The following is a 119,105-nucleotide window of genomic DNA, read 5'->3' on the forward strand; positions in this document are numbered from 1 at the left end:
CATAGTTTAACCTGTATTTTTAATATTTGAATTAAATTGGGTGTTATCATAATGATTATCCAATAAAAATAAAGCAAGCAAATCAACTAAATTCTTGCTCTACATGCTTAAAGAAATGAGCTGTAATAGATAAAAAAATATATATACAGTGAAAATGCACCGCATATACAATACTAATGATTCGCTCCACAGTGAAAATGAAAGAATAGTATCATTATTCGACAGTAAACTTGACTAGCATTACGAAATCGTCATAGTGGAATTTAGTTAAATATGAAGAAACTGAATGACAAAACATATTCTACGTTATACAACTATAATAATTGTATTAAAATGAATATTTTTTACTGCAACAACATCTTATCTGTAAGTTATAAAGCACCTGCACGATCTGTTCGTGAAATGTCCTAAATATTCACCTATTTTGGTATATATTTCACAGCTGGATGGCTTTAGGCGCGATAAAACCCCGCTCGCATCTCTTACTTTGTTTTATTAGTATTATGTATTTCTGAACATATATACATTTTAACTGATTTTCTTCATTTTCTTCAAACATTTAAAAAAGTTCGTCTGTTTATTTATCATTCTACATTAGACATTTATGTCATATCAGAGACATATAATACAAGAGATTGGCAACTCGGCGAAATCCCGTGATTTCACTCGGCCAGATTTAAATCTCGCGAGATTTCTGTGGTTAATAGAGTCTTTATCAAAGTATTAAAGGTACTCGAAGAAATGGTGAAGTTGAACATGATAATTAATTGAATAATTTTAGTTCATACGTAATTATGTATTTCAATGTCATTTTAATTTTGATTATTTGTATTATTGAAAAAGAGACATTATTTGATATTGTATTAAAAATAAGATATTAAATAATTAATACGTAATAAATTGTATGTCTTGTATCAGAGTTAATTTTATTTGATTGTTTCATAATGGGTTTCTATTAAATATACACCTGTCTCGGAGACACAGTGTGACATGTATATTCGGCTTGAATTTATATCCGATAATCAGGTAAATCACAACCTGTTAAAATGAGTTTTATTTGACACCTGGTACACACGAAGTAGTTACACAACAGGTGTACACACTCCTTCCGAAAATATTATTTACAAATTATAAAATTAAATAATGTGTAGAAAAAAACATACTTTGTTTGATAAATATCGTTTATCATGATCGACTTTGTCTTATATTTATAATTTGTATACGGATCATTAAAAAATGATTACTTTCTGGGTTCATTATAAATTTGGCTTGTATTGGGTTAATTTTTTATGATTGTCTGTAAATTGTTTTCTAATTGTGTTTTTCGAAATATTATGTGCTTGCATTCAGTTGTTTATATGATTGTCGGTAAATTTATGGTTTCTCCTTTTAACGGATTGTGTATTTAGTTAGGACTTACATTTAATGATCATTTAATAGAAAATTGCAATATAAGTCTCACTTTTGACCTCGAATATAAAGGGATTAACCATATTGTAAGCGTAATGTACATGTTTCCCTTCTCTTTTTTTACTTTTAGACTAGTTAAGATCTCCTTTTAATTTTGAAACAGACATGGACATGTGTGAATAGTTAAACAACATTTTGACTTGATTGTTAATTAAAACCTTTTTTTTTTACTTTATAAAAACTGCACGAAAATGTGTCTTCCTTTGTTGTTGATCAGGCTTAATTGGTGCTTGCTTAACGTCCAGTGGCAAATATTTTTTTTTTGTTGTTGATCAGGTTGCTTTAATTGATGGTTGCTTAACGTCCAGTGGCAACTATTTCATTTTTTTTTTACATATTGATGTCTGAGTGTATGACATTCATTTTTTTCTGTACAGTAAATGCAATATAATGTCTAACTCTCTACAAGAAACCAAATGATACAGACATCAACATTTTAAGGTGACCAAAAGGCTCTATGCAATGCGTAAAATTCATATTGCACTGTCAACTATACAAGGCCTATTTAAGAAAAAGGTTTAACACATCAAACAAGAAAACTCGCTGTCTTATTTATGAACAAAATAATAAGAAAAGAAATCCAAATATGATATATACAGCAACACACCAGTGAGATACAGGCTCCTTACTTTGGGAAAGCACATACATAATAAAGGCATGATAATAGATTTAACCATAATCACAAGCCGTACAATTTTATGTTCTTGTTTGTTGTTTTTTCCCCCACAGTAATCATATTAATAAAACCTATAAACCAATTAAGGTGGTGTGGCGTTTGAATAAACCAAATTACATCTGTAAAAAAAACACCTACATACATCCCAGTATTCTGAAATGAAAAGGACCAGTCAGACTGAGAATCAGAACATGTACATGTATTTATGTATACAATATCTCTAGAATATCACTACACATTATTCCATCCTTTTTCAATAACTAAACCAAAATGTGAGAGAACAAAAACAATTCCAGGTATAAATAATATTTTTATTATCAAACATTTATTCATAATATTACTGTCAATGATAACTGAGAGTTTTATTATCATTTCCCTGCAACTGATCTGGTACAGTTCAACTATGCAAATTTCGGTATCTGTACAGCTAAGGATATATACATGTATCAGCGATGGTAACTTGTAATAAATTGCATACAGTGAAAGGGAAATGGCAAGATTTTTCATCTTTATTGTGTGTCTCATTCACTGCAAATATCTCAATTTCTTGTACAATCAGTTGCTCTGTGCCTTTAAATTTGGTGCTAGAAAAAGAAACAGCATGACAATCAAATTTAAGCGTTCATATTTTTTCATTCTCTTTCCATCTTCAGTGTGGATTGCAACTGGAACAGTTGTCTCCTCCATACTGGTACCAACAGCTGTTCATGGTCGAGGATTACTCTCTTTTTAACTCCATTTATTAATTTCTACATCTTTTCCTCTTTGGCATTCTAAATTTAAAAAAAAAAAATAGAGTTGAATAGACTATTTGTCTTACTTGTAAACTTTACTTCCTACATGTATGTCATACAACATTCTGCCGGTTTTTATTATGCTAAATCAGAGACATATATTGTAGTATATGTCTCTGGATAAATCTATTTTAAATTTCATTTTGTCATGTATAGACCTTTCAAGCTTGCTATAGGTACACATTTTTGATATGTTTGTCAATTGTTAAACGTGGTACCGTGAACATACAATGTAAGTTGCTGACATCAACGTTAACTTTATTTAGTCTCTGCTTCTACATATTTTGTAGGTCTCATTAGGGTCTAGAAGGGGTTTACAAAAGCATAACGGACTGAAAGTCGCAGGACATAAAGTCACAAATTTAGTAGAACAAAAAGTCACAAGACAAAAAAATCCCAAATAATCTTTTGATAATTGTTTGTATATACTAGAACACACCCGTGATATCACGGGTCCGTGACTGAATTAAAGTATACAACTATGCGCAAGCCTTATTTTAGTATTAGTATTGTCATCTGATAAAGTCATGTCGATTATAATATACACAGTTTTTCTCTGCTTTCAAGTCTTTCTGTTTGAACCCGTTGAACTGGAACTTTGCTTTGCTGTTTTACGTCATGCCCGCTAACAAATTGAAAACTGTACCTATACGCCTTATTTTTAGTCCAGATTTTTAGTATTCGTACTGTTATCTTAGAAAGTCTTACTGATTAAAATACTACAATAGGTAACAATTTGACAATTTAGTAGTGTCAACCCTGTGGTTATGACCCGTGTATATAGCATATTAGTCCTGAATACAACGTTTGGTGGTGCGCCTGTCAGATGCGGAACGTACAGATAAGGTAATAGGTAACAGGTGAATATACTATTGGTATCGGTAGCGGACTCGACCCGGAACTTCTTAATTATTGGCAATATTAATTACGTGGAAAACAAAAGGGCCTGGAGTGGTGTAATTTTTAATCTACACCTTTGTACTATATTAGTTATATATAAAGTTGAATTCTGTGATTCGTCGTTTTTACGTGATGACGGTTGACAAATTGGACCTCGTAATTTTAGTATTATAGATACATTGTATATAACGCATTTAAATCAGTCGTTTCCTTCTTCTTTTCAACATACGTGAAAATAATGCTAATCACTCCATATTTTTTATTTTTGGTATTTCGGAGGTATTTATTAAAAGTAATTCTTTCATGGAATTCTAAAAAAAGTCTTTCGTTTAATATTTTCTCAATAAGGAAAAATATAAGTTTTCCCAATATATCCAAATATAAAATAACTGTTTCAATGTGTTTTAATGAAAAAACAAGGTCAGTGACTCCCATTTTTCTATATTGAAATTTAAAACTACACTGACACAGTATATTTTTCAGAAGTTTAAGAATGAATCTTCTTATATTTAGACACCCGAGCTACCTTAAAATAAGAATTTCCTAAACAAAATTGTTGATATAACATGCATTCATTTGTGAATATTAAAAATGGCACATTCATAAGCTTTATTTTCAATATTACTAGAACGCACCCGCGAAATCGCGGGAATTTAAAGCGTGGTTGAAAGTATGTATACTATTTGTAGGATGAATTTTTGTAAAAGATTTTATAACTGGAGAATTTCAGGAAAAGTAATAAAACTGCAGAGGGTTTTTCAGGGGGCCCGCCCCATCCCTTTTCTGAAAAGAAAATGGTTGATTTTATAGGGAATCATTGAAGCATGACTTGTGCGGGGCTCCCTCTTAGGCAGTCAGTGAGCCCCTTTTAAGAAAAATTCTGGATCCGCCACCGGAAAATTATGTTAAGCCCTCCCCCTTTTTTCAAAAGTCCGGTGTTTTGTTTTCTATTAAATTCCATGATTTTCGCGTTTCATGAACATACGCATATTAAAATGTATTTACTATTAACTATCAATTCCAAGTTGCTTCTCCACGGCATACACTGCTATACATCATATAGAGAATCTCTATATATTATTGGGAGTATAATCATAACGCGAAAATAATTCATTAATTGTCCTGTCCCCGAATAGTTATGAAAATTAGGATTAAAAGTTCAAAACCTGTAATCATTCAAACATGATATATATATAAGTTTATACCACAAAGTTTCTCCATGAAGGTATACTATAAATAACTACGTTGTGACATAGTTAAGGACTCATTGATTACCGTCTGTAGGTTGCAACTGGTATACACTTGTAATTGACCTTAATGACCTGTACCAAGTCTGTAATTAAGTGGCTGGTGGTGCTATAACAGAGACAAAATGCCTGACTGAAACGAATACATTTCAACAGAGAAAAACTGACAAATATAAAAGATATATAAATTTATTACAAAAAATAAAATTATATAAGTATTGCCCTTGGGAAATCATCTCAGCTAATTTTGAAAATATTTTTTGCTAATTATGAAAATATTTTTCCGTCGAATTCCCTGAATCCTGAGCTGTTGTAAAGCGTAGTTTGCGCGAACTATTGATGCTTGCGAAACAGTGGTTGACAGGAAATTCGACGTGACTTGTCCTATCAACTGTAGTATAACTAATGAAATGTGAGTTGTAAGTTGATAGAACTTGGGGGATAAAAAATTGTCATTTAAAAGACTGACCAGTGATAAAAAATGCAATGAATGGCATTGCATAGGTATTGCTACGTAGCTGAGATCTCCCCGTCACATGCGGAATGAAGGCTGGCTGTCAGGGGCAGGTTGGAGGGATTATTTTTGGTAAGACAAGAACTGCTAACGAAACTGATCAAAAGAAGAAGACAGCGTTATCTATCAAAATAATTTCAATAATGATTATTTTAACGCCTATGGTCTGACCGCTATCTGACTGCTAGGCTATAAAATCTCGACGAGACACAGAAACAAAAACAATCACCCGAAAGTCGTTATGGATCATTAAGAGAAGAACTTCTCAAACAAGCAATAAAATGCAGCTGTCGAAACAATTATAAACCAAATTATATGCTATATATTCAAATAATTTAACATCTGAAAATTACACCAAACAGTGTTAGAGTTAGATTTTCTACTGACAATTTTTTGTCCGTCCCTCAGCGGGATTCGAACTCACACCTTTGATACACTACAGCACCAATCGCTTAGCCTCATGTCCAGCGCTCTAGACCACTCGACCACATCCGCTATAAAAAATATAATATCAATAGTCGTAGTGTTACCTTGTCACGGAAGGTGAATCTAGAGATAGACATGAGACACGTGTTTTCTAAGCGTGTATATGGATGAATCGCTGGATTAGTGGCACGTTCCTTTATTTGTAAATATGAGTTTTTAGTGGGTGTGGGTGTATATTTGTATATATCGCATTAGCTATCCTACTATGTAGGAGTGCGCCGATCTAGAACGGCGATTCAAACCTATGCATGGTACCCATAGAACACAGAGGCATGATGATTAATTTAATGCGGAAGGAAGAGAAGCGACACACAAAATGAGGTCTTTTCGTTTAATAGTATAGATATATTGCCGTCCCCCCCTCTGTTTGTTGTTATTGTCTTGTCGCTTGAACGCACAACTTCTAGAAAAAAGCGTACGAGGTTCAATTATATTCCGTGATCATCTATGAAAACTAAATTAAAAGTAGGATAAGGGGTATCAAGGTGATATTACAGAGACTACTATGTTTCCTCCTACATTTGCTGTAAATATACGAATCGATTCTTTAAATTTCAAATGAACGCAATCAATAATGGAACTTCAGTCAATGTTTAGACTGAGACAATATAAATAGGACCTGACAACTTTATAAAATTAAACAAAAGCACATGTATTTCAAAGAAGTATAATTGTAATATAATAGTTATATGTTCGTATAATTCTAATTTCCTCTTCCTTGTGCAAAAACAAGATAAACAGCTTAGACCACCAAACATGATATAATTTAACGGAAATCACACCCTATAAGCAATTAATTGTGGCAGTAAGTTTTTGTTCGTTTCTTTTTAAATTTTTTTAATATAGTCACCTGATTTGTATGTGTATGGTTGTGTATTTATTTATTTAAAATGTTGATTATAATTCATTTTTGTTTTGTCTTGCTGTTCTGCTAAGAAGTAGACAGAAAAAACAATGTTATTTGACCAAAATTTGTTTACTCCTAAAAATGATTTACAAAGACCTACAAATGTATGACATATTTATGCTTACATATTTTATTTAGGAATCTATAGGTTATCATTTGAGGTTTTCATTTCCGAGTTGCAAAAAAAATTCATGCAATATTTCCATGTACGTTTTGGCAGCATTCATCATGCAAATTTTCAGACGTTCCAATGTTTAATTCTTCCCAGTAAATACAATGTTCGTAGTAACATCCACAAAACAACCTGAAAATCTTACAACATAGTAAAACTTATAGATTATTAATTACACATATAGCAATTTTCATATTGGCCCTGGTATATGTCCGAGATTCTAACATCAAGCCAGAGGGCTGATATGCGTCGATTTCTGATATCAAGGCCAAGATGGAAAAATTTCATATGACTACCCATGGCATGTATATGGAAAATCCAAAGTAACACATGTGGTCAAACCATTCAGTTTATAGTTTTTAATTGGCAATTTTACCGGAAGTTAAATTCGGTCCTCAATATGAGTATTGAGTATACTATGTGGTATGCGGTGGTATGGGCTTTGCTCGTTGTTGAAGGCCGTACGGTGACCTATAGTTGTTAAATTTTGTGTTATTTTGGTCTCTTGTGGACAGTTGTCTCATTGGCAATCATACCACATCTTCTTTTTTATATTGTAGTGAAAATATCGATGATTGCTCCGATGACATATTACCGACTCCGACTTCCAGCTATTATTGGACATGCAAAAACATAAATATAAGTACAACATATGTGGTAAAAACATGTATATATTTTCGACTACATATATGCATGACAAGAACCTATGTGAACGTTAAAGTACGGTAAAAGGTTAAGACATCAAAATGTCTTAAAATTCATCAACCAATTTTGGGAGCATAAACGTCTTCAAAATTGAAAGTGTTTAAAATAGTGGGAGCTATGTATTAAGAAAAAGGATATTGAACGAATTACAAGAGTAATTTATTACTCATATGAGGGAAGGACAAACATTTACAATGTACAATTATTGCCTTAAGCCATAAAGGAAGAGATAGCAGCGTTAAGTCACGGAAGAAATTGTATGCACTTAAAACTTATTGTGTCTTGTAATTTGTAAGTAGCATACATTTAATCTTACAATTATTACAGGAAAAAAAACTTTTGAAACGAATAAAACGAACAAATAACAAAAACGTACGACGCGTACTCATAGGATTCTTTCTTTCCAAACAGCATCTATAAAGTGTATATGTAAGTATTTAGTTTAACTTTTCGTTTTCTGTAAGATTTGTTTTGCCTTTAAGATGAATAACTCAATTGATAGCGTTTATTTTATTAACTTTTCATTTCCCTGTATACGATATCAATGACATATATGTATTTGATACATATGTAACTTTCCGTTCCTCTGGTAATTTATTATTTACACGATAATTATTTAATAACAAAATATTGAAAACAACAATAGATACAGTATATCACCAAATAAAGGATCTAAAACCAAATAGTTCTCGAAATCCCTTATCCTATTGGGTTTCTCATAACTTGCCATTTTCTCTGAAATAATTCTTTATTTAGTATTTTTTTTAAAAGTACAGAAATCCATTAGCTTTTTGAACTCCTAACTTGCCATGTTGTCTGAGAGACAAACATATTGGGAATTTGAATTAAAGTATACAACTATGCGCAAGCCTTATTTTAGTATTAGTATTGTCATCTGATAAAGTCATGTCGATTATAAGATACACAGTTTTTCTCTGCTTTCAAGTCTTTCTGTTTGAACCCGTTGAACTGGAACTTTGCTTTGCTGTTTTACGTCATGCCCGCTAACAAATTGAAAACTGTACCTATACGCCTTATTTTTAGTCCAGATTTTTAGTATTCGTACTGTTATCTTAGAAAGTCTTACTGATTAAAATACTACAATAGGTAACAATTTGACAATTTAGTAGTGTCAACCCTGTGGTTATGACCCGTGTATATAGCATATTAGTCCTGAATACAACGTTTGGTGGTGCGCCTGTCAGATGCGGAACGTACAGATAAGGTAATAGGTAACAGGTGAATATACTATTGGTATCGGTAGCGGACTCGACCCGGAACTTCTTAATTATTGGCAATATTAATTACGTGGAAAACAAAAGGGCCTGGAGTGGTGTAATTTTTAATCTACACCTTTGTACTATATTAGTTATATATAAAGTTGAATTCTGTGATTCGTCGTTTTTACGTGATGACGGCTGACAAATTGGACCTCGTAATTTTAGTATTATAGATAAGAGAAATATCTTTAAAACATATATTCATATTAAAGTTACGAAATGTGTTATTATATTTGAAAAATGAAGATTTATTAAATTTTGATAATACAAAAGAAAGACTTATTGGCACCATGAAGCCATTTAAGTGCCAAACCAGTTTGACATTTGTTTTTTTGTAACAATTATTTGATCATCTTTGATATGTTGTGATAATTTTTGTATACAAAGTTGGTTTGTATACAATAGTTCAAGAATATAAATAAGTGTTTTTTATTCAAGGAAAATAATCAGAAAAAAATAATTGTGACTTTTTGTCCTGTGGCTTGCCAGTCTGGCACTGTCCTTCATTCATACAAAAGAGTATCGGAATAACTGCATATTTGAAATAAGAGAAGTATTAAAGGACAAGAGGAAACATCTTATCAAATATCAAGATTGGAGAATGATGGGGTGCTAAAATAAATAAAGAATAGAGAATGATGGGGACAATTTACAAAGAAAAGAGAAATAAATTGGGAATGTCTACATGTCCATGGTAATACAAATATATGCCCCGCTGATCTTATTTTAACAAGAAAACATTTGAAATAAATACAGGCTCATTAAATGCATAATTATTCTATAATTTCTAAGTTTTATGAAAAAAGGTAAGTCTCGCATAGCCGGGTTTGGGTATCAATGTGAACAAAATAAATCACCTTTGATGGTATTTTATGAAAACACTATTTAATCAAAGTATACGAAAATAGTATCATTTTAACAAGATAACTATCGGGAAAAGAATAACACTATGGAATTGCATGTATAATCGTAAATTTCTAAGTTTTATGAAAAAAAGGTAGTTCTCGCATAGCTGGATTTGAGTATTAATGTGAAAAATTAATAAATCACCTTTGATTGTATTTTATGAAAACACTATTTGATCAAAATAAACGAAAATAGTATCATTTTAACGGGAAAACAATCGGGAGTAGAATAACACTATAAAATTGCATATATTGTCGTAAATTTCTAAGTTTTATGAAAATAAAATGGTGGGCCACACCTGTTCTACAGCATTGAAAGAGGTGACTGAATGGAACGAATTTAAATAGGTCTGCATTGGATTATTATCATCATCTTAGCACATTACAGTATAAACAAATCGGTGGAACTAGTTAGATGTATCTTTTGAATATACTTACATGCTTTAGCTGTGAAAGCAATTGACATAAACGAGAAAACAAATCTGTAACCGTATCGTCTCTATTTACAACAATGGCGGAATTTTCTCATCTCGAACCTCCTTCATCCCAGGTCACATCATAATCCCAAGCACTTCCGGTGGCCAAGTGATTTAATTGGCCGTTATATAGACTCTACTACGAGTTGCCAATCTCTTGTATTATATGTCTCTGGTCATATACAGTAAAAATGATATTTTAGGATCCGCACTTTACATACACTGTCCTCCATTCGACGAAAAACGTTTGTATGCATACGTCGTTTATTATTTGATTGGTTCATATATACATATGGAATGTTTTGAATGTCTAGAAGAAACGTTATATAGTATCATTTGATTCACTATTGGAAAACTTTCCATGTTGCAACTTGTTATATTTTCGAATGTCGAAAATGTAGAAACCGTACAGTTCCGTTCCAACACAATATAATAATGATGTAATCGGGTTTTTAAGATCCCCACGAATGCCACATTTTCCCATCTTAATTTCTATCAATCTCTTATGAAAGTATGTACAAATGTAAACTCCTGTGTTGTTAAGAAGGACATACAATAAAATTATTCTTTCATCAAGTTGAAAATAAACTACGCTAAATCATTAAGTTCATTCTACAACTATCATAAACTTATCAATTAGTAACGATCAAATGACAATTGTTTATTGGATAAGGTTGACTGAACATTGATGCTTGGGAATTTGCAATAAGCCTTCGGTCACATTGCATGCGCTGATAAAAAAGAAAGTCAATTTCAAAATTATGATATAAATTGATACCCAAATTTATATTTATGAGTTATATACTTATATCTTCTCATATCCATGTTTGTGGTCTAATAACATCGTTTTAATGTCCTTAGTGCAAAAACTTTGTTCTTAATGCACCAATGATTTGTATAGTCATTCAGTGCACTAAGAAGTCCTTTGTGGTATTTCTACACACCGTACAAAATTTGGCTGTGATCAAAATGTTAAAAAAAATTACCCATTTATTATAACAATTTTCAAATATTTAAGATTAAATTATGCAAGGAAAAGTGCCTTTGTTTTCTGTCAAAATGATTTACCTTTTTTGACATAAAGTTGTCGATACATAAATTGGATACCCTGCATTTCAATAGCATATTATCAAATAGCTGAAAGATCACCTACATTTTCTAAACAGGGAATCCGTTAGTATTGAAACCCCCTGTCCTTTAGGGTGAATAGGGTATAGAAATATGGTCACTTGGTCTTCTCCAGACCGGCAGTAAAACGCTTGCCGAAATGGGGCGTCCGTTTGGCCGTGCGGGATGTATCAATTTCGCAGTCACGTCCGGTCAGAAGGGTGACGTGAAATATGATGCCTCGTGTAAAGACACTGCAACGCTCTTTGTTCTTTGCACGTTAAGAATCCTTGCAACAACTCTTTTGAGGGGTCCGTAGGTGGCCTGTTGCAAGGCAAAATTTCTGTCCCTATACAAGGTATTCTCATTTTCCAGTGGCAGTCCAAATTTCCCTGACCATCATCCCAGATGGCCTCTACCGTATCAACATACCTAGTGTATTTATTGTGAACTTGTTCTCGTCCTGAATATGCATGAACTATTTGCCACTGGACGTTAAGCAACAACAATCAATCAATCATTCAATCAATCCCTGTCCTTAATAATTCAATTTGTCGTTCTGCATTATTTTGGCGCAAGAAAGACGCACACATTCAGGCTAACGCCCTTAAGGTGTATAGCATATAGATATAGGAAGATGTGGTGTGAGTGCCAATGAGACAATTCTCCATCCAAATTACAATTAATGAAAGTAAACCATTGTAGGCTTATGTACGGCCTTCAACATGGAGCCTTGGCTCGCAACGAACAACAAGCTATAAAGGGCCCCAAAATTACTAGTGTAAAACCATTCAAACGGGAAAAACAACGGTTTAATAGTTTTGTATTTTATATAACTTCCCAGATAGGTTTCTTCATTCGTGTCCCTTACACCCACACTAATAAGCTGCGATTTCTGTGTGAATAATTTTTTTTAAAGTTTCAAATGAAGGGCATGGATGTAAGTAATGATAGGCAACCGCAATGCCTTCAATAATGAGAAGAAAACATAACGTATAATCGGCTTGAAATTGTCCCGCTTGATGATTATACATTGTTGTTTCCTATAGAGAAATAAATTATCGATTTAAATTATTTTTTACATCATAAAAAAGGGTACAATATCATAAAATCAATTTTGTGAAAAGCGATGAAAATTTAGTGACCCCAATATAAATTTGAACCCCTCTTAATCTGTCCTGTGTTTACGAGCACAAAATTCAAGGATCCCTAATTTTTTTTAACTGTTTTTATGAAAGTTAGCACCGACGGTTAGCTTTACACTAGTAAGTTTGTCTTAAATATAATTGGCTTTGTGTTAAAACTGTCGTTCCGTTGCTGTCTTGCGGACGAATACCCGAAATCTCTGTGTCATCGGCAGTCATACAGAAATGACTTTATATCGGGTTATTTAAATTAAATACTCTGTTTTTTGCATAGAAATAATTCTTCGTTAATCTGAGCATTGAAAGAATACTTCATATCACAAGCTATAAATATGGATACAAAAAAATCTAAGCGAAATTGATAATACCGCAAAAAAATGTGTTGTATTTCAGTAAATATAACACTTGTTTTCGTTTAATTGTAAACATGTTGTAGCCCATCATGCATTGTTTCTTGTTTAGTGGATTGGTAAAAAAAAACGCCCAAAAAAAAAGAGTTCAAAATAAATTACGTCACACGTTAATACATTATAATAACAGATGCTCGGACATACGTATGGTAATTCATGCATATCCTAAAAGGTCGTGTTCTCGATCTGTTAAAACGGAAATGACACGGCCGGGTATTGTAAAGGTTTGAGGGACTTTTAATGTCAAATTCATATCCCTGGGCAACGAAATTATCGATTTGTTGAAAAAACGGTTCATTCAACCTATGCCAACATTTTGAAATATAGGTATAAAATTGTATGAAAAAATGTTGGCATAGGTTGAATAATTTGTTACAGATAAAGTGTTCTAAAAACATCAATTAATCAGGGGCTAATCAATTTACAACCAGTTTAAACCTACCGTTAAAGTATAAGGTTTTTAAAAGTACAAGTTAAAATGTAGTTATAATTGTGTGTGTTGAGGATCTCTATTTCATATAGGAACTAGTTAAAATTAATATAATGAAAATGATGGGGAAAAAAGAATTTTATGGATTTTATTAAAGAAGCAATCATCTTGTCAGACTCATATCAAATATATTATATCAGTGTCATTCTCGTGAATAATATAAAAAAATATGTTCAAATATAATGACATAATTCACAATTGATACTCTTGTATTTAATAAGCACTGACTCATGTAAAATATCTAAAAAATTATAAATGTTCACTATTAATTCCAACATACATGTATATAGATATAGGAAGATGTGGTGTGAGTACCACAGAGACAACTCTCCATCCAAATAACATTTTATAAAAATAAACATTTAGGGTAATGTACGGCCTTCAACACGGAGCATTGGCTCACACCAAACAAAAAGCTATAAAGGGCCCCAATATTACTAGTGTAAAACCATTTAAACATGAAAACCAACGATCTAATCTATTTAAAAACGAGAAACACGTATAAATTACATAAACAAACGACAACTACTGTACAAAGAATTGGGCAAATTTCACTAATATGATTGTCTCAAACGTCATACTATAGGATATGATGCTGCATCTGCACAATCAACTGGTGTCATGTTATCCTTTGGTCTCTTGGGCAAGTTTCACAAAGATATCCCAGGAGTAAGACATGTCATAGGATGCTTTTAATATAAAAAAAAGAAGATGTGGTATGATTGTCAATGAGGAAACTATCCACAAAAGACCAAAATGACACAAACATAAACAATTATAGGTCACCGTACGGCAAAGCCCATACCGCATATTGTTAGCTGTAAAAGGTCCCGATAAGATGTATATTCTAGTCATTAGTAGGTTTCACAAAGTGGTCCTAAATTTTGACATTTTCTAAAGTTGGTCACAAATCAAGGACTACACAAGCGGTTTCTTATGATGGTCTTATGATAGTCATAAGTTTTTTTTTATATAAATTACTAATTTTTTTAGTAGTTTTGCAAATGATCTCATTATTATCTAATCATCAATTCGAATTCGAGACACAAAATGTAACCATAAATCTCACAACTCAATATGATAAATGAAAACAAACACAGAGATCTATTTTTTTTTAAACTAAAACAAAGTAAATGAAGCTGCACTGTCCAACTGGAAAGTCGCTGCCTATAAATGAACCAAAACATTATTCTATATGATATTTATGTTAAATGTTAAGTTTTATATTGAAAAATTAATTTGATTTAAAAAAATCTGTTTAAATTTAGTAAGTTTGTATATTTTGTTGCTTGTATATTTCATATTAACGACAACACATTAATGACTAACAATTATCATAAAAGTTTGCACCAATAAAATAGCTTTTTATCTCTTTTTTTCTCAAGTACATGTATTGTTATATTTAAGTGTTTAATTTCAGAAAGTTAGTCTATATTTTTCATTATGACTTTTTTTCAACACAATTTTGCTATCTATTTAACAATGTTTGTCCTTTTAGAAATTTTTAATTATTCCATTATTACTAAAACACAATTTTCCATATACTTTAGTTTTGTTTCTGAGTTTCCAAAGAATAATATTTTAATGCTTATTAATAAATATACTGACTGTATTTTACCTTTTATTAATTAATAATTGCTATAACAACACCTATAATTGTATTTTGTTTGTAGGCATAGGTTGAATATATTTTTATCAAATGTTGGCATAGGTTGAAGACACCGAAAAAACACCGTGTGTACGCTGGTGTCTTCCTCGAATGCCAACATTTTATATGTTACCTATTCCTTGAATGCCAACAAAAATATTTCTGTTTTTATAAGATGAAATTGTAACATTTTATCACATTTTGATAAGAAAAGTAGCAAAATTTAAGGGTTAAATAATTATGAATATAAAGATAGAAAGAAAATGATTTTTGTTACTTTTTATTAAAAAATAAATAAATTTGGGAATGAACAAGTTTTATTAACATAAGACATATATATAAATATAACATTTATATTTAGTTAAATATAATTATTTCAAACTAAAAGAGGATATTAGAGATTTATTTTGTTCCATATTATTATAAATATTTATTTGTTAAGTATATATACATGAAATATATGAATATTTTAATTAAACAATTTACCATAAAATAGGGTAACAAGAATTTAGTCTATAGCGGATTGATTTTTTTAGTTGTTTGTGGCTTCGAACTAGCTGTCAGTAACTGCAAGTTTTCTCTGGGGATGTACTTTACAAGTGTTTTTTGTTTGTTTGGATATACAAGAACCTGACCACGTCTATTCTGTGTAGTATTTCTATTTATTTACATCTGATGAGTTAAACCGGTTTCATCTGATTTGTATAGTTAGTTCCACTATGTGGTATGGGCTTTGCTCATAGTTGAAGACTGTACGGTGACCTATACTTGTGAATTTCTGTGTCATTTGGTCTCTTGTGGAAATGTGTCTCAATTCCAATCAAACTACATTACTTTGTTTTATAAGAACACCGATGATTTGCGAACACGATAAACCCCTAACCAGTATCATTTCATGAAGCACTTGCAAAAAAGTGTGTAGTATTATTACTAAGAAAATATCCTGAACAAACTGAACATAATACATCAATAGTATTCTAACACGTGATACAAAGTTTCAAGAAATTTAATCAAGTAATATGGTAGGATGTTACAGCACACACAACTATAGAAATATTGAAAAAAAAACCTTCAAAGTCCAAAGAGGCTTCACATTTGTGTAAACTGGAATTTCTCACAATATGCACATGTGATGCAACACTTTTCAAAGTTTCATTTTAAGAGAATCCATATTCGTTCAAGTAGTATCATCAGAAAAAATTTCAACAACGTAACAAACATGAATTAGATTTTAACTATCTGTTTAATTATGCCTCGTTCACACGGACATTTAATTCGAATTAAAAAAGAAGAGTGTGTGTACGCGATTAGCGAATTCAATTCGAATTAAATAAAATTGACAATGGAAATGGGGAATGTGTCAAAGAGACAACAACCCGACCAAATAAAAAAACAACAGCAAAAGGTCACCAACAGGTCTTCAATGTAGCGAGAAATTCCCGCACCCGGAGACGTCCTTCAGCTGGCTCCTAAACAAATATATACTAGTTCAGTGATAATGAACGCCATACTAATTTCCAAATTGTACACAGAAACTAAAATTAAAATAATACAAGACTAAGAAAGGCCAGATACTCCTGACTTGGGACAGGCGCAAAAATGCGGCGGGGTTAAACATGTTTGTGAGATCTCAACCCACCCCCCTATACCTCTAAATGTCCATTTTTGATAAGCATGCTCTCGTGTTGTGATAACTTTTTGCACCTATTCCTCGAAAGCCAACATTATCTATAGGTAAATTGTCGGTAGATCAAAGGATGTTGGCATTCAAGGAATAAACCTATACGCTGACTTATAAAAGTGTTTTAGTCTTTCATGCTGTTTAGTCTGAGCAATGTTTGTAGGACGTTATAAATAAAAAAGGAAAACCGTCAAAACATTATGTGAACGGAAAATACATGGGCTTTGCATACGTGTCTCAAACCATTTAGAAAATCTAGAATATGTGTGAATAATGAATATTTATATTATTTAGACTTTAATGTTGTTGTTTTTTGAATATTGTATCTACAAGTTCATCACGATTTAGAGCTTGGGATTTCGTGTAGACACATGTTTCTTGTTGAAGACTAAACATGCGGTCTTGATTTACCTATAGTGTTTTTGTCGTTTGGTTGCCGTCAAATTGAATTACATCCCATATCTCTTATATTATGAGCTTTAAAATCGGCTTATAAGAATTCATTATTGAAAGGTTTATTTGCAATTCTATATGAATATGCCCTAATATATTTATCGGTGTGAGCTGTACCACATACTTATATAACCAGACTCAAGCTAGCGACCAATCCTAGCGACCAATCAATCTAGCGACCAATTCTAGCGACCGCTAAAGAACACAATGAGAATCAACTTGTCAAAGAATCATAATGTGGTATATGAGAAAACCACAAAACGACATAATGAAACAAGGTTCTGTTAAAAATAAAATCTGGCTACCAATACGGTTTATATTGTTTTTTAACCTTTACATAACTAGAGATATCCATCATATTAAGTCCGATGGGACACTACAACATCAATGTCGTTTGTAGCCTAATGTACTGACTAGTTTGGTTGCTAAATGTCAGCATCAATATAAATCAGTAAAGGGAGAACGTCCCAGAAAATCATAAAAAGTCAAAATATCGTAATACAATAGAAAAACAAAGGAGATAGGGTATCTTTAATCAGCAAATGCACAGCGAAAAAATACACAAAAAGCAAAGGAACAATCTTTTTAGCGAACGATTTTCATTCTCCTACATAAACACATACTTTATGTTATTATATATGTATTTATAGAATGGAAAGTGCGCTCCTCTACGTATTTTACTCTATCGAGAAGGGCAGTTGGGAAAAAATGTAAACTATATTTTGAGGTCTTCTTTACGTTTTCTCGGTTTTCCAAACTCTTAACCGAGATCGTAAACAAAAAACAAGGATTGCAAATAAAATATTAAAAACGGATCGTATATCCCCCAATCACATAATAGTTATATACGAGTAATTTACGGATACGAAATGAGAATAAAAAGTAAACGAATTGAATTAGAAAAAAAAAACCCAACAGTGTTTGTCTATGATGATTTGCTCGCACGATTAGTTTTCATATTCAGAGAACCGTAAATAATTTTAAAAAGAACATATTTTAATAAACATGTGTACCTAGTTTCAACTTGATCTGACTACAACGTCATCTTAGATTCAATCCAATACAGTATAAATGGATGGATACACGGACAAACGAAAGAACGAACGAACAAACCTACAGACCAGACAACATTCTGGTCTTTACTGTTGTGTGCGGAGCATAGAATAACTATTTAATGTGAGTTGACTTAAACTCGTTCCTGTGTACAACGTATAAGCTTTCAAATAAACGAAATAAGAAATACATTATGTTCGAAAGAATTACTATATACTGGCTTACGAATATAGTCCTTAGTGTGGACAGTGTGTTACTTGCAATTTTTTTGTATACCCCTTCCAAATGTATTTCTTCATGTTTTATGCCTCAAATAGCAAGAAGGGGGATTTAAGCACACTGTAAAAAAATTTGGGTCATGAATTTTAAAGTAAAGTAGTGATTTGGTCCGGTTAATAAGAAAAGGTTAACAAATAGCACATCGAAAGCTTTCAAAAGATTCCAGGACCCTCTTAGCATAAAATTGTCCATATTTGGAGTTAGAGCCAGACTTTGGATGGCCAGTGAAGTCTTCAGGTGCACTTTCCCACCCAGGGACTAATACGAGTTGAAGATATGGATAATAGCTTTCAATCTAACCACCTGCGTTCAAGAACTTTGCCGTAGAGGGGTGGGAGTGAAGCGACTGCTGCCACCACCCGTAATGATCCAAAATGAGAAATTGAGTATGTTGTTGTCAGCTTCCGGTGCACTTTCCAACCTGGGCATTTTCATGAATAAAAGGGTCTGGGCTAAGCTTTCAATCCCACTGGGTGTGGGAAAAAAACTTTGCCGTAGGGAACTGTACAGAAAGACTGAAAAATGAGTCCATACCCATAACTGTATATGTACCTCAGACTTTGGATGGCCAGTGAAGTCTTCAAATGCACTTTCCCACACAGGGACTAATACGAGTTGAAGATATGGATAATAGCTTTCAATCTAACCAAATGCGGTCAAGAACTTTGCCGTAGGGGATGGGAGTAAAGCGACTGCTGCCACCACCCGTAATGATCCAAAATGAGAAATTGAGTATGTTGTTGTCAGTTTCAGGTGCACTTTCCCACCTGGGCATTTTCATGAATAAAAGGGTCTAGGCCAAGCTTTCAATCCCACTAGGTGTGGGAAAAAACTTTGCCGTAGGGAACTGTACAGAAAGACTGAAAAATGAGTCCATAACCATAACTGTATATGTACCTCAGACTTTGGATGGCCAGTGAAGTCTTCAAATGCACTTTCCCACCCAGGGACTCATACGAGTTGAAGATATGGATAATAGCTTTCAATCTAACCACCTGCGGTCAAGAACTTTGCCGTAGGGGATGGGAGTAAAGCGACTGCTGCCACCACCCGTAATGATCCAAAATGCGAAATTGAGTATGTTGTTGTCAGCTTCCGGTGCACTTTCCCACCTGGGCATTTTCATGAATAAAAGGGTCTGGGCTAAGCTTTCAATCCCACTAGGTGTGGGAAAAAAACTTTGCCGTAGGGAACTGTACAGAAAGACTGAAAAATGAGTCCATATCCATAACTGTATATGTACCTCAGACTTTGGATGGCCAGTGAAGTATTCAAATGCACTTTCCCACCCAGGGACTAATACGAGTTGAAGATATGGATAATAGCTTTCAATCTAACCACCTGCGGTCAAGAACTTTGCCGTAGGGTATGGGAGTAAAGCGACTGCTGCCACCACCCGTAATGATCCAAAATGAGAAATTGAGTATGTTGTTGTCAGCTTCCGGTGCACTTTCCCACCTGGGCATTTTCATGAATAAAAGGGTCTGGGCCAAGCTTTCAATCCCACTTTCTGTAAGGGCTGCGTCTTATAACACCATTAAAATGAAAGTAAATAAAAAGGTTGATGCCTCTATTCACATTGATCGAAAAAACCATTCATTGATAGTATGTCATTAGTGAAATGATTTACACTGAATCATCAATAAATTAAGGGTTGATTAAGCACAGAAAATGAGTAAACATTAGTCAATTTTAAAACAGCATGATAGTAATAGTTAAAAGGAATTCAAATTAAGAGATGTAGGAAATCCTTTTTGCCGACAAGCTGACGTTATCGTAAATCTTCGCCCTCAAATATAAACCATTACGTACATCGGATATTCGTCTTTACAATGTATGACAAAAATATAATCTGAGATGTTCACTTACAAGATGATATTTTGACAAAAAGTTAAAAAAAAAACAACAACCCAGCAACGTCGCTCTAGTAAGACTAGAAAATATGATTTGAAAAGTTATGGAAAGCCAAACCTAAATACATTTTTGATTGACTAAATATTAATTATATTTCCGGAGGACTCAAAGTGCTAGTTTGATAATCAAAGTATATAAGCGAAAATCTAACAGAAATCGCTAGAGTGAGACCTCCTGGTCTGTCACTATACCTAACCATTGTTAATCTTGCCTATTTCGTATATAAATAGATGCTATCAAAAGGATTTCCTAGAATATACCATCTTCGATATGTACGGAGGGCTTAATGTGTTACTTTTCAAATGAAAATCGTAAAAATTCAGATAGATGGGTACAAGGCGTTGGCTAAATCGTCCTGATCTATTAATTTTCCTAATATTACACATAGAGTTGGTTAATATATAGATATACATGATATAACAAGGAATTTGAATATCCTTCTCGTTCTATAATTATGAAGGGCTCAAAGTGCCAGTTCGATATTCAAAATATATAGTGAATATCTACCGGAGACAACTGAAAAAAAACCAGTGTGACCCTCCTTGTCTTTCAATATCCATACAGTTTGATAAGTTTGTCTATTTTTTGTTTATATATATTCGGATGCTATGAAAATGATTTCCAAGAGAAATATCATCTTCGATGTATACGAAGGGCTTACAGTGTCACTTTTCAAATAACAATCGTCAAAAAATAAGATAGAAGGGCACAGGTCGTATGTGTCGTTGTTCTCCTCTTATATTTAATGCGTTTCTCTCAGTTTTAGTTTGTTGCACCAATTTTGTTTTTTGTCCATAGATTTACGAGTTTTGAACAGCGGTATACTACTGTTGCTTTTATTTAGATCTCCCTGATTTATCAATCTTCCTAAATTTCAGACACAAAGCTAGTTAGTATATAGATATTTATGATATCAAAAGGAAATCGGTTACACTTTTCGTCTTCTATATTTTTTTAGTGCTTAAAGTGCCAGTTCGATATTAAAAAAGTATAGTGAAAACCTATAGTTACCGGTGACCGCTGTAAAAACATTGAGACCCCCCCCCCCCTTTGACATTTCACTAAACATTACTTCACCTTGCGTATACATTTTTTGTAGTGCTACTGTTTTGACGTTGGGTGACTGGAGTAACCTGTCGCATCGGCTTTTATCCTTCGTGCATATTTTGAATATCAAACTGACACTTTGAGCCCTCCGTAAACATAGAAGACAAGAAGTTTACCCAAATGCATTTAAGTCACGTTTTATCTTTATATGAACTTATTATCTGCATAGTATTGGGAAGATTGAGAGATCAGGGATCTTACCATCGCCTTATGCCCTTTAACCTGAATTTTGGACAGTTTTAAGCTGAAAAGTGACAATTTAAGCCCTCCGTAGATACTACAGATGACATCATTCTTGAAATTCATTTTGATTGCATCTTTATATATATGTTACAGTGAATTTTTATAATCAGGGATTATGTAGAATTCCTGATTTTTCAGGGATTATGTAGAATCACTCAAATAATTAGTGTTATAAAGATTCCTTGAAAATGACTAGTGATTTTTTATAATCACTGATAATTTTAATTATTATTCTACAAATTCCATAATATGATTTCAGGGATAATCACTAATTAAAGCTTCAAAAGATGATGAAACAAATTAGCATAGACAAATTATCATTTTTCTTTTCTTATTCCTTGAAACTATTTTAAGTAAACAGTTTTCATTCCTGATCTACTTATATGTGAATCTTAAGTGATGAGTTTTCCCCTTTATACTTAATTCAAGTGTTGAACCTCATTATGTTGGGTTGAAGAAAATGTATCCTCAAAAGTTAAAGCAAATTGCAGAGGAAAAACAAAATGCAACAGATGCATTTCTCAAACCAATTACACTAGTGGTTCCAGGAAAGGGAGATCCCAAAAACTAATGGTCATTATTCACGAAAAAACTGAAGAAGGATATCGCCTTGCCATATATCATGGAATCCTGCTCGGATCTTTAATACAAGCAATCAGTTTGCGGTTGCTGATTTCAATTCATTGGTACCTTTAGATTGTTGTACTGAAAACTCTATTTCTCTGAGACGTGCCGTAAAATCTGATTTGATATGGCGGACAAGGTTTTTTTCAATGTTGATATTGTGGTAAAAACAGATGTAAATTAGTAAATATATGCCTGTAAAAAGCAGGGCAAATGTGTGATGGCGTCCGTAAAATTTACGAAGGGATGATTTCAACTTCACCATTTGGAACTCTTGGTTTAATAGCTTCATTGTAAGCAGCAACCCTCTATCAAGAAAATCATGATAGGAAATGCAAGCACGGGAATATCGTATCAATTGGGAGATATATACCCCGTATGCAGGTGCTGCTGGAATGTTGCTACTTAGAAATGGAAAGTTCACAATTGGAAAGCTGAAATCATCTCTTTTGTCGTAAAGTTTTGTTTTCAACCGACCCTCATTGTCAATTTCTAGATGTAAGTCAAGATATGAAGCCGACTTAACTGTATCTGTAGTATCCTTTGTCTCTAGTTCGATGGGATAGATGCGTTCCACATAGTCACCAAATTTTGAATTGTTTAGTGAAAGAACATCATCTATATAGCGGAAAGTAGAGTTAAAGGATATTGCTAACTTCTTATCTTTTATTACATTTGTCAAAATGATTGTACCCATAGGAATAGTTTTGAAAACAACAATTTCATTTTATTTCATATTCTCAACCTAAAAACAAATACTAAAACAATACAATAAAAAGAATAATCATTATGCCATTTAATATTTTCATACTGACTTTATCAACCCGCCCGTGTGGGTTCGCTTCAAATTATTAATACTGATACAATCAGTATGAAAAAGGGCTCGCTTGATATTATTACTGATAAAGTCAGTATTAAAAACAAAACATCAATTATTCTATATATATTTTGCATATCATTTAATTATATTGTGCTTATCATTTAAATATATTGTGTTTGACATTTCAATATTTTTGTGTCTTTCATATTAATATATTATGCCTAACGTTTTAAAATATTGAGGTTATTATTTGGATATATTACTGTAACAGTTAACTTTTTAAAAATATATTTCAATATGTTATATATTTTAGTATCATTTCAGTTATTCTGTATAATCCCTCACGTTTTTTCTAGTGATTATATATTATCCCTGATATTTTAGGGATTCTACATAATCCTTGATTATACAGATTCACTGTAACATATACATACTAGTAGTCGAATTTTATGAACACTGAAAGACCAGGTGTGTCTCACTGTCATTTAAGAGGTCTTCAGTATGTTTTCGCTTAAAAAGTCTTTTATGTTTGTCTTTCCATAACTATTTCTAAATGTTTCCAGCGTGATCGGGTTTTGTTTTTGTTTTAAGAAATAATATATCTAAAGTTACAGTGGAGTCCCCGGTGTCCGCGCGGCCCGTGATATCGCGCATCAGCTGATTTCGTCATATCAACACAGTAACACATACAAAATCGTTCTTGTTATTGTTTTAGCCTTCCGAAGGGATAAAGAAGAATAAAATTGATAAGTTCAAGAATTAATAAATATTTGCAATCCCGTGATTTACCATATTTGGCCAATTTCCATTAAAAAAATTACATCATCAGATTATTTTTGTTTTATTTAAGTCAAATTAATATCAGATTGAAATATTTTTTGCTCTGCATCCTTGGAAGTGTGTTTGGTACAAACCCAGCTATATTTCGTAGTATAACATCTTTCCTTTATTTCAAATAAGCTATTTTTGGAAGGCATGCGCGAAATGACCGGACATTGGAGGAACTCTCAGAACAGGGGTTTTCCTAATTTTGGACACACATTACACAAAATCTAAAGGATGAAACCATACAAACAGAAAATTTTATGAAATAAAAGTATGTTATGAATGTGTTCACACAAATTTATCCAATTATTGGTTTTATCATTTGAATGAAGTGAAGTCATAAGTCTTAGGTGCGCGAATACATCTTTGTTGTCGTTCTATTGATAAAGATCTACATTTCATAAACACAAATCTCGACTCACATAAGGGTTTTTATTTGAGGACAACGAGAGTTTGCAACAGCTTGAAGGGGTCATTAGACAATTTCTTACATATCTTTTGACTCCTCTTATAATGTTATATATGACAATCATGCTTTGAAAGTTATCGAATATTTTAATTTTGTTTTGATTTTTAACCAAATTTCCATATCAAACCGACTGCTAGCAGCCGGTTGGATATTGAATATCGAATGACGAATAACGAAACGGCCGCTAACTTCACATATATCCCATAGAACTAACTATGCCCTAGACCAATACAATATTTTGTCAGCATGAAGTGAGGTACTGATTATGTCAAATAGTCACACTTTACTTCATCCGGCTGACCAAACTAACAGATTTTGCACATGGGCCATAAAACCAGAGGAAGAGGTAACTAAGGATTCTAAAGTGGACAATAACACGTATGCCAAGACCAAGTCAGAGTTGGTCAGCATATGGTGGGATGAACCCAGTATGTCGCATACTTAAAGTCCAACTTAACGATTGACGGCTGACCGATCTAAGAGATTCTCCAAGTGAGTCATTGTTTCAGTGGTAGAGGAAGGGATGGATTTTGAAATGGCAAATAGTCACTTCGCAAAATAATTTTCAGCGGATTTGAATTTTGTTTCTCGGCAAATTGGTATTCAAATTCGACTTTGTCTATTGAATAACAATTTCCACTTGTGTACATACACACTCATCAGCACTCACTTTCACCCCCGATTTGGATTTAATAAAGTTTGCATACGACATCGATAGCAAACTTCTCTCCGCTCATCTATCATGTCCTTGGTATGACGATATTCTTTTTCATCTTTTTTCCATTCATCGGAAGTTATATTCCGTTGAGCGCTTATTAAACCTATTATTCCAAGCTGTGATGTATATGTATTCTAGATGTTGCATCTATCTCTAATTAAGATTCAGAGTATTCATTTACACTTTTATGTAAACTAGCCAAATAATTTCTTTAGTTCTGACTGGAGAGATTAATGGTGGCATAACCATGTGGTTCTGACCAACACCGATAGCACAGCAGACATGAACTCTGCTCTTGTGATATCACGACAGTGTTCTCGATACATAAACTCATCATAGATACCAGGATTAAAATTTTATATATACGCCAGACGCGCGTTTCGTCTACAAAAGACTCATTAGTGACGCTCGAATCAAAAAATGTTTATAGGCCAACAAAAGTACGAAGTTGAAGATCATTGAGGACCAAAAATTCCTAAAAGTTTTGCCAAATACAGCTAAGATAACCTATTCCTGAGGTAGAAAAGCCTTAGTATTTCAAAAATTTGATGTTTTGTTAACAGTTAGTTTATAAGTATGCACATATCAATGATAACTCAAGTCAACACAAAAGTGCTGACTACTGGGCTAGTGATACCTTCGGGGAAATAAATCTCCACCAGCAGTGGCAACGACCCAGTGGTTGTAAAAAAACTCATCATAGATACCAGGATTAAAATTTTTTATATACGCCAGACGCGCGTTTCGTCTACAATAGACTTATCAGTGACGCTGGAATCAAAAATTGTTTAAAAAGCCAAATAAAGTACCAAGTTGAAGAGCATTGAGAACCAAAGATTCCTTAAATTTTTGCAAAAATTTGAAGTTTTGTTAACAGTGAATTTATTATTATGCATATGATCTGGATTCCTGGTCGGTATTTATGAGTTGTTTGAAATAATTTTGTGACAGATAAACGGAGATGACTTAGTTGTACCGTCAACAAACATAGTAATCTTCACACTTTTTTGTTAGCAAATTCATTCGAGTTCCAGTGGATCAGGTATCTATTTGTTTTGTAAAAAAACACCCTATGCTGTGTGGAAGATAATGAGTGTATACTGTTTACCATATTCTGTATCAAATGAAGACGCTTATTTAAGAGATGAGGTAATACATGTCTTCTTCAGAAAACTTTTCGTTCAAACCAGTCATCTAGAGTTTATGCAGCGATTTTCGTTTACATACAAACATAATCCATTACGCTCGATCTACAAAAGAGTTAATTGTTCACTGCTTTCAGCTGTCATTTCTCTGTGTAGTAGTTTCTTGTGAAGAAATATCGTTCACTTCAATTCATTTAAATAAAAAGATGATCTACTGTATGAAATTTACAATAAAAACAAACACGGCGAACATACTGGAAACGAGGATCGACAATGGTTGACACCAAAAGAATGGGATTGGTCGGGCAAGTTTAATTTTGTCGAATATAAAGGATCTGTGTTGATTATTCATCCTTCACTCATTGAAATGTATTTCGAAGTGCATAATTTTACTGGTCCCTGATCAGAATTAAACAAAAAAACAAACCCCTTGTAAAACACCCAAAACCAAAGTTATATCTAAATAACCGAAAGGACCAGACAGCCTATCGACACGAGCTATGTCATTCTGTACACAAGGAGGATATATGCGAAATCTTGTTTGTGACAAAAATACTAGATGAACACAATCCTTCTATTCGCAAAAATTAGATAAGGTATTGTTAAATCTCGTATTGGAACCGACACGAATTTGAGCAGCGAACGCAATCATATTAACAATTCTATAGTTAAAATATAATAAATTGTGGTATTGTTAAATATCTAATTGGAAACAATGTTTGATTTGAACTTGATTTAAAAGAAACTTGTCAATTAAACTGGCTGAGGAGATACGCAAACTCGTCCACCGTAAGTATAAAAGTTTAAAAATCAACGTGTGATTATTTGTGTGTAGAAGTAACTTTGAATACTGATGGAATAATCTCTTTGATTTGAATTCCCCCCCCCCCCCCCAAAGACATCAAGGGATATTAAAATCATTCAAAGCATCATCGGGGTCTTTCTCATATAGCATTGGACGAATCGACCAAGAATAAAAAGGGCATAGCAGTCGAGATACAAAATCAAAATTCATTGGAAAATATGGACGGTATTAATACATCAGCAAATCATAGTAATTATAATCAAATAAACACGTTAGTAAACTAATACTCCTTAAACGTGATGTATCTACAATTACTATGTAGCAGTGAAAGCGAAAATTTACTGCCTTCGGTATCTTTAATGAGTTTGTTTACTAAGTATTCGAAACACGAATCAATTCATCGGCTTGTTCAGGGGTCGAGAAATGGAGTATATAATGTTGCACACCATCTATGTGCTATTGTTTGAAAGACTAAACGTATCTTCTAGCTGTATGTACTTGTAAGGGCGTAAATTTACTACAGCCAAATTACAAATTAATTTATCATCTTTTCAAGATATTCGGGATATTGATGATACTTCCTATACAAAACAGTTAACGTCTACTGATTTAAGATGATCAAACTAATACTTACCAAGTTCAACATATTTGACGTCTGATCTAATGTCGTAAACCAATTATTTCCTATCCATTTTCAATGTCATTATTTTTAATTATAATTTGTGTGTATTTAATATTTTGTATACATTTTATAGTGTCCATATACTGATGTATGAATTTTAACGGTCAAGATGTATCTCTTGTCATCTATAGCTGACAAAGCATTCTTGTCAACTTTTTAAAAATATTGGGAAGATGTCTCTAAATAATATTAATTGATTTGCTGTGATACTGAACATTGTTTCTTTTCTTCAAAACTTATAGTTTTTAAATGACATTTTTCTTAACACCTTTTTGCTTTACATATATTTTACCATCTACTATGTGGGTGTACATTTTGGTATTTAAATCAACAAACTCGTCACTATTTAAACTATCATAAATAAGGCCAATTTCAGTTTGGTCATCACCTGTTTCAATTTTTCAACATGTGGGAAGATATCCACCCGTTTGAATATCACGAACTACACTATCTGTGTCGGTAAAGAAAAGTTTAACATAATTTTCATATAATTTTCGTATAATTTTGTAATTAAATTGTGATATTCATGTTTTTAAAACATGAAAAATACAATACCCCAAGTAAAATTGGCTAAATAAATTTCAGCTTTGTTTTTTTATATGAACTGCTATCAACTGTTCTGTATAAGTAACTCTGGTGTAAAACGTTGGTTTAGCCACACATTTATTTTTGCATTTATGAATCGGATCTCATGCATATATTATTTATAGATTTTGCAAACATAGATCTTTCACATCATGAACATATCCTGACATGGCTATTGATCTGAAAGTTGTATTTTGATAAATATATATTTATCAAGCAATAGGGTATGAGCAAAAAAAAAAAATATGATACAAGTCCATTACATTCCTAATGAAACATATTGTTTAAGATTCCAATAATTGAGCACATACTTGTTGCGTTTTTTTTTATGTTGGTTAGAAGTGGATAATCATTTGGTGCTTCAAGTGTTTTTTTTTATATTAAAGGTCGCATTCAATTATTATCTTAAAGACTTTTCAAATTTGTTCCCTTTCATATGGATTTACCCAATCAAAATCTCCTTGTAGGTAATGGTTGTGCCATAGCCCTACCAAATAAATTGCTAATAACAGAACAAGTATTAAGTTGTTTGTATTTATTCATGACCAACCTCAAATTTATTATAGGCTTTACCATGTTTTTGTTTTTTTCATGGAAATTCTTGCTTTAATTGCCCTTTCAGGCAAAAGCAGCACATCTGTTATCTGAAAGCAGTTCCAATTAAAATTTTGTAGTTTTGACGCTTACATCATAAAGTTTTGCTCAAATGTTTCAAATACTGAGCATTTGAGCATAAACAAAATCTTCAACACTCATATGTTCACCATTTATAAAGTTAAATCACAAAAATACTGTACTCCGAGGAAAATTCAAAATGGAAAGTCCCTAATCAAATGACATAATCAAATAATAAAACACATCAAACGAATGAACATCAACTGGCATATTCATGACTTGCTATAGGCATTTTCAAATGTAGAAAATGGTGGACTGAACCTGGTTTTATAGCGCTAAACGTCCCACTTGTATGACAGTCGCATCAAATTCCTTTATGCAAATCTTCTTTTGGTGGTAGGTTTGTTTCTTTCAATCTGTTATTTCCGACGTAGTCGGTATAGGTTCGGGTTGTGCCCTTTGAACTTAAAGACGCTTAACTATGGCAACAGAATACGCATGCTCGAAAATCCTTTCTGTGATTGGACAAAATGCTGTCATGGTGGGTGATTTGGTTGTGTTTGAAAAAACGTCTCGAAAATTATATCGTGATGGAAAGCAAGTGAAAACCTATAAATATTTGCACTAGATCTTACAAAGATTTATATTTTTATTAAAATAATTGTTTCTCCAATAGCTCTTTGCATCCATGACAGCTGTTTATTCGGAACAATTATAATTTTTAATGTAAACTTTGTTGTACGAACGTACATGACTTTTAGAACGCACCTACGCATGTGAGATTTCCGCGGGGTTTTGGTGAATGTAAACAGAAAGATACTACTTATACTACCAATAGTTTCTAGTTTTGATAACCATGAATTAAGTTTAATGTAAACAGTATTAAATGTATATTTGTTTTTTGTTATTTGCACTGGATTTTTTGACAAAGATTTTTTTTAGGTGTCGTTACAATATTCTTATATATTATTGCCTTAAACAGACTTAGTAAAGAACTTCTTGTAGTTACATTCAGATGGAGATTTTATTAAAGAGGCCCTGCATCATTAAGTCATTGTGCTTCTGAAGGTTATCGAAATGATAGTTTTAAACATATACTCAAATTTAAATACGTCGGATATCTTTTTTAAAGATAGTTCTTGTTTTTATCTACACAGTCATATGGATATGCAACCTTTTGTATAAGTACATTATGATATACGTCAATTTCTGTTTTTATTGTTTTTAATAGGCCCTTTATTCAATTTTACGCCAGACTGTTTGAGGAATTCGGCATCAATCTAAATGAGTCAATAATCGTAATTATCTTTCCTATTTTCTTTGAACAAAATAGTGTTGAGTATAAAATTAATCTTTCCCTTGCTAATTGTCAACTCTTCTTAAACAAATGTGCGTTTAACCCAATGTGAAAACGAATAAGAAATACTTTTGTAAGTTGATATTTCAAATTTTCATTTTTGTGAGCCGTACCGCGATATTGTTCAGTCACGTGGTCAGTAAAGTGATAGCGGTAGCGATCCTTTTTTGTTTACCCTCCATCGCAAATACAAACTTGAATAATGAGTAGTCTTCACTCGGACTTCTCTTGAACTGAATTTTAATGTGCGTATTGTTATGCGTTTACTTTTCTACATTGTTTAGAGGTATAGGGGGAGGGTTGAGATCTCGTAAAACATGTTTAACCCCACCGCATTTTTGCGCCTGTCCCAAGTCAGGAGCCTCTGGCCCTTGTTAGTCTTGTATTATTTTAATTTTAGTTTCTTGTGTACAATTTGGAAATTAGTATGGCGTTCATTATCACTGAACTAATATATATTTGTTTAGGGGCCAGCTGAAGGACGCCTCCGGGTGCGGGAATTTCTCGCTACATTGAAGACCTGTTGGTGACCTTCTGCTGTTGTTTTTTTATTTGGTCGGGTTGTTGTCTCTTTGACACATTCCCCATTTCCATTCTCAATTTTATTATTCATTCTCTTTGGGGGGAAAGGGGGGGGGTCTTTGTCCTGTTTAGTAAAATGTTTTAAATAGTGCAACACCAAAAAGTGTCCATGAGTTGAAACTTGTCATCCAAAGGAGAAGCCTTTGATCTTTAACATTGATTATCGATAAAAGGTCTATTACGTTAAATCCTTTACTCTTTTGTATTCTTAAGAGATAGGCTTCAACTTCCTCTCCGTATAAAAACAAGATTTATACTGAAACCATGTTTAATCTTTCTTTTTTTAATTTTGAGGGAATCTGAAAAGCAAATGCGCAAAACTTGAACTCATCTACCAACAATTGTAGTGTTATGAATTACCAACTTGTCATGATCTGGATTTGATTTTACTTCACACTCAAACTTAGATTCTAAATCTAAATACAAAATCATGGAAAAATCAATGTTACCACTTGTTCAACTTTTCTTTCTTATAGCAATTTTACTTTTAAAATTGGGAATGGAAATGGTGAGTTTCAAAGAGACAACAACCGAACGAAAGAGCAGAAAACAGCCGAGGGCCACCAATGGGTCTTCAACACCACGAGATGTCCCGCACCCGGAGGCGTGCATCAACTGACCACTTGACAAATATATGTACTAGTACATTGATAATGGATGTCATAATAAACTCCGAATAATATAAATGAAGAATTGAAAATCCTACAAAACTAACAAAGAACAGAGACACCTGACTTGGGACAGTCCCTAAATATGCAGCGGGGATGAATATGCATTGTAAGATCTCAACTCCCCCCTATACTTCGAGCCAATGTAGTAAAGCAAACACACAACAATGCGCAATGTAAAACTCAGTTTAAGATAAGTCCGAGTTCGATGTCAGAAAAGATAACAAAACAAACTAAGCACAATGGGAATGATACACGAATTACCAGAGGACTCCTAGCATTTACTGACATGCCAGCTTTAAACTGATTGATAAATTATGTCTTCATCATATGAGTATCAATCACAATCCCTTCCGTTAGGGATTTAGTATCATACCATCTTAAAATATTTTAGAGGAACATATCCCGTGTCATGCCAACAACTGGTTTTACAAGAAATGTGTATAATCCGATGCAAAGACCCTATGAATGAACCAATATTAACGTCAACATATGCCATCTTAAAATTATAACCTGACAACAGTATCGTAACTATATCACTTCTAAATAAGTCTGTTAAAAGTTTTGGTAAGCATTTGAAGTAAATGCCGACATTTTTTTTCACTGTAAAGAATATTATCATAAAAAATTGAAAATGAAATACATGAACGTACAAGGGTATTTTTCAATAAAAGTATGAATTTCAGACCGCAAAAAAAAAAATGGAAAATCAACTTGTCTAAGATTTTATTTCAAGAGTTATTTGTAATACCTCTATTATTGACCTGTTTGCAAATAAAAAGTGCAATCTTAAATACTCTGTAAAATAATATGATTTTCATAATTTATGTACTCTTTAGTAGGGGACATTTGTCCACTACGAAACTGCTTCTTAAAGCACATCTTATTTCTCCCATACTTGTTTAGTAGGTGACCGTTTCGTAGTGGACATATTCACATGATTTTCCCCCACAATCCCCACAATCCCTATATTGCAATAGTAACAAGAATGATTATTTTCATCAAAGCGCGTACTGTGCACTGATATTTTGCATAATTTTAAAACTAGATACTGAAGGAGATTTGACCCGTTTCGTAGTGGTCATATTAAAATACGGCATCACTCTGGTCTATTTTTTTGTTTTGGCCAACAATGTAACTGCCGTTATAAAAGCACCACTTCTTTTGTAAGACCCTTATGTTTATATCTCTTGCAAACATTGATTTTACAAAACTGTTTATTAGCAAAATTTAATGACTTCGTTTCGTAGTGGACATTTTGTCAGGAATGTCAGGGACTCAACTTCTAAAATAAAAAATCCTTTGTCAAAAGCTGTTTATTAAGATATGTTGGCTCTAAACATACTTTTGAATAATTAAAAAACTTACATAAAGTAAAAATAACATTTATTTCTACCTTTTTTACAATAAATAAGAGTATGAATGTTGAACAGGCGGTCTAGGGACATGCCATTTTGGTTATTTTGAACCATTCAGGAATCAATATCTTATTAATTCCTCAAAAAACAGTATGTTTCTTTGCTTTAAAATGTTAAATCTAATTCAATGTACTGATTTCACAAAAAATTACTTGAAAAGATCAAACCCTTTTTTTTTTTAAAGTGGGTCGGACAAGAAATCACGCGTTTATCCCCACAATCCCCACAATCCCTATATTGCAATAGTAACAAGAATGATTATTTTCATCAAAGCACGTACTAAGCTGTGCACTGATATTTTGCATAATTTTAACACTAGATACTGAAGGAGATTTGACCCGTTTCGTAGTGGACATAAACAAATACGGTATCACTCTGGTCTATTTTTTTGTTTTGGCCAACAATTTAACTGCCGTTATTAAAGCACCACTTCTTTTGTAAGACCCTTATGTTTATTTCTCTTGCAAACATTGATTTTACAAAACTGTTTATTAGTAAAATTTAATGACTTCGTTTCGTAGTGGACATTTTGTCAAGAATGTCAGGGACACAACTTCTAAAATAAAAAATCCTTTGTCAAAAGCTGTTTATTAAGATATGTTGGCTCTAAACATACTTTTGAATAATTAAAAAATTTACATAAAGTAAAAATAACATTTATTTCTACCTTTTTTACAATAAATTAGAGTATGAATGTTGAACAGGCGGTCTAGGGACATGCCATTTTGGTTATTTTGAACCATTCAGGAATCAATATCTTATTAATTCCTCAAAAAACAGTATGTTTCTTTGCTTTAAAATGTTAAATCTAATTCAATGTACTGATTTCACAAAAAATTACTTGAAAGATCAAACCCTTTTTTTTAAAAGTGGGTCGGACAACAAATCACGTTTTTATTTAAATGCGGTCATAAGATTTCTGCATGTTGATTTATATTTTAGAAATGAAGTCCTTGTACTGATGATAAAACCTAATACATGTTTGATATTGAAAACACTGATGTAATACATTTTGCAGTAATATGTAGATTTCTTTCGGTAAAAATCTAATACTTTGTTACATACATAGATATATAAACACCATAAGATGGTGACAAGGAAACGTCACCATCTAAAAATGGATTATTAACAAAAGGAAATAAAACAGTCATCTCTTCAATCATAAATTCTTTAATTAACATACTGAATATTATTAAATGTTTGTATCAGATGTTGATTCGGTGGGTCTTTGCTGATTTTAATCGATAATATTAACTGATTACAATACAGAAACAAGTCCACAATAAGTGGTGCACAGTTATTTCCAATTGGTATTTCGATAATTTGTCGATATACGGAATCTCCAAAGCAAACTAAAATGTTATCTATTAAAAATTGAAGGCAAGTTATTTTAATTTATCAACGCATTTATTTTTTAAATCATTACTTTATCCATTTTTGTTAAATGATTTTGTTACTTTGAATGTTGGTGTCTTGTTTTTGTTTTGAGTGCTTTAAAATACATTTCGTTTTTAATTCAAAATTAAACGAATCACTTCGCATATTGCTCCATCTTATAATTTTTCGTTAAATCATAATTATTAATCCAATTTGTTCGACACAAATGTTGTTCTTTCTTTCGAAATTTTGATCCTCAGTTTGACAGGAGTGTCTAAGAAAGTATTCCTGTTATTAGTCAATTTTAAACCATCGTTTCTCATGTATGATCCTTTAAAGTATGTCCCCTTGTAACACATTGCAAATTCAGTACAAAAATAATATGTGCAAAGTTTCCACCTTTCGGTATTTAGCTGACTGAACATTGCTCATTTCAGACCTCCTTTACACCTGTTCTACATTAAAGATGCCACCTTTCGGTCTTTAACTGACTGAATATTGCTCATTCCAGACCTACTCTACACATCTTCTACATTTACGATGTTATTTAAACACTTCATTAAGAATTTTCTTCCATTTTATTACTTCACGATATTGATCTGTGGCTTTCTCTTCGAGTACGTTTACGGATTGACTAAAACATTCATCGTTCTACTCCTCACACTTAGTCATTGTTCACTTATATGTATGCTCTATTTCACCTATATACTATATAGTTCAATTTCAATAATTTATCGATACTTTATACAATTGAACACTTATTTGCGCTCATATTATGTTATGGTGCTGTAGTATGGTTGGAAATGTTTCTGGTGGATTTATCATAGCAGTTTTGTAAGAAGGGGCGAAAAATGTTACTTTAACTGGTTCATGGAAAATGAATTGCTTTAAAGACAAGAACTTTAGTAAAAGTGTATAGATGTAAAACACATTTTTAGAAGAAAGATCTATACCACGATAAGACGTTTCGGATTGGTTTTGGAGGTTCACAGTGACCACAAAGGGGCCAAACACAATCATTTGTATGGTTTTAAGAAAAATAAACTAAATATAAGGGATATTTCTCTGATCAATATTTCAGCACAAAGTTCAAAATCACAATAAGATTTGTTTTATTAATTTTGGGGGTTATTGTCATAGCTGTTTAGGAATAAGAGTCAAAAAGGGGGTTTCAAAAACATTTTTGTCAAATTTGTAATGGGGCCTACAAAAACTATTTTTCTAGTTTGCAGGCAACTACTTTAGAATCAGTAACCGATCTAAATTTCAATACAAGATTATAAAACACAGTAGGAAGGTTGGATTTTATTTAAGGGGCCATTATAGAAGATGTATAGAAATAGGAGCCAAACAACGGCGCAACAAGCGCAATTATTTGTCTACGTCTAAGTGTGAAAGTCCCTAGGAAACTGACAACATCATACCACATTTCTTATTTGTCATCACAAGGGTGGCTAATTTTTCAGACTTTCTGTACAGTTCCCTACGGCAAAGTTTTTCCCACACCTAGTGGGATTGAAAGCTTGTCCCAGACCCTATTATTCATGAAAATGCCCAGGTGGGAAAGTGCACCAGAAGCTGACAACAACATACTCAGTTTCTCATTTTGGTCCATTACGGGTGGTGGCAGCAGTCGCTTTACTCCCATCCCCCTACGGCAAAGTTCTTGACCGCAGGTAGTTAGAATGAAAGCTATTATGCATATCTTCAACTCGTATCAATCCCTGGGTGGGAAAGTGCACCTGAAGACTTCACTGACCATCCAATGTCTGAGGTACCTATACAGTTATGGGTATGGGCTCATTTTTCAGTCTTTCTGTACAGTTCCCTACGGCAAAGTTTTTTCCCACACCTAGTGGGATTGAAAGCTTGTCCCAGACCCTATTATTCATGAAAATGCCCAGGTGGGAAAGTGCACCAGAAGCTGACAACAACATACTCAGTTTCTCATTTTGGTCCATTACGGGTGGTGGCAGCAGTCGCTTTACTCCCATCCCCCTACGGCAAAGTTCTTGACCGCAGGTAGTTAGAATGAAAGCTATTATGCATATCTTCAACTCGTATCAATCCCTGGGTGGGAAAGTGCACCTGAAGACTTCACTGACCATCCAATGTCTGAGGTACCTATACAGTTATGGGTATGGGCTCATTTTTCAGTCTTTCTGTACAGTTCCCTACGGCAGAGTTTTTTCCCACACCTAGTGGGATTGAAAGCTTGTCCCAGACCCTATTATTCATGAAAATGCCCAGGTGGGAAAGTGCACCAGAAGCTGACAACAACATACTCAGTTTCTCATTTTGGTCCATTACGGGTGGTGGCAGCAGTCGCTTTACTCCCATCCCCCTACGGCAAAGTTCTTGACCGCAGGTAGTTAGAATGAAAGCTATTATACATATCTTCAACTCGTATCAATCCCTGGGTGGGAAAGTGCACCTGAAGACTTCACTGACCATCCAATGTCTGAGGTACCTATACAGTTATGGGTATGGGCTCATTTTTCAGTCTTTCTGTACAGTTCCCTACGGCAAAGTTTTTTCCCACACCTAGTGGGATTGAAAGCTTGTCCCAGACCCTATTATTCATGAAAATGCCCAGGTGGGAAAGTGCACCAGAAGCTGACAACAACATACTCAGTTTCTCATTTTGGTCCATTACGGGTGGTGGCAGCAGTCGCTTTACTCCCATCCCCCTACATTTCTCGATAATATCCAAATAGTAAAGAAATATTCATTGGCTCTAACTCCAAATATGGACAATTTTATGTTCAGGGGGTACTGAAATATTTTGAAAGCGTTTGATGTGCTATTTTATAACCTTTTCTTAATAACCGGACCAAATCACTACTTTACTTTAAAATTCATGACCCACAATTTTTTTACAGTTTGCTTTAATCCCCCAACTTTCTATTTGAGGCATAAAACATGAAGAAATACATTAGGAAGGGGTATAAACAAAAATGGCAAGTGACACACTGTCCACACTACGGACTATATTCGTGGACAACGAATTCAAAGGACGATAACTGTACTCGGATCATTTTAGGATGCCGAATAGTTAGAAATTCAGTATATTAGTAATTCTTTCGAACATAATATATTTCTTATTTCGTTTATTTGAAAGCTAATACATTGTACACAGGAACGAGTTTAAGTCAACTCACATTAAATAGTTATTCTATGCTACGCCTACAACAGTAAATACCATAATGTTATTTGGTCTGTAGATTTGTTCGTTCGTTCGTGTGTCTGTGTATCCATCCATTTATACTGTGGTTGAATATAAGACGACGTTGTAGTCAGATCAAGTTGAAACTAGGTACACATGTTTATTATATATGTTCTTTTTAAAATTTATTTACGGTTCTCTGACTATGGCAAATATATTTGCGAGAAATTGTCATAGACAAACACTGGTGGTGTTTTTCTAATTCAATTCGTTTTCTTTTTATTCTCATTTCGTATCCGTAAATTACTCGTATATAACTATTATGTGATTGGGGGATATACATGTACGATTTGTTTTTATATTAAATTTGCAATCCTTGATTTTTGTTTACAATCTCGGTTAAGAGTTTGGAAAACCGAGAAAACGTAAAGAAGACCTCAAAATATAGTTTACATTTTTCCCCAACTAGCATCTCGATAGGGTTAAATACGTAGAGGGGCGCACTTTCCATTCTATAAATACATATACAATAACATAAAGTATGTGTATGTAGGGGAATAAAAATCGTTCGCTAAAACAGATTGTTCCTTTGCTTTTTGTGTATTTTTCGCTGTGCATTTGCTGATTAAAGATACCCTATCTCTTTTGTTTTTCTATTGTATTACGATATTTTGCCTTTTTACGATTTTCTTGGACGTTTTCCCTTTACTGATTTATTTTGATGCAGACCAAACTAGTCAGTACATTAGGCTACCGACGACATGATGTTGTGTCCCTTCTGACTTAATATGATGGATATCTTTTGTTATTTAAAGGTTAAAAAACAATATAAACCGTATTGGTAGCAAGATTTTATTTTTAACAGAACGTTGTTTCACTATTTCGTTTTATGGTTTTCTCATATACCACATAATGATTCTTTGGCAAGTTGATTCTCATTGTGTTCTTTAGTGGTCGCTATAATTGGTCGCTAGCTTGATTGGTCGCTAGGATTGGTCGCTAGCTTGAGTCTGGTACTTATATATGAACTTTATTAATTTCGATCTAAAAAAAGTTCCTAGAAATAGATATTTTAAAAAAAGTCTTAATAAATTCCAATGATCACAAATCTAATCTAAATCCATTTTTTTCGTGATTCTAACATACGTTGTTCCTTTTTTTTTTTTTTTTAATTTTGTAGTAATTTGCTGGTCAGTCAGATTCGGATTCCGGGTGACATTGCGTACGCTTTGTCCTTTAATTTGAAAATACATAATTTTAGCATTATTATTTTTTTTTATCTTTGCTACGCTCGATGTTTTTGCTTCCGCTGTATCAAAGCTTAGTTTTTTTTTTAGTGAATTAGTCAAAATGTCCGTATAATGTACAATTTATAGTAATATTTCTTTTCGTGAATTGTTTATTCTTCAATATAAGCGTTGGCTATTTTTATCTGACAATTTCAAATTTGTCTAGAAAGTTCGCTATAGTGTTCCATAAGTGTCTTAGAGCTTAGTGCATCAAAGCGGCCTGGGTGGGTTTTAGACGTACCGGCAAGTCCCTGGCCCACAATAGCACAACCGTTCTTTTGATGATCATTTTTTTAAATTGCTGGGACTATCATACTAATAGCATAATAGACCCCGATAAATCAAAGCTCTACCGTAAAATAGTAATTATTATTAATGTTATTATTTTATTTTTTACGCTGTCTTAATTTGTAAATAATTATTAAGTATAATATGTATAGTATAGCGTCGTGTAAGTCATTGCTAGACATTGTTTGCCTTATAGTGTATTGAATAATTTTTATTGCAATCAATTTATAATTCATTACAAGGAAAACTAAACTAAGTGGACCGTATGTCATCGCATACAAGACAGCAGCTGATTGGATAAATATGATAGGCTGTTACGCCTACATTGATTCTGTGGTCCAATCGAATACCAGCAGACTCCTGTTAGTAAAAACAAATTTCAAGCGTGGATAAATTAGAGATTTATTTGTGTATTCAATATTTGAAAAATAAGTTAAACTATTCGTTTAATCTTTTTTAGGTGAATTTCAAAAACTGTTTTTTTTTTCACTTTCTTTAATATAGGAAGGTATTTAAATATGAGCGTACCACATGTAACGGAATTTTACAAGCATTTTATATATATATATATATATAGCGACTTGTGTTTCCCGGAACGTACTATTTTCAATATTTCACAGACCTCTGAAAAAATTAGATCATACAGGTTTCATCTACCATGTGCATAAAAAGCACTATCAAATTTTATTTGTAAATTGTAAAATACTAAGAATATTTTTGTATATGTACTAAATAATCTGAAATAAAACAAAACATATTTCTCTCGGCCTGAATTCAATCGTAATCTGAAATAAAACAAAACATATTTCTTTCGGCCTGAATTTAGTCGTAAGCAAATTTTCATATCTATTTGCAAATGACGAAGAATTCTCCTTAAACTGTGATTCATTGATATTTAATATTACTTCCATGATTAAACCGACAGACTAACTTTAAAGGACAAAATACAAGCGTGTACTACCAGCCAAGGAAATGAGTTTAATCAAAGTAACTAATCTAAGTGGTCATCGATGTGCAATATTTGACAATGGGCATTTTTTGTTGACCAAATTGAATGCAATAAAATAATGTATACTATCAATCAAAATTAAATACTTTTGAATGTAACAATATGCTACAAATTCATTTGATTCACTGATTTTTTTTTTTTTTTTTATCTAAATAAAGATGTAATAAACTGCTCTCGTTTAATATAAATAAGAAGATGTGGTATGTGTGCCAATGAAACAACTCTCCGTCAAGTCACATGGTATAATTTAATTAGAGGTCAAAAGTACGGCCTCAACACGGAGCTTTGGTCCTCATTGATCAGCAGCTATAACGTTCCCTAAAATGACAATACAATTAAAATGGAAAACAAAAGTATAATCTATAAGTACGGTCATTTCGCTACGTTATTTCGTCAATTCCGAATTGCAAGTAAGCGTCTCAGTCACTGTTTATCAAAATGAGTAGTAACACTGGTGTCTAAAAAAATCTGATTCGAAACTGAAATATAAACCATTACATTTTATCAATCGTGTCTTAACTAACGTTGTTTGATATTTTTTCTATAATATGATTAACTCCAGTATTTATTTCGTGCTAAAAAAATAAAGATAAAAAAAATTATTGGAGTTATCGACATCGGTCCTTATATGTATATAATGGTCAATATAAACTGTCAATTATTTTTTTTAAATATACTTATATTGTTGTTGAATTTATTTAAAAAATAAAATGATGTTTTTTTGTAAATGTAATAATTCAACCCGGTTTAACCTTTTAAATTTTATATAAAAGATAAAACATGGAACTTCATTCATCATACGTCCATTACGTTCCCGAATGGGTAACTGATATTAGAGTATAAAAAAGCAGCATATCATTCGTTAATAAACTTCAGAAAAAAAAAACGCAATTTGTAATCTGTGGTTTGAATTTTCGTCAGATGTGCCACTGACATAATGGCTGTATTATGGGTGAAATATTTGCCACTAGACGTTTAGTAAAACCCATTCAAATCCAAATCAAACCGCTCTATTTGAGGCAAAAGAAACGTGACAGGCAGTGCTATCAGATGTATATGATCAGATTTGTTTCAGCCATCAGTGCACATGATAAATAAGTGATGCACGAAAAAAAGGAGATGTAAGATATTCGCCAATGAGACAGCAACCGAACTACGGAAATAACCGAAAGCCATCTAAAGGGAGACGTTTCGACTTCAACAAAAGACAAATATTCCAACATTATGTCTTATAAGTGCTATCAATTATTTATTTCGGACAGAACTCGGACATCGTAGAGTCTATACATTTGTAACATATTGGACTTCCATGTTACGTATCGCATTGAAACATGAACGCGGACCTCGATGAGAACAAATGGATTGAAAGTTTTCAAGTTTACTATTTTATTTTTAACAGATTCACATTTCTTAAACCGTGCATCACTATTTTAATGTTTTTATTTAAATTTCTTAAATGTCACATGTATTGTTCATTCATTTGTTAAAAATTGTGATCATGCGACTTTACTAAGAATACACGCATATAACTAAATTCGATAAAATTTGATGACAAAAACCCGATAAATAAATAAAGTTTGTCTTGCTTGAGTGATTTACCTGTACAAAGCTCGGGTCTCAACGATGTTTAAAACGAATTGATGCCTGTTTGAAATAGTTTAACGGGGGCGTGGCCTAATAGTTTGACGTACATTACCAGCAACTTGATTTCAATTGATTCACCGCAAAGAAATCTATTTGACTGGCGTTAAAATGAATTGAAATGAATTGAAATGAATTAAAAATATTTTTTAATTTTTGTCAATCTTTATCAAATAACAATTAATCTCATTTAAATAGCGTTAACACGTTTTTGTCCGTTCAAGCTAAATTCTGGTTACTAGTGATATATATCAGCAAGGAGAAGAAATGTATAAAAGTCAATCTTGTAAAGCTCCCAACTATTCTTATGAAGCATATTAGTTACGAAAATTGTTCATCTGTCCGACCGCATCTTCTTTTTCTTATCTTGACATCCTCATTTATCAAATTGAATACAAGTTTACATGTACGTAATCACACGTGAAAATAGACTAGCAATACGGATGTTAATACATTTGAAATGATTATTTACATGTTTTTCGCTTGTGGTCTTCCCTTTCCTTCAGAATTTAAATTTAAAATTAACGACACAAAATTCGCATCACAGCATAACTTATTTAAACATATTTTATTAATTAAATTCAAGTTAGATAATAAACATAATTTGTACAAATGAACAATTAATGGGATCTAGAAACAAGCTGTACACGTTTGTAAATGAAAACATTCCATATGTGCAGTTCTCAAAAAGTAAAATGTATAATATTATAAAATAATATGTAACACTACATTATAGATAAACACAAAATGAAAAAAAAAAACAAGAAGAAGAAAAAAGATCAGATATATCAGAAACATATGTTTGTAATCAGTCGTCAAATCTGTTATTCCTGCGTATGGAGGTTTGAACTGCAATGAATACTTCGATGTTTTTCATAGCTGAGTTCCATTGCACCGTATAGCACAATTTCGTCGTTATTTTAAAATATTCCACAGAATATTCAAATCAAAATTCAAATATAAAAAGTCAAGGTTTCATTAAATCTTTATGGCCGCCTCGCAGATATCAGCAATATTTTTATATCAGGATTAATGTATAATACAAATGACAGCAATATTGGAACACAATAACTACGTAACTTGTCAGCATAGATTCAGAGTGCCAGCATGTCATCTTTTTATTCAACATATTGTCTCGCAACATTGTTTCAGTAGTTTTGATACCTCGAACTGACTCCTATAACAGGAATACCTGACCGCAATAACTTAAAGTGACCATATTTGCACTTTATTTTGTAAATCTATATAGCCGCATAGTAAATCAGCATTAATTTTTATGTCCGGGTGGATTGCATAATTCTGATGAAAGCAATATTGGGAAAAATAGATGAACAATATTTTTCGTCTTAATTAGAGTGTCAGTATTTCAAATCTGTATTCATAATATTGAACCGTCATTGAAGTAACTAGTTCAATATGGTGTGTATAACAAAACTACGTGTTTTTGACCGCATCATCCAAGTACCAACACTGACATGACTAAATTCATTATCTATAACAAAAAGTACATGAGGTTCTCTTCTGGGAATAGTATACTAATTACTGTTGATATATAATGTCGGTTGATTGATTTATTTTGTAGCTAAACTTTAAATAGCAACTATTTAATTCATATGCACAACGAGTATATTTTTCGGACGTTCCATATATCATTTATAATCGGCAAATACAAATCTGACAAAATTTACGACATTGTTAATATTTATACAACACCTAATGAATCCGGGCATTTCACATTTTTTGTTAGAATATTTTGTGGAAAACAAAATCGTGAATAGCGATGAAATATCAATGTAATGCATAAACATGTTAAAGTTAAATTTATAAGGGGACTGTAAAAAATAGGAAACGAAGCAACGTTGACAATGATGTTGAAATCCCATGATATAAAAATATTGTTCCGATGCCTTGGATAACCTTTCTATTTCGCTTTTTATTAAACAAAATTCATTTTTTTTTGCCAACTGGTCTGGTCAGTGGCAGACCTGTCTATATGTTAACGGACCACAGGTCTTGTCGGGGACAGAACTGTCATCCGGACTGGTCAAAATCAAACTTGTTCACAGGTCTGGTCTGGATCAGACCTATCAATAGGTCTGCAGCAGTCCTGAAAAGGTGTGGTGCGCCAACGAAGAAGTTAACTTACTTGTCTGCTTAAAATTTCTCAAGTTAACTCAAAAGCAGTCAACAAGTCTGCTCAAAGTTTATATGTATGGCCAACAAAGAAAGAGAAAGAGAAAAGCAACTGTACACAAAACACAACATAAAATAACGAACTTCACCATAATAATGGGAATGATCTTAAGTGCGCGTAAGTAGATCAATGTGGCATCCAGTTTTGTTGATTTAAATCCCAATAGTCGACTTCTTATTGAGAGTGGTCCTTATGTGGGTGGTTGAATGTTTTCACATTTTTTTGACACCTCTATTAAAAAAACAGAGGGGTTTATACCGTTTCGATTTGATTATACGCTTTTCAAAATATAATAGAAAATCATTGCTACCTTTTAAAATCAAACATAACCAAACATTATACATTTAGTTCTATCGACTACAATTATTGTTAAAATTGCTATGTTGTATTTTTATAATTTTTTTTAACTAACACTGCTTCAACCAAATACCTTGTATACCTCAAGTTGTCTGACTCCAAAACTGATAAATTTTTATGTATGCAGGTATGTAGCACATGACTTAGTATATATGTTCCCTGCTATTCAACAACCACTGTTGGTGGTCTTTGAGAAATAAAAACTTAAACTTGAATTAGAAACCATAACTTGACCGATACATGTACGGATTGGTTATATTTAAAAAAAACAACAACAACACAGAAATAGCTCATAGGATTAAATAATAATCAGCTAATTATATCAAATAAGTACCACATTTTAAAAGCTTTTGTTGTATTTGGGTCGTAGCGAATTATAGGCATTTCTAAACAGTTAGAGATGAAAAATCTTTCCTCTTTTGATCTAAACTTGTAATGAAACCTTTTTAAATTCAATGATAGCAGTAGTTCTAAAATTTCTTACAATGGTCTCTTAGTTGTGTTATATATTTGAACCAGATTTTTTATGACACTGAATTCTTACCGGTTGTATCACTATAGGAAATACTATCATTTCAATCAATGTTATATGAATAACATACCCCTTATTACACATGTTGACACGGTGTTACTGTCTTTTTCCATGAAAACTATATATTTTTAAATAGTTCGAAATCTAATTATATAATACGGTAGGACCTACATTGAAACCAGTTTTGGCAGCAAAAGTTCATTTGCACTTCGAATAATCTAAATGAAGTGAAACACAGAAAGAATCAAAGCAATACAGACTCTGATCCTTCATGTCATGTGCTTGATATAAACAGCGCCTAATTAATTAAAGTGCGCTCAGGACGGAAATATATTACGTAGACGAGAGCAGACAAAGGGACTATCATGTAACATTCGTCTTACATAATGGTAAAATTACTCGCACAATAAAAACAATGAAATTAACAGACAAAATATACTTAATATCAATCACATAGTTAGTAGAAAGAATGCATTCTAAAATGAAACATCAATCATCTAGTCTACAATCAATAGTGTCAGGATTTGTAACAGTTTCTATAGATTGACGCCAATCCGGTTTCCATGCATTTACATTCCGTGACGGTCGGTTTGTCGCACATTTTATTAACGCAATATGCGCAAACACAGTCGCAGTTAGCCAGGTCAAGTCAAAGTTAAAAAGGATCAATCTTTTTTTTTAACAGCATGCAGCTGCATAAATTTCTCACTACATAAAGGATTTTTTTTATTTGGAATTAGTTTATTTGGAAGAAGATCCAGATCTTAATTCGACATCAAGCTTTACACAAAAATCGATCTTGTTCTTTCATTAGGCGCAATAAGTCTCTTTTACATTTCGTGACTGTTGAAATGTGTTATTGTCCAGTCAAAATAAGCTTGAACCTCAAAATAATTGCAACAGAAAATGTTTTAGTTGTAATCTATAGTATTAAGCCCCAAACATACACAGAAAAGGGCAATTAAAACTTACTTAAAAAAAACTCAAAATCAGCATTTTTAATTTCTTGAGGAAATAAACATTGAAAAGGGAGATAAGTCTGCAAAAAGAAGTATTTTTGTGGTCAGTTTTGTAGTTGATTGTCCTAAAATTTATGTAAAGTATAATACTTAGAAGGGGTAGTAAGTTTGACTATATTATATAATCTCCTGTTCATGAAATGTATAAAACCGAAGTGTTATGGGTATTTTTAATATTTTTTGCACATTGTTTTAATGATTGCAAACTCATGGTTTTGTGACCATTTTCCAAAACATAATGTGATTATTTGGTATTGTTTATATCTGTAAATTATATTTGTTCAGCATCTTTACAGAAACTTTAAATCACAAAAAAAAGAATACGTGCTTAAATAGTTTTTTACACTTGAAAATGCCTGTACCATGTCAGTAATATCACAGTTTCTGTGCATTTGTTTGAGGTGCTTTATCATTTGATTTTGCGATTTGATTTGGGACATTTTGTTTTGAATTTTATTCGGAGTTCATTTTTTTGTGATTTTACGTTTTATTAGATTTGAGATTCTTTACCTTTAATAATGTGCTGAAAATCGAATAAATGGTCAACTAATAAATTATAAATCTGATTGAAGCTTAATAAAAGATATGAATACACCGTTAGTGTTGTTTGTTATACTATCAAGACGACTAAAATATCGAGAATTATCAATACATTCTGTTGAACACAAGCGGTACAGTTATAATTTTGTATAATTTATTGATTTTTCTGCCTATTTTGCAGAGTTATCTCCCATTCCAATGCAAATATCCATGGAACGTCAAATCGTGTTTTTTAGTTTTACTCAAGTGTACATTTTTCAAGTTTTTGCTGTGTATATTTTGGGTATAATGCTGAAGATTAAAACTTAAATATCTTCTGTTGCAATAATTTTAAGGTTAGGGTAAAATTTATGCTTTATTGTCTGCCAAAGTTGTACATTCAAATAAAAATAAAACTTTTTACTTTCTTGTTAATATACTTTTTTACATGCAGTGGTTTTATACTGTTATTGCTTGCATCAAAGTCAATATAATTTGACTGTTCAAAAAATAGGATTGCCGTGTAAAGAAAACAGTATCCTTATTGTAAATGTTCCAGACCATATGAGTATTTGGACCGTATGCGTATACTCGTACGGTCCGACCATACGCGTACAGTTGGACCGTATGAGTATATGCGTACGGTCCAGTGCGAACTGACGATACATGTTATTTGATCATTTTGGTTAATTTAAAACAAGCGTTTATCACAATCTTTTTTTTTTAGTTCTACAAATTATTATTGATAATTTATTACAATTAGATAGATAAAATGAATAAACGAACAATTGAAATTAAGTATTTGTTTAATTATATATCTGAATCCTATTTTAGTACTCTCACCCAAGGTGACACAATTGAAGTAACGTAATATTTTTCACATTTCCATGTATACAGTTATGCATGTTCCTTTGCATTTGCATGTTTTGGTAAAGTTGATAAATATTCTAAAACAAATGTCCTCCCACATTATGTTTACTTCGGATATCTTCAATTTCAGTCATCATAGTTCAATTAATGTACTACTGATCGACATGCTTAATACAAGAGATTAACAGATTTAATTAGCGTGAAGTTTAAAAAAAAGTTAAAATATAAAGTTTTTGTTTCAGTTACAATTGAACTATTTTATACTAATTTGATAGTTAAGTTATGTTGATCTACTATATGCATTTATATCTAATAAACTTTACCAACTTTTTAATATTAGCCAGACCGTACGCGTACGGACCAAATACTCATACGGTCTGGAACATAAACATGTTCATAATAAAATTCGAATTCCTCCTGTTATTTAATACCCTCTATCAACTTATCAAAACTACTCTACTTACGTGGTTGGGGTCCGATGTTAGGACGTAGTTCTCCATTAGGACATATCAGTAAGAAGTAAAATAATATAATAGTCAATCTTGTAAAGTTACCAACCAACATTGTAAACTTTATCAGTTATGCTAATTTTTTACCTATCTGCACGCATCTTTTTTCCGAACTTGAAATGACCCAATTTATCAAAATTAAATACTAGTCAAGTTAAATTTACATGGAAGTAAACTTAGCAAGATTAATCTAAGGGCATTAAGAATGTCGACCCGTTACAGTTTTGATGCCTATAAATATATATATATATATTACTTGAGGACACTTCAAAATATGCACCTGGAAAAAAGTAATGCAACACCGAATTGAAATTCAAATTATAAAAACACTTTTTATTTTTTTGTGATATAATTTGGTAAATTAGAATAAGTGAAACATTATTTAAGTATCACCTGAGTTTAATCAATAAATATCGACTCGATAAGTTCTTATTTGCACATGCAGCTACTGTACCCGTAAACAGCAAAACAGGTGTTTTGTTCCTCATTGTTTTCACCACTTTAAATAACCAAGTTTTTGAAGTTATGTGATTGACACCTTGCAATGGGTCCTCGACAACTCTTAACTGCAGCAAGATGGCAGATTATCATCATGAGCGAAGCAGGGATGTCGCTGTAACAACTGCATGTATTGTTGGTCATCACCATTCCACAATAAGTCGTTTTGAGAATAAAAATCAGGCAATAAACGAGGTTAAAGACCTTCCGAGATAAAGAAGACCCCCATACCATTTGCTAGGGAAAATTAGGCATAATAAAGGTTGGTCAGAAGGAAACCCATTGTATACAATACAATCCTAAAAAGAGAGTGGTGGGTATACATGAGCCTTTTAACAAGAACTGTTTGAGATCGACTAATCGCTACTGGTTATCGTGCGATAAGACCATTTCGGATACCTTTTCTTACGAACACACACACAGTTTTCCGTATCCAATGTAGTGCAGAGCTCGCCAAAGTTGAAAATTAGCATCGTGGAGGAAGATCCATTGTTCCTATAGAATTCGGTTCATCTTTCTTGGCCCGATCGTAGCCCGGATTTGAACCATATCGAGCATATATGGGACACTTTTGGGCAAAAAGTGCGCGAAAGGACACCACAGTTCAAACACATCATGAAATAAACAATGCTCTTCATCAGAAATGGTTGCTGCTACCTTAGAAACAAATTAGTCGATTTATGGCAGGAATCAGAAGACGTTATGATGCGGTTATCCGTTTGAATGGAGGCTGCGCACAAAGTAATACATCTTTGGCGTATAACAATCACTTCTGATTTGGACAGTCATCGGAAGATTGATTTTGAAATGTCTGACATTGTAATGTTCGACTACAGAAATAGTTGTAAAATGCATTTTTTTGTACAAAAAACACTTCATTTTGTTATCAAAATTGGGGTTATATAAATCTCTTTTTTTTTAAACATTTTTTGTTCGTTTAAATGTCAATGTTATCATAAACTATGTTTCAATAATGTTATACAAATATTTTGCTATATTTCATAAAAAAAAAGAGGTTGATTTTTCAAGTTTTAAAAAATCAAGGTGTTGCAATACTTTTTTCCATGTGTATATATTAAGCGACATAAGAAAGAACGCATCATCTCTTTGTAAACATTGTCACATCTTATCTAAAACTATTTTTTTAAGTTGAAAAGTAAGCATTCACGGAATTTTTATTTAAATATACAACAGGGTTTATAAATGAAAACAAAAAAGAGTTCAGTATTAATCAAAATATGTTATCAGTGAAAGTGCGGTTAACCAGCAGAAAAAAACCAGGTACGTTATGCCGGCCGCCTGCAGCTTAATCATACAAAAGATAAAATATTATAAGGTCACTGGAAATATAGAAATGGTGGATTAAACCTGGTTTTATAGCCTACCCTCTCAACTTTTATGACAGTTGACACAAACCACCCTCTTGTGTCAGCTGTAATAAAAATCAAACTTGATCTGTTAGTCATCATCAGATATAATGTACTACAAATCAACTGCAAATGTACACGAATTAGTGCTGAGTACAATCTAAATTATTTGTTTTACGTTCAAGAAAATAATTCCACCATAAATCGAAAACACACGAACGTAAGATATCCTGCTAGTTCAAGTGTGATTGATAAAGTGAAGGTAGTGATGCCACGATATCACTAGAGCATTAGTTTAAATCAATTTCGAATAAAATTTATCATCTAAATTAGATTAAATGTATTGATGCAATTCCTTTGTGGATCAGTATAGCAAAAAAGAATTTTTATTTGTCAGTTATTACACGTTTCATAATTCATTTCTAGCTTTTCTTCAAACGTATATACTTGTCTGTCTTTAATTATAGGAATACAATGACTGATATAATGTTACAACATTAAGCGGTATAAACGTGTTTGAAAAATCTTTTTATTCAAGATAATGTGAAAATCAAGATTGTAGTCACATATTCATGAGTCTACATATTTGAACATTTGTTTTTTTATTCTTTGAAGACTTTTATATGCAAAATTTATAAATTGATCAAAAAAAGGGCAAATGCATCAACTGTTTTCCAATGTATTTAAACTGTTGTTTATAACTTTAACGGTTTTCTCTGTAAAAAAAACCCATTTCAATAAGGAACTATAGAGGGAAAAAATTTGAAATTAAAAAAAACATTGAGAAATCAGTTTAAATAAAGAAATCTTTTTTATTTTATGTAAAATAACATCATTGGAGCAGTAAGTTAAACTTTATGAGTGTATTCAATCAAACGTCAAATGAGTATCTTTGAGTTACATTAGCTCTTGGAAGAAAGTTCTTTTATCAAATTTAAACATGAAATGAACCATTATTCAGAGACGTTAGTACGTTTGAGGAAATTACTTCCATCAAAACTATATTTAAATTTTCAATGACATTGAAGTTTATAGTTCGTTGGAAGAATTTTCTTCCATCAGTCTAAGACCTAAACAGAAATACATGTATTTATAAGTAAGTTGGAAGAAGTTTCTGCTTTCAGACATAGACAAAAAATGAAATGCTTGTGGTTGTAAGTAAGTTGGAGGAATGTACTTATATCAAATCAAGTGAAACTCCATAAATGATTCCCAATGTTATTAATGTCTAAAAAAAGATTGATGAAAATTTACTCCAGAGTCTATCTAAATATTATCTACCAAAATCAAGAAGTCATTAATGTATCGGCAAAATACTAAAAAAAAGGGATTAAAAAAAAAATTCGGATTTTATTTGTCGATCATCAAAAACTTTCCCCAAAGTTTCACCAAATTTCTTTAGTACTCACAAATAGTAATTGACGGTTCAAAAAAAAAATGGAAAAAATGAAAAACAAAAATGGCTGCAGATGCTGTGTTTTTCACGAAGAAATGGTTATCTCCAATTTCGTCAGAGTTTAAAAGTTTTGACAGTTGTTTATGTTTTCAAAATACTTTCAATCCCCTTCCCTTTCATGAATTTGACCTACCGAATTAGACTATTTACCGGATTTGTAATCACATAAGCCACACGACGGGTGCCGCATGGGGAGCAGGATCTGCTTACCCTTCCGGAGCACCTGAGATCACCCCTAGTTTTTGGTGGGGTTCGTGTTGTTTATTCTTTAGTTTTCTATGTTGTGTCATGTGTACTATTGTTTTTCTGTTTGTCTTTTTCATTTTTAGCCATGGCGTTGTCAGTTTGTTTTAGATTTACGAGTTTGACTGTCCCTTTGGTATCTTTCGTCCCTCTTCTCTTACTCCACTTCAAAAATCTAACATTCTTAATTGATTTTATGTGAAATATCATTTTAAAACAAGGATATTTGTTATATTGCAGTCTTTTTTCAAACATATGTTCAATTTTGTATACATCTGTCATTACTTAAATCCATATTTATCAGCATGAGTTCATGTAATATTTAATTTCTTATAACGTATTTATCTATTGTATATCAACGCTCTAACATTGTCACCGAGAACAGGTAGTGTAATTATATATTCCTTAGAACATTATTTTGTTTTTAAAATTAGAAAATGTTGACATATCTTTCAAACGCACCGATCATTCTTATTCTGTACGTTTACAAATGAACTATTTGCTTGTAAAATACTCTTTTTATTCAAGTTAAAGTTTTGTGTTCTGAAATTAACCTTCCCCAAACTAAGATGAATAGTTAATGATTTAGTGGTCTTTTGAATATAACTGGTGTTTAAAAAGGATATTTTAAAATTTATATTTTGATAACTATTTACACCACTGGGTCGATGCCACTGCTGGTGGACGTTTCGTCCCCGAGGGTATCACCAGCCCAGTAGTCAGCACTTCGGTGTTGACATGAATATCAATTATATGGTCATTTTTATAAATTTTCTGTTTACAAAACTTTGAATTATTCGAAAAACTAAGGATTTTCTTACCCCAGGAGTAGATTACCTTAGCCGTATTTGGCACAACTTTTTGGAATTTTGGGTCCTCAATGCTCTTCAACTTTGTATTTGTTTGGCTTTTTAACTATTTTGATCTGAGCGTCACTGATGAGTCTTATGTAGACGAAACGCGCGTCTGGCGTATAAAAATAAAATTATAATCCTGGTACTTTTGATAACTATTTACACCACTGGGTCGATGCCACTGCTGGTGGACGTTTCGTCCCCGAGGGTATCACCAGCCCAGTAGTCAGCACTTCGGTGTTGACATGAATATCAATTATATGGTCATTTTTATAAATTTTCTGTTTACAAAACTTTGAATTATTCGAAAAACTAAGGATTTTCTTACCCCAGGAGTAGATTACCTTAGCCGTATTTGGCACAACTTTTTGGAATTTTGGGTCCTCAATGCTCTTCAACTTTGTATTTGTTTGGCTTTTTAACTATTTTGATCTGAGCGTCACTGATGAGTCTTATGTAGACGAAACGCGCGTCTGGCGTATAAAAATAAAATTATAATCCTGGTACTTTTGATAACTATTTACACCACTGGGTCGATGCCACTGCTGGTGGACGTTTCGTCCCCGAGGGTATCACCAGCCCAGTAGTCAGCACTTCGGTGTTGACATGAATATCAATTATATGGTCATTTTTATAAATTTTCTGTTTACAAAACTTTGAATTATTCGAAAAACTAAGGATTTTCTTACCCCAGGAGTAGATTACCTTAGCCGTATTTGGCACAACTTTTTGGAATTTTGGGTCCTCAATGCTCTTCAACTTTGTATTTGTTTGGCTTTTTAACTATTTTGATCTGAGCGTCACTGATGAGTCTTATGTAGACGAAACGCGCGTCTGGCGTATAAAAATAAAATTATAATCCTGGTACTTTTGATAACTATTTACACCACTGGGTCGATGCCACTGCTGGTGGACGTTTCGTCCCCGAGGGTATCACCAGCCCAGTAGTCAGCACTTCGGTGTTGACATGAATATCAATTATATGGTCATTTTTATAAATTTTCTGTTTACAAAACTTTGAATTATTCGAAAAACTAAGGATTTTCTTACCCCAGGAGTAGATTACCTTAGCCGTATTTGGCACAACTTTTTGGAATTTTGGGTCCTCAATGCTCTTCAACTTTGTATTTGTTTGGCTTTTTAACTATTTTGATCTGAGCGTCACTGATGAGTCTTATGTAGACGAAACGCGCGTCTGGCGTATAAAAATAAAATTATAATCCTGGTACTTTTGATAACTATATGCATTCGCATGTTAACGCATGCGGAATAATATGTCATAAATAATACAAAAGAAAAATATCTAACTTGCTCAAAACATGCATTCAGAAAACTGATAATAAAATTTAGATTAAATGACTATAATTTGTTTTAAAATAGAAAAGGGAAGACAGATTTAGATACAAATAGAAGAAAGATTATGCAAAAAATTCCAAAATTGAGGATGAAATTCATTTCTTTTAATATTGTAATAGAAACCGTAATAATAGAAAAGTTTATTTTGATTTTTTGATAAATAAGAAAATCTACTTTAGAGATTTAAATGACATAGTTAAATTTGAACTGAGGACAGGTGACTCTTCAAATATTTACTTTTATTGTGTATATCAATGATCTTGTTGTTAATTCTTTTTTTCATTTTGTTATGTTGTGTCACATATAATAAATATGTAGCTTTTTTGTTATTTTGTGTCACATACTATAAATATATAGTTTTATGACAATTCAGATTTGAATTGAATTAAATTGAATTAACATTTGAACTTTCCCAATCATGAAAATTATAAATACATGTAACTGTAATATACAAATATTAATATAACATAGAACAACAAACTTGAGTATACTGATTTGTATAACTAAAATATAATAGTTATCACATAGTTATCAAATGTACAGAATTATAAAATAGTACGTCAGACGCGCGTTTCGTCTACATCAGTGACGTTCATATCAAAATATTTATATAGCCAAACACGTACAAAGTAGAAGATCATTGTTACAATTGATTTGAATTTCTTGTCATTTATTCATCATCCACGCACGAACTTGTCTCAGAAAGAAGAGATCTGTACATTTACCTGCCTTTCAGGTACGGAGATTGGATTTTTTCTGAGACAAGTGCTTTTGACCATCCACAAAAACTTGCGGTTTAAATGGACCTTTTCTAATATCCTTTGCTATGTATTATTGGTAATTTGTAAAGTTAAAGATTTTGTTATGATATTTAAATTTTAAAACTTTCACTAAACTATTGCATAGATGTATCGACCCAAAAGCCAAATACCGATCCAGTCTTCAGATACTGTACATCTATCTGAGAGCACCCCCCCCCCCCTCCTTTTTTGGTGCTTTGTGTTGCTCAGTATTTAGTCTTTTATTTTGTGTTTTTAAGACTTTTTTGTCATTTTTGTCGTTTGTCGTTTTTATATTTCATTATAAAATGGTACCACAAATAAGGACAGATAACTATTGATATATAATTTACTTGATCTTTAAAAGAGGGACGAAACATACCAAAGGGACAGTCTATAACTGTATCTATATGTTGTATATCTACTTACGTTTTATGAATTAGTCACAACTTTGTGTAGCTTACATGTATATGTCAATAGAGACTAAAATTAAATTTAATTTATTGATTTAAGATATGTTCGTTGATAATTTTATACTGTCTAGCCAAGCATTGAAATATCTATATGATTTTAAAATACTGATTTAAAAAAAAAAACGATTGATTTGCTTTAATGCACAAATATGAGAACACGTTGTACAACAGGTTTTTCGTTCTTTTTTTTTTCGTTCTTTCTTTTTAATTCTAATTTTGATTTATAGAAAATTACTAATAGGATTAATTGTTTAAATGACTGTTACTGATTAATTTAAACATGCTTACAATCTTTTAAAATTCAGAGAGTTACAAAATGTTGCACTTTACCGAACCTCTTCTGTAATACGATTATTAGGGATAGTGTAAAAAAAAAGTGTACATTAAAAATTAAGTTAACCAAACTTGGTATACATAGGGTGTGCTATATATAGTTAACAATTTTTTTTCTGTGACGTATTAAATTTATATTCAGATCCATTTTGTTACATCTTGTGATCTTTTATTTGGCAATCGTCAACGGCAGTCAGCAGGGTTAAAGAACATCAGTTGTTCGACCTGTTTGTCAAATGCGTTTTGTTTAAATATACTTTTTCACGTTTTTGGTCTTTTGGAAAATGTTGTTTGTGCTGTTTTTAGATCCTTCTACAACGAAATTTGTTGACATGCACACGTATAAAAATTGCGGTTTTTATCCAACGCAATCATAGGTTTGAACGTAGTTTTCAATTTAGACTCGTTTATATTTTTTGTTTGGGCATGTATCATATTTTCCCTCCGGTTTTTATGATCCGTTCATCCTATATTGTCTCTTAAAATTCAAGAGTCAATCTTAAATTGAGAGTAAATTATATGGCCTTCCAAATACCGTTTCGATCCCTAACATCACTGAAGAGACATATATTGTCGAAATCTAGATCTGGTGTACTAAAGAAATATTGACACCGAATGTTTGTGGCACAACATCGTAGCCACTAGTTAACAACTTTTTTTCTGTGACGTATTAAATTTATATTCAAATCCATTTTGTTACATCTTGTGATCTTTTATTTGGCAATCATCAACGGCAGTCAGCAGGGTTAAAGAACATCAGTTGTTCGACCTGTTTGTCAAATGCGTTTTGTTTAAATATACTTTTTCACGTTTTTGGTCTTTTGGAAAATGTTGTTTGTGCTGTTTTTAGATCCTTCTACAACGAAATTTGTTGACATGCACACGTATAAAAATTGCGGTTTTTATCCAACGCAATCATAGGTTTGAACGTAGTTTTCAATTTAGACTCGTTTATATTTTTTGTTTGGGCATGTATCATATTTTCCCTCCGGTTTTTATGATCCGTTCATCCTATATTGTCTCTTAAAATTCAAGAGTCAATCTTAAATTGAGAGTAAATTATATGGCCTTCCAAATACCGTTTCGATCCCTAACATCACTGAAGAGACATATATTGTCGAAATCTAGATCTGGTGTACTCAAGAAATATTGACACCGAATGGTTGTGGCACACCATCGTAGCCACTAGTTAACAACTTTTTTTCTGTGACGTATTAAATTTATATTCAGATCCATTTTGTTACATCTTGTGATCAATTTTATTTGGCAATCGTCAACGGCAGTCAGCAGGGTTAAAGAACATCAGTTGTTCGACCTGTTTGTCAAATGCGTTTTGTTTAAATATACTTTTTCACGTTTTTGGTCTTTTGGAAAATGTTGTTTGTGCTGTTTTTAGATCCTTCTACAACGAAATTTGTTGACATGCACACGTATAAAAATTGCGGTTTTTATCCAACACAATCATAGGTTTGAACGCAGTTTTCAATTTAGACTCGTATATATATATATATATATATATATATATATGACTGTATCTTACATTAATTTGTAGGATCCTTTACTATAGATAATTTAGCTGATCTGTAACAATAACATCTCCATGCCTTATATATCATGTACTGTAGTACGCCGCTAGATTAAAAACTGACGTGGAAAGGTAACATATGGCCACCGAAAGCTCTTTTTTTGAGAGCCCAGGTGGTCGTGTGGTCTAGCGAGACGGCTGCAGTGCAGGCGATTTGGTGTCACGATATCACAGTAGCATGGGTTCGAATCCCGGCGAGGGAAGAACCAAAAATTTGCGAAAGCAAATTTACAGATCTAACATTGTTGGGTTGATGTTTAGACGAGTTGTATATACATTATGTACACAGCCATGTATCACCATCATTGATGGCGATCCGATGGATACATCTGTTGTAGGGTTGTCACTGACTCAGACGTACTTATGAATATAATTATTTTCTGTGACTGTATCTTACATTAATTTGTAGGATCCTTTACTATAGATAATTTAGCTGATCTGTAACAATAACATCTTCATGCCTTATATATCATGTACTGTAGTACGCCGCTAGATTAAAAACTGACGTGGAAAGGTAACATATGGCCACCGGAAGCTCTTTTTTTGAGAGCCGAGGTGGTCGTGTGGTCTAGCGAGACGGCTGCAGTGCAGGCGATATATATAAAAAAAAGCAACAATCAACATTCAATCTATCTTGGTGTGGATCAGTTTGTAAATAAACTGATGCAGTTACTAAATTGAATTATATAAGTGTCTAAGAATGTAACTTTAACACACTAATGAGTGTTATAAAATTAGGTGTTATATTTTATATATTATTCACGCAATATTTCGCTAAACAAATTAGCTTCATCGGGCGTGTGCATCTATCTAGGTGAAATCGGATGCATGACAAAAAATATCTTTGTAGATTGAGCTACACAACAGTTTAACATATTGATTAATGATCTGTTTAAAGCAAATTTTTGCCGTTTATTGTACATAAACATTTTTTCAAAAATTAAAACAAATAGTTGTTTTAGTTAAATAGAAGTAAAATTGATGAGTTATTCCTTTGGTTTCGGGTAGAACTGTTTTTCATCCCTCTCATTAAGTCCATCAGGTTCAAGAGTACGTAGCTGATGCATCCATAACCTTTCTCTCTTTTTTCTCATTTCTGAGTCCCAATTTTGGTTTACCTCAATTATTTGAAAGGTGGTATTTTCAAAAGTATGTCCTGTTATTAAGAGGTGTCTCGTAATTGGACAGTTTCTTCCTTTTGTATAGAACGACCGATGATTGTTTAGTCTGATGTTGAATGTGGTTTCTGTTTCACCAACATACTGCAGCTTGCAAGTTCCACAAGTAAGAAGATAAATACTATTTTCCGTTTTGCAATTAGATGTAACATAGATGTTGTATCGCTGCTTTGTTACTGTGCTGTTGAAAGAGTGGTCAGTGTTGGCGGCTTTACAACACTTACAAACAATGCAGTAGAAGGAATTAGAGATTTGGCGATTTTAAGACAAATTTTATATATTTTTCGCCGATTTATGTGTTGTCTATACAAATATTTACCAATATTAAACGAAATCAATCGGCAATATTTCCATTGATAAAAGAGGTAAACGCAGTTGTATTTCAGTTTTAGCTCTCCGATCCAAGGTTGCGTGTAAAATCTTAGAAAAATCTGCGACAAAGCCCATTTACTGTTCGTTGACCTTAACAATGAATTCTATCAAGCAACAAAACTGCATGTACGTGAGGATGGGGTTGAGAGGCGAGGGAGTAGCGGTTAATGGGTATTAGTCCCGATGTGCGGACAGCTCATCACGTGTCAAAAAAATATAACTCACTCACTAATACTTCACTGCAATATACTACATACTACTTTGAAAGGATTAAACGTAATGAATGCTTCTTTGACTTTTAAAGCCAAGTTTCAAAGGACTTCAACTTTTGTCATCTTTGGGGTTTTTTTTCGGATCCAAATTTCTCATATTTCTTAAAACTGAAAAATAGTAGTTGTCCTTTTCAACAAATAAAACTACGTCAACACAACCTTAAAATTCCACACACTAAGAAATCAAAAAAAGAATTGTCAATATTTGTAGTAATTTGTGTCATATGTTTACACCTTAAGCATGTAACGTTTTTTGGGATACGCTTAAATGAATAAATCATAATGTTTGATATTGAAAAAAACACAATTGCAGTTTTAGATACACTGACCATTAAAGAGCTACCTAGTTTCCAGAAAATTAATAACTACCGTTCCACCTTTAAATATCGAGTATTTCCGGAATATATAAATTGTGCATGCTTGTGTTTATATACTATAAGATTATACTTTTTTCAGCATCTACTTTATACATCAACTCGTGGAGGAGAAGCAGGAAACAAATGTGATTGGATACTCGACAGAGCCATAAAACCAAACAGAAAATACTATGAAAATCAAAATAAGTCAGTTATGGTTTATTTTGATATGTGTAGTTATACTTATAATTCAGCATAACATAGTATCAAAACATATTAAAAACGGGAAAATGGAAAATGTCTTAAAGTTTTTTTCAAAATCCTCTAAATTAAAGCGGCCTTCAAACACAACGCAGAAAGAATCAGCTGTCAATTATCTTAACAAGAAACCAGATTATAGCTCTGAACATTCACAGGAGAGTATGGAGCTAAATATGATATTGAAAACAGCAAAAAGCATTTCAGGCAAACCAGTTTTAGTGACTTTAATTAACGATGGGTTCATTGAATTAGCCTGCAATTGGTTATGTAATACAAAACATATGGGAATTCATCGTCAGGTACGCACAGGTTTTAAAACATAGCATATAGGTAGTTATGTAAGCAACTTTTTTTAAACATAACATATGGGTCGTCAGGTACGCAAATATTTAAGAAATAATTCATGGGGGCTTGAATATATCGTGATTTTACCACGGGTTGGCCCTTTATGACAAATATTTTACCCTGAGCGATAGCGAGGGGTAAAATATCGGCATAAAGGGACAACCCGTGGTAAAATCTAGATATATTCAAGCCCCCATGAATTATTTCGATTCTAATAGGACAAATACGGCAATTATTTTGGATCGAAGCGCTCTAGGTGATGGCATTATTTGCCGTTACAATATATAAACGCACTATTAAATTGACGTTAAATAACGGAGCAAACTGAATAAATGATGATGCTTAAACTATTTATAATAACATATTTAGATAATTTTAGATTAATCTAATTATTATTGTACTTATATGTCTCATATGTATACAAAAACGGCTATAACTCATTTTAGCATCATTTGTTAACGTTTCCTTGTGATGATTTTCCGTTTCACAAGCGTGTATTTCCCCGTAAATTGCTTATATTCTGACGTCATTGTTCTATGACGTCGAGTCGCTCATTCATTAAAAAACATATGACGTGCGGGTACAATGGGAACAGCCCATGAAATATATTCATATTTTACCACGGGTGTGTACTCAACGCGTTTGAAGGACGTCACGTTAGAATTTAAGATATAACACATGGGTCGTCAGGTAAGCAAATACATTTATTAGTATCGTTTCTTCTACAAAATTGAGAAAAAGTTGTTGGGTTTGAATTCACTATAGCGATATATACATGTAGGTTAAGAGAAACATGAAACTGTAAATGAACTTCTTAAGATAATTTGCCACCAAAGATCCCCTGTGGACCTCAAGCATATACAATAAAATATGATAAGACATTAATTTATACTGTCAATTCATGATCTTTACAAGTTTAATTGGGTAGAAATCTTATGTCCCTCAACTTGTACCATGACAATCAATACATTTAAATTATTACATAAAAGCAATCCTTTTCCGAACCTTATATATATATATATATATATAAAGATGTGTGATTGCCATTAAGACAATTCTTCTCATGAGACCAGGTGACAACAATAGGTCACCTTACGGCTTTATTTTAAAGTATAAAAAGTCCCTGATTCGATGTAGTTTCAACGCAAATACCATTAAAATTTATAGTAAAATATTAACAAAAACAATTTTTAAATTTTTATTTGTAGGTATTAATTATAACGACAAATCCTCTATCAAAGGATAAATTTCTGTCAATTTCATCGGAAATCAACATCGCCGTACTGAGTGTAGAACCGTATCTTCAAAAAGATCAATATTACAGTCATGTAGGTTATTTACGTCTATTAGTCCAAAGAACAGAAATACTGTTTACGTTACTAGAGAATAAGATAGAAACTTTCCTGTTTGAAAGTGACTCCCTATGGATAAAAAACCCTATCCCCTTATTACAGTCGTATGCTAATACGTCAGACATGGTGTTTGTACATAATATGATTCATCGTGGTTCTACTTCCGTTAATGGAGGTTTTCTTTATATGTTTCCAACAAGTCCCACTATTAAAGTGTTACACGAATTACATAGAATGATGATGAAATTAGCAGATACTATTAAAAACTGGCCACCAGAAAAAGCAGTTTCCGAAGGTGAAAATGACCAAGTATACTTAAATCGTCTGGTTTTAAACAAATATGGTGGGATGGAAACTACTATGATGCCCTTTTCAGAGTTCCCGGATGGAAAGTGGTACACAGCATCCGAGTCACAACGTATATCATGGCATCCATATGTTATTCATAATAATTGGATAATTGGAAGAGAAGAAAAAATGAAACGTGCTAAACAGTGGGGTCATTGGTTTATGAAGGATAATAGTGAATGTGATGATGAACAAGTTAGGAAGATAATTAACTTATAAGGCACATAGTTTTATAGTAGATACTTTCATACAGACGATATCTGATTCTTGAGAAACCATCATAGGGTATATTGATGACCAAATGTGTGAAAAGGAAAGAAGTTTGTCACTTTAGAGAAGACAAAGCCGTCTTAGGTGAAAGTTGCCTTATTGGAAGGACGTGAGATCTTTTGTAATGAGGTTTTGAATGAAATTACATAATGAATAATAAATTTGAAATTTACTTATAAAATATAATTTACGTATAATGCACCTAGTTTCATAAGATTTTATGCAGAAGATATCCGATCCTTGAGATCCCATCATAGGGTATGTCCTTGACCAAATGTGTGAAATATAAAAAAAAGAAGATGTGGTATGATTGGCAATGAGACAATTATCCACAAAAGACCAAACATTAAAAGCTTAGAAAAGAAGGAGGAAAGATACCAGAGGAACAGTCACACTCATAAATCATAAACAGACAACGCCTGACTAAAAATGAAAGAAGACAAACAAACAAACCATAGAATACATGACATAACATAGAAAACTAAATAATAAGTAACACAAACCCTACCAAAAACTTGGGTTGATCTAATGTTCTCCGGAAGGGTAAGCAGATCCTGCACCACATGTGGCACCCTTGCGTTGCTTATGTTATAACAAATCCGGTAAATAGTCGAATTCGGTAGGTCACATTCATGAAAGGGAAGTTAATTGTAGTTACGACGTAAGGAACATATCCGATATCAGTTGTGAAACGGTAATTCAACCAACTCGTGATTGCGTCCGTAAAATTAAAAGTATAATTATCACACTTTAAAGGAGACAAATATATGAAAAAAGTGTTAAATAAGTCTTAGGCGCTAGGTTTTTGCTATAATTTTATTTTAAATAAGAAATAAGAACTTTTCATTTAAAATATATTTAAATAGTTATTAAGTAGTTTTGCTGCAGAATTGGTTAAGTGATATGGAACTTAAAATCTCCCCTTCTATAGCTGTGTCAGGACCGGTTTTTCCGATATAACAATCCCATGTTTGCTTTTGGCATTCCATGGCCCTTTTATTCTATTACAGTCACACTGCTTTTTGTTCGATGGTTCGGTACACACTTTAGTCATGCAGTAGCTGCAAACACAGGTACAGAAACATTTCTGTTGGCAGAATCTGCACACAAGTTTAGCTTAAAAAAAGACAACACAAAATTAATCTGCAACGTAAGGAATAATTTGGACGAAAAAATAAGTTCACGAGTCAGATGATAAAATATGTAACAGAATGAACTACTTCTGCTTAACGCTATGTATTAACGATGACTATATCAAATTGAGATCTAATATAACCATCTGTTTTATTATCAGTTGGTACCATTTATACTTTTATCGCTAAAATATATAAAAAAAATTACAATATTGAATGAAACAGAAATGATCAGTATTCAAGATGGATCTTTTCGGTTTTCAGTTTTCATTTGTGAATGGAAATTTGTATAGGTAACACATGAATGAAGATTAAACGGGTTTTCATTTAGTAATCGAATGTAATAAACTTAAAAGATTTAGACTAAGTTCACTCACAATCACAAATATTTCGGACGAAGTACAAGAAATCATTAAAACTTTAAGACTCCAGTACTACAATACTCGCAACTACTGACAGCTAATTAAAGCTGTTTAACATATCAAATTGTACGCTATATCTTTTAAATGTATTTGTGGTGGCATATATCATTATGCAGACAGTTCATGTACAGGTTCATACACTCTTATGTACTTTTTAGGAGTTACAGTTCCTGCGTTTCGTCTATAAAATAGAGTAGGGTCTAAAATGTTTGCCAAATACATCTAAGGTAATCTATTCCTGAGTTAGGAAATACCAGGATTATAATTTAGTACGCCAGACGCGCGTTTAGTATACATAAGACTCATCAGTGACGCTCAAATCAAAATACTTATAAAGCCAAACAAGTACAGTGTTGAAGAGCATTGAGGATCCAAAATTCCAAAACATTGTGCCAAATACCGCTAAGATAATTTATTCCTGGGACAAGAAAATTTTTACAAAGTACTTTTTGTCAAATCATCCTTGGGAATATTTTAATACAATTGTGTTTAAATAAAAAAAATGTGGGCATCAAATTTGGACATCCATTTGAAATAAAATACTGTTCTTTATTATGTTTTCGAAAAATTTACAACAGGGTTCACCATGGTCTAGAAGCTGTCATAACAACCACCAGATCTGATATAAAGGATGCGATATACAGATTTGTTTTTGACGGGTTGCGGCAATTGAACTTTTGTCAGGAAACCATTTTTATGAATATTATATAGACAATTGATCAAGCTTGTTTTTATGGAAAATCGATTCTATAGTGCCCTCGCGTCTTGAAAATGACAAGCAAGCGTTGTTAATTGTACGTCTATGAATGTTTCAAAAGTTGGAAACTGAATCAAGAACAAATTTGATGACTCATACTTTGTAAGCAGATATATAAAAAAACACACTTTTAGTCATAACGAAAGAGTATAAAAACTGATCGTAAAATTTCTCGCAAAAAAGGATATCCAATATCAGAGAAATACATATTTTGTTAAAAATAAAAAAATAAAAAATAGAAACTGCTGACATGGCTGTTTCCTTCCACCTTCTTTGTTTTGATAATTAATTTGTCCATTAGTAGATAGTAGTAAGAAGACAAATAGAATGGTAGCAGTCTAACTAACATTTCTGACCAATATTGGTTATACACTGTATCGCTATTTATTCCAATCTAAATAAGTTCTGCATTAACACAACCCTTCAATACGTTACACATCAGTTGAAGCTATCTAGGTAATTTTTTCGTCGATGTACTGTTCCGTACATGAAACTTTTCAAAGTGACATATTTAAGCCATCATAAACACTTCAAACTTTGTAAATGTATTACTCTAATCCATATTTCAAAACAATGTATTACATTTTACTAAATTATAATAAATGTTCACTTAAAACTGTTCCTTCCGTCAGCTCATTACGGATGACCTTTGGTTAGCGACACTTGTCACAAACAAGAAGTGGTATTAGTGACTATTGCTGGGATACTCTAAATAGTGATAATGTGCAAATATATCAGTATAAAAAAAATGTGTACATGGTCTAACGTGACACCTTGTTCTTGTCCCTCGATCTTCCCCGATTCATCATATCATATGTATGTCATAGCTTGTGACTGCAAATTGATGTTAGAATTCTTTATAAATACTTCCCTTACCGTTTCATTATTCAGGTAGCAGTCATCATGTACTTTCCATCAACATATTTCAAAATATATTATCTGTTTTACAAATTCAAATGATGTAATATTTGTAATTTTTAACAATTTAAAATATGACGTCACTTGGCGTAGAGACTTAAACTTATTTGGATGGGTCTACTTTTTGTGTTGCAAATGTCTGGTTATGTAATGTATTTCGGTTGTTCCCTGTAATTAGTAAATACTTCATTGTATCATGTACATCTTTTGTTTAGTCATTTTATAAAATTTGCTGTTTGCAAGAGTATGAATTATTCTAAATAATTGGGATGTTCTGGTAACTGACAGAAAAACCCTAGCCGTTTTTGGCACAACTTTTTTGATCTTTTGGTCCTCGATGCTGTTCAACTTTGTACTTGTTTCGGCTTTTGAACCTTTGTATCTGGGCGTCACTAGTAGGTCTTGTGTGGACAAAATGCACTTCTGGCGTACTAAAATTTTAAACCTGTTGCCATTTGTTGGCTGTTGTTCGTGTGTTTCTCCAATTTATTTATATTGTAGTGCTGTGGTGTTGTGTTGTCATTTTGATGTTATATTTCACATGGCCCTGACAGAGGGAGGTTCGGTATGCCACAAAACCACAATTTTGTCCTTTAAAATGTCCTGTACCAAGTCAAGAATATGGCCTTTGTTATATTATTGTTATATTATAGTTCGTTTCTGTGTGTATTACACTCTAACATAGCGTCGTTTGTTTTCTCTTTTTTTTAAGTGTAGATTAACATTGTAATAAGACGTGTCACGGTACTTGTCTATCCCAAATTCATATATGTGGTTTTGATGTTATATTTGTTATTCTCGTGGGATTTTGTCTGATGCTTGGTCCATTTCTGTGTGTGTTATATTTTAGTGTTGTGTTGTTGGTCTCCTCTTATAATCAATGCGTTTCCCACGGTTTTAGTTTGTTACCCCGATTTGTTTTTTGTCCATGGATTTATGAGTTTTTAACAGCGGTATACTACTGTTGCCATTATTTTTATGTTATCGCAAGTAATGATAAACATGATAAACAGTATCAGTAAACATTGGTACTCGCCAGCTATAATGATTACAGCTGTTTTCAAAAGAGTGCATACATACCACCAACAGACAACTTTCTAACTTTTCTGTCAATTTGGGAACTTCTTACATTATTTATATTAAAATTCTCCGTGCTGGAATTGCGTTGTACTGTAGAGCGTTCGTTTCTTGTTTTTTTTTTAAGGAATATCAATTATTTAATTGATAGTTCGATTCGTCTAAAATTGTTCTTCTTTGTTTCTAAAATAAAAAAAACAATTCGAAGTAAACCAATAGAGAAAAAATAAATTCGTCGGAGGGTTTTCATGGAGTTTACAATACACACAAAAATGGATAAGAAGATGGAATATTCAAGACAAAAAATATAAAGAATAGAAGACTTTTTATATTTTAATATGAGCGTCACTGATGAGTCTTGTGTAGACGAAACGTGCGTACTAAATAATAATCCTGATACCCTTGATAACTAGTTACTATAAACAAATATGTCATATTTTATTATTTTGAAGGAAAGAAGTAAACTAGAGCTCCAATCAATGATTACAATCTTTAATTAGAACATTAAAGGACTTGAACAGATTTATTGATACAGTTTTAAAGTACACAACGGTTTGTGTCGTATTCGTTGGGTTTTAAAATAAATATTGATATATCGGTCGATGGTATTATTTAATAATTAGATATAGGAAGATGTGATGTGAGTGCCAATGAGACAACTCTCCATCCAAATAACAATTTAAAAAGTAAACCATTATAGGTTAAAGTACGGCCTTCAACACGGAGCCTTGGCTCACACCGAACAGCAAGCTATAAAGGGCCCCAAAATTACTAGTGTAAAACCATTCAAACGGGAAAACCAACGGTCTAATCTATATAAACAGAAACGAGAAACACGTATATATTACATAAACAAACGACAACTACTGTACATCAGATTCCTGACTTAGTGCATGTAAAGGTTAACAAATTTTTTATTGCTGGAAATTCTTTTTGTGAGGTTTTAACAGTTCAACATTTTCTTCATGTACCGGTCTAAATCAGCCCATCTTACCAATTTTATATTGATCTCACAAAATATTTAGTTATTTGTTTATTTGATTCATTGCTTTAAAATTAAAGGTTTTGACAAATAGGTTAGAAGCAAGATTTTGGAGTTTTAAATAAATCTAGATAGTCTGACTCATCTGTACTTATTCTATATATTTTTCAAATCAACTTAAACAGTTGTGTAGAATCGGTATATAATAATGATAGGTTAAAAGTTGATGAAAATCCACAGTTGAATTGAAAAATTTAAAGGTGACTACTTCTGAATTTAGTGCGAGCTGAAAATTCTCACTAATTAATTACCTTTCAATTAAATTCTTTAATTTGAAAACAGTAAACAAAAACCCAAAACAGCCTAATATTAACTAAGACAATAACAATAAAACCAAGTGGTAAACAAAGACTCTCAAAACCAAAGGACATTTACATCAACAGTTATAAATAATAATTAAGAAACAACACGAACTGAACTAAAAACCGGGAGTGAAATCGGATGCTCCGGAAGGGTAAGCATTTTCTGCACCGTACACGGCACCCGTCGTGTTATTTCTTTTTCAGTTCGGTAATGATGGAAGGTTATTATAACTGAGGAAGAATATTAGATATGATTTCTGATACACTTTTGTCATAATGGCCAATCAGATTATGTTGGCGTCCGTAAAATATATTGAGTGATGACCTTAATTTGATTGATTCATATCCCTGTGTTGGCAAGTTTTGAGAAATCATTAATCCTCGTTCACAAAAAGCAACTAACTTTGTGCTATATCTAGAGTAAAGTTTCAATTGAGACACATTTATTCCATATGCTGGTGCCGCTGGGATGGTGCTTCACAGAAATGGAAAGTTGACTATAGGAAAATTAAAATCATCGCGTTTGTCATAAATTTTGGTTTTCAACCCACCATCAGTAATCATTTCGAGAAAAAGGTCTAGATATGAAGCAGATTTATCTGTGTTAGTAGTATCTTTAATTCACGTTCACTTCGATTCATTAAATGTAAGTGATCACTGAATCTATTATTATCAAAGCTAGTTTCACACTGCTGATCAGATCAACTCGATGATCCCGATTGTTCAAATTTTCACGACCCAGCTCAACCCATTCTTGAGCGGATCTGTTTACGACTTCCACTCGACCGCCATCTGACTTTACACGACCTTAATTTGACCATTCACGACTACTTAATGGTTCCAACTCCATCCCGACAACAAAATGAATACTTATTTGATCATTTCGATCAATTCTCGATCTTTACACGATCTTTACTCGACTAGCTAGACCAAATAATATCGGCTTGATCTAGACCAGAGCAGATTCACCTGATCGTATATAGGTCGTAGGGATAATCGGGAGTTTGTCGGGTTTGCACATTTTTAGTATAAAAACGTCCGAATTTTTCCGCTTCGGAGTGGGCATTAAGCGTTATCCTTATCCGTCCGTATGCACGTACGTCCCAACATGACCTTTTATAATGATATATCTGCCTTAGTTATATATACTAGCTAGGGTATTATCAGTGTCACATGGACACATTCTCAGTTTATTTGGTTATATTCAGTATAAGGTCCAAGTAAAATCATACATTAAAAATATCCACACACACACAAAAAAGCAATTGGATGTGTTTGCAAGGTGGTAACAGCTCAGAGAGATAGTTAAAAAGCTGTGGCGGAGCTTGAAGAGAACATAGAAGCAAACAAGATAGTGTGGATAGCAACGGGCGCCGAAAAAACTATACTTAACTGTCCTCGACTCTGTCTCGACCAGACGCTTAATAGTTTCATTCAGTACTTGATGGTTTTGGTGTAGTCTGAAATGGTCTCGACCAAGGCTCGACCAAGGCTCGACCAGTCTCGACCTGTCTCGATCTTTCTCAACTCAGTCTCAACCAGTTGCACCCTGTTTGACTTGTCTGGACCTTCAAATTTAGTCTTGACTGGTGTAAATTAGTCCATACAATATCAATATGTAATAAGACTGTGTCCAAAGTACACGGGTGCCCAATCTGCAATATCAGTTTCAATGTTCAGTGGACCGTGAAAATGGGAGAAAATCTCATATTTGGAATTAAGTATAGAAAGATTCTTTCAAAGGGGAAAAGTGTGTACTAAGTTTCAAGTTGAATAGACTACATTGACCAAACACTTTAACCTGTAGCGGGACAGACGGACGGATGGACGAACAGACGCACAGATAAAAAAAAACCATAGGGGGGCATAAAAAATAACGTTGCTGATATAACAGAAATGAGCTTAATGTACAGGCAAACGCGGACAAGGTATTGAAGTAATGCAACGAGATTCAAATGAAGGCTTTTCAAATCATTTATTACTGCAATTTCCGTATCGTCATGCGGCCTATCCTGTTCGTGATGAAAATATTTACCAACACATACCTTAAGTGGTTAATATAAAAAAGAAGATGCGGTTTGATAGCAAATAAAAACAAATCTCCACAAGATACCAAAATGATACAGACATTAACATCTGCATTTATTACGTTAGTCATCATTCTTATATATGATTTTAATTAACCTTACAAATTAAAATAAGGAGATGCAGTTTGAGTGCCAATGAGATCCCGACCTGGAACATTATACATTTGCTGTCTTTTGATGAGCTAAATATGCGGTTTTATTGACTTTTGAAACACTGATATTCATTGAGGCCGAGGGCCGAAGTGAATATCAGTTTTTCAAATTTAAATCAATTGAAGCACATTTTAACCGCAACAAAAGACAGTAGTAGTTTAATTCCGATCTAAAGAGAAAATAATGCATTTAAAGACAAATATTTATCTGAACTAAGTGTTCATCAAATATTTTACCATAACGTTACAAGTAAAAGGGCGTGACTTTTAGCGCGGTGAATACCACTTTTCTCAAGGTGAATATGCGTTTTTTATTTGAATCTAGTTCATTTTAGAAAACCCTTCTAAAATAATACTAATATGGAATAATTTTAGTCCAATATTCATGACAATCTACGGGGAGGAAACGACCGACACATTATATTGTTTGCCTTGGATATTTATCGTTGATAAAAGCTTCTTCTAAAGTTTAACAAAATTCGACAATTTAACAAATTAAAGTAATTAATATGCGTAACAGTTTTTAACCCCAAACTGTAATTTCTTGTTTACTGCAAACAAATCCTTGACGGGAAAATCAAACAGTTCCTGACCAAGTTCTGTAAAGTTTCAAAATGATTTCACAAAGTTAAAAATTCTAAACAAAACTTTAACCACATACTGAACCTAAATATTGTCGCTGCCAACGAAAATTATGATTGCTAGGTCTCGCTTTCGCGAAATAAATTATAGACTCGACAAAAATGTAAACCACATATTAAAGCTCATCATAAAATGAATTTATTTGAACAAAAGAAAGTACGCAGAGTCTCTTTTACTCAACATTGAAGACACAAGCACAAGAACAGTGTGCATTTAACTATTTTTGGTTTTAATTTTGAAAAAACCTATTAAAATAATGACCATTGTTATAGTTCGTTTCTGGGTGTGTAACATTCAACTTTGTGTTTCCGTTGTGTCGTTTGTTTTCTCCTATATTTGAGTGTGAATTCACATTACTATAAGACGTGTCACGGTTCTTTTCTATCCCAAATGCATGTATTTGGTTTTCATGTTATATTTGTTATTCTCAACGGATTTTGTCTAGTGCTTAGTCTGTTTCTGTGTGTGTTACATTTTCATGTCGTGTCGTTGTTTTCCTTTTATATCTAATGCGTTTCCTTCAGTTTTAGTTTGTTACCCCAATTTAGTTTTGGTCCATAGATTTACGAGCTTTGAACAGCGGTATACTACTGTTGCCTTTATTTGTATTAACATTTATTTCATTTTTTATCAAAATTCAAAAGTAAAATCACAAAATTACTGAACTTAGAGGAAAATATAATCAGAAAGTCCATAATCACATGGCATAATCAAATGACAAAACACACAGGCGTTTTGACGTAACGTAACTATGTATTGTTATGTGTGAAAGCGTTCTTGAATTGTCATGCGAATTTTTTTATCGCCTTTTGCCAAAATTATCTTAAGTTTAACTAAGTTTAATCTTAAATTTGTTCGAAATTTATCGAAAAGATATTTGCCACGGCACCCTTGAACAAGCGAGGACAATTGATTTATTCATATTGTCCAGCGATATTCACCGATATATAGATGTGGTAAAAGAACTATGAAATGCGACATTCAGACCGTTTGGTGTGTGATGTTTTTTGCAAAAAGCATACTAAAAGAATCTTCTTAAGTTTTCATCTTAGAGATCGCATAAAAGTCAATCTTGTAAAGCTACCAACCATCATTGTAAATGTTATCAGTTATGCTAATTATTAACTTATCTGCACTTGTCTCTTTTTTGTAAATTGAAATTATCGAATTTATAAAATTTAATAAAAGTCAAGGTTATTCAATATGGAAGTAGACTAGCTAGACTAATGCTAGGGCATTGTGAATGACCCGTTGCTGATTGTGTGACTGTACTGCTCTGTTTCATTTAAATAAAAATATACTAAGTGACAAAAAATATAATGCATCATCTCTCCTCAAACATTGTCACATAGATTTGTGAACAAATGTTAAAGTTATGGAAGTAAACATTTACAAAAATGTTACTATAGACACGACAGAGTTTTCAAATGAAAATAATAAAGGTTTAACAATTCAAAATGCGCGCTTGATAAAAGGCAGCTAGCCAAAAGAAAAATCAGAAATGTTGATTTAACAAGTAAGCCTGTTTCCTGTCTAATCGTCAATAGTTCATGTATAATAGGCCATTTGAATTATAAAAACCCCAAAAATTATAACCGGAATTGACTTTCTGCTCTAAAATTATCCGATATAATCAACTTGTTTTTGTATCAATAGTAAAGTAACAAAATTGTGACATGCATATGTTAACTTTTAACATAGGAAAAGTAATGACAAAAAGTTAAATAAGAAAAATAACTCCAAGGGCAATTCAAACGAAAAGTTATTTTTAAAATGGTACAGGCAACTTTTGTAGAAAACGATGGATTAAACATGGTTTGAAAGCTATAGTTATACCTCCCACTTGTATAACAGTTGAAACAAACAACCTGATTGTGACAACTGAAACAAAAGTTCACCGTGGTCTGTCTGTCTTTATTATAAATAATAAACCACAGAACAACTGCAAATGTACACGAATTAGAAACTACTTAGTGCTAAGTGCAATCTAAATTATTTCATTGTACGTTCAATAAATTGATTCAACAATTAACTAAAATATAGCCTGTTAGTCAAAGTGAGCTTGATAAAGTGAAGGCAGTGTACCATGTTTTCACAAAAGCATTCACTGGTTCTCTGCCCTATATGTGGTTGGCTGAGAAATATGTGATACCCGTATGTTACAAGGGAGAGGACCAGTCTTACAAAAGCACTGGTTCAAATCCCGTGCCTTCCAATGGATTTATCATTTAATTTTGGATTCAATGTTATGGTGCATACCTTATATGTTGGTCAGTATCGCAATACATTTTTATTTTTACACGTTTCATAATTCATTTCAAACTGTCCTACAAATGTATATTCTTGTCTTGAATGCAACGACTGATACAAGGTTACAACATGAAGTGGTTTAAATTTGTTTACAAAATCTTTTAATTTAAGATAAAATAAAGATCAAAATTGAAGTCACATATTCATAAGTCTGCATATTTGAATATTTAAACTCATTTAATTTAGTTGGAAACATCCTTTTTACATGTTATTATTGATACTGTATAAATTTCTTATAATTTCAATTAACCTTACAAAACACACTTTGTAATGGTGTTATATTCATTGATACATGTTCACAAACTACCATAACAACACATTTACAAACTAGCTCTACATCAAAGTGGAGACAAATCCTTATAGACAGATTTTCAATGTATGTGGGATAAAGCGATTGTAGAAAGAGGAAACACTACGAGCTGCAAGAATAAGCAGGAAATCAGACTGATTTTTAACTTGACTATTGATGTCTGAATGACACAATAAACAAACCCCAGACTTCTTTCATGATTCTGCATATATCTTTCAGATTGAATCAATGTGTCTATTTAACACATAGGTGATAAAGAGATTAAATGATTGGCTGAAACCATAAATTTTAAATTGTCATTGTCTAAACAATGAATTCTATCAAGCAACCCAAATGCATGTACAACGTGCTGGGTTAGGGAAGCGAGTGAGTGGAGGTTGATAGGCATTGGCCTCGATCTGCGGACAGTTCTTAACGTGTCAACTGTGTTTTAAATAACTTACGAATTCTTCACTGCAATATTACAACATACAACTTTGAAAGGATTAAACTTAATGAATGCTTCTTTGACTTTTAAAGTCAAGTTTCAAAGGACTTCAACGATTTGTCATCTTTGCTGTTTTTGTCGAATCCCAATTTCTTTTTGGATACGGTGCTGTTTTGTGTAATGAATAAATCATCATTCCTGATATTTGAATAACCACAATTGCAGTTTTCAGATACTCTGACCAAGTAAGTTCTACTAAAGAGCTACCTATTGCCCGTAAAAGTAATACTGCTGTTCTACCTTTAAATATCGTTGAGCCATATGAATTATGCATGCTTGTGTATGAAACATATACGATTTTACTTATTTTCAGCATCTACTTTTTTAACATCACATCGTGGAGGAGAAGCAGAAAACAAATGTGATTGGATACTCGACAGAGACATAGAACCAATCAGAAAATACTATGAAAATCAAAATAAGTCAGTTATGGTTAATTTTGATGTGTGTGGTTATACTTATAATTCAGCACAACATAGTATCAAAACATGCTAAAAACGGAAAAGTGGAAAATGTTTTTTCCAAGACCCTCTTCAAACACAACGCAGAAAGAACCAGGTGTCAATTATCTAAAGAAACTGGACTTCAGCTCTGAATATTCACAGGAGCTAAATGTTATACTGAAAACAGCAAAAAGCATTTCAAGCAAACCAGTTTTAGTGACTCTAATAAATGATGGGTTCATGCAATTAGTCTGCAATTGGTTATGTAATACAAAACATATGGGAATTCATCGTCAGGTAAGCAGAAATTTTAAAACTTAACATATGGGTCGTCAGGTAAGCAAAAGTTTAAAAACTTAACATATAGGTCGTCAGGTAAGCAAAAAATTTAAAACTTAACATATAGGTCGTCAGGTAAGCAAAAGTTTAAAAACTTAACATATGGGTCGTCAGGTAAGCAAAAGTTTTAAAACTTAACATATGGGTCGTCAGGTAAGCAAAAGTTTTAAAACTTAACATATAGGTCGTCAGGTAAGCAAAAGTTTTAAAACTTAACATATGGGTCGTCAGGTAAGCAAAAGTTTTAAAACTTAACATATGGGTCGTCAGGTAAGCAAAAGTTTTAAAACTTAACATATGGGTCGTCAGGTAAGCAAAAGTTTTAAAACTTAACATATGGGTCGTCAGGTAAGCAAAAGTTTTAAAACTTAACATATGGGTCGTCAGGTAAGCAAAAGTTTTAAAACTTAACATATGGGTCGTCAGGTAAGCAAAAGTTTTAAAACTTAACATATGGGTCGTCAGGTAAGCAAAAGTTTTAAAACTTAACATATGGGTCGTCAGGTAAGCAAAAGTTTTAAAACTTAACATATGGGTCGTCAGGTAAGCAAAAGTTTTAAAACTTAACATATGGGTCGTCAGGTAAGCAAAAGTTTTAAAACTTAACATATGGGTCGTCAGGTAAGCAAAAGTTTTAAAACTTAACATATGGGTCGTCAGGGAAGCAAAAGTTTTAAAACTTAACATATGGGTCGTCAGGGAAGCAAAAGTTTTAAAACTTAACATATGGGTCGTCAGGGAAGCAAAAGTTTTAAAACTTAACATATGTAAGCAAAAGTTTTAAAACTTAACATATGGGTCGTCTGGTAAGCAAAAGTTTTAAAACATAACATACATGTATGGGTCGTCAGTTAAGCAAATTTTTAAAGCATAACATATGGGTCGTCAGGTAAGCAAAGATTTAAATCTTAACATATGGGTCGTCAGGTAAGCAAAGATTTAAATCATACCATATTGGAATTCATCGTCAAGTAATCAAATAGTTTTAAACAAAACATATGGGTCGTCAGGTAAAAAAGATGTTCAAACATAACATATTGAAATTCATAGACAAGAGAGCAGGGATTTAAAAAAAAACATAATATATGGGTCGTCAGGTAAACAAAGATTTTGAAACATAACATATGGGAATTCGTCTTTAGGTAATCAAAGGTTTTTAAACATAAAATATGGGAATTCATCATCAGGTAAAAAAAGAATTTGACACATAATATATTGGAATTCAATGGATAAGTTTATTTACAACCACTGGGTCGATGCCACTGCTGGTGGAATTTGATTTCCACGAGGGTATCACAAGCTCATTAGTAAGCACTTTTTGTGCTGACATGAATTGTGATTGATATGGTTATATTGATAAATTTACTGTAAACAAAATTTCGATTTTTTTGAAATACTAAGGCTTTTCTACCTCAGACATAGACTACCTTAGCAATATTTGATTCGAGCGTCACTGATGAGTCTTTTGTAGACGAAACGCGCGTCTGGCGTATAAACTAAATTTAGTCCTGGTATCTATGATGAGTTTATTCATATACAAGTAGGTGAGGGTTTCAATACAACAACTGTTAGAATCCATTGATAGGTAGGTATTAATACATTAATAAAAAACAACAATTGACCAAAAAATAGAGAGAGCTTTCTAAGTGACCAAGGTCGAAGTTTTGTGAGTATGTCCATGTCACAACCACTATGAGGAATAGTAAAACTGTTTTGTGTATAAAATGATTATAATATGAACATGTCCGTCTGGCAGGTTTGATCTGAACTTCATATAATTTTAATGGTTAATTTTCAATTTCAAGTCTTTTACTCATTGTTGAAATCCATACGGTGAACTTTTGTTGTTAATGTCTGTGTCATTTTAGTCTCTTGTGGACAGTTGTCTCATTGGCAATCATACTAGATGTTATTTTTATACTATATCTGATGTTTGGAAGGTTTATAAGGTGTCCATGTTCGGTTGACAGGTTAACTTTGACCTTGACCCTATTTTCCTGGTTCATTGTATAATGATAGATTTTCGGTCTCATAGTTTGGTCTCTTTCACAGATACTACATTAGCACTGTACGTTAGATTATAATCTTCTGACCTTGATCTTATTTTCAAGGTTCAATGCCAAGATTTTGTAGTTTTGTTAAGTTTTTACAGTACTTATATCATAACAAGAAATTTATTGATAATTGTGTACGGTATCTTGGTTTACTAACTGTTCTTTTCCCTTAGCTAGCCTCTCGACACACGAACTACATTTGTGAGAGCTGATGTTTGGATCTTTACATGTTGTGGGGGAAACTAGCTGTGACAATGACTATGATGGTGCATGGCATAGCTGTCGTTATGGAGGCAGGCCGGGATTGACTGACACCTAGAATATCAAGAAACTCGCTATTAGTTTAATACAGAAAACATTTAAATAAATACAGTCAATATAATTTCACATTTTGATGTCAAAATAGTTGAAAACATTAATAAAATTCTACAAACAATTCAAGTTAAATACGAAAACATAACAATGATAATTACTGTTAAAATAAACCTCTGAATTCAAATATTAGTTACTTATAAGCTTTATTTTTTTCCAAAATAAGATTAAAAGCAAAATAGTTTTAAATCTTAATTATTTTCAAAACCAAGAGACTTACCTAGACTATCAAGAAACTCGCTATTAATATTATAGCGGCTTGATCAGTTTATATACTAAGTTTTGAATGTCCTAGTAACCCTTAACTGACTGTAACAAACAAAAGAATTTATGGTTTATGAGTTATGAGTTATCGACAAAATGTATGATACACAAATATCGTTGCTGCCGTAAGTTGACGGTTGTCCCAACTTTTAAGATGTTTATTAAACTCTGCTAGACATATTAATCGAAGGTCCATTTGGGCACAGGTGAACTGTTATTGTACAAATACGTTTAATTGTTTACGAGAGTATTTATTTGAAATATCCTACGCTTTGATAACGTATAAAAGACCGAAAACGTTTCAACGTAAATATTACCAAAAACAATTTTTCAATTGTTATTTGTAGGTATTAATTATAACGACAAATTCTCTAACAAAGGATAAACTTCTATCAATTTCATCGGAAATCAACATCGTCGTACTGAGTGTAAAATCGTATCTTCAAAGGTCAATACTATAGTCACGTGGGCTATTTACGTCTATTAGACCGAAGGACTGAAATACTGTTTTCCTACTAGAGAATAATATAGAAACTTTTCTGTTTGAATGCGACTCCCTATGGATAAAAAAAAACCCTATCCCGTTATAACAGTCGTATGCTAATACGTCAGACATGGTGTTTGTTCATAGTATGATTTATCCTGGTTCTAATTCCGTTAATGGAGGTTTTGTTTACATGTTTCCAACGAGGCCCACTATTAAGGTGTTACACGAATTAAATAGAATGAGGATGAAATAAGAAGATACTATTAAAAACTGGCCACCAGAAAAAGCGGTTACCAAAATGGAAAATGATCAAGTGTACTTAAATCGGCTGGTTTTAAACAAATATGGTGGGATGAAAGCTACTATGACGCCCTTTTCAGAGTTCCCGGATGGAAAGTTGATCAAGGCATCCAAGTCACGACGTATAGCATGGCATCCATATGTTATACATAATAATTGGATAATTGGAAGAAGAAAAAAGATGAAACGTGCTAAACAGTGGGGTCATTGGTTTATGAAGGATAATGGCGAATGTGACGATGAACAAATTAGGAAGATAATTAACTTATAATGCACCTAGTTTTATAGTATAGATTCTTATACAGAAGATATCCTTTTATTGAAAAACCATTATAGGGTATACTGGTGACCAAATATGTGATCAGATAAAAAGTGTGTCACCTTAGAGAAGGCACAGCCATTTTAGGTGAGATTATTTTTCTTTGTAACACATGATATCTTTTGTAATGTGGTTTTGAATGAAATTATATAATGGTAAATAAATTTAAAATTTACTAACAAAACATATTTTAAGTATAATGCAACTTTTTTCATAGTATAGATTTTATGCAGAAAATATGCCGTTGACCCAAGTGTGTGAAAAGCTTAGAAGTATTAAACTTGAGAGGAGACATAAACACAAAAAAGTGTTAAATAAGTCCATGTTATTTGGATGGAGAGTTGTCACATGTACACTCATACCACATCTTTCTATATCTATTTGTTTATTTGATAAAATTATATTCTAAATAATTCTAAATTTTTAATTAGAAATTTTCATATAAAATATATTCAAATAGTTATTAAATAGTTCTGCTGCAGAATAAGTTCTGTAATATGGAACTGATAATCTTCCGTTCTACACCTGTGGCAGAATCGGTTATCTTTGTGATAGGTCTATCCCGTGCATGCTTTCAGAATTCCATGGCCTTTTTAATCTATTGCAGTCACAATGCTTTTCGTTCGATGGTTCGGTACACACTTTAGTCATGCAGTAGCTGCAAACACAGGTACAGTAACATTTCTGTTGGCAGAATCGGCACACAAGTTTAGCTGAAATGAAAACACTACAAAGATAACCAACAACGTAAGGTATAAGACAACGTGTTGTTTTCATTTTGTACAGCACTATATGTCGATACCTCTGCTGTTGGACTAGAAGTCCCCGAGGGTATCATCAGCTCAGTAGCCAGTACTACTGACATATAATTTATAACAAACTTTTATCAAATTGTCCGTTTATAAACTTTGCAATTATAAAGAGAATAAGGTTTCAATCTCTTTAGGCATTGTTGACTCTAAATGCATTTGGCTATTTGCTAGATTTTTTTTGTGGAATAGCTCTTCAACTGTTTAGGCTCGTAAAAGTAAAAACACAAAAATACTAAACTCCGAGGAAAATTCAAAAAGGAAAATCAAAAATCAAAAGGCAAAATCAAAAGTCCAAACACATCAAACGAATGGAAAACATCCTTGCCTTTCTAATATCAGGATGTGAGTGTTCCTGGTGAAGGTAATCTTCGGACGCATGACATTATTTAACGCGTTGCTTTCATTTTTTCAAAGTTGTATAATACATTACAAGGAAAACAAGAATTGCAACAGAATACTAGTATTGGAGAGTACAGCGGAAAACACCAACCACCGAATATTCTAAGAAAACACAAAGGGAAACAACAAATAACAACGAACAACAAACAGTCACGATTGCCTGACTTACACATGCACAACACGTAAAAGCGTTTAATATCGATAAAAGTGTGTATGACATATTTGCCAATCGTCATTCGACACAACAAAATAAGCAAATTAACGCACCGAGACGGCAACGCCACGTTTCAAACAAACATAGATACAAATAGCCTAAGTTCATATATATGACAAAAACCTATTTTTTTCATTGATATGATTTACACCACGTGACTTCAACCCGTTTCCCCATTTATGCATTTATATATAGAGTAGATAATGGAAACATAGAGTGTGTAAAAGAGACAATAACCTGACCAGAGTACAGAAAACAACCCTAGGCAATCAGTGGGTCTTAAATACTTTGAGAAAACATCGCACCTAGAGGCGGCCCTCATCGGTACTATAAGAAGTTGTGTTTTCTAGTTCAGCGAAATCGACGCAGAAACATACTAATAAACCAAAATTAAACAAATTGTAAAAAACCAACTCAGGACTTACTAAGTTTTGATGATCAAAACTTGAGACAGGTTGAATATGTCACAGGGTTTTATAGAAAATCAACCCTTTGCTATAGTTCTAGCCAATGAAAACAAAAAAAACATACATCATAACAATGAGTAAATTGCATTTAAAAAAAAAAAAGAAAAGAAAAAGAAGTCCACGTCCGATGATAGAATAGGTAACAGAATGAACTTCTTCTGCTTATCATAATATATTATCATTAATTGTATCAAATCGAGACCAAAAATAACAATTTGCGTTGTAATCAGTTGGCATAACATTGAAAGACAACAGAAAAGTTTGATCAATAGTCAAGATGGATCTACTCAGTTTTCTGTTTTTTTTTTTTGTGAATACGAATTTTGATAGGAAACACATTAATGAAGATTAAAAGAGTTTTTATTTAGTAATAGAATGTAAAAAAAACTATAAGATAAATGTAATTAGTTCACAATCATAAATATTTCTGACGAAGCCCTAGAAATCATTAAAAGACTCGAGGACTACACAAATATGTTGTTGTCAAATCATCCTTTTAAAAGTGGGAATCAACTTTGGACATCAATTGGAAAAGAAATACTGTTTTGTATTTTGTTTTCAAAATAAACTTTTATCTAAACTAAGTAAATTCACAACAATTCAACAGACTTGAAGATGGTCTAAAATCTGTCTTAACCATCATTAGAAGATCTGACATAAATAATGCGAAATGCAGATTTGTTTTATGTTTCGTGGCATTTAAACATTTGTCAGAAAACTTTTTATATGCATTATATTGAATACTGATCAAGATTTTCTTTTGTTATGGAAAATGGATTCTAAAGTTGTACAGATCTGAACATTTTAAAAAAAATAATAACTCATAATACCTTCGCGTCTTGAAAAATAATTAGCAAGTGTTGCTACAATGTACGTTTATCAATGTATTAAAAGTTAGAAACTAGATCAGGAACAATTTTGATCACACCTACTTTGCGCAAGCAGATAACTAAAAAAAAAACCTCTTGAACACAAGCATATAAAAACTTCTCGTAGAAGTTCTTGCAAAAACAATATCAAATTTCAGATAAATAGGCCTACTTCTGAAACACATATTCCGTAAAAAATAAAAATAATAATGATATAAACTAATTACGTGGCTGTTTCCTTCCAACTTCTTTGTTTTGTGAACTAATTTGTCCATTAATAGATAGTAGTAAGAAGACAAATATAACGGTAGCAGTCCCACTATAAGATCTGACCATTGTTTTGTATACACCGTATCACTATTAATTTCAATCCAAATGATGCAAATATTTCAATACGTCACAAATCAGTTGAAGCTATCTGGAGCTCTATTTCACCGATATACATACTGTGCACACAAATTTTCTAAGATATATTTAAACCAACTAAAACACTTAAAACTTTGTAATTGTACCACTTTAATCTATGTTTTTAAAATAATTGATTACATTCTTCTAAATTATGATAAATGTTCACTTTAAAAACTGTCACCTACAGGAAGTGGTATAAGTTACTATTTCCGGATTATTATACAAAGTGTTAAATTAATGTGCAAGTATATCAGTAAAAAACTTGTTAACATGGTCTAACGTGTCATCTTGTTCTTATCCCTCGAACTTCCCCTGTACATCATATTATATGTATGTCATAGCTTGTGACCGAAGATTGATGTTAGAATGTTTTATAAATAATTCCCTAACCGGTACTTTCCAACTACATACTATTATTAAAAGTGTATTTGTTAGCAAATAAAGTGTACATACACTATTTGTAAACACTGGTACTTTTATTTTCATTAGTAATATTTTATGATTAAATCATTATTTTAAAACCGCAACACTGTTTTCAAAAGAGTACATAGACATTAGTCATAAAAAATGTCCTTAATTCAACAGACATAGTTGCTCCCTAACTCTTTCTATTTATGAATATCTGATAGGCTTCATTTTAATATTAATTCCCCCTGAATGAATGATATTACGTGGTGCAGTTTCAATCAAATCTATCAACTTGGTTTATGGACTTATTATAAGGGCATAATCATATTGTAAGTTTTGTTTATTTACTGATACTTGTAACGTTTTGGAGGCATATCTTCAATTCGCTAATCAATAGTATGAAACAAAACTATAAATATTTTTGATGTGATTTCTGTATCCAATAAAACGAAAGAAAATACTTTAGTTTCGACCATGTTATGGGTTTTATGTTATACACGTGATAACGTCAGAAATCAATGCTGTGCCAGGATCAATACAACTGCATGAGAACATCAACATAAAGACGATGTCAGCCGTGGGTGTTTGTAAAGGTGAGGTTCCAAGTAAAATGGTAAAGTGTGTAGCATTTGTTTGTGTTAAAATATGATACGTGATACGACATTTTAAAGCGTCATTGACAGACTGTTGTTTGTATGTATGTATAATTTATGTATTTCTGAAAAATTATTACACCAGGGTTTTCGATATTACAAACTAGTCAAAACATTTACTAAATTTTATCATCGGTATAAAGACATCATTCGTAAATATAGCTCAACATGCTTCATGTTCTAATACGTTCAGGTATTTCACATCCATTTTTGTTATGGAAATATTCTTTATTAAGCACAAAGTTGTCAGTTTTCACCTCATAAACTTACAAAACCTTTCAGTAGACTTATTTAGAAGGGATATAATTATGATACTGTTGTCAAGTCATTAAAGATTGCCTATTTTGGCTTTAATATTGAGTCACTGATAAGGTCTTTGCATCGGAACTAAACACTTTTATTCTAAAAATAGTTGTTGGCATGACACGGGTTATGTTCTTCTCATATATGTTATGATGGTATGATACTAAACTCCTAACGGGAAGGATTGTGCCTGATGTTCATATGATAAAATTATAATCTTACAGTCAGTTTAATTGAAGTCTGGAGCTGGCATGTCAGTTATCACCAGCCCAGTAGCCAGTACCTCGGTACTGGCATGAAAATACGGATTTTTTGTGTTTTTTAAATTTGCTGTTACAAAATATTAAAAATTATTATAAATTAAGGAATGTATCTCCCTCATGCAAAGCTCTGATTCCTTCCACGAATTTGGCTATACTTTTTGGACCTTTTGTATTATAGCTCTTCATCTTTTATATAAGCTTTGGATTTCAAATATTTTGGCCACGAGCATCACTGAAGAGACATGTATTGTCGAAATGCGCATCTGGTGCAACAAAATTGGTACCGTTGATTTTATTACTACCACTAGGTCGATGCCTCTGCTGGTGGACTATTAGTCCCCGAGGGTATCACCAGCCCAGTAGCCAGTACCTCGGTACTGGCATGAAAATACGGATTTTTTGTGTTTTTAAAATTTGCTGTTACAAAATATTAAAAATTATTATAAATTAAGGAATGTATCTCCCTCATGCAAAGCTCTGATTCCTTCCACGAATTTGGCTATACTTTTTGGACCTTTTGTATTATAGCTCTTCATCTTTTATATAAGCTTTGGATTTCAAATATTTTGGCCACGAGCATCACTGAAGAGACATGTATTGTCGAAATGCGCATCTGGTGCAACAAAATTGGTACCGTTGATTTTATTACTACCACTGGGTCGATGCCTCTGCTGGTGGACTATTAGTCCCCGAGGGTATCACCAGCCCAGTAGCCAGTACCTCGGTACTGGCATGAAAATACGGATTTTTTGTGTTTTTAAAATTTGCTGTTACAAAATATTAAAAATTATTATAAATTAAGGAATGTATCTCCCTCATGCAAAGCTCTGATTCCTTCCACGAATTTGTCTATACTTTTTGGACCTTTTGTATTATAGCTCTTCATCTTTTATATAAGCTTTGGATTTCAAATATTTTGGCCACGAGCATCACTGAAGAGACATGTATTGTCGAAATGCGCATCTGGTGCAACAAAATTGGTACCGTTGATTTTATTACTACCACTGGGTCGATGCCTCTGCTGGTGGACTATTAGTCCCCGAGGGTATCACAAGCCCAGTAGCCAGTACCTCGGTACTGGCATGAAAATACGGATTTTTTGTGTTTTTAAAATTTGCTGTTACAAAATATTAAAAATTATTATAAATTAAGGAATGTATCTCCCTCATGCAAAGCTCTGATTCCTTCCACGAATTTGGCTATACTTTTTGGACCTTTTGTATTATAGCTCTTCATCTTTTATATAAGCTTTGGATTTCAAATATTTTGGCCACGAGCATCACTGAAGAGACATGTATTGTCGAAATGCGCATCTGGTGCAACAAAATTGGTACCGTTGATTTTATTAACTGCTAGTAGTCTGTTGTTATTTATGTATTATTGTCATTTTATTTATTTTCTTTGGTTACATCTTCTGACATCAGACTCGGACTTCTCTTGAACTGAATTTTAATGTGCGTATTGTTATGCGTTTACTTTTCTACATGGGTTAGAAGTATAGGGGGAGGGTTGCGCCTGTCCCAAGTCAGGAGCCTCTGGCCTTTGTTAGTCTTGTATTATTTTTATTTTAGTTTCTTGTGTACAATTTGAAAATTAGTATGGCGTTCATTATCACTGGACTAATATATCTTTGTTTAGGGGCCAGCTGAAGGACGCCTCCGGGTGCGGTAATTTCTCGCTACATTGAAGACCTGTTGGTGACCTGCTGCTGTTGTTTTTTCATTTGGTCGGGTTTTTGTCTCTTTGACACATTCCCCATTTCCATTCTCAACTTTATGATTGAATTATTTTTATTTAGATGAATGGGCTCTTTAATTTTTTTCACACAATTTTACTTCTGATTTATTATGACGTTAACCAATTATAATTGTTTTGAATTCTCATATAATCTTGTTAATATAGCGGAGGCATAAACAACTGTAATACAAGTGACTAGCAAATAAATCAGGTTCAACATACATATCTTTTCGGAAAAAAAACGTACCAAGGCAGGAATATGTATGTAGTGAATGAGCATATTAAGTTTAACTTTCTTAAACAACATTATGAAAACAAATTTCCAATAACTATGGTTTTGTAAAAGTCATAAGTTTGACAGGTCACAATAAAAATGGTTTTTAAGCGTCTTTGGACATACATATGTAGAAACCATAAGGTAGTTCAATAACTGAAATTAATAAATTGAACTTTAAAAATGGGAATTTATTCTTGGTACAATTACATGTATATTTATGATGTCTGACGAAGTATCCATATCGTAGGAAAGTAACAAAATAAAACAATTGATATCAAAAACAGCAAAGAAGTGAATCTCAAATCCTCAACTTTTAAATACTTTTGTATATTTCATTCCGGTTTAAAGAAATTACACTTTGTTCCTCAAAGAACTGAAAAAGACAATTATGGCATACGTTAAGACAATGAAAATAATTTTTCCCTCCTGAAAATAGAAAAATAAGGTTTTGATTATATATATTTCTGTTAATACATTTGGGATGTTTGTATTTTGCATCATCCATCTGAGTAGATTGCATAAGATTGAGATCGAAGCTTTTGACATAAAATTGCATTATTTGTCGATAAAGTTGATAAGACATGTCTTTGGCGTCATGGTGACAAAAATGAGACCTATGTACCCTTAAGTGTCCAGATTACATTGCAATGTTCATTGATCAATACATTAACATCGTTGTGTCGGACTTTCATGTTTTTTTTTTTGTTTTTTGGCAATTTTAGGAGCAAGTTATTGACTCATATTACACCCCTTCTTTTGATCGTTATTAGAATACTCTCATCGCAAACACCCGGCTGATCCAGAATTTAAAATACCGTATCCGCTTCCGGGTGTAAACCCCACAAACCAACCCGAGTAGAAATCACCATGTAAGAATTAGATTTAATGTTGCGTTTAATTGATAATATAAATTATCAATCATACAACACAAGAAATTTATGAAGGGCTGGAGGTGGATTCAGGCAAGTATGTTTAACTAATATGAGGCAGGAATTACCTGTGAATGGTCACGTAGTCTTTCATTTTTTTTTAAATCAACAATGTTAAGAGAAATGGAAATACTGTATTCCTATTTTGGTTCTGTTAGGGATTTTGGTTGTGACGTTATTTAAGTTATGACGGCATATTCAATGTTAACGAAGAAACGTTGTCACCAGGTAACGTTTTTTCAATAATAAACATATTTTTTTTTAAATGAATTAGTATTAGTTCCTTTCTTAGACTGATAATAATACATTTTATTCAAAGTCTCATGTAAACAAGACCGAAAACGGAAGTAGATTTTTGCGCCGATCCGGAAATTCAAAAACACGACAAAAAGAAAATTGAACGATTTTGAGTTCATTAGTACAGTGAAAAATTGGGGAAATTTTCCCGTTTTTTTTTTTGCTTTTTTTTTTTTTTTTTTTTTTTTTTTTAATTTTCTATTGTAATAGGGGACTTCGTGTCAATACTATATTCACATATAATCTCTTCTTGATATTTAAAAATATCCATTTTATGTGAAAAAGTAAATATACTTGCCTGGAATATTTACATTATAGAGTACTCACTGATTACAAAGCAATGAATGGTCTTCGGAAGGTGGATAAATTTATTCTATACTTTTAAAATCCATGACCAATAACATCATAACATTTACTAACATATATACAAGTCAAATATTGATTTTTGCAACTGTACTAACAATCATTCTGAATTAAAAAATAAATATTGTGTTCTAACAATTTGTGGGTATCTAAATCCCTGAAGTAAAACAAAAGTAGATTCAGATGACCAATCTGCAGCATACAAAATAGATTGAGTGGATGCCCCTTTGTATATGGCCCAACTTGGAGCAATTGCACGGGTAGAATGAGCATTAACTTTTCTATATTTGTTAGATGTATAGAGGAAGGTTGAGATCTCATAAACATGTTCAACCCCGCCGCATTTTTGTATTTATTCTGTAAAATTCTCATGAACGTTATTGAATTGTTTCATGTATTTGGTAATTACGTTATTCTGTATATCGTTCATTTCAGTAATCAGTACAAGATATAAACTTACTTCCTTTTTTCCCACACTTATTCTCTGTAATTTGATACTCCATTATTCTCTATTCTTTATATTTGTATGGCTAATTTTCTCTATTCTTTATTTTCTTCGGCCATTATTCTTTATCCTTTATATTTTTTGATAACTTTTCTCTATTCTTTATATTTTTGCTAATTTTTCTCAATTCTTTATATTTTCATGGCTAATTTTTCTCTATTCTTTATATTTTTTTGCTAATTTTTCTCTATTCTTTATATTTTTTTTGCTATTTTTCTCTATTCTTTATTTACTTTTGCCATTATTCTTTATACTTTTTGCTAAATTTTTTATATTCTTTATGTTTTTTCTAACTTTTCTCTATTCTTTATTTACTTTGGCCATTATTCTATATTCTTTATATTTTTATGTCTATTTTTCTCTATTCTTTATATTATTTTTGCTAATTTTCTCTATTCTGTTTCCTTTGGCCATTATTCTCTATTCTTTATAATTTTTGCTAATTTTTCTTTACCTTTATATTTTTTGATAATTTTTCGCCATTCTTTATATTTTCATGGCTAATTTTTATCTATTCTTTATATTTTTATGGGTAATTTTTTTCTATTCTTTATATTTTTATGGCTAATTTTTCTCAAGTCTTTATATTTTTTTCTAATTTTTCTCTATACTTTATATTTTTTGCTGTTTTTTCTATATTATTTACTTTGGCTATTATTGTGCATTTTGTAAACTCCAGCTCGACTCTTGTATCTAGTCTGGAGTCACACTGCTATAAAGACAAATCGGAATTTTTGTACTGGTGTTAGCTAAGAATCAATGTTTTTACGACGCGGCAAAAATTTGATTTATTTACAAATAACTACCTGGCAAAAAGTTTTCGTCACCTTCATATTTTTGCTATCTATTCATGTAAATAAAGGCAACAGTAGTATACCGCTGTTCAAACTAAAAAATTCATGAACAAAAAACAAAATTGGGGTAACAAACTAAAACCGAGGGAACGCATTAAATATAAGAGGAGAACAACGACATAACTCTAAATTGTAAAACACATTTTTTCAAAAATAAATGTTTTGAGGGCATTTATGGTTGGATTTTGATCAACAAGGCTTTTAGACGCGTAGAATTGTCTAAAGTATGTTTGTTTTTAGTTAACAGTGTTGTCCTGATATGTTTTTGTTTTCTCTTGATATGAACACATACAATAATTATTTATAAATTAATTTAATTTGGTTGAATATATACATGTAGCGAATTTCTGAACAGAAAATGTCATTTTGTGTTTATTTTGTGAAAAAATAAAAATGATCCACAAAACAAATATAACCAAATAACCAAATAAACCTGTGACAATTCTGCTTCTATTGGTATCAAAAATGACCCCAAAATATTTTTTTTGAAAAAAGTACTTTTATATACAATACATAAGGAAAAAAAAACAAGTGACGAATACTTTTGGCGAAACTCTATAATATATTGCAGATCACGTCCCACATCGTACTCTGTATTAGCACATGCACAGGAAAAGCACACGCCGCTCGGCAACAATCTTTTTACGTGCTATGATCTTCGTGTACATGGATGGACTCTCTTATCAATAACAGTAGCGACGGCACACTTCTTTAAATCACTATGAATTACAGATAATCTTACATCACACAAATGACGAGGAGGGTGGATTTATACCAAAATAGTTATGAAAAATAATCAATAGGAATAATAAGAGATGTGAGGTATTTTTCAATAAGAAAGCAGCCCTACAGTAGAAAAAAAACTATCTGAAATTTGGGAGACAGTATACAGTCAAACGTCGGTTCTACAAAAAAAACTTCCGACTTAGATTAATCGTAAGAACACCGAATTATTCATGATTTACGATCAATCTTAGTTGTAAGCTATTTTACGAAATCGACAGTTGTCCAAACAATATTACAATTTTTAAACTCATGAAACATATTGTCCTGTCCCCTGTAATGTTAAAATACTTAACATAAATCTGAAAACCCTAAAGTCTTTGGTAATGACGATGAAACAATACGATGAAAGGTACTAACATCACAATAGAAAATGAAAAAAAAATTAATGAGATTGAACGATATAGATATACAAAATAGTCACATTATACGGTTAATTAATGTCTTATATCTTTAAATGAAGTTGTCAAAAATTTTAATATCCAAATGATGATATTTCTTTACGATCAGACGTAAACGTTCCACGACAGATACATTTATTCATAAACGCATTCTCAATACCAGAAGGCATAGCTATCAATACTAAGAAGTAGCTGGCAATGATTCGGAGATTTGTTGGTTGGTAAATTGGGATGTGTGCGAGGTGATTTTATTAATTCCTTATTCTGGAAATAAACGTCCGATAGATATGGTCAGTGAATTTGGAAGAAAAGCTAGAATGTTTGTTGAAAACAGGACAAGAAAAGTTTTGCACAATTTAATTTTAATACAGTTGTTGACAAACAACAGTTGTAATGCTCTTATTGCTTTCCTATTTGTATACATACCATACAATTTAAGCTCATTCATTATACAGACAATAAGGATTTGAAGTAGTCAAGTAAAAATCTTCGAAGTGAGAATTACATGTACTGTGTTAGACATCTTTACATTCCATAAATAAAAATATGAGTGTACAAGCAAATTCAAGGTTAAGTAAACAATATCTGCAAATTAAAAATATCATTAAAGACTTTTGGTATGTAACCAGGACAATCCCAAAGAAATGAGAGTACAATAAAGATGAATGGAAATCGAACTGTTAGAGATGACTTCAGGTGTATGGGATATTTAATTGCCAGGAATCTTTCCACAGATAGAACACAAAAAATATTGATAGCTGTACATCGAAGGGTGTACGTTACAAACACTTGATTCCAATGATTCATTTGGATAAGTATCGTCTGCCAAGCCTCAGAAACATATAGTTCTAGTACATTCTTTAATGATACTAACATATCTGATAGAAGACTTAAAATATCAGCCATTACAAATGAGAACGTGAATACAAATGAAGATACAGTATTACATCTGTCAAATTGAACTAACATAACTATAATGTTTCCCACAAGTCCTACTAAACAAATTGGAATTATATACTCATTTTGGTAAAATTCAGGTATCGAGTTTTGATGACCTAGTGTTTGTATTGTTTTCATTTCCTCAAGCTTCAGTATATATTATTCTCCTTGACGTTTTTTAATTTATTCTAAATATGATTGCTTCTCTGACTGATTTTCTAGCTGGTGTCCCCTCTGACGTGGTATTCATTCTAAACTTTGTTATTGCTTCTCTGGCTGGTTTCCTAGCTAGTTTACCCTCTGACGTGGTATTCATTCCAAACTTTTTTATTGCTTCTCTGACTGGTTTTCTAGCTGGTGTACCCTCTGACGTGGTATTCATTACATACTTTGTTATTGCTTCTCTGACTGGTTTTCTAGCTGGTTTACCCTCTGACGTGGTATTCATTCCAAACTTTGTTATTGCTTTTCTGACTGGTTTCTAGCTGGTGTTCCCTCTAACGTGGTATTCATTCCAAACTTTGTTATTGCTTCTCTGACTGTACTGTTAGCGTGTGTCTCCTCTGCTGTGAAATGCATTCCAAATATTGTTACTGCTTCTCTGACTGTATTTTTAGCTGGTATCAATCTACTGCGATATTTATCTTAAATATTGTTATTGCGTCTCTGATTGTACTTCTAGCTGGTATCCCCTCTGCTTTGATATTAATTTCTAATGAGTTTTTGCTTCTTTGACTGTATTTCTAGCTGGTGTCCCCTCTGCTGTGATATTTATTCCATGTATTGTTATTACATCTCTGACTGTACTGTAATTCAAGCTGGTGTCCGTTCTGCTGATATTCATTCCTAATGCGTTTTTGCTTCTCTTACTGTATTTCTAGCTGGTGTCCCCTTTGAGCACTGTGATATTTATTCCAAATGTAGTTATTGCTTGTCTTACTGTACTTTGTTCCCATTGCTGTTTAATTAACCTGTAGATGTTATTGCATTGCAATACTAAAGTTAGAAGCTGGATAAAACATTCAGTTGGTCGGTGTGAGGTGTTGGGAGAGCTCCAAGCTGCCTTACAGGCTACTATACCATCGTCATGGGGAATGTTTGTAAAGATAAATCTTTCAAGTAAGATAGGGTATTTTGAAGCGTATCTTTGCCGTCTCTGTTGTAAATAGCTATACAACCTATGTCATGTTTATTTATTTTAGAATTGTACAAGAGTTTACACTCGGTGTACACTTGTAACTGTTTTTATCTTTATAAATTATAAAAACTAAGGATTTTCTTATCTCAGGCATAGCTTACCTTGGACGTATTTGGCACATTTTTTGAAATTTTTGGTGCATAATGCTCTTCAACTTTGTACTTGATTGGCTTTATAAATAATGAGTCTTGTAAAGACGAAACGCGAGTCTGGTGTATCAAATCATAAGCCTGGTACCTTTGATAACTATTAATACCACTAGGTCGATACCGATGAATATCAATTATATGTCATTTTTATAAAATTCCTGTTTAAAAAAGTACGAATTTTTCTGAAATACATAGCATTTTTTTTTTATCCCAAGCGTAGATAACATTTGCCGTATTTGGCACATTTTTGGGGGGAATTTTGGTTCTCAATGCTTTTCAACTTTGTACTTGTATGACTTCATAACTTTCTGGATCTGAGCGTCACTGATGATTCTTGTGAAGACGAAACGCGCGTCTGGCTTATTAAATCATAAGCCTGGTACCTTTGATAAGTATTATTGTATGAATTTCAAGATTGTTATTGTTTAATAAATATAGATAGATATAAATCATTTTTCATCATAATCATACTGATAAAGGATATCTGCTATCCGAAACATTTAAGGAATGACTGTAATATGTTTTTCTGTCTATGAAGAAATAACATAAAAAAAAATTGGTGCACACTGAATAACGCGCGTAGCGAGTTATTAAACAGTGTGCACCACATTTTTTTTTATGTAATTTCGAATAGACAGAACAAAAATTACAGTCATTTCTTATAATTTAATTCTAAATTCCATTTTAAGGTATATTCATGGTATACCGCCATCTTGGATTGTACAATCACAGTACAAAGTTGGTCTAGTTATTTTCCTAGATCTGCAAATTTGGAGACAGATTTGCAATTCAATGGTTTGAATGATTTTTCTATTTAAAGAAAACTTGTTAATTCATTGTATTATACAAAATATTTTAACAAATATTATTTCTTTTGGTTTAAAAATCACTTTTTTCAAATGAGTCAGTTAGGGGGAGATAACTCTTTTAGTACAAAATTCATACTGGGCTGATAGGGAAATATTTTATTTTTACTTGTAGCAAGAAAACAACAGTTCGGTGACACCATGTTTTCTTTTTATTTTCTTAAAACATATTATGGAACCTTATTTCTCACAATTTATTTCAAAATTCTATCTCATACAATCTTTACTAAAACAAATTATTACAGGAAATGTATTCTCCACATCTTAGCGTACTTAGCAATATTTTCGAAATTGCAATATATCTCACTGAATACTATATAAGGTTATATGAAAAAATAATTCAATACGAGTAAGGTATCATACATACCTTATATAACCAACGAATTTCATGGGGACTTCTGACTGCCGAAACAGTGATTCTAAACAATTAATCTAAAGGTTTCAACAAAATGGAGGTCCATGCCCCCCCCCCCCCCCCCCCCCCCTTTATGAAAGTCTTAAAACTTTTCAATTTTGTCCCTGTAAGTGATTTTCTTTAAGGGCCCTTCATCTTTAGAATAATACTGAATTGAAAATTCAAAAGACCCCCCCCCCCCCTTAATACACATACAAAAAAGAATCCCCACACACATACATGAAATTGGGTTTTGCATGCTCTCTCCTCATTCCTTGATTCGGTTTTAACTAACGGTTACGATTGATACCCCGCGGTGTATTTTAACAATTTAAAAAACGTGCACGAACAGAGTAAACAAAAGAAAAATAGTAACATGAATTACATGTGTGTAAAAACTGAGAACTTTTCGGTAACCACAACAACGAGATTGGGAAGTAGAATATATATATATATATATACAATTCGTCTAAACATCAACCCAACAATGTTAGATCTGTAAATTTGCTTTCGCAAATTTTTGGTTCTTCCCTCGCCGGGATTCGAACCCATGCTACTGTGATAACGTGACACCAAATCGCCTGCACTGCAGCCGTCCCGCTAGACCACATGACCACCTGGGCTCTCTAAAAAAGAGCTTTCGGTGGCCATATGTTACCTTTCCACGTCAGTTTTAATCTAGCGGCGTACTACAGTACATGATATATAAGGCATGAAGATGTTATTGTTACAGATCAGCTAAATTATCTATAGTAAAGGATCCTACAAATTAATGTAAGATACAGTCACAGAAAATAATTATATTCATAAGTACGTCTGAGTCAGTGACAACCCTACAACAGATGTTTCCATCGGATCGCCATCAATGATGGTGATACATGGCTGTGTACATAATGTATATACAATTCGTCTAAACATCAACCCAACAATGTTAGATCTGTAAATTTGCTTTCGCAAATTTTTGGTTCTTCCCTCGCCGGGATTCGAACCCATGCTACTGTGATATCGTGACACCAAATCGCCTGCACTGCAGCCGTCCCGCTAGACCACATGACCACCTGGGCTCTCTAAAAAAGAGCTTCCGGTGGCCATATGTTACCTTTCCACGTCAGTTTTAATCTAGCGGCGTACTACAGTACATGATATATAAGGCATGAAGATGTTATTGTTACAGATCAGCTAAATTATCTATAGTAAAGGATCCTACAAATTAATGTAAGATACAGTCACAGAAAATAATTATATTCATAAGTACGTCTGAGTCAGTGACAACCCTACAACAGATGTTTCCATCGGATCGCCATCAATGATGGTGATACATGGCTGTGTACATAATGTATATACAATTCGTCTAAACATCAACCCAACAATGTTAGATCTGTAAATTTGCTTTCGCAAATTTTTGGTTCTTCCCTCGCCGGGATTCGAACCCATGCTACTGTGATATACTATATATATATATATATATATCCATCGGATCGCCATCAATGATCTTGTAGGGTTGTCACTGACTCAGACGTACTTATGAATATAATTATTTTCTGTGACTGTATCTTACATTAATTTGTAGGATCCTTTACTATAGATAATTTAGCTGATCTGTAACAATAACATCTTCATGCCTTATATATCATGTACTGTAGTACGCCGCTAGATTAAAACTGACGTGGAAAGGTAACACATGGCCAGCGAAAGCTCTTTTTTTTTAGAGCCCAGGTGGTCGTGTGGTCTAGCGGGACGGCTGCAGTGCAGGCGATTTGGTGTCACGATATCACAGTAGCATGGTTTCGAATCCCGGCGAGGGAAGAACCAAAAATTTGCGAAAGCAATTTACAGAACTAACATTGTTGGGTTGATGTTTAGACGAGTTGTATATATATCTGTAACAATAACATCTTCATGCCTTATATATCATGTACTGTAGTACGCCGCTAGATTAAAACTGACGTGGAAAGGTAACACATGCCCACCTAAAGCTCTTTTTTTGAAAACCCAGGTGGTCGTGTGGTCTAGCGGGACGGCTGCAGTGCAGGCGATTTGGTGTCACGATATCACAGTAGCATGGGTTCGAATCCCAGCGAGGGAAGAACCAAAAATTTGCGAAAGCCAATTTACAGATCTAACATTGTTGGGTTGATGTTTAGACGAGTTGTACATACATTATGTACACAGCCATGTATCACCATCATTGATGGCGATCCGATGGATACATCTGTTGTAGAGTTGTCACTGACTCAAAGGTACTTATGAATATAATTATTTTCTGTGACTGTATATTACATTAATTTGTAGGATCCTTTACTATAGATAATTTAGCTGATCTGTCACAATAACATCTTCATGCCTTATATATCATGTACTGTAGTACGCCGCTAGATTAAAACTGACGTGGAAAGGTAACACATGCCCACCGAAAGCTCTTTTTTTGAGAGCCCAGGTGGTCGTGTGGTCTAGCGGGACGGCTGCAGTGCAGGCGATTTGGTGTCACGATATCACAGTAGCACGGGTTCGAATCCCAGCGAGGGAAGAACCAAAAATTTGCGAAAGCAAATTTACAGATCTAACATTGTTGGGTTGATGTTTAGACGAGTTGTATATATATATATATATATATATAAGTACGTCTGAGTCAGTGATATATACCCACTGTTATCTCTTAATTTAGTGAGTATACGTGATTTGGAGAAAATAATGATGTTTTTTAAGATATACTTATGTTTTAGCAATAAATAAACGAAAAATTAGTATTTTACTACTGATATATTTATATTAATCAATCAAATTGTAGGTAACATATTAATGTTCTACCAAAAACGCAAACTTTCTACCGATCTTTTACTATTTTTGAAAATCTAAGATAGCTCTATAGGTACTTAGACTTAAGTTTTATCTTAGGCGTTTCCTAAGTATAAAGAGTTTTATGCATACCACTTATGTTTTGTGGGCGAGACTTAAAACAACTATGATTTTCTTAGGAAATACTTTTTTTATATTTTTTATGCATACCACTTAGATAAAAAAAAATCTTAAACTAAGTATTTCCTAAGTAAAATCTTAGTTGGTTTAACATGTGTTTAAGTCACCCCCACAAAACTTAAGTGGTATGCATAAAACTCCTTATACTAAGGAAACTCCTAAGATAACACTTAAGTCTAAGGTACATATAGAGCTACCTTAGATTTTCAAAAATAGATCGGTATAAAGTAAGCGTTTTTTGCAGAATATTAATAAGTTAACTACAATTTAATTGATTGACAACTATATCTTAAATAAAATACTAATTATTCGTTTATTTTTTTTAAATATTAACGATCACTCGTTATTTTCTTCAAATCACGTATTACCAAAAAATCAAGAGTTAACAGTGGGTGTTGTTATACTATTCCCAATCTCGTTGTTATGTTTACTGAAAAGTACTCATTTTTCTTTTGTTTACTTTGTACGTGTACGTGCAAGTTTTTTGTTGTCAAAATACACCGCGCTGTATCAATTGCAACCGTTAGTTAAAACAGAATTAAGAAATGAAGATAGAGCATGCAAACCAACATGTTTTATATGTGTGTGTGTTTTTTTTTTGTGGTAGTGGGGGGGGGGGGGCATTTGAATTTTCAATTTAGTTCTATTCTAAAGATGTAGGGCATACCCTAAATTTGTTTCACTTACAGGGACAAAATCGAAAAGTTTTTAGACCTACCCAGAGGTGAATTCCTAAATAAAAAAGGGAAGCCTGGACCTCCATCTTGTTGAAACAATTAGGTTGAATTTTTTTATGGAATCACTGTTATATTACGGCAGTCAGTATTCCCACTGATACACCCCATAGAATTCGCATTTTATATAAGGTAGTAATTACTTCTTGGCTTCATAAAAGACTGTAATAATAATATAAATTTATTTGGCCGAAAACATAAATCTTTACACATGAAATTACAATAATATAAAGAACAATTACCAATACATATACAAATATTAATACTTATTCAGTTAAACTAGAATAATATAAATTAAGGCGGGCCACAAAAATTAAATATCCGCCACATAAGTTACTGATGCATAAAATGCAAAAATAAAATAAAATAAATAAACTAGAAATTTGACAAAAATAAAAAAAAGGAGAGGGCGGGTGGGTAAATTTCGATCTGATTACTCTAACGTATTCTAATGTAATGACTAGGAAAAAGAATTCACTTTAAAACTAAAGGTGGAGTGAACACAATTCAAAATCAGTTATGCGAGAATATCAAATGATCGGCCAAAGGGGGGTAACTAGAACATATTTCGCATCGTAATTACTAGTTTTTTAGAAAAAACAAACCAATTACTTCTTGGCTTCATAAAAGACTGTAATAATAATATAAATTTATTTGGCCGAAAACATAAATCTTTACATACATGAATTACAATAATATAAAGAACAATTACCAATACATATACAAATATTAAAACTTATTCAGTTAAACTAGAATAATATAAATTAAGGCGGGCCACAAAAATTAAATATCCGCCAAACTAGCCCGCCAAACAAAACCAAACAAGTTACAGATGTGGTTAAACCCAAGAGATGTAACACTCTCTTGAAAGTTCAACTCCAAGCAGGAAGAATAAAACACTTCTTCAGCTGCTAGATCTACTTAGGAGATACTCACGGAAATCTCTCCTAAAAGTAGAGTACCTTAAAGAGACATATATACACTAATGAATCCAAAGGATGAAACACTCCCTTGAAAATTCAAACACCTAAGGAATGAAACACTCCCTTTAGGCTAGCCTATAAAAACTAAATAATAATAATGACATACATGAAGACAAAATACAAAATACTAAATTATTTACATATGATTAATAGCATGCTGGAAACACTTGCGCAATTCATATTGCCCAGCTTCATTAAGGTGAAGCCCACCATCTTTAAAAGCAAATAATGACCTTACTGGAATGCCTTTATGAAAAAATCTTTTAAAAGACCTAATATAGCTTAAATTACTCTTAGAGCACATCCTGCTCAATTCTAAATTAACACTTTTACACTTATTACCTGTATAAGAAAAATCAACAGGCCTTGGCAGAATAGAAGATATAAAAATTTTAATACTGGATGAATAAGATTTGATAGTAACAATAAGTTCCCTAAAATCAGCAATAATTTTGTCAACAGAGTTATTAACTATATCATTCGTACCTAAGTGAATAATGATATGAGAATAGTTAGCTAAACATATATCTCTACCCTTAATCATGTTTCTTAAAGAATATATCCTGGCTCCTCTGACCGCGACCAAATCCATGCAAATTATGTCATCCAAATATTTCCCTATAGAATCTGTAAAAACCAAAACCTTCTTACTGGTCACAACTTCTGAAAGACAATCAAACAAATTTGCCATATTTCTAACTACAGAAATTTTATCCTTCATAGAAAATTCTAAATATATTTTATAGGCATCGCTTGCCCAGTCCCCGTGTAATTGAATAAGATCACTAGGTACATGTGAACTAAATGCAAAAGTGGCACCACCTCTCCTAAAACTATGTGATGAATATAGATTAGGATCACTCCCTGTCTTCAGAATAACAGATTTCAGCTTTCTCTGGAACTGACCATAAGTGACTGGTGTCAACTTCGAATTCTTACTTATAACAAAGGCAGGGGAATCATGAGATGCCGGAACTTTACTACACATATGATTATACGCAGAAACCGGACAAAGGACAGAGCCAGGGATTTTAACCAACGGAATCTTTAATCTTCTTTCCCCATGTTGAATAGTCTTAGTCCATTCAAAACAACTATAGCAATATCGTTAACAACAAAGACTTTACCTCTGGTCAATTGCTTATTCTTGTCAAATTGAGAACAAGAATCTGGAACTAAGTTAGATTTCCTGGACATCAAGAAAAAGGCAAACAAAAAAAGACACCAATATACACAATCAGAACCATTTTCTAAATTAAAATGTTCCACCATCTCTAATAAAATATCTGGTGAAATGGGTAAAGCTCTACGTGGCATATGTGACTTGGTTCGTGACAATCCTTTAAGCAGTAATTTATAAACAAAACTGTCTAAGTGTGGAAAAGAGCAATCCAACATTAAATGCATAACTTTTACACCATTGATATAATTCTTAATAGATTCTACAGATTTAAAAGACCGACTGAGAAATTGTGCATAACAACAAATAGTATCCAAATTTGCAGGAATAAAACTCATATTAAAGTACGTGCAAAATAGTAAAAAGGCTCTCCATTGGACTAATAAGTTTTTCTTCGATCCTAGCGCATATGCTGCTCTAGTAGAAACTTTAACATCCTTTTTTAACTGTAATAATTCTAAATCTGAAAAGCATTCAAAAATTTCTTTTATTGGCTGTCCAATGCTTGTTCAAATATAAACTTTATCAACGTAATTACCACTTATGCGAAAATTTAAACAAATGTTCTTCCGCACTAAACTCTTCTAATGAACCTGATACCGCATTATAGAACAATGCAGCAAATTTATCCGAAGTATGCCATCTCGATAAATAATCAGGTAACCTATTGTCAGTTCCTGCTAAATGAACAGCCCTAATCTCAAATTCGTATATAGCAGCAATGTAGCAAAGTTCTCTCAGACAACACTGTAAAAAGGTATCTCTGGACTTACCAGTGTTAATTACAGTAACAGAAGTAATGTTATCGCACAAAATACGAATTCTCTTTCCCCTGAAGCACTGCGCCCATAACTTTAAACATACTATAATAGATAATAACTCGAGACAGTTTATATGTAGATTAGACTCCATAATAAATTCTGGAAAAACTTGATGAAAGAATTTTCCACCAAACCAACCACCGCAACCCGACAAGCAAGCGTCACAAGAAAAAACTTCGTCCGGTATCGACCATTCCTCTATCATCATCATTGATATGCCGTTGTAATGAGGTAGAAAATTGACCCACCACAATATATCATTTTGAACAGTTTTAACCAGTTTGATCGTAAGCTGATCTAAGCCAATTGAGCAACTTGCTCATAAATATACGTCCAGGTCTAACACAGCTCGCCATAAAATTTAATTTCCCTACCAACGATTGAATATCGCGTAATTTGGCAGATCTCTTTGTTTGTCCAAAAAAGTAAAATTTCCTGAATATCTTTTAATTTATCGTCAGGAATTTGTAACAAAAGTTTACTAGTATCACATATTATCCCCAGAAACTCCATCCTAGTACTAGGAGAAACTGCCTTATGAGACGATTCTTCTAAACCACAGGAATCAAGTAAACGCTTTAATTCAATATATGCCTTATCGGCTCTGTCAACTGATTCCACCCCCGCAAAATCATCTAAATAGTTTACTATATCAAATCCCATTTGCCGATACATGAAAGCAACTGCATTTGTAACACGCTGGCAAATATGAGCAGCTGATCGCAAACCCATGCTGAGGACTCTATCGAAATATAAATGATCATTCCATTTGTATCCAACTAAGTGCACATCGTGTAAGTCAATGAAAATTTGTCTGTAAGCCCTACTCAAGTCCCGTTTGAAAATAAAACAGTTCCGACCATGCTTTTTAATAAGCTCTACTAATGCATCAACATTCGGATATTTTAAATGAACCTCATTTCCTAAATAGCTGTCTTTGTCAATATAACCGTTGATAGCACCCCCTCCTTTTACACCTAAGTCTAAGATGATCCTCCGTTCCTGAGAACCTTTTTTGGGAACACTATTCAGCGGCGAAATGACAATATCATGAGAAAACGGATTTACGTGAAACGGTCCTTATACTGCTTTCTTCTCGATTTCTTTTTTCAAATATTTCTCTAAATCATCCGGGAACTCGACCGCTCCCTTGTGATTTTGAACGATCTTCTCAGAAGAAAATTCAGTATAATTTTCACAACCAATAGGAAAACCGAATTCCAAAAATTGACAAATGTTTCTATCAAAATAATCTGTTAACATGAATTTGAAGAAGTCTATATTCAAATGCGAAACCACTGGGATTTTACTATCCTCAAAATTATACTTCTGCGAACTCATAATAAGTTCGTGATCCGACACAGATCTTTCTAAAAACTCAAACCAATGTTTATCTAAATTGTGTACTTCTTTGCAAACTGAACAATTTGAAAAATCTCTATTACCTTCATATACTACCGTATTGGAACTAGAAAAAATTTTACGTGCTTGATTTCGTTTCAAATATTCAGGATAAAAAATATCAGCGTCAGGATTCATCGGAGAAAAAGATATATCTAGTCATCCAGACTTTGGAAAATTAGGACAGGAGTTAGCACATTCAGGATGACTTAGTTTGCTTTTATCTTTATTCCAGCATACTGCACAAATGTGCTGAACTACTCTCTGCTGACCTTTAATGAAAGTTGTATGTGACCCTTTGTGCGTACAACGGTTCCTATTAAAAAGAGTACAAAACCAAACCTGGTCATCCTTATTTTCCGACGACTTAGCGGGAAAACTCGATGTTTTTGCTTTAGGCACAATATACTGAGTAAGAATAGGAACTTCGATAGACGATGGATCATCATCCCAGGACTTCTGACCTAACTCAATTTTGCGTAACCACGCAGCATAGAAAGATAGCAGACCTTTCCAAGAATAAATATTGCTATAATATGTTATCTTCTTTAGTAGATTTAAACGACCTGACCTCTCTTTTTCTGAAATGTTTTTACTTGTAATTATCTCCAGCTCACCTGCAGTAAAAAGTTTAGGATCTAAATCGTTAAAGGACACAGACTCGTTAACGAATTCATATTGAAGAGCAGATTGGGGCCAGAGCAATTGCGTTTTGACTTTGTCGGAAGCCTTTGCTTTAATTCCGGACTTGGTTTTCTTGTTTTTCTTCTTTTTCTTTTCGTCACAATCTGACTCTGAATCGGAACTATCCGAAACCCTGATACAATCTACTTTCTTTTTTCCCTTCTTAACAGTGACAGAGTGAGATTTTTCAGATGAAGTACTAGAAGACGAATCAGAATCAATTGTTTGCTCAAGAAGACCTAGCTTTGATAACTTCTTGTCTACTATTTCGTTTAATTTTTCAAATTGCCTAAGTTCATTTAGTGAAGGGTCTTTAATTGATTTTTCCCGTAAAACCTTCTCTTTACTTTTGTCGCTAGATGTCGTAGCCACTTTCTTATGTAAAGTACTTTTACTCTCACCTTTCTCTTTTTCTAACTCCTGCTGTTTTCTCTTTAACTCTTCCTTCAACTTCAACTTTTCGTTTTGTAATCTCTGTGATTTTAAATCATCTTCTGTGCTTTTTAACTCCGCCCTTAAACATCTCAACTCCTCGTCTTCAACATCATCTTCATTGCAGGATTTGTCTAGACTGAGGGCTGCCGCCAACTTCTTCTTCGCACTACTTAGAGATTTTTTCTCGTCCCTCACGTCCAACTTCCTTTTAACACTGCTTGGATCTTCAAGTTTCTTCTCCTCTTTGGTTTCCCCCGCATCTGGGATCCCGTACTCCGATAGTGACTTATAATTCAATCCATGGACGTCTCTGCGAGGTCTGTCGGCCATCATCAAACTTTTAACTTCAAACTTCTAACTCTAAATTTCGATCTGATTACTCTAACGTATTCTAATGTTATGACTAGGAAAAAGAATTCACTTTAAAACTAAAGGTGGAGTGAACACAATTCAAAATCAGTTATGCGAGAATATCAAATGATCGGCCAAAGGGGGGTAACTAGAACATATTTCGCATCGTAATTACTAGTTTTTTAGAAAAAAACAAACCAATGCTACCGTACTCTTATTAAAAAAAAATATATATATTCAGTGAGATATAATGCGGTTTCGAAAATATTGCTAAGTACGTTAAGATGTTGGAAATATACTAATTGTAATAATTTGTTTTAGTTAAGATTGTAGGACTATTGAAAAATGCCCTAGTTTGTATATAGATTTCATGAAAAAAAATCTACCCTCCCCCTTTTTTTGTTGTAAAAGGGAAGTGATAGAAACGTTAATTTCACAATAGTTTTTTTTACAACCATAAGCAAATTAATGTAAGCAAGGGATCTGGAAAGATAGATGGCAGTGCATATTTAGCTGGACAATTAGTAAACATTTTTATTGGAAATAGTGTTTTGTAAAATTATTTCTTAGCACATGCTATCAATGCTACACTCAGTCTTGTGCTACGCCATTGAAACCTTGATTATGTTTTGTTAGAGTTTTAAACATATTGTTGTCTCCAGAAAATTTTACACTCATTAAAGATGATTAAAGATTAAGTAGAGGAACGTTTCGGATTACCAAAATACTTTTCTTCCAATGGTCATACGTCAAAACATCAACCTTTTTGCTTAAAAAGCGTTGTCTTATATGCGCCAATTGTTCATGATTATACTTTCATACGTTCTAGTGAACTATTTTACAAACCAATATCAATTAACCCAGCTCTTTGAAATATAAGCATGCGTTAAACAATAAATTCAAAAAATCATAACAATCTTGTACACGGATGAGCTTTTATATATCATACGGTAATTAGAGAAAGGTTCCGATTTAAGTATTCCTTAGTTGAAGTGAAAACTTAAGTAAGTTCATGCATACCACTTGAGAATTTTACTTAACTAAGGAAATAGGAAATTCTTAGTAAAATCTAAGTTTGAGGAATACTTAAGTTAAGATGTTTTATGCATACGGCCCCAGGTTATTAATAATATATGGCAAGGTATATATTTTTGATTAACAAAATATATGAAAAGGCTTGGGTACTTGATGTCTCAGCTGCTCCACCCTACCAAAAAAAGTTTGATTGAAGTCCCCCCACGGGAGCACAACGTAGGTACTTAAAAACGAAAGTGAAAGTACACAATGATAAAGCAATGCCTTTCAGTAATTCTTAATAGAGGTAACCGGTGAGATCACGAACCGACGAATAATGACGAACGAACGTATTAGGAGCAGTGATTTTCATATTGGTTAAAGTTTATTAAAATCGAAAAATCGACTAAAATACCCCATGACATCTCACAAAGTTCCCTTTATTAGAAAACAACAATACAATACGAGCTTTCAAGTATAAGGAGGGATTTATAAGACTATGTATTTTCAACTTATATACGCAGGTGGCAGTTAGGTCCGCTGCTGTATGCCCTGAGGTAATCGGTGCCCTGAGGTAATCGTGGTAATGCGCCATTGATAAAATACGCACGAAAATATAGTTCTTATTTAGATAGATCTTAAATTACCAAATTTTAATGTGACCAACAAACTTCCCAAATGATTTTATTATTTGTATTCACCGATCATTCATTTCGTATGTACGTGTAGGATGGGGATGGCTGGTAAAATTATAAATATATTTTTATTTTTTTTTATAAAAGTTCAATTAATGATCTGAAGTATTCATTCATGACAGGGTTACCTGAGGTAACCCCAATTATAACAACAAATTCAACCATTAAACTCAAGTCAACTGAGGTAACTTTATATATACATCACATAAACAATATAAATTTATGAAGTCCTACATTTAAAATTAAGAAATTGTGGAATTACAATATGAATGTATACACTAGCAAAGTATCAACTAAGAATCTTTCATAGCAGGGTTACCTCAGGTAACCAAAACAATAACAGCAAATACAACCTATTTAACTCAAGTTAATTCAGATCACCTTTGCATATACATCACAAAGAAAATATAACTTCAAAGAATTCCTACATTAAAAATTAAGAGGTTGGTTTATAACACCATAAATGCATATACTAGCAAAGTATCTACTAAATATTCTGTCATGCACGGTTACCTCAGGTAACTCATTAAATAGAAATAAGTATTATCCATTCATATCAAGTTAACTTAAGTCGCCTTTCCAATATATCACATAAACAATACACATCTATGAAGTCCTGCATTTAAAATAAAGAAATTCTTTGATTACAACATAAATGTTTACACTAGCAAACTATCTAAAAAGCATTATTCATAACATGGGTACCTGAGGTAACCCCAGACATAATTACAAATATAACCCACATAACTGAAGTTAACTGAGGTCACCTTTACATGTGCATCACATAAATAATACAACTTTCATGAAGTCCTACATTTAAAATAAAGAAATTTGTTTATTACAATTAATGTAAACACTAGCAAAGTGTCTACAAAGGATTCATTCATTACAGGGTTACCTCAGGTAACCATAACAATAATAACAAAGATAACCCATCTAACTCAAGTTAACTGAGGTAAATTTTATATATATACATCACATAAACAATACAACTTTCAGGAAGTCCTACATTTGAAATAAAGACGTTTGTTTATTACAATTAATGTAAGCAATAGCAAAGTATCTACAAAAAATTCCTTCATTACAGGGTTACCTCAGGTAACCTAATAATAACAACAAATACAACCCATATAACTCAAGTAAACTCAGTTATCACCTTTAAATATATATGCAGCACATAAACCAAACAAATCTATGAAGTCCTACATTTTTAAATTAAGAAATTGTGTAATTAAAATATAAATGTATACACTTACAAAGTATATACTAAGAATTCTTTCATAGCAGGGTTACCTGAGGTAACCAATACAAAAACAACAAAAACAACCTATTTAACTCAAGTTAATTCAGATCACCTTTACAAATACATCACATAAACAATATAACTTTTATGAATTTCTACATTAAAAATGAAGAAGTTTATTTATTACACCATAAATGCATATAATAGCAAAGTATCTACTAAATATTATGTCACGACAGGTTACCTCAGGTAACCCATGAAATAGAAACAAGTATTATCCATTCATATCAAGTTAACTTAAGTCGCCTTTCAGAAATATCACATAAACAATACCCATTTATGAAGTCCTACATTTAAAATAAAGAAATTCTTTGATTACAACATAAATGGTTACACTAGCAAACTATCTAAAAAGCATTCTTCATAATATGGGTACCTGAGGTAACCTCAGACATAATTACAAATATAACCCACATAACTGAAGTTAACTGAGGTCACCTTTACATGTGCATCACATAAACAATACAACTTTCATGAAGTCCTACATTTAAAATAAAGAAGTTTGTTTATTACAATTAATGTAAACACTAGCAAAGTGTCTACAAAGGATTCATTCATTACAGGGTTACCTCAGGTAACCATAACAATAATAACAAAGATAACCCATCTAACTCAAGTTAACTGAGGTAAATTTTATATATATACATCACATAAACAATACAACTTTCAGGAAGTCCTACATTTGAAATAAAGACGTTTGTTTATTACAATTAATGTAAGCAATAGCAAAGTATCTACAAAAAATTCCTTCATTACAGGGTTACCTCAGGTAACCTAATAATAACAACAAATACAACCCATATAACTCAAGTAAACTCAGTTATCACCTTTAAATATATATGCAGCACATAAACCAAACAAATCTATGAAGTCCTACATTTTTAAATTAAGAAATTGTGTAATTAAAATATAAATGTATACACTTACAAAGTATATACTAAGAATTCTTTCATAGCAGGGTTACCTGAGGTAACCAATACAAAAACAACAAAAACAACCTATTTAACTCAAGTTAATTCAGATCACCTTTACAAATACATCACATAAACAATATAACTTTTATGAATTCCTACATTAAAAATGAAGAAGTTTATCTATTACACCATAAATGCATATACTAGCAAGTATCTACTAAATATTATGTCACGACAGGTTACCTCAGGTAACCCATGAAATAGAAACAAGTATTATCCATTCATATCAAGTTAACTTAAGTCGCCTTTCAGAAATATCACATAAACAATACCCATCTATGAAGTCCTACATTTAAAGTAAAGAAATTGTCCGATTACAACATAAATGTTTACACAAGCAAACTATCTCAAAAGCATTCTTCATAACATGGGTATCTGAGGTAACCCGAGACATAATTACAAACATAACCCACTTAACTGAAGTAAACTGAGGGCCTGTATATGTGCATCACATAAACAATACAACTTTCATGAAGTCCTACATTTAAAATAAAGAAATTTGTGTATTACAATTAATGTAAACACTAGCAAAGTGTTTACGAAGGTTTCATTCATTATAGGGTTACCTCAGGTAACCATAACAATAACAACAAAGATACCCCATCTAACTCAGTTAACTGAGGTCGCCTTTATATATATATACATCACATACACAATACAAATCTATGAAGTCCTAAATTTCAAATTAAAAAATTGTGGAGTTACAATACAAAGGTATACACTAGCAAAGTATCTACTAAGAATTCTTTCAGAGCAGGGTTACCTGAGGTAACCCAACAATAACAACAACAAAACCTTTTTAACTCAAGTTAATTCAAATCACCTTTACATATACATCACATAAATAATATAACTTAAATGAATTCCTACATTTAAAAAGAAGAAGTTGGTTTATTACACCATAAATGGAAAACTAGCAAAGTATCTACTAAATATTCTGTCATGACAGGGCTACCTTAGGTAACCCATGGAATAGAAACAAGTATTATCCATTCATATCAAGTTAACTTAAGTCGCCTTTCTAATATATCACATAAACAATACACATCTATGAAATCCTACATTTAAAATAAAGAAATTGTCCGATTACAACATAAATGTTTACACTAGCAAACTATCTCAAAATCATTCTATATAACATGGGTACCTGAGGTAACCCCAGACATAACTACAAATATAACCCAATTAACTGAAGTTAACTGATGTCACCTTTACATGTGCATCACATAAACCATACAACTTTCATGAAGTCCTACATTTAAAATAAAGAAATTTGTTTAATACAATGAATGTAAACACTAGCAAAGTGTCTACGAAGGATTCATTCATTACAGGGTTACCTCAGATAACCATAACAATAATAACAAAGATAACCCATCTAACTCAAGTAAACGGAGGTCACCTTTATATATATACATCACATAAACAATACAAATCTATGAAGTCCTACATTTCAAATTAAAAAATTGCCGAATTACAATATAAATGTATACACTAGCAAAGTATCTACTAAGAATTCTTTCATAGCAGGGTTACTGAGGTAACCAATACAATAACAACAAATAAAACTTATTTAACTCAAGTTAATTCAGATCACCTTTACATATACATCACATAAACATTATAACTTCAATGAATTTCTACATTAAAAACGAAAAAGTTGGTTTATTACACCATAAATGCATAGACTAGCAAAGTATCTACTAAGTATACTGTCATTACAGGGTTACCTCAGGTAACCCATAAAATAGCAACAAGTATTATCCATTCATATCAAGTAAACTTAAGTCGCCTTTCCGGTATATCACATAAACAATACACATCTATGAAGTCCTACATTTAAAACAAAGAAATGGTTTGATTACAACATAAATGTTTACACTAGCAAACTATCTAATAAGCATTCTTTCATAACAGGGGTACCTGAGGTAACCCCAAATATAATTGCAAATATAACCCACTTAACTGAAGTTATTTGAGATCACCTTTACATATATATCCCATAAACAATATACCTTCAATGAAGTCCTACATTTAAAATAAAGAAGTTTGTTTATTACAATTAATGTAAACACTAGCAAAGTGTCTACAAAGGATTCATTCATTACAGGGTTACCTCAGGTAACCATAACAATAATAACAAAGATAACCCATCTAACTCAAGTTAACTGAGGTAAATTTTATATATATACATCACATAAACAATACAACTTTCAGGAAGTCCTACATTTGAAATAAAGACGTTTGTTTATTACAATTAATGTAAGCAATAGCAAAGTATCTACAAAAAATTCCTTCATTACAGGGTTACCTCAGGTAACCTAATAATAACAACAAATACAACCCATGTAACTCAAGTAAACTCAGTTATCACCTTTAAATATATATGCAGCACATACACCAAACAAATCTATGAAGTCCTACATTTTTAAATTAAGAAATTGTGTAATTAAAATATAAATGTATACACTTACAAAGTATATACTAAGAATTCTTTCATAGCAGGGTTACCTGAGGTAACCAATACAAAAACAACAAAAACAACCTATTTAACTCAAGTTAATTCAGATCACCTTTACAAATACATCACATAAACAATATAACTTTTATGAATTCCTACATTAAAAATGAAGAAGTTTATCTATTACACCATAAATGCATATACTAGCAAGTATCTACTAAATATTATGTCACGACAGGTTACCTCAGGTAACCCATGAAATAGAAACAAGTATTATCCATTCATATCAAGTTAACTTAAGTCGCCTTTCAGAAATATCACATAAACAATACCCATCTATGAAGTCCTACATTTAAAGTAAAGAAATTGTCCGATTACAACATAAATGTTTACACAAGCAAACTATCTCAAAAGCATTCTTCATAACATGGGTATCTGAGGTAACCCGAGACATAATTACAAACATAACCCACTTAACTGAAGTAAACTGAGGGCCTGTATATGTGCATCACATAAACAATACAACTTTCATGAAGTCCTACATTTAAAATAAAGAAATTTGTGTATTACAATTAATGTAAACACTAGCAAAGTGTTTACGAAGGTTTCATTCATTATAGGGTTACCTCAGGTAACCATAACAATAACAACAAAGATACCCCATCTAACTCAGTTAACTGAGGTCGCCTTTATATATATATACATCACATACACAATACAAATCTATGAAGTCCTAAATTTCAAATTAAAAAATTGTGGAGTTACAATACAAAGGTATACACTAGCAAAGTATCTACTAAGAATTCTTTCAGAGCAGGGTTACCTGAGGTAACCCAACAATAACAACAACAAAACCTTTTTAACTCAAGTTAATTCAAATCACCTTTACATATACATCACATAAATAATATAACTTAAATGAATTCCTACATTTAAAAAGAAGAAGTTGGTTTATTACACCATAAATGGAAAACTAGCAAAGTATCTACTAAATATTCTGTCATGACAGGGCTACCTTAGGTAACCCATGGAATAGAAACAAGTATTATCCATTCATATCAAGTTAACTTAAGTCGCCTTTCTAATATATCACATAAACAATACACATCTATGAAATCCTACATTTAAAATAAAGAAATTGTCCGATTACAACATAAATGTTTACACTAGCAAACTATCTCAAAAGCATTCTATATAACATGGGTACCTGAGGTAACCCCAGACATAACTACAAATATAACCCAATTAACTGAAGTTAACTGAGGTCACCTTTACATGTGCATCACATAAACCATACAACTTTCATGAAGTCCTACATTTAAAATAAAGAAATTTGTTTAATACAATGAATGTAAACACTAGCAAAGTGTCTACGAAGGATTCATTCATTACAGGGTTACCTCAGATAACCATAACAATAATAACAAAGATAACCCATCTAACTCAAGTAAACGGAGGTCACCTTTATATATATACATCACATAAACAATACAAATCTATGAAGTCCTACATTTCAAATTAAAAAATTGCCGAATTACAATATAAATGTATACACTAGCAAAGTATCTACTAAGAATTCTTTCATAGCAGGGTTACTGAGGTAACCAATACAATAACAACAAATAAAACTTATTTAACTCAAGTTAATTCAGATCACCTTTACATATACATCACATAAACATTATAACTTCAATGAATTTCTACATTAAAAACGAAAAAGTTGGTTTATTACACCATAAATGCATAGACTAGCAAAGTATCTACTAAGTATACTGTCATTACAGGGTTACCTCAGGTAACCCATAAAATAGCAACAAGTATTATCCATTCATATCAAGTAAACTTAAGTCGCCTTTCCGGTATATCACATAAACAATACACATCTATGAAGTCCTACATTTAAAACAAAGCAATGGTTTGATTACAACATAAATGTTTACACTAGCAAACTATCTAATAAGCATTCTTTCATAACAGGGGTACCTGAGGTAACCCCAAATATAATTGCAAATATAACCCACTTAACTGAAGTTATTTGAGATCACCTTTACATATATATCCCATAAACAATATACCTTCAATGAATTCCTACATTCAAAATGAATAAGTTGCCTCATACAATTAATGTAAAGACTAGCAAAGTATCTACGAAGTATTCATTCATGACATGGTTACCTCAGGTAACCCCAATTATAACACCAAATACAACCCATTTAACTCAAGTGAACTCATGTAACATTTACATATAATCGCATAAACAATACAAATCTATGAAGTCCTACATTTTAAATTAAGAAATTGTGTAATTACATCATAAATGCATATACCAGCAAAGTATCTACGAAGTATTCTTTTAAAACAGGATTACCTCAGGTAACCCAAAAAATAACAACAAATATAATCGATTCAAATCAAATTAACATAAGGTTGCAGTCTTGTTATTGAGTGCTCCATAGGCTTACATGCAAAACAGCTGATCTTAGAAAAAAAATTCATGTTCATATCATGTATGTACTAAAGTAAAATTGTGATTTAATTGAAAAAGGGGGTCTTGCCACGAAGAATAAAACGTTACGCAATCGTGAAGTCAACTCATTTTTTTTCTTTCTGTTTGCTATTTTTACTACACCTCACCACTTCAAGTAAACATGATATCCTTCCACTTTCCTGGAATGATATCCCCAAAAGATGCAAGATTTTTTAAAAAGTCTATATTTATGTTTCCATTCACCATAAACCTATAAACAAACAGAAAAAAATGAGTTTAGAAAAAAATTCAGTCTACTAACTTATCTGTAAATCTCATTCTTGTCTATCTATATGAATAACCTGACCATGCACAGTTGTACAGTGGTTCACTGAGGTAACCTGACCATGCACAATTGTACAGTGGTTCCCTAAGGTAACCTGACCATGCACATTAGTACAATGGTTCCCTGAGGAAACCTACCATGCACAGTAGTACAATGGTTCCTGAGTTAATCTGACCAGGCACAGTAGTGCAATAGTTCCCCGAGGTAACCTGACCATACACAGAAGTACAATGGTTCCCTGAAGTAATCTGACCATGTACAGTAGTACAATGGTTCCCTGGGGAAACCTGACCATGCACAGAAGTACAATGGTTCCCTGAGGTAACATGACAATGCACAGTATTACAATGGTTCCCTGAGGTAACCTGGCCATGCACAGTAGAACAGTGGTTCCCTGAGATAACATGACCATGCACAGTAGTGCATGGTTCCCTGAGGAAACCTGACAATGCACAGTAGTACAATGGTTCCCTGAGGTAACCTGATCATACACAGTAGTACAATGGTTCCCTGAGATAAATTTACCATGCACAGTAGTACAGTGGTTCCCTGAGGTAACCTGGCAATGCACAGAAGCACAATGGTTCCCTGCAGTAACTTGATCATGTACAGTAGTACAATGAAACCTGACCATGCACAGTAGTACAATGGTCACCTGAGGTAACCTGACCATGCACAGTAGAACTGTGGTTCCCTGAGGTAACATAACCATGTACAGTAGTACAATGGTTCCCTGAGGTAAACTGAACATGCACAGTAGTACAATGGTTCCCTGAGGTAACATGACCATGTACAGTAGTTCAATGGTTCCCTGAAATAATCTGATCATGCACAGTAGTGCAATGGTTCTCTGTAGTAACCTGACCATGCACGGTAGTGCAATGATTCCCTAATTACTTACCATGCACAGTAGTACAATAGTTCCCTGAGGTTAAATAACCATGCACAGTAGAACAATGGTTTCCTGAGGAAACCTGACAATGCAGAGTAGTACAATGATTCCCTTTGGTACCTTAATATGCACAGTAGTAGAATGGTTCCCTGAGGTAACCTGACCTTGCACAGTAGTAGAGTGGTTCCCTGAGTAGACATGACAATGCACAGAAGTACAATGGTTCCCTGAGGTAACCTGGCAATGCACAGTATTACAATGGTTTCCTGAGGTTACCTGATCATGCATAGTAGAACAGTGGTTCCCTGAGTAACCTAACAATGCACAGTATTACAATGGTTTCCTGAGGTAACTTAATTATGTACAGAAGTACAATAGTTCCCTGAGGTAACCTGACTACGCACAGTAGTACAATTAATCCCTGAGGTAACCTGACTATGCACGGTAGTACAATGGTTCCCTGAGGTAAACTCACAATACACAACAGTACAATGGTTCCCTGAGGTACCATGCGACCATGTACAGTAGAACAATGATTCCCTAAGGTAACATAGCCATACACAGAAGTACAATGGTTCCATGAGGTAACCTGACCATGCACAGTAGTTCAATGGTTCCCTGAGGTAACCTTAAAATACACAGCAGTACAATGATTCCCTGAGGGACCATGACCATGCACAGTAGAACAATGATTCCCTGAGGAGACTTGACCATGCGCAATAATACAATAGTTCCCTGCACAGTAGTACAATGCTTTTCTGAGGTTATCTGACCATGCCTAGTTGTACAGTGGTTCCCTGAGGTAACATGACCATGCACAGTAGTACAATGGTTCCTTGTAGTAACATGACCATGCACAGCAGTACAATGATTTCCTAACGTAACATGGTCATACACAGAAGTACAATGGTTCCCTGAGGTAACCTGACCATGCACAGTAGTAAAATAGTTCCCTGAGGTAACCTGGCCATGCACAGTAGTACAATGGTGCCCTTAGATAAACTTACCATGCGCAGTAGTACAATGGTTCCCTGAGGTAACATGGCAATGCACAGTAGTACAATGCTTTCCTGAAGTTACCTGCCCATGCATAGTTGTACAGTGGTTTCCTGAGTAACCTAACAATGCACAGTATTACAATGGTTTCCTGGGCCAACTTAAACATGTACAGTAGTACAATTGTTCCCTGAGGTAACCTAAATATGCACAGTAGTACAATTGTTCATGCACAGTAGTACAATGGTTCCCTGAGGTAAACTCACAATACACAACAGTACAATAGTTCCCTGATGTACCATGACCATGTACAGTAGAACAATGATTCCCTAAGGTAACATAGCTATACACAGAAGTACAATGGTTTCCTGAGGTAACCTGAACATGCACAGTAGTACAATGGTTCCCGGAAGTAACCTGACCATGCACAGTTGTACGGTGGTTTCCGGAGTAACCTGACCATGCACAGTAGTACAATTGTTTCCTGAGGTAACCTGACCATGCACAGTAGTACAATGGTTCCCTGAGGTAACTTACCATGCACAGTAGTACAATGGTTCCCTGAGGTAACCTGACCATGCCCAGTAGTACAATGGTTCCCTGAGGTAACCTGACCATGCACAGTAGTTGTCGGTGATTTAGAGACAGTTTAACTTACGCGTCAAACGTTAACACTTCTTTTAACGCCGTTTCCATTCACATTGTTAACGTCATCATATCTTCTGTTAACGCTGGCTATTGTTATGTATCATGCATGTTACTATATTGAGTTGAGATTATACGATCAAACGAACCAGACGTTGTTTTACTGCCTGTCCAGACTTTTAGTTAACCCATCCGTCACATTGGTGCCGTGACCAGGATATAATGACGAAAAAGAAAGCCATAAGAGTGGGCCATCGAGGAGCCGCAAGGAGATTAATTTCAAAGATTGAAGAGGAATTAGAGAAAGAAACAACACAACGCGACGAAATAGAAAGCCTATGTGAAACCTTGAAGAAAAAGAGGGATATTCTTTCGGAACTTGATAATAAAATATTAGAGGAGATTACAGAGGAAAACATGGAAGCAGAGATAGAAGACTCAGATCGGTATGTTTTAGATATAGAACGAATTTTGACAAAAGTACGCAACTCATCAAGTTCAAAACAGAAAAATAAATCAAATGAAACTAGCTCTAATCATAACTTAAATCCAAATGCAGCAGATTTTGTTTTTATCAACTCTACATCTACATGTAATACTCCACATCCCATTCAGAATAATGACATGCAATACAGATCGTCAATGAGCGCAACAAGTTCTAGCATCTACCACAAGCTACCAAAATTGAATCTACCATATTTTAATGGCAATTTGTTAAACTGGCAACTTTTCTGGGATGCGTATCAATCAACAATACACGATAACCAAACATTAACAGACGTGCAGAAATTTACGTATTTGCAAAATCAGATTCAGGGAATAGCCGCGCAATGTATCGCCGGTTTACCACTCACAAGTGCAAATAACTATCAAGCCGTATCAATACTGAGAGAGAGGTTTGGTCAGAACCACAAAATCACAAACGCATATATTCAGAATTTAATTGATTTACCCGCACCGAGGTCAAACGCAGACAGTTTGAGAAACTTTTCCGACAGAATTGAGTGTAGCATACGCGGATTAGAATCGTTAGGAACAAACGAGAGTACATTTGGAGCCATTCTTATTCATACAATGCGACAGTAGGAGAAACAGTCAAGTTTCCATATCTGTTACCGGCAAAGGACCGTCTCACACATTTGATAGTGTTAGAAGCACATGAGAATACACTACATTCAGGAATAAATATCACTCTAGCATACATATAACAAGCATTTTGGATTCCGAAATTAAGACAGTGCGTCAAATCTATATTGATGAAATGTGTAACGCGCCGAAAAGTAATCTGAAAATCTTATCCCGCACCAGAAATTCCACCATTACCAAAAGAGAGAGTTCAAGATGCCACACCCTTTAGCATCACCGGTGTAGACTTCACAGGTGCGTTAACGACAAGAAACAGACACAAAGAAGAATCGAAGGTTTACATTTGCCTTTTTACATGTGCTGTCACTCGAGCAGTACATTTGGAATTAGTTTACGATCTCAGCGAAGAATCTTTTTTATTGTGTTTCCGGAGATTTGTAAGTCGACGATCAGTGCCGAAAATAGTGATGTCAGATAATGCGCTAACATTTAAAGCTGCTTCAAACGAAGTTTCACGACTTTGCAATTCTAAAAAAGTTAAAGAAAATATCCAGAATTATGGCATTGAATGGAAATTCATCCCAAATAGAGCTCCATGGTTCGGGGGCATGTGGGAAAGAATGATTGGCTTAACAAAAATATCACTTAAGAAAGTATTAGGACGTGCACATGTCAACAATGAGACTCTAAGGACTGTATTAACAGAGATCGAAGCCACACTCAACGATCGACCAGTGACGTATATTTCAACAGAAATCAGAGATCCGGAGCCGCTTACACCATCCCATCTTATACATGGACGAAGAATAACAACTTTACCGTATGTATCGACAAATAGTGCTATTAAAAATCTGAATATTTGTGAATTAACACACACAAACTTGAACAATCAAGCGATACGACAGAGACAATTGATTGAGAACTTCTGGACAAGATGGAAAGAAGAATACCTTACTTCATTGCGAGAATATCACCAAAGAGCTGGAGTCGACGTTCGGAAGATTAAAGAAGGCGATATAGTTCAGATACACGACGAATCAAAGCGTGTTCATTGGAGACTTGGTGTTGTGCAGGACACTATTAAAGGCAAGGACGGCTTAGTACGCGTCGCTATGGTGCGTACCAAATCAGGAATTACAAATCGACCCGTGACAAAACTCTACCCATTAGAAGTCAACAGCATGGACTGTTATCTGAGACGAAGTGAACGAAGAAACTAACGTGTGTGAATAGACTTGTTAATTTTTTTTATTTGTGAAAAGACTGTAAATTCAAAGAGTTTTTTACGTAATTTAATCCTTTATTTGATTTTTTGTGAGATCAATCTATTTTTTGTTCTTTCCGCATGCCACTATATATCACAGCTAATGGACATTGCATCTGGTGGCCCCGAGTATGTCGGTGATTTAGAGACAGTTTAACTTACGCGTCAAACGTTATCACTTCTTTTAACGCCGTTTCCATTCACATTGTTAACGTCATCATATCTTCTGTTAACGTTGTGCTACTAGTATTGTTATGTATCATGTTACTATATTGAGTTGAGATTATACGATCAAACGAACCAGACGTTGTTTTACTGCCTGTCCAGACTTTTAGTTAACCCATCCGTCACAGTAGTACAATGGTTCCCTGAAGTAACCTGACCATGTCAAAAGTAAAATGGTTCCCTGGGGAAACCTGACCATGCACAGTGGTACAAAGGTTCCCTGAGGTAACATGACAATGGACAGTAGAACAATGGTTCCCTGAGGTAACCTGGCCATACACAGTAGTACAGTGGTTCCCTGAGGTAACCTGACCATGCACAGTAGTGCAATGGTTCCCTCTGTAACATGACCATGCATTGTAGAACAATGGATCCCTGAGGTAACCAGACCATGCACAGTAGAACAATGGTTCCTTGAAGTAACCCGATCATGCACAGTAGTACCATGGTTCCCTGAGGTAACCTTACCATGCACAGTAGTACAGTGGTTCCCTGAGGTAACCTGGTCATTTATAGTAATTTTCATATGACCTGAGGTAACCTTGTCATGTACAGTAATTTACTGATGACCTGAGGTAACCTGGTCATGTACAGTAATTTACAGATGACCTGAGGTAGCCTGTCGGTGAAAAAAAAAGAACATAGATGTAATCTGGACTGACTAAGCTGACGAAGGGAGTTATGAACATTCAATTGTGGTAACCTGAGGTTTGTAGAAAATTAGCGTTTTATTAGTTTTTTATTAGTTTATCTGTGGTAACATGGAGCTGGTACAATGTCCATGAAGTTGTGACCTTAGGTAAACTCACCATATTCTAACATACAGAGGTATTCTGAGGTTACATATTTATATACAGTAGTTAAGAAATGAAATTAGTTAACATGTGCACTTGGCCATGTATAGAAATGCAGAAGTGCCCTGAGGGAAACTAAAAAAATAGTGTTTTGTAAAGTTTATACAAAGTGTGGTAATACGAGTATGTGCAGTAATACAGAGTCACCTCACCATGTACAGCAATACAGAGGTAATATTAGGTAACCTCACAATGTTCAATCATACAGAGGTGACCTGAGGTAACCTCACCATGTGAGCAATCATAGATATGATCTGAGATACAGGAAATACACAGTTATTTAGCGATGACCTAAGGTTATCTGACCATGTACAAAAGTCCACTGGAGATGTGAGGTTTTTCCTTGAAAATATCCAACATCTCTCAAATAAGATTGATTAAGACAATTAACACTCTTATCATCAATTTTTGTATTAATCTTCCCGTTTATGATATAGATATCAAGATCGAGGAAAGGGCAGTGGTCATTGTTATCATTAGGTTTAATTAAAGTAAGTTCTACAGGATAAATTTCTTTAGACTAATTATACATACGGAAGTCGTTATTATTGAGAGCCAATATATCATTCAAATATCTAAAAATGTTGCTAAATTTTTGTATAAAATATTGTTTTGATGGGATTTTGCTAATTTAAGTCATAAATTGTAACTCATAACAATACAAAAACAGGTCCGCAATAATTGGTTCACAGTTAGTCCCCATTGGAATTCCAATAACTTGACGATATACGGAATCTCTAAAGCGAACAAAAATGTTATCAAATAAAAATTCAAGCGCATAAATAGTATCAAAGCATGTCCAATTGACATAGTTCTTTTGTTTATTGCTACTAAAAATGATCGCAAAGAGTTTGAACATATGTACTCTCATTCCGACTTTTTAAATGCCCAGTTAATTAGGGATGTGATTTTTTTCTTAAGAAGAATATGAGGCAAAGTGGTATATAGGGTAGAAAAATCAAAACTTTGAACAGATTTAAAATCACCAATATATGCATGCAATTTATCAAGTACTTGCAACGAGTTTTTGACACTCCAAAAGTAATTATTTCCACTATTTTCAAAGGCCTAATTTGAACAATTTATTATCAGGTTTTTTTTCATTGTACCAAGTGTACTAGTAAGTAAAACAGACAATTTAGTAGTTGAACAATGGACAGTGGCGGGTCCAGGGGTGTTCTGGGTATAGGCACCCCTTTTTTTGGATATCAATGCATTTGAATGGAAACATATAGTTGGAACCCCCTCCTTGTGTCCTGGATTGGGAACCCCCCTTTTTTTAAATGGATGGATCCGCCACTGCCCCTCATGCAGTCGAACAAGATGGACTGATTTTAATAACCTATCTCTTAAATGTTATCATTTTCTACTTATGTTACTTTAAAAGAAGTAACCAAAATCAATATATGCGTAATCTGTCCATATGTAAGTGTCATATATTACCAAACACAATGATAGTCAAAGTTTCAACAGGACATTCACGAAACTTTGGCAGCAATCATTTCATTTTCAGGGGGGGGGGGGGCTATGGTTTTTTTTTAAAGTTTGTTTCTAATTGTTCTGCCACTATATGTAATGCTGAAATTGAAATGAAAGAAAAAAATGTTTTCGACCTGTCTCCAAAAAATATTGTCTTTCGCCGAAGGAAAAAAGTACATAGCCCCCCCCCCCCCCCCCCCCCCCCCCCCCCCCGAAAATCAAATGTTTGCTGCCTTGGGCATGTGTGGATAACTTTTATTCTTTAATAGTTAATTGTATATACTTTTATTT

General features: G+C 32.9%; 4 protein-coding genes across 4 annotated transcripts; all 4 read left to right on the forward strand.

Moving 5' to 3' along the window:
• The first annotated feature begins 60,551 nt into the window (after positions 1-60,551).
• Positions 60,552-61,792, forward strand: LOC134692579 (UDP-galactose:fucoside alpha-3-galactosyltransferase-like). The gene is made up of 2 exons (XM_063553037.1): positions 60,552-60,563; positions 61,082-61,792. The coding sequence occupies exons 1-2, from the start codon at positions 60,552-60,554 to the stop codon at positions 61,790-61,792; spliced, it is 723 nt and encodes a 240-aa protein (XP_063409107.1).
• A 12,202-nt stretch (positions 61,793-73,994) lies between these two features.
• On the forward strand, positions 73,995-78,083 carry LOC134692580 (uncharacterized). The gene is made up of 4 exons (XM_063553038.1): positions 73,995-74,222; positions 77,464-77,537; positions 77,586-77,620; positions 77,723-78,083. Exons 1-4 carry the CDS (start codon positions 73,995-73,997, stop codon positions 78,010-78,012), a joined length of 627 nt encoding a protein of 208 aa, XP_063409108.1. The 3' UTR covers positions 78,013-78,083.
• A 36,045-nt stretch (positions 78,084-114,128) lies between these two features.
• LOC134692581 (uncharacterized) lies at positions 114,129-114,992 on the forward strand. Its single transcript, XM_063553039.1, has one exon. It carries the CDS (start codon positions 114,129-114,131, stop codon positions 114,990-114,992), a length of 864 nt encoding a protein of 287 aa, XP_063409109.1.
• A 467-nt stretch (positions 114,993-115,459) lies between these two features.
• Positions 115,460-116,212, forward strand: LOC134692582 (uncharacterized). The gene has a single exon (XM_063553040.1). It carries the CDS (start codon positions 115,460-115,462, stop codon positions 116,210-116,212), a length of 753 nt encoding a protein of 250 aa, XP_063409110.1.
• Positions 116,213-119,105: the final 2,893 nt, after the last annotated feature.

This window comes from Mytilus trossulus, chromosome 12 (genome assembly GCF_036588685.1).
Source record: "Mytilus trossulus isolate FHL-02 chromosome 12, PNRI_Mtr1.1.1.hap1, whole genome shotgun sequence".
Classification (NCBI taxonomy): domain Eukaryota; kingdom Metazoa; phylum Mollusca; class Bivalvia; order Mytilida; family Mytilidae; genus Mytilus; species Mytilus trossulus.

Excerpts from the sequence above, each read along its gene's own strand:
- LOC134692581 (XM_063553039.1), top strand. The coding sequence starts at position 114,129 with ATGACGAAAAAGAAAGCCATAAGAGTGGGCCATCGAGGAGCCGCAAGG.
- LOC134692580 (XM_063553038.1), top strand. The coding sequence starts at position 73,995 with ATGTTTTTTCCAAGACCCTCTTCAAACACAACGCAGAAAGAACCAGGT. Across the intron at positions 77,538-77,585 it reads ATAAAAAAAAACCCTATCCC|TATGATTTATCCTGGTTCTA; the intron begins GTTATAACAGTC and ends GTTTGTTCATAG. Across the intron at positions 77,621-77,722 it reads TTCTAATTCCGTTAATGGAG|AAAAAGCGGTTACCAAAATG; the intron begins GTTTTGTTTACA and ends ACTGGCCACCAG.
- LOC134692582 (XM_063553040.1), top strand. The coding sequence starts at position 115,460 with ATGTCAGATAATGCGCTAACATTTAAAGCTGCTTCAAACGAAGTTTCA.